At 39.8% G+C, this 144,179-nt stretch overlaps 8 protein-coding genes across 11 annotated transcripts in view; 5 read left to right on the forward strand and 3 right to left on the reverse strand.

The window, feature by feature from the left end:
* Positions 1-2,852: 2,852 nt before the first annotated feature.
* On the forward strand, positions 2,853-33,508 carry tinagl1 (tubulointerstitial nephritis antigen-like 1). Its single transcript, XM_084738568.1, has 12 exons — positions 2,853-3,028; positions 7,396-7,706; positions 10,747-10,813; positions 18,385-18,477; positions 18,607-18,721; positions 20,924-21,050; positions 21,876-22,026; positions 22,131-22,317; positions 24,193-24,238; positions 25,240-25,363; positions 30,095-30,140; positions 31,294-33,508. The coding sequence occupies exons 2-12, from the start codon at positions 7,403-7,405 to the stop codon at positions 31,459-31,461; spliced, it is 1,428 nt and encodes a 475-aa protein (XP_084594694.1). The 5' UTR covers positions 2,853-3,028; positions 7,396-7,402; the 3' UTR covers positions 31,462-33,508.
* Positions 33,509-40,272: 6,764 nt separating this feature from the next.
* On the reverse strand, positions 40,273-44,640 carry LOC146312994 (lens fiber membrane intrinsic protein-like). Of its 2 annotated transcripts, none has more exons than XM_084738898.1 (5): positions 44,511-44,640; positions 42,495-42,703; positions 41,036-41,185; positions 40,814-40,948; positions 40,273-40,562 (listed from the first exon to the last, which is right to left on the reverse strand). In XM_084738898.1, the coding sequence occupies exons 2-5, from the start codon at positions 42,667-42,669 to the stop codon at positions 40,501-40,503; spliced, it is 522 nt and encodes a 173-aa protein (XP_084595024.1). In that variant the 5' UTR covers positions 42,670-42,703; positions 44,511-44,640; the 3' UTR covers positions 40,273-40,500. The 2 variants fall into 2 exon arrangements, with proteins under 2 accessions (XP_084595024.1, XP_084595023.1); XM_084738897.1 differs by lacking the exon at positions 44,511-44,640 and adding an exon at positions 44,264-44,443.
* A 3,911-nt stretch (positions 44,641-48,551) lies between these two features.
* LOC146312995 (ubiquilin-4-like) lies at positions 48,552-59,604 on the forward strand. The gene is made up of 11 exons (XM_084738997.1): positions 48,552-48,737; positions 51,778-51,929; positions 52,720-52,868; positions 52,987-53,249; positions 54,381-54,539; positions 54,709-54,931; positions 55,344-55,483; positions 56,037-56,120; positions 56,806-56,921; positions 57,016-57,202; positions 58,107-59,604. Exons 1-11 carry the CDS (start codon positions 48,594-48,596, stop codon positions 58,257-58,259), a joined length of 1,770 nt encoding a protein of 589 aa, XP_084595123.1. The 5' UTR covers positions 48,552-48,593; the 3' UTR covers positions 58,260-59,604.
* Positions 59,605-62,479: 2,875 nt separating this feature from the next.
* Positions 62,480-66,505, forward strand: LOC146312996 (ras-related protein Rab-25-like). 2 transcript variants are annotated; one of them, XM_084739021.1, is made up of 6 exons: positions 62,480-62,553; positions 62,703-62,778; positions 64,642-64,837; positions 65,085-65,278; positions 65,853-65,933; positions 66,012-66,505. In XM_084739021.1, exons 2-6 carry the CDS (start codon positions 62,742-62,744, stop codon positions 66,137-66,139), a joined length of 636 nt encoding a protein of 211 aa, XP_084595147.1. In that variant the 5' UTR covers positions 62,480-62,553; positions 62,703-62,741; the 3' UTR covers positions 66,140-66,505. The 2 variants fall into 2 exon arrangements, with proteins under 2 accessions (XP_084595147.1, XP_084595146.1); XM_084739020.1 differs by having other exon boundaries at positions 62,485-62,778.
* A 9,913-nt stretch (positions 66,506-76,418) lies between these two features.
* Positions 76,419-101,934, forward strand: LOC146312997 (zinc finger protein 385D-like). Its single transcript, XM_084739795.1, has 8 exons — positions 76,419-76,587; positions 83,322-83,437; positions 93,196-93,303; positions 94,711-94,879; positions 97,105-97,359; positions 97,439-97,620; positions 100,054-100,155; positions 101,381-101,934. Exons 1-8 carry the CDS (start codon positions 76,578-76,580, stop codon positions 101,621-101,623), a joined length of 1,185 nt encoding a protein of 394 aa, XP_084595921.1. The 5' UTR covers positions 76,419-76,577; the 3' UTR covers positions 101,624-101,934.
* Positions 101,935-112,816: 10,882 nt separating this feature from the next.
* On the forward strand, positions 112,817-117,815 carry sgo1 (shugoshin 1). The gene is made up of 10 exons (XM_084739804.1): positions 112,817-112,961; positions 113,149-113,309; positions 113,719-113,927; positions 114,044-114,096; positions 114,195-114,259; positions 114,516-115,397; positions 115,510-115,638; positions 116,721-116,891; positions 117,100-117,289; positions 117,383-117,815. Exons 2-10 carry the CDS (start codon positions 113,165-113,167, stop codon positions 117,540-117,542), a joined length of 2,004 nt encoding a protein of 667 aa, XP_084595930.1. The 5' UTR covers positions 112,817-112,961; positions 113,149-113,164; the 3' UTR covers positions 117,543-117,815.
* A 684-nt stretch (positions 117,816-118,499) lies between these two features.
* Positions 118,500-131,996, reverse strand: kat2b (K(lysine) acetyltransferase 2B). Its single transcript, XM_084739147.1, has 18 exons — positions 131,658-131,996; positions 129,718-129,844; positions 129,440-129,585; positions 129,255-129,341; positions 128,264-128,445; positions 127,982-128,173; positions 126,667-126,770; positions 126,381-126,506; positions 125,664-125,797; positions 124,552-124,760; positions 124,339-124,465; positions 124,135-124,245; positions 123,173-123,316; positions 122,952-123,066; positions 122,814-122,844; positions 122,410-122,473; positions 122,239-122,323; positions 118,500-120,887 (listed from the first exon to the last, which is right to left on the reverse strand). Exons 1-18 carry the CDS (start codon positions 131,856-131,858, stop codon positions 120,694-120,696), a joined length of 2,379 nt encoding a protein of 792 aa, XP_084595273.1. The 5' UTR covers positions 131,859-131,996; the 3' UTR covers positions 118,500-120,693.
* A 2,381-nt stretch (positions 131,997-134,377) lies between these two features.
* rab5aa (RAB5A, member RAS oncogene family, a) overlaps positions 134,378-144,179 on the reverse strand; it is a 10,336-nt gene continuing 534 nt past the window's right edge. Inside the window, exons 2-6 of one of the 2 annotated variants that reach the window (XM_084738604.1) lie at positions 139,547-139,765; positions 138,080-138,231; positions 137,744-137,866; positions 137,403-137,496; positions 134,378-136,338 (exon numbers count right to left, since the gene is read on the reverse strand). In XM_084738604.1, coding sequence (XP_084594730.1) covers positions 136,223-136,338; positions 137,403-137,496; positions 137,744-137,866; positions 138,080-138,231; positions 139,547-139,712 — 651 coding nt within the window. In that variant the 5' untranslated portion in view covers positions 139,713-139,765 and the 3' untranslated portion in view covers positions 134,378-136,222. Of the gene's footprint in view, positions 136,339-137,402; positions 137,497-137,743; positions 137,867-138,079; positions 138,232-139,546; positions 139,769-144,179 lie in introns of both variants that reach the window. The other variant, XM_084738603.1, reaches the window with a different exon arrangement.

The following is a 144,179-nucleotide window of genomic DNA, read 5'->3' on the forward strand; positions in this document are numbered from 1 at the left end:
GGCAGGATTTTAGGGAGGATATCAAGCACTGAGCACAAGAAACTCAGTAACAGCCACATTCAGGCAGAATCAGGGGTTGCGGCAAAAAATCCAGTTATCTCGTTCAGCTGACTGGGGGTAGGTGTTTAGGCTGCGGTGGCCAACAAAAAAGTGCAGGTGAAAAGCTGAAACAGAGTCACCTTTTGGAGAAACGCAACCCGGTGTCACACCGCGGTGGCCAGTCGCATAAGCTGGTGATCAGACTGCTGCACAGTCAGCCTGAAATATACCTATATTTCAGGCACAAATAAACACCCTGCACCCTCCACACTGCTGCTCAACCCTGCAGTTAATTGCCGCCAAAAAAGCCACATGTCTTTACAAGTAGTCCAGAAAACACAAATCAAACACTGGCTCTAGATGGGGCCTTTTGTTTTTTGTGTGCACACTTGGCAGGGGAAAATGAGGCAAGATGCTAGATGCCACTGAATCTGATACACTCATCTTTAAAGCAGTTAATGTGTTTTTTTTCTTTGATCCCATTTTGTCCGTCTGTCAGCAAAATAACTTGTGAGTGTATATAGTACAGCAGTGTGGTTTATTTCAAATGAGCAGAGGTGTGTCTGTGTCTCTGAATGATTTCCAGAGATGGGGTCTCTATTGCATTTTGTGAGTTAACAGGGATGAAAAGAAATCAAAAATATTACTGTGGTGGATTATTTCTGCTTTACCAATAATTGCAAATATATTAGAATCAAAGACTGTGCAGTGCTGTAGCATTTCAGCGAAAACAGCAGACTGCGGTAAGTCCACACCACCACCCGAAGACTCATTTACAGTGGATTTTTGCAGCCGCAATGGACTGAAAATGTTTGTCTGGATGTTTGAAACTGTCTGATATATCATTATTTGTTTGCTTTACCTATTTCTGAATTCATTTATCTATATTTTCTTGTTTCTGTCACAGATTAATGATCAGTCAACATGAAGAAGCTGACCATTTTCTGTAAATATTCTACAAGTGCTATTTGTGCCGTGCAGATTCAACATACTGACATTTGTGTACCTTTGTGTTCTCTTTTGTCCTGAAAGGATTTTTGGGGAGCTCTGCCCTCCACAGCCACCCCCCCATTGATTCAGCCTTATTGATCAACCCAAAGGGGGGTCTAAGGCACAGCTGTGTCTTTTGGGACCACCGTGTCAGTTAAAGATCATTGTTATCCAGAAAATACAAAAAAGCAGAGACAAATCATACATACTTTGAGCAACAGTTTTGGAAATTACAGATCTTTAATTTTGCATCAAATATGATGAAGCCATCTCTCCAGCAGACTGAACATGAGAGGGTTAATTACTTAATTCATGCAGTAAACTGCAGAAAGCCTTCACTGATTTGGCAAATCAAAGAAGCCTTCATCCTTTATGGATTGGCTCAATCTATTAAAGGGATAGTTCAGGTAATTTGAAGTGGGGTTGTATGGCAAAGTACAGCTACAGTAGATGGTGACATCACCAGTTAGGAGAAGCAGAGAGGGGCACAGCAATGTAGGCCTACTGCTGCCAGCAATGAAAGGCATTTTATCCACTGAGCAAAAGGCCCACCGAACAAAACTGAGATCAATTTAAGTGCACAGTATGTTTTCACCCCTTTGCTTTTGTGTCAGACGGCTGTTTCCACTGTTACAGAAGCCAAATATTGCTCTCTCTCCAAACCAACCAAACTCCATAGGTAAAATCAATTGTTTTAAATCAAATGGTCTGCTGCTGCTTTGATCTGTTTGTTTGCTTTTGTGATTATGTGACTTTGGTGAATCTGAAGTATCCTTTTAAAACACCAAAGTCACACAATGAATGAACAGATGGAGGCAGTGGTAGATCAGCAACTCCTGTGATCTGCGAGGTAAAATTAGTAATTTCATCCATGGAGTTTGGTTGGTTTGGAGAGAGTGATATTTGGCTTATATAAGGGCACTTTCCCATTGGAGAAGGCCGTCTGGATGAAAAGTGAGGCTATAAAGATATTGTAAATATCATATGCTTAAACTGATTTAGATTTTTTTTTAGGTATATCTCTTTTTAGGTGGCTAAAATACCTTTTGCTGCTGACCCTGTCCACAGAATTAAATTGCTTAGCTTCGGTACAGGTGCCTCTGTCTGTGTCTCCATACTCGGACTATACTGATTGTAGCTAATACTCTGATTATTGTACTTCATACTAACCCACATCAAATAATACAAACTATCCCTTTAACGTTGGAGAGGAGGAGATGTTGCAAAATAGAGACAAATGATGAAAACAGTTTTAAGACGACTGACACGTGCATCATGCAGACAGAAAACATCCGTAATATTTTGTACATTCAGAGTATTTGGCCTCCCTAAAACAGCAGCCAAAAGTCCGCCTCCAGAACCTAGTTTACCTCTTCTAGAAGCTGGGAGGTCCTCCTCAGGCTGTCCTGAGGAGGAAACATGCAGCCTGTGACCACTAGATGGTGGACAGGAGGTCAGCGGCACTCAGCAGTGTGTCCAACTACCACAGAGGGACAAATAGATTTGACCCTGCAGGGAAAAAACACAGATAGTGGAGGGGAAACCGCTGTTGGTGAAAGTGACAGTGGGAAGAGAACAGAAGAAGCAGCAGAGCAAGTATAGATGTGTCTGAGTGCACTTTCAGATGGACGGTTCCAGTCTGATAAGGAGAGGGAAGGCATGAAGAGATAGCAAACCTGTGGGAGTCAAAGGGAAAGAAATGTGCGCGAGAGAGGCAGAGAGGGAGGGAGAGAGCAGAGATTTGAGCAGGAGGCAGTGAAGCAGGGGACAGGGCAGAGCGTGAAGGGGTGGGGGAGTGGTTTGTCCTCACTGACTGCCTGTATATAGAGAAGACAGACTGACAGGGCAGATCCTGTGAGAGAGAGTGAGGAACAGAGAGGAAAGAGGAAACTGACCTTTTAACCAAACCTTCTCTACCTGTGAATGACTTCTTGAGCAACGCGGCAATAAAGTTTTCTATCGGATTACAAAACCAGGATTTCTCTCTCTTTAACTAAAGGTAACAGCAGTTTCTTTTGTGTTTTCTTCACTCTTGAACAGCAGCAGCTCTCTTTTATGCCAGGCAGGTGCAGGCTGAACGTCATAGCCTGATCTCATGTTACCCAAAATAACTTTCTGGAAACTTTTAAGCTCATTTGATTTATTTGTTAATCATTATTTTGTGACATTAGAACGGATTCTTCTGCACTTTGCTTTATTTAGTCAAGGACACGGTTACTGTTGTGACATATTTACCTTCAGGGTGTGGGGTTGTAAGGACACAATATTCAAGATTTTATTAATAGGAGCGCAAGTTGTGATTTTTTTTTTTCAAAAGGTTGTTGAGTTCAGTGAGGCTGCTTCACAATGAGACTGATAATACACCGCGACCAGTTATCCCATCACTCACCTGTTGTCTCATTGAACACCTGTATGGTATTATAACTGTTCTCTGTTCTCCACCTCTACCTTGAGCAAGGAACAGAGCAAGGCGGTGGAACACAGAGCTGAAAGGGTTTTTTATGCAGATATATTATGTCTGAATTATCTGGTGGTTGGTGCAGTGATGTCTCAGAGTTCAGCTGTGTAAAGGAGAGTAATAGAGTGCAGTCATAGGACATGTGTAAGCAGGGAATTTAAAGGTTTAATTCAACCAAATCAAAAAGTAATGTATGTTTTCAGTTATAGTAGCCATGCAGATACTTTACTTTAGATAGAAAAACTAAAAACAGAGACCAAGAAACAGGAATAATATTTTACGTTGTTGTTGTTATATGGGATAACTTCTGTACATGCATTGTTTAAGTTTTCAGATTTTTGGGATTCCTTCCACTTTTAACATGTAGATTTGGGCCAGACTGACTGGAGTCAGTATTTGTTTGAAAACTTTTGTTATGTTTGTGTGCTGCCAGACTTTGTAATATATTATTTGTAACTGTATTTGGACACCAGAAAAATTACCAACCGCTGTTGCAGAAGCTAATGGGGATCCGAATAAAGAATGAAGATAATTTTGATTTTCAATGCTGTCACTGATAATTCTACCTCAATTGAAAAAAAATACATTTAAGATGTTCAGTATGGTGTTAAAAGTTTGTTCTGTAGAAAGTAGTTGTATAATACCAAAAACTCAATACTACAATAAAAAGTCCATAACAGTATATTATCATGATATGAAAGAACAAAGAAAAATGACAAACTGAAAAACAGTCCTTTATTATATAATACATCTGATGCTGATCTGATTTGTTCATCTAAAATTGTTTAAAATTAATGTTTGATTTATGTATGTATGATTGCAAAACAAAAACAATGCAGCAGTTAGCAGCAGTCCTTTTATGAACTAAACTCAAATAAAATAAAATAATTAACCATGTAATATCACAGTAGATATTGTTACAGTCCAGTACAGTATTGAGACTTCACTTTGTTGTGATGTTGTGATATTCAATATATTTTTATATCCCTAGTTTAAAGTAGTTTCAGTGTATTCACATTGATTTTGGTGCATTATCACGTCTTGCATATTTTACCAGAATTTGGCTTGTGGCTGATAGAGACAAATATATTAAGCCCTGGAAAAATACAAAATTAATTGCATGGCTGGAAACCACAAAGAGTTGTTGTAATTTGGGTGAAGTGGTCCTTTAATATAGAAAGACTTTTTTATAGCATTAGAAATTTCTCAGTGTTGCTGTGTTTGCTGAGAGGTTTGGGTCATGAACATGGTCCTGAAGCTGTGATGAAGGTCCAGTTACTTTTTCTACTGTATGTATATTATATGTGTCCGAGTCTGTGTGTGTGTGTCTGAGTCTGTGTGTGTGTGTGTGTGTGTGTGTGTGTGTGTGTGTGTGTGTGTGTGTGTGTGTGTGTGTGTGTGTGTGTGGGTTCATCTGTCCTGCGTCTGCAGTGTGGGATCAGTAGCCTGGTTACAGCTGTCTGCAGCCCTGATGAGCCATATGGCAGCCTGTGTGACACTCTGTGTTTCATAAGACTAAAGGAGCTGAGGCGTCATTGTTTTATGCGCTGAAAGCTCTACTAACTATTACTGTTCATCTTAAACTGATTATTATTTGCTTAATTTTGTTGATATGCTTGAAAAATTGAGTTTTACAAAATAGTTTTGACTCATTGACTAAAATAATCAATATTGTCTCACTTCAGCTGAGAACTTTATCCAACACAATGGAATATTATCCTACATTTTTGTTTTAGTTACTCAACAAGAACTAAGTTGCTCTGTAGAGGGAACTTACTGATTAATTTATTGCCAGGTGGCAGCACTACAATTAGTACTTGTGTTTTTTTTAGTTTGACCTGCAGGCCTGAGACGCTCGCTGAGCAGACTGGTGGGTGTTTTATTGCTCTGCTGCTCAGAGTCTGCCACAACAAAACACTTGTGTAAAGGAGGAGACCTGCCCATCCCATGCTGCCATATGCTGGTGTGTGGGGGTGTGTGAGTGTGTGTGTGTGTGTTTCAACTAAAGGCACAGTCATGCAGAAAACAGCACAGCAAAGATCTTTTCCGGAGCCCCCTTTATGTGCAGAGTGTCCATTGTGCTGTGAGATCTGATTGGTTAATTAATGATGCTATTTATGTAAGCAGCGGGCCAACCCCTCGTCTTTGTCTGGCCTTGCATAGACTCACCCATCCAGTAACCTGAGACCAATACATACACATCCACACACACACAAACAAGTGTACAGTACATATGGGTGGTTCCTTTGTGAAGAGGGAGAGCTGAGGATTGCAAAACCTGGCCATTGTTGTATGCATATATACCCATACTAGGGAATAATTAGTGTAACAATTAAAATCAGCGAAGGAACTATATCACAGACACTGTGACCATATGGAAATGTACTTTATTGCATTTAAGTCATTTACAAAAAAATCTAAATTCATTACAGTGTCCCATATATAAGTGACACCAGTGGTGGAAAGTTCCTTTAACAGCAGTCTGTAAATTTATTCGTATATTGTTGTTCAGACCCAGATTGATTAACACTTTGATTTTTAATTTCTCTGATCAGTCAAAGTGGGGATCAACTGATATGTTTCCAAATTAACAGTCAGATAAGGCTGTGGGCGGGTCGTTGAACAGAAACAGGCTGGACTGTTGACAGAGAGAGGTGGCTGCATCCGAACCAAAGTAGCACATTTGTTAATTAATATATTTGAACAGCAGTTTCATTAATAGTGAAAATGCTGACTATCCAAGCCAATAATTGCCAGGCTGATAATTGGTTGACTTTTAACTCAAAACGCTGATTTTCTTTGATTATGCCACGCATATATTCTCTTGCTGAAACACTTATTGTGAGTTTGTTGAGTCTCCAGCTGTGATTGTGTGTGTATTAGTTAAACAGACATTTTCTGTATGTTTATGGCGTCCCTCTGCCAGCCCTGTTGCAGTACCATGACCAAGCATGGCATTTAGATAAACTTTACCGTGTATCAGGTCCATTAATACTGGATGTGGGCTTTGTCTGTGCAACCAGACAATTTCCTCATGTGTGACAGATGCACTTTGACAGCAGGGCATTACTTTATTTCCGTCACTAAGACAGCATGCTAATCTCAGATGGTAATGTCCCCTCCCTTGTTATAATAACTGCACTGGCAGGTCCTTCTTAGATAAAGTAAAATGCTTAATTACAGGGTTATTATAGTGCAGATGACTTTATATGTCACTGCAATGCAAACAGTGCTTCATTGGAGAAAATAAGTACAGTGCAAGAGACTCAATACCAGTGCTTATCAAGGAAATATATAGTAAAATATGGGATTGGCATTCATATTCAGTGGGGTCACATGGAGGACTGAGAGTAGAAAAAGATGGCCTGAAGTGACCCCATCATACTGAACATCGTTCAACATGTTACAGACCTCTGCATTTCTACCTTTGCACACTTATTTTCCATCACTTTCCTCCTGAGTGTATTTTCATATCGAGCTTCTGTTTGTGTTGGAAGCTTAAAAGGAAAAGTTGGAAAAAAAAAATAAGCCGATGATCTCCAAGGATCATGTGGGTTTCTATTTGGACCCCTTGCTGCCAGCTCTGTTTAAATGTATCTTTTGTGTGTGTGTGTGTGTGTGTGTGTGCAGTATGTGCTCTACTAAATGTGTATATGCATCAGTGTGTGTGTGTCTGTGTGTGTGTGAATTACACAGTGGGACAGTGTGTTGGCAGCAGTCATATGCCAATTATGCTGCTCAAAGGGCAACCTCTTCACCTCTTTTCCTGTCGAGTGTGAAGAAGTGTGTCTTCTCTTGGGAAAAGTAGGCCAACCTGTACTTCATCATATAAGAGTCCATTGCAAGAATAAGGATTGATTATATACCTTTACCTAAACATCGTATTTCCTGTCCCCTTCCTTCCTCAGATTTATCATGAAGATCCTCCTGTTGGTTGTGCCGGTGCTGCTCCTGGTGGTGGCAGAGAGCACTGCAGACAGAATCCTGGCCAGGCGGACCAAGAGGGAGCTTGCCAGTCCACTCCATATTGGCGGCATCAGGGACCCGTTTGGCTCCTACTGCCAGAGGAGAGGAGGCTGCTGCCCTGGCAGAGACGACCTGTGCACGGTTCCCTACCTGGACACCATCTGCTACTGCGACCTGTTCTGCAACCGCACCGTCTCTGACTGCTGCCCTGACTTCTGGGGTCACTGTCTAGGTGTGGAGCCACCTTACATTGGTAAGTAAAGGGTGCACAAAGTGTAAATGTGTTTGTGTGTACATCAGTATTTCTTGTAGGAGTGTGTGTGGTCCTGTCGTAGTTGGTTAAGCTCGGTCAGAGGGCAGCCCAGAATTCTGCTGACAGACTCTGTGCAGTGCAAAGCAGCACAACACCTGGAAATGAATTACTATCAAATATCTGCTTTTTTTAAACTCACGTGAAAGAACCATGCTTAAGATAAGGGACTGTATGAAAATGATTTGAGTGGTTACAGGAGCTGAATCTCCCCCAGTATCTCTGAATACTGTAGTATATTTTTGCAACATAAGAAAGTTATGAAAATATAGCCACTTTCAGGCCCAGGCAAGTCATACTACAATACAGGTGTAGCCATATTTCCACCCAAAGTACTTTTAGTCACAGGAACTAGTTTTCAAGGAATTTAAAGGTCCCTCAGCCTGTTGATGTCTGCACCGCTGTCTAAAGATGTGGCAAAATTTGGCAAATTAGTCCACTGATATGAACAGCTGTTTTGTCATTTTTGTATGATTACATACAACATAATTTGCCATTGCACTTTACTTTTAGACAACATACATAAGGTTTACTTCATTCATACTTAATTATTATAATTATTGTAGGAAAGAAATGCAGTGTCCACTTTCATGAGTAATCATAGTAAGAGAGTCTTATCAGATGTACAACACATAAAAAGTTAACTGCTGGCTGCAAAATTTGTATACATTTTTCCTTTTCCATATGGGTATTTTACTGAGTAAATTCTCCCCACACAGTTATAGCACCATTGTCTTAAAGTGGAGGTGTAAAATTTACCAGCGACAGCAGCAGCAGAGGCCTACCTAAGAAGTGAACAGTGCAGGGAACAGTAGACTTCTTATTAACACAGACAGAGGGAGGAGGGTGGAGGGGTGGATGGAGGGATGAATGGAGGTCAGGAGCAGGAATGTGGGCTATGTGGAGGAAGAGAGAGACAGACAAGGGGTGCAAGATGGGGACCCGGGAGGGGGTCGGTGCAGGTATGTGTTCTCCGGACGACAAGGTAGGGGAATCACGAGGTGGGACACACACCGATGCACGTTTAAGGGCACAAACGCACACACTCACACAGTCAGACAGCCTGGAGGAAACCTGCGGCGCTTCAAAAGGAAGGAGGTGACAGACATTTACAATAGGTCCTTTTTCTTATCGCTGCCCTGCAGTCACAGATTCATGTAGCCCATAAGTCAGTGCTTTATTCGGCTGACTTTCAAAGTTGGTGTAGAGTTTTTGCTTATTGGAAAATATATATATATAAAAAGTATGATGTCAGCCTATTATACTTAAAGTTCAACAGAATTCCCTCATATAAATTCCTTCTCTGTCAATGTGTAACTTGTCACACAGAAACTGAGTTGTGTGTGAGACAGCTGTGAGGTGGGATGATGGGTATCAGAGGGCCTCAGTCATAAATCACACTATCAGCTCTGGGCCTCACACCACAGACCAGGAAACCCACTCGCACTGTAAACTATCAGCCAGTTCATGCCCTAAATTCCACGTGAAACTCACACTGACAACACCTTCCACTGTAAATCAGCCTGTAGATAAACCTCACTGTGAATCTGTCAGCAAGCCAGTGCAGTTTTCACAATCTGTGAGTAAGCAGGGTTCAAATTTCCAGTGTGACGGGTCAAATTCATTCATGCTGTGTCACTGCTGAATCATTTTTGTGACATCGCTGAGCGGACTGCACCACTGACTGACTTCTATCTGTGCAAAGTGTCATAGCGAGGTCTGTTTACTTACCTAAAATGTTCGAGCCAATCCAGGCCAGCTAGATTTGGTATGCCCCAAATTTAAAAGCTAATATAATGCAGGCAAAGAAACCAGGAGGCTCCAGTGCATAGTGGAGAGTGTTAGCATTAGCTGTGTGTAGCTATGACACTGCCAGTTATGAGCTATAAAGCTAACAAATAGCATAAACAAATAAAAGATGCTAACTACACTCACCTTTGTGATATTTCTGCAAGTCTTCATCCCTGTGAATCTCGGAGGCTGTGTTCATCCTGGTGGCCTTCTGTGTTCACTGCTGAGCCCAGTTCTGCTGCCAGCTAACTGCAGCTAACGGTCACAGTTAATTACTTTAACAACAAGTAAGCTGCTAAAGCTAGCCTTATTTGTCCATCACGAAACTGTGATTAAATTACAGAGATTTGAAGCTGGGCAGGTGGGGGGAAACCAGAAAATATTTTCTCCATGAAATATTATCGGTGAAAAAAGTTGTGATTTGTACAGTGAGACCTGAGATCTCATCAACAGGTTTTAATAGTTTTCCAGGAAAAGTTTAGCCAGATGCTGACATAAAGGTAACATACAGTGGAATATATACGTGATGAAAATACTTACTGAATGGAAACATTAATGTTAGCGCTCTAGATGTGCACTGCTCTTTCACCAGTCAACCCTGCAAAAGCAGCGTGAATATAAATTCAGAATTTCTCAAAGATGGAGACATTTTGCTTTTTTTTGTTTGCGTTTTTTGGGGGAACCATATTAAGCAAAATACTAATCAAAGCAGAGTATTTTTACATACTTTAAAGTATCTGGGGGAACTTAATAATTTTCTGGTGCTTAATTATGGATGTAATGTGTGGGCTACTGCAGGGGCTCTTTCCCTCCTCAATCTCAGGAGCGTAAGCTGGTTAAAGCATGACGAGGGCCCAGGAAGCCTGGGAAGGCAGGAAAGAAGCCACATTCCTACACTGGATTACTGGAGCTCAGAGCTCCTTAGACCTCACATATTCTGTGTGTACACTCGCACACAGACCCACACACATTGCACACACCAGGGGAATTACTGCTAACACTTTGTATTGTGGCTGCAAGTAAAGGAATTTGACCAGTGTGGCTGTCTTATATTAAGTGTGAGTGCTGTATATGTAAGTCTGCGTCCCTGTCTCTGTATATGAGGCTTTCTCTGAGATTAGAAGTGGGATCATTGCTGTTTGGCCACATCAAACCCACATTTATTAAGTTGCCCCTCTTTGTCTCCTCTCAGGCACCTGCGAAAGAAATGGAAACAAGTTCTTTACAGGGCAAACATACAAAGAGAACTGCAATTTATGGTATGTAAACACCTCTTTCTCCATCTATTTCTCCTTTAACCTCATAAATCCTGGGCTTTCTCTTAAATGTCCCCTTAAGTAGCTTAAACTTTGATAAACATTATTCCTCACCTCATCCATATGCTCTGTATCAACTAGTTCTCACACTCCACACAAACCATCCAGTGTTTATACTGTGTGAAATGTTAAAGCCCAACTTTTTTATTGTGCCACTACAACAAACTGTAGTTGTCTTGTGCATCACATTCCTCCAGAACTCACGCTGACACACAGTGCTTACTTAGCATTCTTCATACCTCTGGGACCTGTGCTGAAATTATAATTAAATTGTGTCAGTGAGTTTACGAAATGTGTTTGTGCACAGCATGTGTTTCTAATAATAAAGTCGGTGGTGTTTTTATTGAGTAATATTCAGTTTTCATATCCATGTATTGAGTGGAAATCTTGATATCCTTAAATACACACTGAATGTGTCTACCTCCACTTCCTCCACTGTTTGTCCTGTCTTTTCCCATAATAGTCCATTTTCTCGTAAGTTATTTTGAGAAGTCACATTTACATCAAAGTAAGAGTGTTCTTACTTTGATGTAAATAAAAATCCTCTAATGCAGGGGTTTTAAAGTCTGAGACTGTGGACCTGTTCTCAGACAAGCTTGGAAAAGGATTGCTATGGGATCATTACTATTATATTATTATGTTATGTTATTTGATCCCGTAGAAACTCAACAACTGAGCCAAGATAACCTAATATTGCTGTTTTACATAACTTCAGACTACACCAAATACACCAAAAGGCATTTATGAGTTTCTGACCCTGAGAAAGTGGGAAAAACAATAAAATTCCAAAACTACTTTATGTTTTCACCAAATCACACACATTTAGACTATTCATTTTCTTTTTGATAACTAATATAATAACAGATACCATATTTTTTCACTTCCACTCACTGAGCCTCCCCTGAAACTGTTCAGGGGGAAACTTCTCCTCTAATGCACAAGAACGAGGTTGAATTATAGTTGCTATGACTCTTTCAGTGAGATCTTCTTGACATTTATGCATTATTTTGTCCAGTTCAGCTGTACTGATGGACAGATTTACAAGCAGCTCTTCAAATAATGAGCATGACATGAAGTTAAGAGTTTGTAAATACAGTATTTTAGATCAGCACTCGTTTATCTCCCTGGCCTTTCACACCCTGCAGGAGTCCATGTGGTTGGTGTCATTTTTCTGCATGACAATGATAGCAGTCAAGGAGAGGTAAAGGATTTCTTGAGAGACCACCTATGTGCTGTGATTGGCTGCAATAGGATTATACTGTTTTGCACCTACTATTCACTCAGTCAAGCCTCTCTCTCAAAGCTAAAGAGACGTAAATATGATTGTTAAAATGTTCCAGAGTGAATACACTGACAAGTATTTATTTACTTGTGCTGCAACATTATTTTGTGAGGCAGCTGGATTTGTGAGATCATAAAATCACACGAGAATCTATCTTGCCAGGCTGCAAGTTATGGCTTTATGTCCGCACCAAAAGTGGTGCAGCCAGTCAGTGTAGGAGGAAGTACTGGCAGCTACATGCGAGGTTTTAGGTGTGACGACAGCGAGAAGAGTCCATGGAAATCTCAAAAAAGGTGTTTTCTGAAGAGGTTAGCGTAGATATTGTGATAGTATCAGTTATATCAGAACTGGAGGGTATTTCTTCTGCAAAAGAACAAGTATCACTGCTTCCAACGTCTGCCCCAATACCCCTAAAGCAACAAAGTAATGAACCAGTGTGTTTATTGTGCAATGAATGCATTGCTGTGGTGAAATAATTCAATTAGAGGCACTATAAGTCAAAGGAAAGTAAAGAGACATAATGATAGCATTTAAGTGAAAGAAAAGGGATGCCCATGGCTAGTTTATTCCATGTAGTAATATATGTATTAGCATTGTACAGTAAGAGTTATTTGAAGCAAAGAAATGACAAGGTTGGGGAAAATAATCATTCTGTACTGTAGCCCTCTGAATCAAAATTAAATTGAATCGTGAGGTGCCAAGAGATTTTGATCCCTAGTGCTCTGTGTGGCCTGATGAAACCCCAGTGATTTTCCTATTTGGCTGACTTGCTATAGAAGCTGAATGGCCGTGGAGAGGAAAGAGACATAGGAGTCAAGTGGGTGAGGGTAGGAAGAAGGAATTCCTCACCTATACTTCACTGTGGTTTCTCACACCTGTGTCATTTGATGTTCTTCAAAAACCCTGTGTGCATGTGTACGTGTGTGAACATGCACACAAATGTTGATTTAACATCCATTCGTACGTTTGTATTATATTTATTTTCATGCAAGAAGAGCACACTGTGGCTGTTTGTCCTGACACGTCTAACTCAAACCACGCTGACCCTCGCTGATCTCCACATCCTCTGCTTTAAGCCTCGCAGCTGTTTGACTCCAGTAGCTGCTCTGTGTCAGTGTGATAGCTCTGAAGTATGACTTTTATCAATGCAGCTCAATTAGCTTTGGCCTAAAGGGCCTGATGGGTGTGTAGATATGTGAGAGTGGAAGTTGATAAATGGCGGGGCTGGTGTTTCTTCATGTGGAGGTTGAGCAAACACACACTGCGAGGTAAAAAATAGCCTCTGGTGTTCCAACTCACCAGAAAACAGCATTTATATGCTAACTCCCCCTTTCACCTCTAAACAAAAGAGTCTTTTGCACAGACACTCTCACATGTGCTTGTTAAAGGCAATACACATGGACGCTTGAAAAACAGCACCACAACTTTGGCGCAGAGGGACACACACACTCCCTTTTCCTACTCCTACTCCCTCCACTTATTAATTTCCCAAACGTGCGTCCTCCCAACTCTCAGAATCAGATCTTCCGCTTCGAGTCCCCCTTTTCCCTGCGAAGTCTCTCATTAGCAGAGGTTGAGCCCGCACACTCTTATCTAACCTCCTCCACGTCTTGACCATCCACTGACGTGTGCAAAATAGGAAGTTAAACAGCCAAATATCGCAGACGCAGTCATGAAATACCATCTCTTTGACATCCGTATCACAATCAGTATTAAGTTTATCTTTTCCTCCAGAGCAGATTGTGTCAGTGCCAGACAGCAACACATCACAACCTGACTGAGCATGAAGTATTGGGTTGTTTACTGTTGTGTGTGCATGTGTGTGAAGATGTATCATGATATGTGTGCCAGTCTTTTGTCTTCTTAATGGGATCTCCAGCTGAGGCCTTTTCCTCTCTTGGCAGTTGGCATCCTGATAACTCTTTATCTGCTCCAAATCATCCGAAGCATGGCGTCTCCTGCTCACACAGCCCGAAGGAGCAACTATCTCAGCTTTGATTTAGGCGCAGCGCTGCTCTGTCTGCTTCTGCTTCAGATTGGACAGCAGCCCAGCGCAGCTTAGACTTTTTGAAGTTGTTGTAGAGTTTCTCAGATGGTGTAGATACATCATATCTGAACAAACACAAACAAGGCTCTGTTCCAACTGATCTGGCGGGATCAGTGGTGAGACACTACACCAAATGACACCCAAGTGTGTATGTGTGCAAGTGTGCGTATGCTAGAATGACCGTGATGAAAAAGCAACATATTTTCACAGGATGGCGGTTTACCGTAACTGCCCAAGTAATTAGGTTTTATTGGACTTAATTGAAAGATGCGGTGATAAGCATTACTCCAAACTTAGCACATATATGCAGGTTTTTTAAATGTGGGAAAACCTGCTAAAAATGACTGATTGACCCTTTTCCCACTGCCAGTAAATGAGTTTGCCTTTCTGGTTTTACTTTTGTTTGTTTGTTTTTTCTGATGTGCGCTGGAAAGTCAAGACTCAACTCATGTCTGGGCAAGAGAGCAGAGAAGTCTGTGTGTTAAGTGTCTGTGCGTTCAGCTCTCAGTGCTTTTGTTGCTTGTAACTGCATATCTGTGGTTTGAAGGTTAGTTTTCTCTTCTGGGTGGCTGTTTGTACTCTTAAATATTTGCTTTATTTTACTGTTTTGTGTCATTTTCAGCAAAATAATGAGACTTAGAGACTTCTGTTTTGAAGAATTTATACTTATACCGAATCAAGCAGCATATGTGGATGAAAAAGGTGCAAAAGAAGGCGCCCCTATAGCTTAGTTGGTAGAGCGTGTGCACCATGAATTGAGGCTGTCAGTCCTCTGCAGCGGCTGCCGGTTCGATTCCTGCATGCAGCTCATTTGCTGCGTGTCATCCCCTCTCTCTAACCCCTATCTTCAGCTGTCCTATCATAATAAAAGCAAAATCCCAAAAAATAATCCTAAAAAGCAAAGAAAACAGTGCAAAAGAGGCAACAGCTGTGCAAATAGCATGCCCACACGGGTGTTTGTGTTTACATCACTGTCGATCGTACCTTTACAATGCTCCTTTTCAGAGGCTTTGAAATCTAACTTTGACCTGCAGTGTCTCTTTTGGAGACATAATAAAATAAATCCATAATGATAAATCCAACATTGAATGTCTTCTGTAGTTATTTATCCACCCATAATTTATCCAGCAACAGTTGTTGTTGTTATTAGCATGTTGTTAGTTGCCCACTGGCAATCCCATGACCCCTTTGGTTGAGTCTGTTAACCAATCAGAGGCTGTGTCCCTGTTCAATGGAATAACACCCTTCAAAATAAAATTTGTGGCGATGGCAGTAATGAGCAGAGTAATCAGCGGTGGGCATCATATGTCTGTGGTATAGTGGTGAAGCGGTAATGCAGTTATGGTGTATGTGTATGGTCTCAGGGGTGTCTCAGGGTATCTTTCTCTAATTGGGAGTGTGACGAGGAATGTGAAATATGGCCTCCTACTGTCCTCACAGCTTCATATTTCATTCTCAGTCACACTCTGTCCCCCTGTCCTCCATGGGGCTGTCATTACTCCTGTCACTGTGTGTCAGTGTGTCTGTGTTAATTTATTGCTGTTTTTGACCCACTAGCACTGAGCTGCATGTAGGTGTTCCTGCCAAAGGTCGTTGTCTCTTTCCTCCAATCAAAGCCATCATGGTCCCTCTGTGGGAGGCTGAGCAGACTGGTCTAAACTCTGCCTGTGTGTGTGTGGGTGGGTGTGTGTTTGAACATTGTGTTTGTGTCTCAGATGCCCAGCAGGGAGGAGTGCAGTCTGAGAGGTGATACACACTCTATAGGTTTCAGTGTGACGAAAGAGGAATTTGGCCTCTTCATCATTGTGTGTTTGTGTTTCAAGGGCAGGATCCCCACCTCTCTGTAAACACAATGTTATAATGTACAGTAGAATTGGTGGCTGATGGGTAGGAAACACCCCTCATTCTTTCTCCCTCGCTAACTCATTTATTATTTATTATGATAATCCCCAAACAGCTGCTGACCCTGTAGCTGTTACACACAGCAATTTATGCTGACTTATAGAGAACATAAACTTTTACAATAAGACAACAAGGAACTAAGAAAAGATAAATAAAACTTTCAAATAATCAATCTTGAGACCTGTTCTAATTTATTTAAAAACTACTTAATACCTGAACCTAGTCCAGCCAAGATCAGTGTTTATATTAGTGTGTGCGTTTCCTGTCAAAGATTTAGATGAGGTCACTCTCTCATGTCTGTTTAGTAGCTGAAAACCAGCAGCCATTTAGTTTAGCTTCGCATAAAGACTAAAATCTTGCAGGCTAACACCACAACGTGGTGTTACGCTATGGTTTTTGCCCGCATTAAACAAACAATCAATAATGTGTTAATTAGTGAGCTTTAGAGGTGCTGGTAGGCAGATTTTGTCACCTCTGGACAAAGCCAGGCTTGCTGTTTACAGTCTTCATGCGAAGCTAACTGGTTGCTGGCAGTAGCTTCATATTTACTGTACAGGCATGAGAGCAGTATTAATCTTCTTATCTCAGTCTTGGCAAGAAATCGTATTTTCCTTGTAAGAAATTATGGAGCAGCACAACATTACAGAATGTCTCAAGAACAAATAAAGACATCAAAGTTGAAAGTGTAAAGCACAGCGTTATCACGGCAATCGTTATATTCTATTGCATAACATTTAGAAATCACAGGCCACAGTTTTGGTGTTTTGTTGTGTTCAGACAGCCACTTTTAGGAAATGTCTGGTATGAAATATTGTGTAGCCTAGATGTTGTGTTTTGAGTATACAGCTGTTTGACAATTCATCAGCAAGGACATTCATCAGAGGACTCAGGTGAAACTGGAGCTGCTGATTTTTTTTTTTTTTAATAATTTACCTAAAAGTATCGGTGAAAGGTTAACTGTGATTCTTATCAGTGACAATGACTCACCTGTGTCTGGTAAGACTGAAGCATTTGTACTTTACAGAAGAATTTCAATTTTATATTTCTGCTTCACTTCATTCAGTATTACATCACTGCATTTATTTTACAACTATAGTGGTTAAAATTTTCATCAGACACATATTAGTTTATAAATTGCACATTACTATAGATTCATTATGGTTTGCAACACCATATAATAACATAAAATTGTAGTAGGGCCCGACCAATACTGAATTTTTGAGGGCAGTGTTGATGCCTATGCGGATATGGGAGTAAAAAAAATTCTGTTCAGTTGATATCAGTTGATCAGTTGATATTGTTTATACAGAATGTAACACACAAGATGTAGAATGAATATATTAACATAGATTTTATACAATGATCCCTCAATCCCTATATTTTCACTGATATTTTTTAATAATCATAAATAACTATAAATAAAAACACACCTAAAGCAAAATATATTTGTATATATTAAAACTGAATTAAGAAACAAGATCAAATATAAGTACAATGCTGCCTTTAAAGCTAAAAAATAAAAGCAATTTGTGTTATGTTCTGTTAAAAAACGTTTTCATTTCAGTGCATATTGGACATATTGGATACGCTGATACCAACGCAGACTGATATAGCTGTGATAAGCCAATATCGGGCCAATAATATTGGGCCTAAAATACTTTTGGTTCAAGTATGTTTTGCTGATAATACTTGAATACTTGGAATATAGGATGTTTACGTCCTTACTTTATGTTGTTGTTTGGGTACTTTTACTTAAGTAAAGGATCCTGATACTTTTTCTAGCCCTGGTCTGGCTACACACACACGCCAAAACACACACACACACACCCTGCCTCACAGTGAGTCATCAGAGAGCACACAGTGCAAGTTATTTTTGAGTATCCCCAAAGTAAACACTGCCATCATCATTAATATCCTGTTCTCTTCTTATCTCTTCTGTCATCTTCTTGACTTCTTCAGTCTCCTTGCTTCCTTCTGACTATAAATGGACCTGCGCTCTGCAGCCTTAAAAGGCTGAATGTCTCCTTTAACCTCTCTCTCCATTTCTCACCCCCTCATTCGTTCTTTTTGCAGTTCCTGACATTCTTCCTTCAAATAATTTCTTATTTGGGAATTCCACTGAGCCTCTGCATATTTGTCTATGTCTGACATGGTCTCTGTCTATTTTAGCTGCTGACTTCACTGGATTCAGCGTAAAATATGGAAATTGGAACTAATTTCATGCACTGACAGCTGCCAATGCCTTTTAATGGTCTCATCTCTTTATCCTTCTGTTCTCTGTAGTACATGTGGGTCCTCAGGACGCTGGGAGTGTGAGCAGAATGCCTGTCTGATTGAGTCTGACATGATCCATGCTGTCAACAGAGGAAATTATGGGTAAAAAACAAACAAACACGGGCACAGCTACACATAAACACACATACTTGATGGTATTTAATGCTCTACAATAAGATTTTTAATACATATGGTTATAAACACACCTCCTTGTGTATCTTATTCTTTCAGGTGGAAGGCAGCTAACTACAGTCAGTTCTATGGCATGACTCTAGATGAGGGCATCCGGTTCCGTCTGGGTACACAGAGACCCTCCAGGACGATTATGAACATGAATGAGATCCAGGTACGGGACAGTCTTCATTAATATTTTGGGGGGTTAATAGGAACTAAATTACCAAAACTACCAGTCAAAAGAAATATAAAAATAGAAAGAAATATGTGTGTGTTCAAGTTTCTGAAGTCACAGGTCTTCGGTCCAGTGCCCTGAAGCAAGTCATGAAACCCTTGTAGCTTGTAGCTGACCTTTGACCTTGCTTTTAAAAAGTGGCAAGAGAGAAGACATTTTCATAGAGGAATTGGAGGAATATCATGTTACTTCTTGCTAGTGAGGGTAACCTCTTAAACCCTGGGATTCCCCCCAAAATTCCACTTAAAAACATATTTATCTTATGTGCAATAACACAGTGTCACATGTGTATTTGTTTTTCCCACTGAAGCTCTATAATGTCAACAAAAGCAGCTGTTTTTCTGTGTGTGGTTTAATTTTGTTTTTGTTGTTAATCCCATTTTGTGTCCGGAAACAAAGAAGTCTTCCTTCAACAAATTACGGCACCTGTTGTCTTCATATGTCATACGAGACAGTGGTTTCCTCCCAGAAACGTCTGGGCATGCTTATGACTGTTTTCCAAGTCTGACTGAAAATAATCAACATTTTAATGAGTGAAAAATGTATGCGACACAACAGCTGAACACTAGCCACTGGGGATGTCATCTTATTTGTTGATAGGGAGGTTGCAGCCACCAAGGTGAATATTGGGATTGGTAGAGGCGTTCAGGAAGTTTTAGCGACAGGTGGGAATGCAGAGAAAAAGTGAATTGTTACCGTTCTGTTGAGGTTCTTTCACTTCTTTGAAAGCTCCTGCATACTTCCTTCAATAGTTTTGCGATATGCTGGTTTACAACAAAACAAGCGAGCGCTGATCAAAACGTTCTCCACTTAATTATGGTGGCTTGTTGGTATGTGATGATGATGGCGTCTCCGTCTGGAACCTCAGCCCGCTCTGATCCACTTTAGTCTTTGTTTACATTTTACCCAGACAGATTACATAAGACGGAACCAAAACATCAGACAGAGAAAGATTGAGGGGATGGTGGCGGCCTGGAGAATAAAGAGTCTTCACCTCCCCAACCAATGTCCATCCATCCCCTCATCCATCCATCCTCACTCCCAGCATTCCATGACTTCTTCCACCCCCCCAAAACCCTCACATCTCCTCCTCCTCCTCCTCCTCCTCCTCCACCTCCTTCCGCTGTCAACGTGTCCCTACCTGTGCCAGGAACTAGATCAGAGCCTCGCTGTCCATTCATAAATCTCTCCTTTCCTTTCCTGTCTGTCTGTGTACTCCTGTTTAATGGATGGAAAAACTGGGAATCCATGAATGAATTTATTACACAACACATTATTCTTGCAGCCATTTTTTCCCTCTTTTATCACACCTTTAGGGTCAGGTATTTCAGGTATCTGCGCGTTTGGACATTGACCTTCCACAGCCACAAATCTCTGACCAGCAGCGCATTCCTTAGTTATGTATCAGGTGGTCATTTGAATGCCTAACCATTAGTCAGAGGAATGCCGCGCAGACAGGAAAAGAGGGGAAGTCAGTCATACAGAAGTGTGCTCTCTGTTATCACACATAACTGGCAGATTAGGAGAGCATCCAACCTCGAGTGGAGACTAATAGATGGAGTATGTTTGGCATCTGAGAAGCACCTGCAAGTGAATATTTACCCTCCATCACATCCTAATTCGGATTTATCACCACGGTGATACTGAGATGGATGCATGAAAGGTTCAGTTGGTTCAGATGACGCATTTGATTTCGCTCTAACGGCCTCATGGTTTCACAGGGAGGAGTGGGATCAAAGGTTCCTGTCTGTTCTACAGCGTCACAGATTGACGCTGGGCCAAATGGTCCTAATCGCCTGTGAATAAGTCCCTTCTACTGCAGGGCTGATTAGAAGACTTATGTAACCTGCTCATGATTCAAACTTGTCATACAAAGACTTCCACAAGTATTTTAATTGCAGCTGTTAGTTTGTGTTCTGTTGTGTGTAAACAATTACTCTGTAGGTCTGTAGGTCCTCATTCAAACAGGCTAATGATTTTACACTCACTTATGATAATAATTGTTTTTACTGAGAATTATTAACATTTTCCCAATGAGGGTTGCTCTGTGAGAGCATATTAGTAATTAAGATCTGCTGACCTCATTGCTGTGGGCCCGTAATAACGGTCTTTATCGTTTTTCTCACATCTCTCTGTCAGATGAACATGGATCCACAGACGGACCGTCTGCCTCTCTACTTCAACTCAGCTGAGAAATGGCCAGGAAAGATCCATGAACCACTGGATCAGGGCAACTGTGCTGCATCATGGGCTTTTTCAACTGCAGGTAGAGTATGAATAGCATAAATGGAATAAATGCAGTTAATATGCAACAAATTACAAGGAATATTATTATAAGACATAAAGGAAATAAGAAAAACTCGACAAGTTGCGGACAGGTGTTGTTCCCAGTACTTTTATTTATTTATTTATTTATTTTAAATATGATAATGTTTATTATGTGAATGTCAAGCGGGATAGCAAAAAACAAGATGACTGACCCAAAATGCAGACTCGGGCAGAGCTGATTCAGTACAAATGATTTAATGTGCTCAAAATCAAAATACAAAAAGGTTTATAGAGGGAAGGCAGACGTAGGTCTTAACAATCCAAGGCAAATAAATCCAAAAAGGCAAGCAGGAAATCCAAACTCCAAAAAAACAAGCAGAATCCAAAAACACAGAGAAACACAAGGGCAAAGGCTAGAATGCTTGAATTGTAGGATGAAGACGAACTGGCGGCAAAAGGCGGGGAAACACGGAGACTAAATACACAGGGAACTAATCAGGGACAGGTCAAACAAATCAGTAATCAGATAAAGGCAAGAAAAAGATAAAGACAGGAAGAACATAAACAAAGACATATGAGAAAAACAAAATAAGTGAACATGAACCCAAAACCATACCACTGTTGACCGCAAAAAGTCTTCCTCAGGTTTGCGGCTGAAATATTTCATCTTTCTGTGCAGATATTTATTACCCAGCACCTGCAAAATAAACACAGTTTAGAGGATAAAATCATAAAATCCTTTGATTTAATTATAATAAAGTAACATATTTTTTTGAAAAGGCTAGACATGACATTTTGTAATGTTGCTGATCTTCCTCACCAGCTGTGGCATCAGATAGAATCTCCATCCAGTCGATGGGTCACATGACTCCTCAGCTGTCTCCCCAAAATCTTATTTCTTGTGACACACGCAACCAGGGAGGCTGTGCTGGAGGACGCATCGACGGAGCTTGGTGGTACCTCCGCCGTAGAGGGTAAAAACTTGTATAATTGTATATGAACTACAAACAAAAAGCAATGCCGCATGTAATAAGTTACTTGATGTCAACATCTCTTCACCTCTCCTCTCTTCTCATAGAGTGGTGACAGAGGACTGTTATCCTTACCGACCCCCACAGCAGACACCAGCTGAGGTGGGCCGCTGTATGATGCAGAGTCGCTCGATTGGCCGGGGGAAGAGGCAGGCCACACAGCGCTGCCCCAACACACACAACTACCAGAACGACATCTACCAGTCCACACCTCCCTACAGGCTCTCATCCAATGTAAGCACTGCACAAACAGAGATACATGATGCACAAATGCATGCATAGTTACAGATTCTCCATCACTTCTACACCGGACCAGCACAACATGTTATAAAATCTCCAGTAAAGTGCTTTCTTAAGCTCACTGTACATTGGTAGGAGTTCCTTGTGCTGCAGTAGACTCTAATCTCTCTCACGTGTTTATTACAGTATGTGTTTTTGCACACTTTCCTCATGCATACCTGACCTCACTGTGAATGAACATGGGAATGTACAGGATTAAATGCTTGACAGCACTCTTCACTGACTTAATGAAGGCAGGAAGTTGTGTTTTTAACTGTGATGTTTGCCAACTTTCAAGGTCCAGACAGTTCGATTCAGGATTGCAAGGGTCGATTCAAATATAACTCAGAAATAAAATTCTTGTTTGTAATTAGATTTGGCTGGAAATCTAGTGGATATACAGGCCTAGAGTGAATTACACTAATTTACAGACTCTGCTTTGGACATCATCGTCCATAATAATCATTTACTGTCACTTAAAGGCTCAAAAGTGTATCTGCAATTAGATTTTTGTGTTTACCCTCTAATATCAAATTACTTGACTCTGTTCTACATGACATCTATTCATGCTTAGTCACAACAATAAGTTGAGAAACAACTTTGCTCTGTTAAGAGTGAGATTACTTAACATTTTACCAGTGAATGAGATGTTAATAATTAAACTATGAAATCTAACAGGTTGATATTAAAGGTACAACTGCAAGTGTCTGTGAGAATTTTTTTTCTATTTCACAGTTGAAAGGGATTGTTCAAATGTTTTGAAGTGGGTTTGTATGAGGTACTTATGAGGTGCTTATCCATACTCAGTGTATTAGGTATAGTTGATGGCAGTTGACACAGGAGTACCAGTGTAGGAAGCTAAGCAATGTACTGCTGTGGACAGAGTCAACAGAGAAATGTCTTTAGCCAACTAAACAAACCTATCAGTTTAAGTGTATGGTATCTTTAGGTTGTTTTCTCCGCTTTAGCTTGCCATCAGACAGCCTTTTGTGATGGGAAACTGCTATATACCGGTAAATAAGCCAATTATCACTCCCTACAAAGCAAAAAGACTCCACTGGAAAAAACAGCCATTTCACCTCGCAGAACACGGAAGTTGCTGGTCTACCACTGCATTGATCAGGTCACACAATAACAAACAAACACTGTGATTGAGGCAGTAGTAGACCAGTAACTCCTGTGTTCTGCAAAGTGAAATTACTGATTTTGCAAAGGGAGTGTGGTGGCTTTGGAAAGAGTGATATTTGGCTTATAACAGACAGAAAAGCATATATTTTGCTTCTGACCTTGTCCACAGCAGTATGTGTGTGCTGACCACCATCTACTGTAATACACTTACTATAGTTAAGTACTTCATACAACCCCACTACAGATAACGAGAACTATCCCTTTCAAAGTTGGACGACCTGAAGTCCGCTCCATGTAGAAAGCACCTCTGCCCTTCCTTATTAGCACAAAGTATCACGTAACATTTACTCAAACTGTTTCCAGAAGCCGTCTCTACATGTGGCGCTGTGCATCTCCTCCAGTTCCCAGTCAACTGCTGAGCTGCAGCCGACATGCGGTTTTATCATCCAGCATCCATCAGTGCTAAATGACGGCTAATGCCTCTGAAAATCATTACAGCCTGTTGTTTCTGTCTCCCGATGGCCTGTGAAGTCAATAAGCCAGGCATTAAGGCCGGGGGGCCCTGCTGGACTCAATCTTGTTATCTGACTTTTAACATCCAGGGGGGTTGTTTTCATCCTCTCCGTTTCACTGACATGTAATGATCTTTCTGTGTGTCTCTTTCCCCTCTGCCTATAAATTGCTCCTTCTATCATCTCTCAGGAAAAGGAGATCATGAAGGAGATTATGGATAATGGCCCCGTGCAAGGTAAGACTAACTTTGTAAGAAACGCTTTAGTGTCAACATTTGCTCCCAAGTGAGTGTCTCTTAAAAATCAAAACAACACCGCACTCCCAGGGGATACATAAATCAGTACACAGCCTCGTTTTGGGTATCTGACCTCGGATGATGTCATGTTTGACCTTGTCATCCTGATGGTTTTGCCCCGGGTTTCAACTGTGACCCCAGTCACCTGGTCAGAAATGATGGGCCTTCATGTCAGAGTGGTTGAACTGACCTTTACAAGCCTGCCTCTCTGTCTGGTGCCCATCTGGACCATTGTCAAGTACACTTGAATAGAGGAGTCATGTGTAGTGTGTGTGTGTGTGTGTGTGTGTGTGTGTGCGCGCATGTTTCTCTATGAGCCAGTGCCAGCCTCTTGTTTTATTGTTTAGCAGTCCAGGAAAACTTACTGGTTTTACGTCAAGTTTCCTTTTTGAGCTTCCCTCCAACACAAAGGCATAATAGAGATGTGTGTATGTGTGTGTGTGTGTGTGTGTGTGTGTGTGAGTTGTTAATAAGGGAGGGAGGGTCTCAGCTAGAGAACACTGGGTGTAGTGCAGGTACACCTCTGTAAGAGGGAATTCCTCAGCTGTACATCCGGAGAATTATTCCCACTGAGCTGGAATAGTTAAGTCACACAGAGTTCTCACACACACACACACACACACACACACACACACACACACACACACACACACACACACAGTGTCTGATGTCTGGGTGTGTGTGACTCATGGGAAAAATTGGAATTTGTTTGGTGGAATTAGGTAATTAGTTTTAGATTAATTGATGTTTGATTAAGATTTTTATCTTTCCCTTCCATAATTGATTCAGCAGCCTTTATAAAACACGGTCATATTGTTTGTGTGTGTGTGTTTGCACGTGTGTGTGTGTGTGTGTGTGTGTGTGTGTGTGTGTGTGTGTATGCACCCGCACGTGCATGTTATGTCTGCCTACTAATTCTCCCTGCTTGTTTGTTCTTGCAGCTATTATGGAGGTCCACGAGGACTTCTTTGTCTACAAGAATGGGATCTACAAACACACTGACGTCAGCTTCACCAAACCTCCACAATACCGCAAACATGGCACACACTCCATCAGGATCACTGGGTAGGTTTCCAGTATAACAGTAACAGGGTAAAACATTTCCCCCCTTATTTTGTGAACCAAGGTAATACAGAAGTCTCCCAACTTAAAGATCTTATCTTAACTGTTTGGTAACCAACCAAACATGGAAACATAGTCTCCTGCTGACCTAGCCTCTGTAGTCTGGTGCTAACAAATTATCACTGATTTTAGCCTCTCTAGTTAGAGGCTAACTTCCCTCTATTAACAGAGGCTAACAGTGGCAAGTTCGCCTCTGTTGTTAGAACCAACAAGTCAATGTCCTTAAGATGGGAAAAGTACTACACCAGCATAACTTCCCAAAATCCTAAACAAACCCTTCCAACTCTAGGATAACAGTCCAAACTTTAACTTTTCCACCTGTATTAAGTGGTAGTAGAAGGTAGCTAGCTAATGGTAGTGTGTGCTGACAGTGGTTGAAGGTAATGTTAGCTAACAGAAACTAACATTAGTGTTAGTGAGTAGGAATACCCTCTGTAATTAGAGCCAGAAAGTATTCTGCTGATTTAGCTGATGTAGTTAGAGCTGGGTAGTTAGCTGTAAGCTAACAGATATATCTTAAGAATCACAAGGAAGTGTCTGTAATACAGCTCCAGTAGCCTATTACTCATAGCACGGCCCTAAGTAGTGGTTTTGCTCATTGCACAAACTTGATTAGAATCAACATGAACACCTTTGGCTTTGAGGTTGTGGCTTTTGACAATGATAGCATGTGTTCACACTGTTGCAGAAACTTTGCACTCACTTGTTAAGTGAATGCGGTCTGGACGAAAGCATTTGTCCAAGTCTTCATGCGTCTGGTTTTACTGTTGCTACATGCTCGACAGGTGCCATTTCATCAGATAAAAATGTTTATTAAGAATGAATCATGTTTTAATGGAGAAGCTGTTGCTATCAGACTCAACTCAAAGCTTCATCTGCATGTGTGTTTGCACACAGTTGAGAGTGAGAACAAGTGTCCCTCCCCGTCTAGTGCTCTTGGAGACACGCCTTGGCTCCACTCCTCCGTCTGTCCCAGACTATCTCCCCCTCCCCTCTTCTGCCTCTATTTAGTAACTACGGCGACCACAAATATGCAGGCAGGTAGACGGCTGACACACCTGGATTACCTGCGCCCACCCACCCCACCCTCTGTCTCTCATTATTCCCCATCCTGCCCGCTTTCCTGCCACATTTGCGTGTCTTCTGGCTCTGTGGTGTCTCCATCATCACTCCCTCACTGGCCGCCTGACTCACTGGCCGTCCTGCTTCCTCTCTTTTTGTCCTCTCCATACTACACCCAAAATACTCAACTTATCAAGTAGACTTTCTTTGGACAGACAGGTGGTTGTTTGCTGCTGTTTTTATGTGTTGCTTGGAGGGCAGCGAGAGGCCAGGAGAGGTTTTGACCTGTAAAAAAAATCTAAAACATTCTTTTCTCTTGGAAATATCGTTAGTCCACCAGGTGTTTTTGAAGTGCTTCTGTTGTGACAATGATATGTTGCCGCTCACCAGTCTCACTTTCCAAATTATAGAAATGAGCAGCTACCTCGTAATGGGTCTTTAATGGGGGCTAAGGAATGTGTTTGTGAGCGTTTGACTGTACCTCAGTACGTAAGTGTCTGAGCGTGTCTCTGACTTGAACGTGGGTTTCACAGAACTAATTAAAAACTCCAGACCGGAGATCTCAGTGCTTCGATAAAAGCAGTTTTATCTGATTGATGAAGACAAAACACAAAACCGCCATATCAGTAGCTCTTTATGTGCCTATCGCAAGTGCGTGTCTTGCATATATGTTGTGTAACATGACATGTATAGGCATGAATACAATAAACACTCAAGCCCCCAACCTCCAACCCGTATTTAAATCACATACTAGCATGCAATGTGTTCTGGGGAACTGGATGCACATATTTCACCATGTCCATGTTAGGATCACACTCTGTGACTCTGTAGTGTAATTACATCTATATTGCCTCAGTTTGTAAAGTCTCTATTTGCACAAAGTAGTGTGATATACATCTGTTTTATGAGGTGCACGTCTTTGTACTTCCTGTTACCTTAGCCTACAAACTTATCCTTAATTTATTTACCCCACTCCTCACAGTTAGAAGTGAGTTACATATTGTTAACAGTACTTACCATTTGTTTTATATATGGTGTTTTTGAACTTTTTGATAATCACCTCAGTGTCTTACATAAGCATTACCAACATTAGCTAGCTAGCTAACATTGTCACCTTCTCTCAAACTTGAAAGAAGCAAAATAAAACTCAGTAAAAACATCTTGGCTCATCTTTCCACTGTTTGAACAATCTCCAACTCCTGTTATTTTGGTGTAAACCCTTAATTCACCGTGTTAGATGTAAAAATATTCTGGCTTTATACAATGTTCCTCCCTACTACTTCTCTGATGTCTGACGTCCCTCTCACTCCTCTCCTGATATTTTCACATCTAACTCAGTGAAGGGCAAAGGGTTCATTTCGATCACACCAGCGTTGGTGATTATTGAAAGGAAAGATGATGTGGGTTTTATTTGGTTTCTGTTGAGCTTGAATGAAGATGACAATAGCTAGCTAGCTAGCTAACATTGCTAGTGGTTATCTTAGACACTGAGGTGATCAAAATGATAATATTAGCAACTAGTAAAAGCAGGGAACTCTGTAAAGAACCTTGGTATTATATTTTCTGTTGGTCTTGGAGGCTGTGTCCCTTTAACTGATCCTGTTTACTGGGAGGCTGCAAAGCCCAGTTCTGTCGCCCACTAATGGCAGCTAACAGTGAGCGAACAGTTAAGGCATGCTCCACTGCATCATAAGTAAGAAGACGCTTCATTGGATGTGAATTCAGTAACACAGAAAGAGTGCAGGATGAGTCATCAAAAATGTTTGATAATTTTCCAGAAAAAGACCCTGAAATGCAATTAAAAATACCCAAGAATATCTACAAGACTTTTTTTTCTCATTGTTGGGCCAGATACTGGCATATAGGTGACATATAGTGCAATGCATATGTGATCATTTTGACTTCATGGGAACTTCAAGCCACTAAGTTTTTAGGTGAAGGTAGTGTTACTATAGCATTGACAGGAAGTAAAGAGATGTGCAGCTCATGAAACAAATATACATCAAACTACTTTGGACAAGTTGAGAATAAACTGTGGAGGTCTGTGCACGGTGTGAGATGGTGCTGAGGATGAGGATTCCCAGCTTTCCTGAATGCCTCCTGCTCTTTGGCTCCTTCTACTGATGCTGTTGCTCTATGGGTGAGTGGATGTGGATGTACCAGCGACACGGCTTTAGGGACGGATGGAGCAAAGGGAGGAGGAGACGGACGGGGGGTACATAGTGTTTTGAGCTTCAACCTGCCAGCCACAGGCATCAGTGTGTTTACATAGGCTAAATCCCACAGCGATGTGTCCCTTTAAGCCCAGTGCCTGGGAAAGTTTGTGGAAAGAGCATTGAGGTCCACTGTGGTGGAAAGGGCATTGTCTGGCCCGCTGATCCTGACTGCTCCGGACAGAGAGCGGGGGATCAATCCTCGGAGAAGAGGTCAGGGGTGGGCTGAGGGGCGTTGGGGAAGGGCGGGGGCAAATGGGCACAGCGGTATGCCCATCATTGTCCCCGAGTGAGCAAGTGAGCTGATTGGAGCCCAGATAAGAGATCAGCAGTGGTCCGATTCTGTCTGGCTCTGTCCATACCAATAAATATGCAGGTGGGCAGGCATGCATATGGAATCACACACACATATGCAGGTGTGAATGGGCCCCAGCGTGGCTCAGATGGTAGTTTGCGTCTGTTGTTTATACAGCTGTTTTTGATGTGTCTGCTCCTGGTCAATGTGACGTCTGACTCCAGTCAGGGAAACACTGAGCTAATAAAGTCGCTCGCTGATAGAAGGTTGGCACTCTCTGCCAGTGTTGTGGTGGCGGCAGGCTACTGAGTTGGCAGAGTCCGAGACCAGCCACTCTATTTCCCAGCATTCCTTTCCCCTATAAAAGATAACAAGCGATTGGGCACCGGGACTCTCTTGGGAAACGAAAGGCCTGGAGTGCAAAAACAGGATGGGAATTGGCTTTGGGAGAATGTTTTGATCATGACGAGCAGAAACGGCAGGCGTCTAAAAAAGTTGGCAGTGAGCTAAGCTAAGACCAAAGTGCAAGGCATGATGGGAATTTATGGGCCTTCGCCAAGGTTTCCTGAGAACAAAGCTGCCGGTAAAGGAGAAGGGTAAAGATAGGCCTCTCAGTTCAGTCTCAAACGTGAACATATATGTGTTTTTAATCATTAGTGTTTTTATCTGTGCGTTGACTGGGCTGAGGTGGCGTCCTCTTCCTCGTCAACCTACCCTCTCCTTCCTGTTTCATGTCTGGAGAACGGAAAAGGCAGAGGAAAAGGGAAATTCCATGTTCTTTGGATTGCAATGATGTAGGAGTGCAACTAGGCAGTGTGCAGCCATAAATACTCTGTTTTCAGGATGTTGTTAACAAGTTGAAAGATTCTTTCTCCCCACTTGAACGCTACTTCTTCCTGCTTTTCTTCACCAATAATGCCAAGTGTAGCTTAGTTGAGCACATTCCTGACAAGTGTCTATTTCAAGCATGTTTGTTGGACAACACCCACATTTTAAAAATAACAGCTGACACAGCTGATTTGACGTATATATTTTGTTGTCCTGGTGTTTGGCTTTTCATTTGAATGCCTGTTGAGTAAACATCCTCTCTGCTTTGTGCACCAGGTGGGGAGAGGAGAGAAACTTTGATGGGACATCAAAAAAATATTGGGTAAGTTTCTCATTGTGCAGGAAAAAAAACATTATTTCTTTCAGAATCAGAAAGACTTTCTTGAGCCTGAGGGGAAATTGGGTTGCTAGTTTCTCCCATACAAGAATAGAAATACATATATAAGCTTACAGAAATTATAATAAAAATTTAAAAAGATATGCATATGCATCATCCTACAATATAGGGCTGCAACTAACAATTATTGTCATTATTGATTAATCTGCTGATAAATGTAAAATGTCAAAAATTGCAAAAAATGCTCATCGCAGTTCTCCACAGCCTAAATGACATCTTCAAATTACTTCTTTTGTCCAACCAGTTGTTTAAAACAAATGGAAACTGGAACCAGCAAACGTTTGAGTTTTTGTTGGACATTTTTCTTGACATTTTTTGACATTTTTCTTTCACAATGTAACTGTGGTTTTTGCCTCTCAACAACTTGCAACTAATTTCTAATGAATTAATTTGAAACACTATGACATTTGAAGCCCAAATTAGTTCTCACTTGGCTCAAACATTGTACTTTCTCTGATGAGTTTGTGTGACGGTGTTCTCAACTATGTACTGTACTGTATATTCATTCTCTGTAACACTTTCTATGACGCCAGTGTATATAATGCATTATAATATATTATTAACATACATAATGCGTTATACTGTGCTTATAGCAATGTAATGTAGTTATAAGCGCTCATTAGTACTTATATTGCTTTTTGACGACAATCATAACACATTATAAAGCATTCTATACTAACATATAAGGATATGTATCATAATGCTTCATAATTGCTGTCATTTTTTTAAGCAGGTGAAATAGTGTATTATAATTTTAATAGCCGAAATACATTATAACCATTTTCTAATGCATTATAGTCACTGTTATAATGCATTATAATGTGATCATAGGTTACTCTAAGTGGTCATGGGTGCTTTAAAGGCAATATAATGTATTATAATCATATTATAATGCATTATAACATTAATTATACTGCACTATAAATTATTATAATGTGAATTATAATAAATGCTGATCCTTGTCAAAAGAAGTCAGTGAATAAGTGAATGCATCATAGACATGAACATCATAGAAAGTAATACCACAAGTTGAAATCTGTATAATTTGTAGTAAATTCAAATACATTTCCCTTTTTAGATCGCTGCCAACTCCTGGGGGAAAAACTGGGGAGAGAACGGCTACTTCCGCATCGCTCGTGGGGACAATGAGTGTGAGATTGAGACATTTGTGATCGGTGTGTGGGGCAGGATCACGATGGAGGATATGCATAACCATCACCACCATCATCGTCGCCGGCACATTTAGAGACACAACAGATGTTAAAACCCCACTGAGACCCTTGTGTTTTTAATCCCATCTATAGCTGGTTTGTACCCCAGAGGGGAACCACACCAAGAGTCTCAGAACTTTAGCACATCCCCGCTGGCTGGGACAGCCACAAAATCAACCCTCAGTCTTTTTTTATACCTTACTTTACTCTGGGGATCAATACAACCCCTCTTCTCCTCCATCTTCACCCTTTTAAGAGAACAATCCTGTAACTCAAGGTTTATGGCACCAAAAAAACAAAGAAAAACTCAACTAAGCTAAAGCTTTTCTACACCTCAGGTACCTACTGATCCAAAGACCACACTTCCCAGAATCCTCAGTGTAATATCTGGTGAAACATGTTCATGTCAAAGCTGGGTGAAGGAGAAGCTCAATTCTATCTCTTTACTTTTCTTTGTGCTTCTTTGTCAACCTGAACCTTTTAGTCTTTTCTAGCTCTAAATCTATAATCCAGACAGACCCAGTTTCACAGGGACGGCTTGGAAAAGAGGAAATCTGAGAGCCAGATTATCAGACATCAGAACCTTTTCAGAGAGACACACCCGGCCGAACCGTGTAACATGATCATATATTATAGATGACATTACTGACATTTACCTGTCAGCTATACAGACGCACGGCTCGGCTCATTCCCTCAATTTTAGAGAGGACACTTGTATAGAGTTAGTAGCTGCAGGCAGTAGAGTTTCTCACACATTCCAGAAAAAAACGTAGAATCTGACACTGGAAACAGTAGGAGGTTTGATGTGGAGTATAAGATTACACAAACTCTGAGAGATTTAAGATTTGAGATTTAAGGAGGATTTGTCATCGAGCATGACCAGCAAACACACGCCCACCTGCCTCCTATTGGATATTTTTAAGGGATAGTTAGAATTATTTGAATCAGGGTTGTATGAGGTACTTATTGATAATCAGTTACATACAGTAGATGGCGGTTGACACGCCCCCAGTTTGGAGAAGCAAAGAGGAGTACCAGAAGAGGAAGCTAAGCATTACACTGCTGTGGACAAGGCCACCTAAAAAAATCAATTACAATTTAAGGATACCCTTTTTTCAGAATATTTTCTATGCTTTACTTTGCCATCAGACGACCTTTTCCAACAGGAAACCACTGTCATATAAGCTAAATATCACCCTGTCCAAATCAACCAAACTCCATAGGCAAAATCAGTCATTTTACCTGGCTAAACACTACCGGTGCCTCAGTCGGCCAGTTTGTTTGTGCTGTTGTGTGACTTTGTTGAATCCAAACTAGACTTTTAAGACTCGCTTAACCTCCTACACCAGGGCTTCTGCCATTTCTCCAAACTAGGGGCATGGCGTTCGCCATCTACTGTATGTAAAGGTTACACTGGCAATTGATAGGTACCTCATACAGCCTCACTTCTAATAATCTGAACTATTTAATGTAATTTATAATGACACAGGATAAATCTTGTCCCTTCTATATATTTACACTGGGAAGGACAATGTCAGTAGATAAATTAAACATACTTCATTTGGTTTTAGCTGCAGGTGAAATAAATAACTTTCAGTCATACTAGATTAAAAAAGTCACCATGATCATTGGTAAACAAATAAATGAAAGCTGCCATTTGGAAAATTGAAACCCTGATGTGTTAAGAGGTTAAAAGATTGTAATGCCTTAAAGAAACAGAGTTATTTTGACCACTGCAAAAGAAAGTGTCTGTGTATAGTAGTCTTTATTTTTGCTCTGTTCTGTGTACACTGTTACAACTTGAGCTAAAGATGTTATTTTTTTGTGTTGCAGTTATATTTTTTAAGTTTTATTTTACTACTTGTTTAAAGACGTACTGTATGTAGTAACTTTCATAACACACTCATCACTCAGCCGCTTTTCTGCTTGTGCTTCTGCATAGTTGTAACTGTTTGACCACAGCATGGAGGAGGATGAGGGGGGGATACTGCTGCTAAAGTCCAGTCTGTGCTACAGTATTTGACTGCAGAGTCTTTAGTTTCATGCATTTCAAAGGTAATAAACATGCAAAGCCACTTTTAACTAATGCTGAAACGCCGATTCAAGTGATACAGGCGGCAGATAAGCTGTTTGGCTTGATGTTCTCATATTTTATTCCACGTTTTTATTGATTTCTGCTGGAACGCTTAACATGTGTCATCTTATCAGCCGTATGCCTATCTTTGCTACAGTACCACAGCGCTTTATCATGTCTGTATTTCAACTGGCTGGAGGCTGATTGAGGGATTTTTAGCCTCGCTTGAAAAGTAAAGCATGGTGTTATTATTACGACTTACCTTAAATTACATCCCAGTGTGCTTCAGCTGTAACTTCAAAAGGCTTTTCCATTTCTATATCATCATATCTTGTGATCTTTAAGGTCCCTGTATCATCTCCTTCAGGCATGGATAGGCAGATAGACATAAAAGCAGAGAGCAATGTCTGGATGGACAGGCAAATGTGCAATGTGGCGTAGGGGAGATAGACAGAAAAGCAATTACTGCATGTTTCTCATGCAATGTACTGAATCTGTGTTTTCATTCTGAAGTGAGCTCAGACAGGGAACAAATAATAAGAGATGCACAACAGGTTTACAATAAACGACACCAAGGACAATGTGAAACTGAGTGATTAATCTTCTATCAGCAGAGAGAAGGAGATTCTTCTTCTATATTTTCCTCTTTTCTGTGGGCATGCTGCTATAGCTCCTTTACAAGAGAGAAAAAGATCAATGGACAAAACTTCAGTTGCTAGATTGGTTTATGTCACTATACAGATCTTGTTTGTTTCATTACAATTTTCACCGGTGAAGTTGGGTAGACTTTAAAGGCCCAGTGCGTTAGATTTACAGGGGTTTATTTGCAGAATATGGCAGAAAAGGAGTATAATATTTATAAGTATCTTTTCAGGAATGAGTCCTACAACCTGGAAATGAGTTAGCATACCAGCACCTCTGGTTCTTTCATCTCGAAGCCGTTTTTTTTTTTTTTTAATGGGTTTTTCCTTAGATGAGTGAAATAAGGTTTGTGGTTAACACAAGCTTAAGACTTTTTCACATTTTGTCTATATGTCAGTAAGCAAATACATCAGTAAATACCAAATGCCAAAATTGGCTTTTTGTAGAGGGAACTAGAGCAATGCTAATTTCCTGGTTGGCCTGCAAAAATATATGTCATCCCTGCAGAAGTAAGATACCTTAGGTTGGAGATATACTTGCTTTTAACTACACATTCGCATATGCATTCCTAGGCATCATGGCTGCCTTGTGTATCCTGTGTCTATTTAGAGCAAATACGCAAATGCATGGTTAAAACGCAAGTCTCCACCCTTAGGATGAACTGTTTATATCTACAGAGGATGTGGCTCCTCCTCCACAAAGTCTGCCATATTGCACCGCCATGATTCTACAGTAGCCCAGAACAGACAGACTAAACACTGGCTCTAGATATGACATTTAGTGAGTTTTGCGGCTACTGTAAAATTTCCTACATACATGGGAGGAAAGAGCGAGGCAACATGTTTGCAATGTGCAAGATCACCGCTAGATGCCACTAAATTCTACACACTGGCCCTTTAATATTCACTTTATAAAGGATATCATTAGAGCTCCCTCCTCAAGAGCAGATTGAGTGTGAGATGTATGACTTCTGTACTTTTATAACTGACAGGTTACAGACAGTATGAACTGTTGAGAAAAGCTTCCTATCAAAACAAACTGTCGGAATCAGACCAAAGCTGGAATCATTATGTTTGTGTAAAGTAGAGACATCTTATCGTCAGTGTCAACTTGTGTTTTCTCAATGATCATTCAGGCTTTTTGTGAGCCTGGGCCTAAATGATATAGAGGACACTGAGTGTATAGAAAACCTCATACGTTGTAGCATTTTCAAAGAAATGGTCAGATTAAGGTTCAGATGGGACCAATGATAACTGCAGTAAATTACTAAAGATTCTGCAAAACCCAAATCCACTCCATAGAAAATTATCTTTCAGCAACGGTTTTCTCCAACTACACAACCTCTCCTCCCACCCCCCTACTCCCTCCCCCACAGGGGCTGCAGCAGACATCCACTCAGAAGTTGTGTATTTTATGTAAAATGAACCACTCCATATTCACTGATGTGTAGACTTTATTTATGACAAGATGTGTATAAATTATATACTTTTATTCTTTGTTTTTTCCTGTGCAATGTTTTATTATCTCTCTGTCTCTTGTATTGTGTGCACTAAATTGCAATACCACATTAGTGTTCACCTGTGCGGCACAATAAAGTCTTTCCAAAACACAGGGTCTCACTATGACCATTCGTTACAGTTTATATTATCTCTGAAACACTGAAACAAGATAAGATGATCTGGAAAATGTTGTGCATGAATCTAAGTTAGATGGCAGAGGAGTTGTGTGTGATTTTTAGGAACATTAGGGATCAGTGAGCCACAATGGGAAGGACTGAGAGCAGGGCGTTCAGGGGGAAGCTCCATGAGACGAGGCCGGGTGGGATGAGGACAGTTTTTATAAGGTCCTGCTGTGTCAGCGAACTCTTCCATCATCGAGAGCAATAACTCTGACCATCAGTCAGAAAAAGACCAGGCCAAAAAGTGTGCATAATCTGTCATATGCACATAAATGTGTGAGAGACAATTAGAATTAAAAATTAAAAATTTGCTTGTTAAACAACAGAACGAGAAGCCAACGATCCTCAGCTGAACAGTTTGGCAGAGAACTGGTACTTGTCTTCTGGTCATTGAAGTTAGCAGATTAAAAAATATTCAGGATGAAACAGATTGTGTGAGATGTGTGATTTGGGAGAAGTGTAAAGTCAGTGACATTTTCTTTTGTGCTCTATAAACTTTGACGAGTATCTGTTTTTTTTTATAAAAATGGATCAACAAAACCCTGAAATATTCTGGTGAACAGACCATCAAAAATGAATCTGGATGTTAAGTGTGCTATGTCACAAAAACCTAGAAAAGACAAACTATTTTCATGAGCATAAGGCAGCAATGATGGGCTCCAGTGCACACTAGTTACTAATTAAGCAGACGCATATATAATTTAATAATAATGTGTTGGATGTTATGGTGTAATGAGTTACTTATTGAGAAAGGAGAGAGGTACAAGAGAAAGCTATCACAACAGTCAACATCATCACACGATCATGATCAACATGCATATTACATATTACCACGTTTAATATAGCAGCTTTATAGTTTATTTATAGTTTTTATAGTTTATATAGAATAAGCTTGCAATTTCACTATAGATTGCTACTGGCTATTTTAAAGTGGCCCCATTTTGAACACAGCTGCATGTCTGTGGTAGCAATCTGAATCATTTGCAAGGGCCCATTCTCCCGATTCTGTCGATTATACCCCCCCCCCCCAGTCCCAATCTTCTTGCTACCAGTCTCATTAACTCATGTAGGTCATATAGTGGAAACAGAATTAAACTGAGACTGTTTCATAACCAGTCAAAACTCCTTGTAGTATGTTTAAATTCTCAAATTCCCACTTTATCCTCCTATAATACTTAAATTTGTTTTGGGTTTTATGTGTTTACCATGTTTGTGCCTCTGTGTTCTATATAAACATCTGGGTGAACATCTGCCTCAGAGAGGGACAGTGGAGAGAGGACACTGTCCTGTTTGAAGTGTGAGAAATTGCAGGTGTGTAAAATTAGCCTTATTGAGCAGATTGTCACATATATCAACAGGCTCTGTCAGTGAAAACTACCAGGTGTTTCACTGACACCCCAGTCAACAAACACTAACAGACGGTTGAGCAGACCACAGACGCCTCGGAGACGTGACCTTCACCTCGCATTCCTACATCCAGCCACTCACCTATGAAACTTTTAATGAGATTTGAGTGTATGCATTCCTCACTTTAGGTCACACATCAACTCTAAATACACATTCAGTCTGGTCAATTTGTAACACATGAGCTGTTCGAAAAGAAATTCCCCTCTCAGTGAATTTTTTACATATATATACATATATATATATATATATATAGATAGATAGATAGATAGACATTTGGGCTTTTGTGCCTTTAATTTCATAGGACAGCTGAAGATTTGACAGCAAAGGGCTGTTGGTGGGAATCGAACCCACGACTGCTGCAGAAAACTCAGCCTCAGAACATGGGGTTGCCATAATGTCACTTTCTGAGCTAAAGAAAAGATCAGTCTTTTCTCAGTTAAAGTTTCTCCTTAAAAGGATGCAGTGGAGAAACCGAGCTGCATAAAATCATCATAATAATTTCCTTTGGATGTTGGAAAGGAAAAACCCTTTAATCTCTAAGTGTTTGCCCACAGCTACTTAAGAATTCCCTTATGTGTTTTCTTGGGTTGTTGTTTTTTTTTTCAGTTTGAAAACTGGTCACCATTCTCTTAAACTGTTTGAGCGATTCTGCAATGCTGTTTTCCTTTGTGAAACTCCAGCAGGGTTTTGTGGACAAAAAAAATAAACCCGACCCTCAATCAGCATGAGGATGAGCAGATAATGGCTGAATTTTCATTTTACAGTGAACTATCCCTTTATAGTGGTTTATGCTACTGAGCACTGGACTTCGACCTGGAAATCTATTAAAGCTTTTCAATCTTTTAATATTATCCTCCACAAAAACGCACTCATACAAAGCACCCATTGTGTTTAAAATCTGACTGATAATCACTCACTGTTTATGTAATGCATGTGTAAAGAAAATGTCACCTGAAGTTTTACAACCCCAGTGCTGTAAAACTTCCCATTTCATTTCTGCAGTAAATAGATATTACTGATTATATATTTGACTTTCAAAAATGTGATCATCTACAAAGTTATCCCACGGACTATTAAATGATTTGGAGCAGGTTATGAGAGCATCCAGAGAAAAGCACACTATATTCCAGAGCTTATCTCTTCACAGCAGCCACATGGGCCAAGTATGGAAACTTGGATCAAGGGATCCGTACAGTGGCTGTTTACATTTCTCTCATTGTTTCTGCGTCACCACCAAGTAGCCAAAGCATTCATTACCTCAGTGGTCGCTGCTCCTCTCCTCCCAGCTGATGGCGAGGAGTGGACGAGTACCAAGAAACGGGAGGAAGCAGTTATTAAAGACAGGGGCAGTGGAACAATCAGTGCCTGGAGACCCCACCCTGCAAGGTCCCCCGGTCCAGGAACATGATCTTCTTCTTGTGTTCTACGTAACTCATTTTGTACACACAAACAGCCTCCCACCTCTTTTCCATGTGCCGTCTATACTTGAGTGCACCCAGGGGGACGTCAACAAACATGTTGTGGAAGATCACGCTGGACGCCAAAGGCAAAACCCTTTCCCATGAACAACAACAGTCTATTAAAGAACACACATTTAACTGTATATTTGGGGGATTCCATGTCAGAAGTACTATGGCAGGACCAAGTCAAACAGCTTCAGGGGGAATCCTCAGTCAAATATGTACTGTAAACCTTTGATGTATTGTTCTCTACTGTGTAGACTAATATTTCCAGATTATATACTTACCCACAGCATATTTTGCCTTCTACTATAAAGTATTTCCTGAGGGGAAAACAGCTGTTGCACAAACAAGGACACATTTTTAAACCTGATCATGGTTTAACATTAAATTATGGTGTATCAAACTTTTAACCTAGCATAAAATTAAGAGAGATTTAAATATCTCCTTAAACATCAGTTTAGTTTTTACTCTAAACCGAGATTAAATTTAATTCTGTTGCACCAAAACTTTAATCTCCAAATTAAAATTTAAAAAGTTCAGACTCAACCCAACTGAATGTCTCTTCTTTTCACTCCAGCTGACAATTTAGCCAACATGTTTTTCTCAAAGGAGAAGAGCTTCTCTGTCAAGCCATTATTAGCAGGCTAACTAGGCTAAGTTACTTTTTAGCTGGCTAACAACCTGTGTAACAGTTTGTCAACTTTTTTTTAGCTAGCTAGCAAACACCAATGGGTTTTTTGTTTTGTTTTACTTTTTAGTTGTCTAGCAAAACATATAACTTTTTAAAAAACTTTTTAGTCAGCTAGGTAAAATGAACATTTCATTAGCTTTTTTAGCTAGCTAGCAAACAGCTATATCAAGGTTTTTGTTTGTTTGTTGTTGTTTTAAAAAATTAGCTAGCAAGCTATGTATCATGTTAATTTTTTTAGTTAGCTAGCACACAATCCAACTTTCTATTAATGAATGCAGAGCAGCCAAGAGTTAATGATTTCCCCCTTTCTTTCATACTTCAGTATGAAAGTATGTTCAAAATAGTACACAAATTATATATATGTATGAATGTATGCATTTAATTATTTATTTATTTATTTAAATTTGGGTAAGCAAGCATTTTTAAACTCTATTTAAATTCTGGTTAAATCACTTACCTTAGATTTACTTATTTTTTAATTGTGTAACAGAGTTTTCCTTAGATTTAAACCTAAATTTACCAATTTTAAACCTAATTTGGCTAAACTTTGATTAGAACTGATCTTAGATTAAATGCATCTTTGTTGGTGCAACCCAGTGTAAGAGAGTTAGGAATGTAGATAAAAGACCAGTGTTTCTTAACAATCTGTAGTCTTATCAGATATTTGATCCTGATTCAGTCTGTGATGCAGTGTGCACGCCCTTCATTGAATCGAAGCACTCTGGCAGCACTAAAACACTCTGTAGTGGAGTGCTTTAATGCTGCCATCTTCTGGTTTTCCCTCAGTACAGCTACAATAATCATACTAACATCTGAGGACCAACTTTATTGAACTTGCCAAAAATAATCTGATGAAGAAAGTTAAAAAACACCAATATCCCGTTACAATAATTAGACACATGATTAGTTTTATTAAGTTTGTGTAAGTAAGGCTTTTACCTCTGCGCTATCATCTTGACTATTCCTAAAAAAGAAAAATCCATATAGCAAGAAGGCCTCGAGGAGCAGCATCAGACATCATCTCTTCAGTAGATCAGTCAAGACTGCCTTCTGTTTGTCCTCAACTCAAAGCGGCATTGTCCTCTCCCTGTTAGTTTTACACAAACTGTCTGTCTCCCTCTAGCGTGGGCTGTTTCCTCTCCTGCATTCACACATTCTGTAGGCACATATGTAGAAAATACCTGCAACAGACAGGGACAACGTACAAATTAACATTCAACAGCTCTTATAACAACAGTTAAACAATCTGGATTTGAACAGTTATGTTTATTAAGGTGATTTTATATCTCGTTTGTTTTAAAGTCTGTCAAAAAGACTAAAGATAATCTCAAAATGCACAGCAAAAAATCTTATTTTCTAGAATATTGGATTGTAACTTCTGTGGTTATTGTTTGGGGTTCATGCGTGACCCCTAGCCTTTGTCTTTTCTTACCTGCAAAGAAGGTCATGAGCATAGCCACCCAGCCCAGTATGTAGGACCAGGAGAAGCGCCAGTCACCGAAGCGCCTTCCCAGGAAGTTGACTGTAACTCCAGTGTAAATAGCCATGCCCAGCAGAACAAAGAAAGCTGAGAGGGAGACAGGGAGATGCATGTCAGTTGATAAAGGTAAGAATAAATGTATATGTGGGAGAATTCAGAGGAAAAAAGACTCACTGGAGACGAAAAACATGATTCCTGCAGCAAAAGAGCGGTTGAACCTTTCAAAGGAGGAGAAGTGAGCGAAGGACATGATGCCAGCGATGATGCCTGCGAAGCACGACATCCCTGAGAGGATCATGAAGGCCCTGGTGGCATTCCAGTAGGCTGGAAGAAAACAGGTAGAAATAATCAAACATGGCCTCCTTAAATGTCCTACTAAACACATAATTACGTTTTAATAAGTGGAAGAAGTAATCATATCCTTTACTTATAGAAAAAATACTAATACCACACTGTGAAAGTACCCCACTACCAGTGAAGGTCCAAAAAGTACTCATTATGCAATAGAAGGGTCCCTGGCAGTGTTTTTGAATTAATATTACTGCTGCATTAATATGTATGTTGCATCTTATTGCTGTAGATGTTAAGATAATTTTAACTACTTTTTACACTCATATGCATTTAGCATCACTGTTCTGTCAACTTTTTAATGAGCTCAGAAAAACAGCCCTGTTTTCATGACGATCCATTTTCAAACTAATCTAAGAGGATTTTTAAATATTTTATTTGGCTTAAAAACTATTAGAATTTTATTAACCCGTAAAGGAGCACTTCATCCTCAGATACGTATTTTTTCACAGACAGGTTTGAGTATAAAAACTATTATCTGAGAAGTAACAAGAAACTAAAGCTGTCAGACTAAAGTAGTGTAGTACAACGTACAATATTTGCCTTTGAGACAGTGGTGGGCTGAGCAAAAGGCCACCAAAAGTCATTTTATCACTTTTTATCTACCATAGGGGCATCCAACAGGGCTCTTTTGATGCATTATTTTTTAACATGGGAGCACCAGTCCCCTGTATAAGTATAATGTTCCATATCTTATTTTTGCAGATATATATTTGCAGATCTTATTTTAGTTTTTAGCTCAGGGGCACTTAATCTAATTCACCATTTTGTCATGCAATAAGCAAATTAACTGTTTTGTTCTTTGCTTACATAACACAGTCTAACTATGGGGGTCCCCACCTCAATGCCACCAATACTATTAACTATTGTTAATACTTGATCATTTGCACACCTAATGCAAATCTAACACACCCATGGTCAATTTTGTTAGTTGTAGCGGTGTTGTTTACGTCATACTAACGTCAGGTAGTAAACTCACAAGACTTGTCTGGTATTTAGAATTCAAAATAACAGGCCTTCACTGTGTCTGTCTTTCTCTTGGGGGCCCTCTGGTGGCTGTGGGGGCCCTAAGAAGGAACTTCACTTATGCCTCAGGCTGGCTCTGATGCCATCAGATAATCTTTCTCACACTTCTAAGAAAAGGTATGTCCCTTGCATTAGATGGGCCTCTGTTAGCAGAGGTTCAAGGTCTTGTTGACATCAGCACAGAGCTATCTGTTCCCCCGAGTGAAACACAAATCTGCCTTTGCTTTTGATTTGTCTGGGTTGTTCCCGAGTGTCTTACCTATGCTGTCAGTCTGCATGTAGCACTTGTTGGACATGCAGTACCTCCACAGACCCTGGTGGGCATAGTTTCCAGAGAGACGGTACTGCATCCAGTAGTCGGTTGCAGTGGAGACCACCAACAGGATATTTCCAACAATAGCACAGAACAGGCCCCCTCCCATGAAGCTGTACATCTTGAGCTGATATAATGGGGCCTCTGCAGAGCAACTTTAATGTAATGAAGAAAAAACAAGTTATGGGTACTGCAGATATTGTAAAATCGTGTTTTACTTTGCCGACACTACACACACATGTTCACACAGAGACTTATAGAGTGTCTAGTCCAGTGGTTCGCATCAATTTTGAGTCATAGCCCTCCAGAAAAACCAGGTTGGTGTTCACTCTCCAAGAGTCTGCCCGAGACTGTTCAGGAATTATTCTATGTAACATATGAAAGCTACCAAACTCATTATATCACTGGTACAGACCAATATAGGTTGAGAACCACTGGTCTAGTCAAATTTAACATGTTTCACACTACATTTACACATATATTATCTCAAGACCTGCAACTTGTGAGGCTGAATATAAAAATAATGCTAAAATAAATGAATAAAATATGTTCCCGGTGTTGCATTGTACGTGTACAATGTTTAAAAAATATATTTGTTTTAACTTTAAAAAGTTAGTGTCTGGGCTGCCTTAAAATTTTAAGTCGACTGAATTTGACAAGACAAGTTGAGGTAATGTTGTAACGATTAAAAACAATGAAAAACAAATAAATTGTGTCAAATATTGGCACTAATTTAGCTGTACTTGAGGCAACAAGCATTAGATATTAAATTGAACCAATAACTCTTAAGTCACACTGACAGACATTACAAACAAATTTGATTTCCTTACAAATTTTCCAAGTTTTGTCACGTTTTCTTCAAACTATAAAAAGGCTCTAAGGAGATTTTTAACTCTGCTAGGAAATCCCAGGAACTCATTCATTTAACTTGCTATTTCAAGTCAAAAGACTGTAATTTAGAATAACTTGTATTTATAAGTTCTGAAGTGTTCTGAAAATAAACACTAGAAATATGTACAATGATAAAACATCAGGTAATTTTCTAAATGTATTAGCACTCAGCACGTTCATACAAATTTTGCCAACACATCAAAAAGGATCTATAAAAAAGTTGTGATAGTGAAATCTAACCACTTAAAATAAACCCTGCAAACTGATTATTTGGAGCTCTGTTTGAAGCTACACATGATACCAATCAATCATACAGCTACTCCACAATGACAAAAAGCAGAGAAATATAAAACAACACCCAAAATAAGAATATTATTCTATATTAGGGCTGCACAACTAATGGAAATATTTCCAAAATCACGATATGTCTGTGGCCAATATCCCAAGTGCAGAAGCTACAAGGAAAATGTGTGATAAAACAGCATTATAATGAAGCACTGTAGTACTGCAGATGATCTGACCTACAAGTCTTCTTCTCTTGATGTAAGAAAACATGTGTTTGTTACAGACCCCAGCAAATTTCACATCATCATGATTTTAAGATTTTTTTTTTTTTGAGAAAAAATTTGTAATGCAAAAATGATCATTCACAGCAATCATGAATTGTATCACAATTGCAATATCTGTTAAAATGATTGCATCATGTTTTTTTTTTTTTACCATATAGCGCAGCTCTAATATACATGAACATGTAACATTTAATCCTTTCATTTGTAAAATGAAGAATTATGAATTCTTATAAACATTTTATCAAACATATTTACCTTTTCTTTAGTCGCCACATCACTATTAGTTGAATGGGTACAAAGCAAAACCGAAGTAAAAGCTGTATTGTTGCAGTTTGTTGCTGTTCCCCCTCCCAATCCTTATGTCACAGCAGTGTTTGTTCAGCTGTAATGAGGTTTTATCTGATTCTGCAGCCTCTGTCCAATCACGGTCATCATAAATGAAAATGTATTGCTCTACGATACTCACACACACACAAAACCACCGTGAAATTTGATCCCTTACCTTGTTTCTGGAAATGCACCGTCTCTACTGCCCACCTCTGTGAGGTAAAGATAGAAACGGGTAGAGGGGAAAAGAGTGCTCACTTGGGGGGAAAGAAAGAGAGTCACAGACAATGCTACAACCACAAAAGTTGTCCCCTCGTTTTTTCTGTTGATCAAAGCAAAATCCCTGTGTGGGATGCACTTGAATGAGACACCGTAGGGGCCACATAGTGCATGTGACCCTGTACATTTGAGTGTGTGTGTGGCGTTTGTGGGGCCTTGGAAAAGGGGTGGTGGTCCATGTTTCTTTTTTGGGGTTTTTGTTTGTTTGTAAATGGTGTGCTCTAGAACTGGGGATATGCATAGGTATGCAGGACTGTCTGTGTCAATGCGACATGCTGAAACACACACTTTTCTTTCAGTGCTGTCACACTGTGGCGGTGTGGAGGGACACATATAGAGGGAGCGCTCTATACAGCCGGTGTCTCTTTACCTCTACTATCATCTTAACTAACATCAACTGTAATAAATGTTTTTATATCCTGAGCTCTGCCTTACCTACTATATTGATACAAATATTTATAAAACGTCTGCACTCTTTAACTCATGTGACCCACAAAACCACCTACAAAAAAATACATATCCTGTCTTTCTCTTGTCTTTTCAAATCTTGTATTCAGCAGACAAAAGATTAACTTACAAAACATGAGCTAATATGTACATTGAGTGTCCAAAAAAGGAGGAACAACATGTGTCAGAGACTATTAGTAATATAAGAGATCTTTTTCTACATTTGTTTTGGTGAATGCATGAGCATAAGTGAGGCAATGTTTCAGTTTCTCAGTCTGTGAAAACAAATGGATGACAAAGAGAAGATACTGTTCACAGTCACAGTCTAAAGGTCAGTCCCCTACACTGAGGTGACCTCGATTAAAGGACTAAAGGCCCAACTACTTCAGCTGAGCTACATGTGGCCAACACATTACACAAGAAGTCAGCAACTACTATTCTTAAAAGATCATTTCTGGCCAAAAAGGGAAAACAAATCTGTCTGAATCTGCAACTGTTTTATTCTCTATTTTCCCTTTTTGGATTTGGATCAAAAAAAAAAAAAAAATCAAAAAGAGAGCACAATGTCATCCTAAGCACGTTCGTAAACAGCTGTTGAGCTGTTGCCAGCAACTCTGGCTGCAGCCCAGGGAAACAGAGGAGTGACTCATGAACTTGTCAGCATCAATAAGACAGGCTTGATTAACATTATTGTTCTCACTGAATTATAGTATAACATGTTTAAATTGTCTAACTGCACTTGAATCACTAATCACTTGATACTCTGCTTCACCTTACTGGTCACCATACCTTGACAGAGTACCCACAAACTACTGCTACTGCTGCTACTACATGTATACTCTCATTAATGTATGTTTATGTATACTTTACCATTTATCATGCAGTCTTTTACAGCTGTAGCACATATTGCACATGTAGTGCAGTTACCTTGTTTTGTACATTGTTTTGTACATTGCACCTTATGTGTGATCTGAATGTTTGCTTCACTCCCACTCAGGGTTGCCAGGTCTATGGTTTTCCCACAGAGTTGGGCTACTTTTACATAATTTTTTTGTTTGCTGGCTTCTTTGACCTATTTTGCATACAAATGACATTAATATTAGAAATAAATAAACAAATCTAAATAAATTGAATCAAAATAATTAATTTAATTTACACTCAAATCCTATCAAACTGACTACAGATCACCATGTACACACACCAACATGGGACATGCACACACGCATATGCTCTCCCCCTGTCGGTACTAGTTTCATAGGGCTTTGGGCTGGTTTGATCTGCCATTTGGCTTGTTTTGTCACACAGACCTGGCAACCCCGCTCCCACTGAATGTTGCATCATTCATTCTCTTTGTTTTGCACCAGGGACCAGGAGTAATACAAACGCACACATGGATGACAAGAAAGTCTCTCTTATCTCGAATATTTGACTAGCTTTAGTCTCTCCAAAGCAAAACACTCAACAGATGCAGGCAAAGAATAACTTAACATGTGCCAAAGAGCAGCGGATGATGTAGTGGTGTACTGACAATTTCTCATGGTTACTGAGTAACAGATGTGGAAATAACTATCAGCACTGGAAATTAATCTTATAAATGCTCTCTAGCTCTCTTTGGACATTCAGACAGCATATTTATTGCAACTTCAAACGTTAAATAATGTGAGCAGAACTTAGTTGAAAAAAATGCTTGAATTTCTGAGTGCTGGAGCATAGAATATTTTTTAATTTCTTTTAATTTTTACACAAAATATTAATGGTGATGGCACAAAACGTTTTACAATTTAGATCTGTTGCTGTTCCTGGGGTTTCTCCCATTCCTAAATGGGAGAAGGTTTTTCTGTATCTGAATCGTGGGTCGAAGTGTAGAGGGTGCATATGTTGTACAGACTGTAAACCCCCTTGTGGCAAATTTGTGATGTGTGAAAACTAAATGAAACTAATGTGTATTTACAAAACTAACTAAAGTAAAATAAAAATACCCAGGAAATGTAGTTTTAGTCCTTGACATTTTGGTCAGTAAGCATGAGGAGGCATATGAAAAGAAGAGGATGCTGTCAATATGACTGTGAGTTAATTGCACAAAGTGTGTATTGTAATAACTGTTCTGAGCTACTAAATCTTACCTCTGACAAACACCCATGTTATAATAAAAAAATCCCCTTAACTAATACTGAAACTAGCAAAAATGAAACTAAACCTAAACATTTTAAACAAGCTTTTAGCTTGATGTCAGACTGAATTTGTCACCTGGGCAGATTTGAATGTGTGAAACCAGACAAACACCGCTTCACTTATTCACTACATGTTCAGAAAGACTTTTTAGGTGTGATGTTGGATAAAATAAATATACAACAACTTTCCAGACACAGACCATTTGTTGACTTGTTAACTGTAAGTCAAATTATTCACTGTTTTCATTTCAGCAATATGACCACCAGTTCACGAAACATGATCTAACAGGCAGCTTCTTTATCAAACTGAACATGAGCCTGAATGCATCACAGGCAAACTATACAAGGACTTCACCTTGAAAAATTCAACCAATTACATGAGGCAGTACTGAAAAACGGAGGCTAACAGTAGTAACAACATCAGAAGAAATGTGGCTTTAAGTGGGCTATGGCAACCCAAGTTAACCTCCACTCCTTTGGAGAGATTTCTGATGGAAAAAATCTGATCAGGTTTTTTCTTACTCCCAATCAGAAATAAAATTCAGAGGGTCTCAGCAAAACCATCTGGAGGGACTGTGGATAATTTTCAGCAGATCAAACACATATTTTTTTTTATTTTTAGTCTCAAGGATTCTGGACCGGAAATCTGACTCCTATTTCACTCTTTGTACCTTGGAAATATTCCTAAAGTCCTAAATATGAAAGCAAAACATACTTTTAGAAGATTTTTATGGCTGCAAGTAAAAAAAAAAGACAATTATGCTGGATGGTCTTCAGCATTCAAAATTTCTACATTTATCACAAGAGCAGGCAAGAGCAAAGAAAACAAATCTTTGAACAAAACTGAACATGGCTGTTCTTTGAATACATATGGGCCAAATTTAAAAACTAAAAACTGGAAAAAAAAAAAAAAAAGGAAAGAAGCATCTAGTGGTCCAAGGCCACACCTGGGGTCTATCTGTACATGTCCCCAACCCTGAGGAACCCTGCTACCATTGCCCTTCTTACTCTATTCACTCACCCTGTGACTACAAAAGGAGAAGGGAGACAAATACTAGAAAAGTCCAGATTTTTAACTTTTCTTTTTGTCTGAAGCTTGTGAATTCTCTTTTGTATTTTCACCAACTCTGAACTCTTCTGTATTATGTTCATACAAAATATAAAACGATTTAAAACCCCTAATATAAGCCTGCATCATCGACATAAATTTCAGAAGAAAGATATTTTCTGCCTTGTTCTTGAGATGAGCAGGCAGCAGCAGACATGTGAACTCCAGCAGAGATTCGTTCTGGAAAGAGGTTTGACCTCTTATGACCCGGAAGCTGACGCCAGAGCCGAGCTGTTCCATCGGCGGAGTAAAGATGGCTGACCAAGGCGCCGCAGATCCTGGTAATAACAACAATAATAAACCTGAAGCGTCGGAGGGAACTATTATTAAGGTCACAGTGAAAACCCCTAAAGACAAAGAAGAAATCGCCATCGCAGAAGATGCCTCTGTCACTCAGGTTGGTTGATTTGGCAGGTGGGGAGCTGGCTGGTGCGGTTCAGCGCCGTGCTCTAACGTCATGCCCCTGCCCACAACTTCAGCTAGCAAGCTAGTTAGCACTGTTAGCGTTAGCGTAGCATCGTCTCTCCTACCGGCTAACTGATAGTGTGTGAAATCAAAGAGGTTGTGTGTAATGAAAGTATTACTGCTTGGGTCAACGGCTGTTTAGTATTATTAACGTTGTTGACTCCCAATAAAGAGATATAATAGCGTTTATATTTGTGACGGCCAACCGGCTAGCCAGCTAACGGGAACAGTTATCTAGCCTGTTAGCTAACTCAGCCTGCGAGCTGAGCCAACGTTAGCTCAGTGTGTAGCCAAACAAGTGTCAGCTGACGGGTTGCGCTCTTGCTGTGCTCATTGCAACAAGCAACAATGGCCTGATAGAGCCATGGAAGTGGTTTCGGGAGGATGATTATGCCGAATCACTTTCATTTCCCATTTCAGCTCACCGGCTCTCAAAATGCTAAAGCTGCTATCTCTCTAGAACATTCTCACTGCTGCCACTGAGTCATTCAGCTTTCTAGGGAATATACAGTATTCTCAGAACTACTGTTGGCTGGGAGACGTGTAACTGTGAAACCATACTGCAATCCATGTAGCCAGGAATACACCGTGGTTTCTTTATTAGCTTTGTTTGTCATCTGGTCAACCTTTTATCAGTACTGTGTACTAGCTATTTTTGTCTGGTTGTAAGTTAAGTGTTTCATGACTATAACGTTATATTCGTGTGTTTCATGTTCAGACATTGGATATCCTCCCATACTCATACTCACATACTCAATTTTGACTTCTAAGTATGTGTTGTCATCCTTGTGTACATGAGGCTTTATAAATTGTGGGTGGGATCCACATCAAAATTTGGTTTCCATCCAACTAATACTAGGGCCAGGATCATGGATATCAGTACCAATATCAATGCTTTTATTGCAGCAAATACTGACACTATTCTTACTGGGGTCTGACACGTGCATAAAGTTATACAAAACAAAACTGGTAACAATACATACAGTGCAACATAAACAAATATAGTAAAAGAAAACACATGGCACAGACAGACAAATAATGTAAGCTATGGAAATGTCCTCACAGTGCCATGTCCCTTAATTCTTCAAAATGTGTTTCAAAATGTTTTTCAAAATCATACATTTCTCAATTTCACATCTGTATTTAAATTAGCCTGTTTATATATTACATTGTGTGTTACACTATAAACAATTAATCGAAATTTTATTGAAAGTGCAGTATGGCTCTTACTTAGATTACTTAAAGAGATGTCCTGTTCTACAATCAGATTTGACAGACTTAAAAAAAGAATCTTCATTTGGTACAGATTCCTGAAAAAAAAAATAAAATAAAAATCGAATATCGAAAATAAGGATAATCATGTAAAAATAATAATTTCCTGAAATATTGCAAATCATATCACAATTGCAATGTCAATCAAAATAAATGCAGTCAGATATTTTTTTCAAAATCATTCAGCCCTACTATAAACCACATCATAAATTGTATTACAAAAAGTAAGAAATTTAAAGGTTAATAAAGAAATGTTTATTATGTGAATTATCATTATGTTCAATCATACAACAGCAGCAGAAATTCCAATTTTTGGTAGCAATCCTGTTGATTTATAACAGTAATATTGATACTTTGGGGATCAGTCAGCACACCCCAAGTTCACATTGCCAAAGCAGGTGTAAAAAAACAAACAAAAGGAAAAAAACTGTAGTCTGTGTGTGTGTGTGTGTGTGTGTGTGTGTGTGTGTGTGTGTGTGTGTGTGCGCGCGCGCGCGCGAATGCCAGCAGCACAATATGCCCTGTCTCCTTCTCCCTCGAGTATTTTTGATTTGACAGGTTGTTTATTTATATTTGATATGCGTAATGACAGTATTTTCTGTTCTTTTGAGGCATACATTTTAAATGCAGTGGTGTGAAACAGTTAAAGCTGAGAACTAATGTGAATAGCAGCATTCATTGTTCCCTATCCTTTATTTTGATCCCCATCAGCTACCACAAAGTGGCTGCTAGTCTTCCAGTGGTGCACACAAGACTATAAAGAGTAGTTACACAATATCAGTAGGACAAGAAAAGTGTAAAAAGCAAACTTAAACATCAGAAAGTACATGAAATAATCTTGCACATGAAACAGGAATAAAAAACATTGTAAATACATAAATAAACTGTCAAAATAAATAGTGACGAATGGAAAACAGAAAAAAAAAACTTCTCACATCTATGTGAGATTCATCTGTTTTTGTTTTAGTGACGTTTTGAAAGAAATTCTACTTATGATCTGCCCTGTGTTTTGCATATTTCATACAGATTAAGCTCTACAGAAAACGTCCCTCATAGGATAATTTGATTATGGACATAGTGCAACCGGATGAGCTGTGCCTATACAACCCAGATTCCAAAAAATGTTGGGAAGCTGTGTAAAACATTTAATTTGCTCTTTACACAGTGTCCCAACTTTTGTGGAATCAGGGTTGTAAATAAGAATGTTTTTATTGTATTTTGCATGATGGGGATAATCTTGGCTGGTGCTCTGTCTAACCTGTTTCAGTTATCAAAATTCATATCCTGCATAAGTGTTCAAATTTTATTATGTGGCCATGTCTGCACTACAAGTAGCTGATTGGAATGAAGTGTTGAGATAAGTTGTTTAAAGGGAAAGTGAAAGATATAACAAGAAAGCAGCATCCTTCAGGATGAGACCATTTTCTGTTCTAATTATGCCTCACACAATAGTTAAAGACTGACCGTGATTTTGCAGATTTGGATTGTTCAGACCCCTGCTAATAGGATAAGTACAGAGGACTTTCTTGGAAATTAGGATTTAAGGCCTGAAGGTTACAACAGAACAGAAACACAGTCAAGCAGCACTAAACCATTTTACTCTTAATGTTGTCCTTTTCATTTCCTGTTTGTTTCTCACCTCTCCCCCTCATTGTCCCATTTCCTCTCTCCTCTGTCTATTCTTTCTTGTTATCTTTTAGTTTAAAGAAGAGATCTCAAGGCGATTCAAAGCCAAACAGGACCAGTTGGTTCTGATTTTTGCAGGGAAGATCTTGAAGGACGGCGACAGCCTCAGCCAACACGGCATCAAGGATGGCCTGACAGTTCACCTAGTCATAAAGACAGCACACAAGTAAGGCTACATCACTATACAAAGCATGAGAATCAGACATAGGTGTCCACATAAAAGTAACTTTCCTTGGTTTATTGGTGCATACAAATAAACATCATATGTGAAAATGGAAATGTTGGTTCAACAGATCAATATAGCATTGGTTACTATACGACTGGTACCTACTGGACCGAATCCCAACACAGATTTTGGTGCCTCATTTTGCTGCCACGTCTGAGCTGTCAATTTTGATAGTTGCAGGATGCTAGTTAGCACTACGACAACACACACTCTACATGGCTGTGGGAGCAGGTAGCCTTTCATTAGGTAGTAGTTATCATAAACATGTTTAACACGCCAAGCTAAATGACCTTGAGTGTGGCTGTATTGGGCAGAAAGTCCAGTTAATATTTGTAAAGAATTGCATGTAAAGGGGAGAAGGATTTGGCGACACTTGTGAGCAGAGGCATGATTCAGTGTTAAATTATTGTAGTTGGGTTAGGTTTTATTTGATGTGAATTTATGTCCAAGTATACTCTAAACTGTTAACAGTTAATATATTTTTCAATTTTAAGTCCAAATTTGCCTTAGCAATAAAAAAATCCATTCTGTAATGTCGTCAACTACATTTTATTCGTCTTTTCTATTGTAAGTATTTGTTCAGGCACTGTATAGACACCAGTACCATTTTAAAAGTATTGTTTTAACACTGGTACCAGAAAAAAACCCTAACGATACCCAACCCTAGTCCAGACACACCATCAGCTTACCTAAATGCTGTATTTCTCACACCTACAAATGATCCCTGTAGGGCAGGAGATGGCGGTAGCACCTCGGCTTCTAGCTCGACCTCCACTCAAGCAGGCAATACCTCTGCCTCTAGTCCGGGCACCAACCCCTCTACCACAGCAGGCTCCACTGGCACCGCCGCTCCACCCACACAGACGCCCAATATACTGAGTGAGTCCACCTATGTGTAACCGTTTACATTCAAACAGCCTTTATTAGTTTAGCACCACAGAGATCATGTGTGTAACCACCATCACCCACCCGTCTGCCCCCCACTCCCCACCCCCAGCTGGCTTCGGTGACCTGGCTGGTTTGGCTGGACTGGGCATGGGCTCAGCTAACTTCATGGAGCTGCAGCAGCAGATGCAGAGGCAGCTCATGTCCAACCCAGAGATGCTCTCTCAGATCATGGAGAACCCGCTGGTGCAGAACATGATGTCCAACCCCGACCTGATGAGACAGATGATCATGGCCAACCCTCAGATGCAGCAGCTGATGGAACGCAACCCGGAAATCTCCCACATGCTCAACAACCCTGAGCTCATGAGACAGGTAAAAGACATGGAAATGGAGCTACTTAGTTGTAGCATGTTTCATGACCACTACTTACACAAAGGCTTTGTGTAAAAGCTTAGGTTGAGATTTTCCTTAAAGTCTGGGTTAAAAGAGAAATTTGAGACTCTAGTGTTTAAAAATGAGTATTGTAGTCCAAAAAGTACATTGAAGCCCTAAACCGTAAGTCGATCAGCTGACTGTAACTGTGATTGTCTGTCAATGTAAAGCTCAGGCTGCTATTCTAAAAACAAAATCCCGCTGCTCCTAAAATACACACTCTGGACTTAGTTCAGTGACTGCCTGCAGACTCCTCCTACTCCTTCTAAAATATTATTCATGAATTTTTAAGACTCATAAACACACTCATTCGGTGATCAGTCAGCTTTTACTTTTAATGGGCAAACAAAACAGGTCTGAAATGCATGGTGTAATACAGTAAATACTTCACACATTTCTCCTTTAAGGTTTCCTTGAAATAAAACCAGCTGCTCAAAACACTCCTAAGTCTTCTCCTTAAGGTTTCCTTAAAATGTTTGCTAAACAATTCTTCATGTGAGCTAGCTAGGTTATAACTTCAACTAATTTACTGGCATGGTCTAGTTACTGTCTAAAGCTGAAATCCTTAAATCTATCATTAAATCAACAATAAATTACTCCTTAGAAGAAGATGTCATCTTTATTATGAACAATTTCTGTACAGGGATTTCTTTCCCTGTCAGCTTTATACGCTAACAGTTGGTCTAATCTTAACCGTTACTTCAAATAAGCTTTAAGTTAACGTTACCAGTTTTATTGGATTCCATTCTTTTAGTGTTCGGTTTTTGTCAGAGCAGAAAAGTTTTAGTAATTTTTTGGACCTCTCAGATGGAAGCCATAGCGGATATAACAAGCGAAAGCGCAAGCAAACAAACAGTCTCCATGAAACTGTACTGTTTTACTGCTGTGAAATCTTTCAATTTAGTAAAAGCCTTAAGTTTTTCCCTTAACTAAAGAAGCCTTTTAAGGAATTAATTTAACTTGAAAGTGTCATAAATTGAGGAGAAAACATAAGGCAACTCTTGCTTTAGGTTTGCCTCTCTGTTTAGAATAAACTTTTACTGACTTCTCCCCTTTTATCTCACCTCCCAGACCATGGAGCTGGCCAGGAACCCAGCCATGATGCAGGAAATGATGCGGAACCAGGACCGGGCTCTGAGCAACTTGGAGAGCATCCCAGGAGGTTACAATGCCTTGCGGAGGATGTACACAGATATTCAGGAACCCATGTTCAGCGCTGCCAGGGAACAGGTACCTGGGAGGGATGTTTACTGATCAAATCCTTGTTTGTTTTTTCTCTGTTAATCCTCATTAGGATTTGTTTTCACACGCTCTGTAAACTTTGTCATGCTTTTATGTTGCCATATATCTAACTTTATTTTGACTGTTACTGAGTTTTGTCTAATGTCTTTCCCTGTAGTTTGGTAGCAACCCATTCTCAGCTCTAGGTGGAACCTCTGAGTCCGGTGCCCAGCCATCACGGACAGAGAACCGCGAGCCCCTGCCAAATCCATGGGGGCCACCAAATTCTTCTAACCCGTCTGAGAGCGGAGGGGGCACCACAGGAAGCACTAGCACCACTGGGGGCACCAACCCCAGTGTGTCCAACCCTCTGGGCATCAACCCTGGCAGTCTGGGCAATGGTGAGACAGAACAGGCTGCAATCAGGGTCTTTAGAAAGTCTAAAATCCATTCATCTGAATTTTAGGCCTTAAAATGTCCTAAAATGTCTTAAATACATTATTTTATAAAGTTGGATTAACTTCAGTCTTGCTTTGAAGCAAACAAGAAAGCAATAACTATCGATGACCTTCAAGTGTGGAAAGGACAGGACACCTTACATTATGTCATTTGGATTGGCAGATTTCGTTCAGAGATTGATTAAGAAGATATAATTAATTCTTTAATTGCATTCATAATAGACTTAAAAAGGTCTTGTTGAAAACCTGCTTAAATCCTGTGTGATTCTCAGTACACCTGCATGTTAAGGCATTTATTTACTTACCTGTGTACACATATGTATAAATAAACTCCTTTCTTTTCTGTGCGTTGCAGGGATGTTCAACAGCCCGGGCATGCAGAGCCTACTCCAGCAGATCTCAGAAAACCCTCAGCTGATGCAGAACATGCTGTCTGCTCCCTACATGCGCAGTATGATGCAGTCACTGGCTCAAAATCCAGAGTTGGCCTCCCAGGTAGGAAACAGAAATACGTGCGCACATACATGTGAAGACATGAACATACACAGACACCATGCAGAACACACCCACAGATGTAGGCATATTACAGTGCAAGTCCAGGTCCTTGTTTTAGAACTCTTCAGATTGTGCACAACGCATGGAATCAATTGAACTCTGCAGTTTATAATGAATTGTAAATAGTAGGATCTGGCAAGGCCTGTTGTGCATTAGGTCAATAAGCTATTTAGTGCATACTCAACAGAGAGGATTGTTTGTTAAGCTCACTTGCATTTGCAGTGAATTGTAGAAAGAATAAACAACACAGCACTGACTTAATTAGTTCTAATAAACAATACAGACTGTACAAGAAACCAGAAGGAATCTATTTTTGCATAAAAGATTGATTCTCCAGAGCTTTTACTTCTGTTTTTTGACATTTTGTTTGAAACCTTTGATAATACACTAAAGGATAAACAATTTAAATATCAGCTGTAGTGAGTAAGAAGCATTGCCAGATGTGGAATGACACATTAAGGTGGCTGTCTTTCTTTCTCTCTCTTTGTACTAGGTTTTGATGAATAATCCCTTGTTTGCTGGAAACCCACAGCTGCAGGAACAGTTCAGATCTCAGTTGCCCATCTTTCTGCAGCAGGTACCACACACGTTTCAGTCCTATAACTAACTCCTGTTTTTTCTTTCCCTGTATGTGACACCTGAAGTTGTTTAACATCCTCCTAGATCCACTTCCTCCACATATATTTTATAATTTACATGTATCAGAAATTCTGTCATCAAAATTTGTATTTAATATGTGGCTTTGTTGCTCTTCCATTTCTTTTGTATTATTGTAAAAGGTTTCTTCAGGGGAAGGAATTTTTTTTGTGGTTTTGAGCTATATTAAATAAAATTTGTCATATCATAAGACACAAAGGCAGTCCCTGTGATGTAACAGAGAATGATACTGAATGGCCCATAGGGGGCGATATACTGTAACAAATCTTGATCCAGATGTTGTGAAACTTATCACAAATATGCATCTGCACATGCTGAACATTCTTGTCTGCAAGTGTATATATCTCTGCTATACATTTTTGGCAGTTCAGTTTTTTTTTTTTTTTTAAAGCCTCTAGTCACTTTCTCATGAACTCTTAACTCACTGTTCTAAATATTTGGCAGGAGTGTGGCTTAAGTGTGCTAATAATAAAACATTAAGAACAATAGCACTATTACTAAATAACATACGGAACACAGTAATAAAACATAACAAGTAAAATAGACTTTCTATTAATTGTAAATCAGTAGATTAATTCACTGCTACACAATCTGTTTTGTCGCAGATGCAGAACCCAGAAGCCCTGTCAGTGATGACCAATCCCCGGGCCATGCAGGCTCTAATGCAGATCCAACAGGGTCTACAGACGCTGCAGACAGAAGCACCAGGCCTCATGCCCAGGTACACTCTCAGACACAAACACATATTTGATTTTTTTTTTTGTAGAAGTTTTTTGTTTGTTTGTTAACAACTTTTTTTTTCTCTTTTGACCTAGTTTGATGTCAGGTGGAGTCCCTGGAATACCCACAGGTGGAGTTCCTGGCATACCCACAGGAGGGGGCCTGCCCACAGAGAACCCGGCCTCCTCACCCAGCAGTGCAGGAACGAACGCCGCCCAGCAGCAGCTGATGCAACAGATGCTCCAGATGTTTGCTGGAGGAGGCGGAGGAGGAAGTGCAACGGTACACACATACACGCATGAACACTGATATTACATCCTTCACACTTGTATGATTTTTATTTTATTTATACTCTTAATTAATTAATTATTATTGTGCTTCCTTACAGTAGCTACTTCTCAAAAGAAAAATGGAGTTATTAAACAACTTTACAGCTACTGTTTATCCCTCCCATCCTGCAATTTCAGCATCCCAGCAAATAGTAATCATAGTGAAAGAAGAACATCATTAACATTAAGAGTAATAGTGATACATTTGATTAAGAAATTTGAATAACAGAGAAGAAAGGAAAGGGGGGGAACAAAAGAGAATAATTAATTGAGTAAAAATTAAAAGTCACAAAAAATAGGTAGATAAAACATAATAGAAAATAAAATAGAGTGGATTTTATTTTAAGGGTTTTTTTTTTTAAATGAGAAATCTGTAATATAATTACTGTGGTAAATCTTAAAATGTCTATGACATCAGAGATCAAGGTAACATGTTAAATTGAAATTCTCACTTCCCTGACAACAACGCTACAGCCACGTTGTCCCCCCTTTTAAATTTATATTACTGGCAGAAATAGCTGCTTTTGTTTTTCGTTTGTGTGTCATGTTAATTACAGCTTAAATTAAAGCAGAATGTTCACTGAATGAGTTTATGTCTGTTTATGAGTCATAAGAAATCCTAAATAATATTGTAGAAGGTATAGATGTTCATACAGTTAATATGCAGTCTGTTTGGACTGCTGGAGTCATTTTTGGACACGCAGTTGTTACATATTGCTCCTTTAAGAGTAATAGCAACACAATAATGGAGGAGAAGTTAAAAAAAAATAGAATAACATACAATTTAAAAATTTAATTGAATGAGTTTGATTTTGGGTATGATTTTTGTTTGAAGTTCTATTAATCCCCCCCAACAGACCCAGACCCCAGAGGTGCGGTTTCAGTCCCAGCTGGACCAGCTGAGCGCCATGGGCTTCATCAACCGCGAGGCCAACCTGCAGGCCCTCATTGCTACTGGAGGAGACATCAACGCCGCTATTGAGAGACTGCTGGGCTCACAGCCCTCGTAAAGACATACAGTACATACTGACACGCAGACACGCGCATACACACGCACACACACCTGACTCATAAACACACCCAGCATCTCCAGAGAACCAAGAGAAATTTAAGTGTATCGTCCCAAACTTGACAGAAGAAACTTGGGCAGGATCTGTAAGACCCTCACTCTACATCTGCTCTCAGATCATTCCCTAGTCCCCATACTTTTCTCTTTTTTGGCGTCATCCAACCAGATTCTCTGTCTCAGAGTGCTGCTGTAGAGCCGGACTGAACCACTCTCACCTCGAGGGGGTGTTCTGGTGCAGAGAAAAGGAGCGAAAACCTCTCCTGAAAAGGGATCCCCAACCATCATTCATTGTTTTCTTCACATAAAACTGGAGTCGAGTGTTGCAGACAAACATTTACATAATAAAGATTAAACCCATGTGATGTGATTGGCTGTTGGTACTGTCTCATACATGGCCAGTGTGAGGCGGTTTGATAGCATTTAACCACCAAATCAGTACATGAAAATTTTCTGGTAATCCTGAATGAAAGCAGGAAGATATGTTCTCCATAAAGACCTCATCCCTCCCTCTTCCCCCCCGTTCTCGACATTCTACACAAACAGCTGTTTTTGCCCAACAACTTTCACTATTTATTGCAAGCGCTTAGGAATACGACGCCCTCTACACTTCCCTAAACTTGTAATTTGTCATTCCAGATGAAAGTGCCCACTCACGGGTGCACAGTTTCCCTCTGAGGCACCACTGCTGTGCCTTCTGTCCTCCCCTGCCCTGTAAGAGCATCATCGGCAAAGTACACCGCCCCATTCAGCTGGTTAATTAGAGACCCCCCTCCCCCGATAAATTCCACACAGCATCATCCAGAACTGTAACCATAATCAAATATCACATCGTAGCAGCTCCGAAGCAGGGGACGCTGTTCAAATGAATATGAATGAAACAAAACAAGCTTTCCTTTCATTTTAATCTGATTCTTCTTTTTATTCTATTTTTCTTTATTTTTTGAGGTGCAGTTAGTACCTAGAGATAATTCTGATTTGTCTCACATGAAATAAAAGTGGAAATCAAGCGAGTAAAAAAATAAATAAATACAGTAATGGAAAGGCTTTACAAACAGTAATGGTATGGTGGCACCATACGTTCTAAAATCATGTTCTAGGTTGTCTTTTTTTTTTTTTTTTTTTCTTTTTGAAAATCTCAGCATTGTAGTTGTGGTAACCTTGGCAACTGCTTCTATAGCTGCTTTGTCTGTTGACCTCAGCTGAAAAAAAATCCATCTCCCAATTGAACATGTTGAAACTAACTTTTAACAGTACTGTACTAAAAAAATAAAACATGGTCAAAAACAGTCTACACCCTGTGTCAGTTGATTACAGCCTCGGGACGGTGCAAGATGACGTCTGTAGCTTTCTGTTCATTGACTTTTTCTGGCCTTGAAGTACTAGTAAAGTAAGTTAAAGTAAATGAAATCTATGCCTTGCTTCTGTTTGTTGTTTAATATGAAAATGTTAAATTATTTTTTGTGAGCTGCAACAATAACTTTAAATTATTTAATTAATTGCCAACTATTTTGATTAAGTCAAGTCAAAAGTCTAATTATCTGATTTCAGATTCTTAGATGTGGAAATTTTCTGGTTTCGTTCCTCCTCTGTGAAAGTATAATAGGTAGAGTTTGGTAGTGTTTGGTACAGTTATGGGTAACTCAACAGATACCATATTTCTCAGTTGTTTAAAAAAAAGGGACTGATGTTTAACCAAAAATGGCCAGGCAGATCTCAGGGGAGAATGATAATTAGTATTAAATGTAGACACAGACGGCAAGAACCTTGTTTTTTTCATGCACTAACATGATACATATCTTTGATGGCTGTTTTCTCAAAATTAGGTTTTTTTTTTGTTTTTTTTTGTCTCATCCCACGAGCCAGAAATCTCCACTTCATTAGCATTAACATATGCCAGACTTTTCAGTTCTATTCCTCCATATTCATAAGGTTTCCTGTGGCCTGTTCTTATAATATGGTCGTTGGCAGTACTTTTTGATAGTATAACAGTGTGATATAAAGAGGAAAACTTTGACTCATTAATGAAAAAATGTATTCTTTTTTTCTCATATTTCTCGCATTTCTCATATCCCCTTTTACAACATAAATATTTCAATATAGGTTGTCATCTTACAAGAGGTTTTATTATTTATAAGGTGTAAAAGTAATAAACAGTAAAGGGTAGTACTCAGCACTGAATATAACCAACATAAATAATACAAACATAAAAAAGATAAATATGGATACATAGATTTACCTTACATAGACAAACATGTTCAGTGTCAGCTCCAGTGTTCCCCCATTACCTCCATTAATGGTGCCCATCTATATTTTAGAAGTTCCTTCTGTAAACTTAGATGGCCACCATTCAGCATAGGTGAATGCAATTCCTGCTGTGAATTACATGCAGTTTCATCCCAAGAATAGCTATCAGACAGTCTCTTACCAGTTCTAATACTTTAATATTACATTTACAGTAGGACAAACTGATTTCCAGACGTTATATAATGATGAAAGTATATGTAAATGGATATCCATGGTCGCTCTACATCCCCTCCAGCATCTATTTGAGTGATTTCAAATCATCTTTGCCACAATTTGTGGTGCTCTGAAAAATGTATTAATTATCTTCTATTGAAATTCTAACCATGAGTCGTCATTAATGATTGTGTGAGCCTGAGCACGGATCTCTGGCCAGACTTCCTCCTTTATTTCCTGCTGTAGGTCTTTATCCCACTGTTCTTTCACATAATAGGTATTATCTTTTGTCATTTAAACTAGGAAGAACTCGGCCTTAATCAATGCTCAGATATCTGTTCTGTGACTTTATGCAAATATTTAATTAGATAATGTCTCATTTGCACATTTAATCATAATATCAAAACACGTAATACAAAAAATAATTGTCTTAATTTAAGTGATCAACTGGGAAATTATTATTTTTTAATTATTTTTTACCCTATTCACCTGTACCTCAACCTCACCTCAACACTATACTAAAGTATTGCGAACTTATTTCAAGGAAACTTTCTAGAAAATGATCAGGTAAATTTGTATGGACTACAACAGGGGGTCCCAAACTTTTCATGTGAAGAACCTCCACAGTAGATGCACACTAGACCACAGACCCCAAATTTGAGAGGATTTTTCTAAAAGAATACTGTTTTTATTCAGTCAGTCATCAAACTAGGATTAATATAAATTATAGTTAGTCAAAACTGCCAACCCAATATCTTCCCTTGTGACAAAATAAACAGAAAATAAAAATCCAAAAACATAATAAATAATAAAACATTGAGTCGGTTCATTGAAACTTACATGTATGGTGTTTTTGTCTGGGACGGCTATGATTGATAGAACTTGCTATGATGATTGATCACATTTGCAGAAAAGTTGCAGTTATTGGACAAAATTGCAAGATCATACAGACTTAATGAGATTGGTTGAATTTTTGTTAACTGTTGGGATTATAACATTGCAACTTCCTGGAGGGACTGAATATTCTATTCCTCATTTTGCTCGGAGCCCCTACAATTTGGTCATGTTGGTCCCCGAACCCAAGTTTGAAAACCACTGGACTAAAAGAAAGCATAACCCATTTTTCTATAAAACGACACTGCTGTAAGTTGAATGAATCAATATAAACATGAGCCTTGATATTACCGTTTGTTTATTTATTTATTTATTTATTTATTTGGATCCCCATTAACCACCACCAAGGTAGCAGCTACGCTTCCTGAGATCCACACAAGTAAACTTAACATCATAATGTGAAACAATTTTAAAATTCAAGGCAAAAGGAAACAAAAAAACAACACAATGTTTTGATTGCAACTGTGTTATATTCATATAAATGTTCTGGGTTGTGTTCCACAGATCTTTAAGATAATTACATGTACAATCAAAACCAAACGTTAGAATATTACAGGACTACACCAGGTCAAATCACTGTCTCCACACCCCTGTACGCATCAGACAGGTGGGAAAATGGCGTTGTGATAATACACAGATCCACCTGTTACCTGTTAGGTGAGGTTTGCTGTCATACAAATGAGTAAAAGGAGAGCATAGGAGAGGGTGGAGTCTGACTGACTACTTGCCAGTGGTTCTACCTGTTCCACCTGCTCTCCACCCCCACCCCCCTCAGCCGTCCCTCGGGTGTCAGCTGATGAGGGATCGGCAGGCCACAGGACTTCTGTCTGTCCTCCGTCAGGAGTTCTACCCCTATCCGCAGATGAAGAAGAAGGAAGGAGCGGGTGGGTGCAGCAGCTGAACCTGTTTTCTTTTTCTCCTCCATTTTCACCGTTACTCTCTCTTACTCTCCACACTGGAGGGAGAGGAAGAGGAGTGAGGCTCTGTTTGTTTTACTTTGTCCGTGTTTAACTAATATTGAAAGTGCCTTCAGGATCGAGTGTAACAGGAGCCCTTCACCTGTGAATGCAGCATGGGATCTGACGAGTTGTACAATTTTGTCTTCAAAGGTGAGTCATGTTTACTGAAGCTGTGATTGTGTAGACAGAGATAAAAGATGTACAGCGTGCGTTTAAACTTCTGTGGACGTTAAAGCTGTCAGGTGCAGCTCGGCTCCAGTTTCTGAGTATGACTGGGAAGGAAGTAAACCAGGAAGAGATAACTTTCTGTCCACTTGGCAGTAAACCATCTGACCTTTGACCCGTTAAAGAAACATGTCCTCTGATGACACTGTTATGTGGTTTGTATGTATAATTTTGCCTGACTAAAATACTCCACCTGTGATTTTCCATTCCATTCATTCCAAAGCAAAGTCAGCCACAGGGTAGATGTGCCACGTTCATGTGATGTCACGGCGTCTGGTGTCTCGTGAGGGTGACAGAAAGTCTACACGTGTGTTAGATGAGATAAAGGCAATCTGTTTCATCACAGACAGTCAAAGATTTGACTAATTTACTGTTATATTTGTTGACTTAACCATGTCTGGAGGGGATCATCTAAATTGCTCTACTTTCAACAATAATTTATATCTGATATTTTCTTTACACAAAAAGTTAGCTTGCTAGTTACACTGGTAACACAATCTAGCCTCAAACCTAAGACCAGACCAGGCATAAATCACTCACACCTAGTCAGTAGCAGGCTTTAGATCAAAATCTTGCCTTGCTCAGGAGGTTTTTCCCCTTTTTCGTACATCATTTGCTGAATTAAAGCAGCCGGAGTCAAATCAATCACTCATGTCTTCTTTAACATCCTCTCTCCAACTTGGCTGCTTCTTCTTACTTGTCATCACATTGGACTGTGTGGCAGTCAGTGTTTTCTTGTGCTGACTATACAGATCTATTCATTTTCTTATCTCAGTGTCCACAAAGTTGACACTTATTACGGTATGTTCACATTGCTGGTGACAAAGCATCAGGCGTGTTCAAAGGAAGCTGCCGACATGAAGCCAGCAACTGATGTCCGCCACTTGTTGCTGTGTGTTGGACATAAGGTGCTGCGAATCACAGTTTTCAAGGCCTCAGCTTCTTTCAGAGTGCCAGTGATGTGGTGTTGCGACAACCAATTATATGTTTTTGTTCTCGCCATTTCCGCTTCCCATCTCCCCACAATTTTTGTGCCGTGTAAACAATGGGAGAAAAACTTATTCTCATTGTTAGCCAGTTTCCAGTTTTATTTAACCCTCTCTTCCTTATTACCTTGAAAAAAATGCAGCTTGACGATCCATGTTCTACACACAGGCGCTCAGTGACATCAGCGAGAGCTCAAGCATCATTTCACTGGAAACTTGGCGACAATGTTTGAGGTCATGTTTGGCTGTTTTGTCGTCAGTAGTGTGAACAAATAGTTATAAATGAGAAGTTACTTGCAACAAATTAGCAAGACCGCGGGAGATAATTAACAATGTATCCTAGCAACACAAGCTGCTAGCAGTAGCCATCTTTGCCTGGACATTCACATGGACATGCATCAGTAAGGCTTAGGTTTGGATCGTGTCCAATCTAAAGACTGGTCTTAACACTGACTTTGCAGTTAAGACCAGGCTTAGTAAAGACTAACTCTTGCAACCCATCCCAGGTATTTAAATACCTGTTGTCCAGCAGTTCCACTCACTGATAAGTCCATTCCCACTGTATGTATGCTGGAAACTTTCCACTTTCAACAGATAAAACTCTGTACATATGTCATTCTGTACAGTGAATCTCAAACATTTAGGAACAAGAACTCGGAAAACAATAAGTAACAGTTTTGAGTGGAGAGGAAATTTAATTTGTCATAAAACAGTCATTAAAAAGCTCTAATGCTGTGTTATAGTATTTATTATGAATGAGTTTTGACTTCTGTCTCTGTCTCTGTCTCTGTGTCTTGTGTAGTGGTTTTGATAGGGGAGTCTGGTGTAGGAAAGAGCAACCTCCTGTCCCGCTTCACTAAGAATGAGTTCAGTCACGACAGTCGCACCACCATTGGCGTCGAGTTCAGCACGCGGACTGTTCAGTTAGACAGCTACACCATCAAAGCCCAGATCTGGGACACAGCGGGGCTGGAGCGCTACAGGGCCATCACCTCAGCGTGGGCACACACACACACACACACACACACACACACACACACACACACACACACATATATATATATAATATGAGTAATAGACACATAATAAAGAGGTGAGAAGTCTCACACATGTGTAAGACTGATTTCAGTGCACATAGTTAACAGTCACACTTGCCTCACACATTTTACAACAACAACAGCTCCCAGTCTGAATGTAAGATCCAGCTCATGTATGTTTGGTCTCTCTCACCTGGTGGACTTGCAGGTACTACAGGGGAGCGGTCGGAGCGCTGTTGGTCTACGACATTAGTAAACACCTGACCTATGAGAGCGCAGAGAGATGGTTGAAGGAGCTGTACGAACACGCGGACGATCACATCGTGGTCATGCTGGTGGGAAACAAGAGAGACCTGGAGAGCCTCAGGACCGTGCCCACAGAGGAGGCCAGAGACTTCGCAGGTCAGTTAAGTTGTATTGTCTTTGTCTTGAAAATTTATTGTATTTAAAGGTCCAGTGTGTAAGATTTACAGAGATTTATTGGCAGAACATGGAAGAGATGGAATATGATATTCATAATTCTGTTTTCATGAGTGAATAATCACCTGAAAAAGGGGTAGCAGAGGAAAATAGAGAATTTAAGAGTTGCTGTTCCCGCCTCAGAATGACCTGTTTATATCTAAAGAGGGTGAGGGTCCTCTTCCATGAAGCACGTGAGAGAAGTTAGCCTTTAGTTCTTTCTGGCAGAAAAAGATTTCCAGCAGAAATCTAGCCTTTAGTGTTTTCTGGCAAAAACTCTTTAGGGCTAACTTCTCCAAACAGCTTCTAAGGAGCCCTCTGTGTTTCACCGCCATGTTTCTACAGTAGCACAGAAAGGACAAACCAAACACTGGCTCTAGATGCGGTCTAGATGGCACTAAATCCTACAAACTGTGCCTTAAATGCTCAGCGTTGTACATTTTACCCCTTTGAATATGTCTGTGTTTATTGATTGTGATCTGTGACTTCCATGCTCTCACCCTTTGGACCAACCAAGAGAGGAGAGGCCTCATGTTCATGGAGACATCGGCGTTGGACTCGACCAATGTTGAAGCTGCTTTCAATCAAATCCTCAGAGGTAGTGCAGTCAGTGCGTCCAAACATCCTCACTTCATCTTCTTTGAATTACCTTCTGACATGTCTTCATTTTCTCCAGCCATCCATGAGAAGGTGGCCAGTAAAAAGGTGACCCGTGGCTCCATCAGTGCCGTAACCCTGTCTGGCAACATCGGACCCACCAGCGAGACACAGACGGAGAGCAAGAGCTGCTGCAAGAGCTCCTAATGGACTGCTGCCCTGTAAACATCTGCTCTGTCCACACTGAACCAGCATCACGTTTTGACTGTCGTTGATTCACACATGGTATGAAGAGCGAGGTACCTGCATGACACTTGAGCAGTCAGTGTACAAAACTCCTCAAATATAAAATCTGTCCAGTATCATCAAAAAACAATAGATTTAGAGATGCAAATGTTGAGAAGATCTATTTTATACACTATTTCTTGTGGTGGCTAATGGGTGCTTTTTTACTATAGACAGCTGTGCTTGTTTTTGTCCTTTTTCTTCGTGTTTTTTAAGAGGCATTGTGAAGTTGTATTGCTTTTATAAAGGAATGCACTGGGAATAATTTGGAATAAATTATTTATGTTATTCTGTCTGCATCTAATTACCTCACAAAGACATGAATTTATTATCTGCATTAAACACATTATCTAAACTAGATGAGGGAATAGTACAGAGGGCTGACATGAACTAAAGAGAGTGCTGGAGGAATCAGCAAATTATCAGCAAATGTAAAAGACTGCACTCAGTCAAGTGCAGATCCCGTCAGGCAACAGATGCTGAAGCACCTCCTGCAATGCACAGGAGGTCACAACTGTCAGAACCAACCAGTGGAAAGTTTTTATTATACTATATTTGTATAGTATAGCCTCAGTTTTTGTAGGGTGCATTATAATTATAATTCAATTTAAACATAGTTATTTATTTAAAGCGTTTTGTTGTTTATTGAGAACATTTTAGCACATTACAAACAACCAGGCAGCTTCACAACAATATAACAGATATAGAAATCTACGTTTTTGGAGAAACTCTTGCAAGATGAAATTCCGAATAATTTATGCTTGATGTTGCCTATTCAACGGTCGGAGCCTGCATGTTCCACTGGAGGTTGTGGCTTTTGAGAAGGTTAATGTTTTGGTGTATAGCTGATTAAATCTGCCCCAGTGGCTGAATTTGATTCCAAGGAGTAACCACTATCATGTCAGTGTTTCAAAAGAAATGGACTCACTACCATAAAATGGCTACTATGGGGAGTAACATCATTACACATGAATATAATGAGGCTCGTTGAATCCACAAAGGTTTCAGCTTCCACTCTTATGCAATTTATGCAATTCCAATAGTGTTTAGAGACCCCAGTGTGCAGGAATATTCAAATGCGGCATTTTTAGAATAGACAAAAGTAACACATTTATACTGAATGCATAAAACCGCATGACTTTTTCTAAACCTGCATGGGATTAGTGTAAAGTGGGCATGTCTGTAAAGTATCCTTCAGATATGTGAGGTGAGAGGTCAAGGGGCCTCTTTGAAAATGGCCGTGTCAGTTTTACTTCTTAAAAATTTGGTCTAACTTTGGAGTGTTAAGTTGGCACAACATTTTCCTAAAAATAGAGTATACAGACTCATATCACATTGTCCCTTTCAATCAACACTTAAGACACACCAGTAGTGTGGGTTGATGGCTGTATCTGCACAGACTCTGCCCTCTGCCTGTATTTCTTTATTTCTTATCATTGTTTGGCTGTGTTTGTGACATTTCACCAACCCAAAACATTGGTATTTGACTTCCTGTTGCATTTATGAACTGCTTGGAGAAATTCTGCTGACTCTAACATTAAGTCATCTGGTTTCATATGATATGAGTATCTTCACTCCAGCTTTAAAACTGAGTGTGCAATGGCCTATGAAATACGGACAGTCGTAAGTGCGGCACACACTATCAAAAGCATAATTATGCCCTCCAGGCCTACACCATGCAGGGATAAGTATGAACGTATCAGTGATACTCATTATGTAGAACCTCCCCTTACCTAATATTATAGTGTTATATATATTACAGTGTATTACTGGGATGTTATTATTGATTCATTAACATGGAAGCATAATTTAATGTTTGGGATGGTCGGCCAGTTTTAACCAATTTATATTCTGTTGGGTAGTTTAATCTATATGCATAATATTCTATTTGTTAATCATATGTTATCTAAAATCTGGACCTACAAAGTAAACAACATATATGAGAAATTAAATTGGAAAAACAAATTAATTCTATTTGTCACAAAACTGTGAAATCACTGGGGATTATCAGCAAACTATTGCTGTGTTTTATAAATATGTCTTGTTTATGGATTTTATATTATTCCATCAAATATCCCTATTTGATTTATTTATATATTCCAGTTTGATTCAGGGTAATATTGATTCATACCCCTCCGATCTTCATAAACTTAATTTGCAAAAACAATTATCTGGATTGTATGTGGTCCTATATGTGTGCAAATGCAAGCACCTAGAGATGCTAAACAAATGTAGTAGAGTGTAAAGTACACTATTTCCCTCTGAATTGCGCTTGAGTAGAAGTATAAGGTAGTATAAAATGGAAGCACTCAAGTAAAGGACCTCAAAATTGCACTCAAATACATTACTTGAATAAAATAAATGTCATATAGAGTCAGAGCACAGCAGTGGTTCTCAACCTGGTGATCAGGACCCTCAACAGGGTCGTGAAATGATTCCTGATGTAGAAAATATATATACAGTATATATACAGCTTTCCTTTTTTTTTTTTGCTTGGTCTTGTGACATACAGTGTAGTTTTACCTCTTCAGCTGACCACATGTCGTGGACATGGCCCCTGGTTGCTTCACATTAAGAGGTCACACTCACAAACGCAGCTCTGCTACCGTGAGTTGAAGGTGTTGTATCTGTTCTCGGCCTGTAGATGGCAGTGCTGATGCAGTGAATTGAGTTTAAAGCATCAGATGCATTGTTCCCTCTCTCATTTCCTTATTAACTTCAGTCCTACTCATGCTACCACCTCGTCTCTCTTGTCATTCCATTAATGATCATGATATTAAGCTCATGTGGTGCTGCAGTCTGGTCGCCATGGCAGCCACCTCCGATGCCCTCACGACAAGCTTATCATGGTGCCATGAAAGAGGGAATTAATTTACACTTTTTCCTCACACAAATAGTAAATTCATTCACAGGCTTGATGGTTGTGTATCTGTGTGTGTGTGTGTGTGTGTGTGTGTGTGTGTGTATGCAGATGATCTCCAGATGTAATTAGACAGGCTCATATGGCCCGACTGAGAGAATATAAATCTACAGCAGTGGTAGTTAATGACATTCTGGACAGATATCTCTGGCTCACAGATGTGCAGAAGGAGCCTTTACTGTGGTGTGTGTGTGTGTGTGTGTGTGTGTGTGTGTGTGTGTGTGTGTGTGTGTGTGTGTGTGTGATGTCCCCAAGCGAGATTTCTCTGCCGGAGATCATTTTGCTACAGTGAAATGACCACAAATGCTTTTATTAAGTTTCTCTTATGAAAATACGATAGGGACGGCTCTGCACCGGGTAGTAAATGTTTAATTATTTCCTGTGAATGAGGATATTTTTATGGTCTGAGTAAAAGCATCTGGTGTAATAATCCACGCAGGCTGAGCAGACTGCGCAGGTTGAAAGTCTGGTCATGATATTCGTAAATCTCCCTCTGTCCTGAGCCTTGAGGTAAAGGGTTATGTTTGCAGAAAATGATGAAATTAAAAAATTACAGGCTCTCAGTTTGATCTTCTACAGGTTCTCACAAAGGAAAAAAGAGTATACTGAAGTAGACTTAACTCAGGACAAATACAATGAAGAACCTTTATTTTAGTATACCCAGTATAGGATATACTGTACTTACTTAAGTACTGTAATTTACTTAATATGCTAATGACATATCATTAGTGATAGTAAAGATATGCTTAAATATATGCAACTTTTCTTACTAATTCTGTACTGAAAATAACAAAACTTTATTCCAACTTTGTTTCAACTTGAAGTAAAGTTTAATGAATTAATTTTAGCGTGCTTGAAAGTTATTTCAAATTCAGATAATTATATTTGAAATGTATTATCTACACATTTAGTGTGAATTCAAAATATATTTTATATAGTATGCGTGTGTATTAACAGCTATCTGAAAAGTGGATTAAAACGTACTTAAAAAAAGATGCACTTATATGTATTATTATGTATACCTAAATGCATTTTAATGGTGTCTCAGCATACTACAGTTAAGTACACTTAATAATATTCCCTTATATTTTTAGCAGCACTAAATATATCATTAGCATACTAAGCATATTGCTAGTACATCAAAAATACTTTACAGTACATTTATCATTAATCATGTACACACAGAATAAAGACACTTAAATGTACTTAAGTAAACTTAGTATACACATGCGCAAAAGTGCACTATTTTCAATGTATTAACAATGCATGTACTTTTAAAAATACACTTTATTCCAAATTTGTTTTAACTTTAATTGCAGTTTAAGTGTATTTTCAGTGTATTTGAAGGTCATTTCAAATGTGGATTATATTTAAAATTTATTATCCACACATTTTGATTGAATTATAAATATATTTCATATATAGTGTAAGTGTATTAACTGTTATGTGAAAATATACTTAAGTATATTTATGCATCTTTATTGTGTCTCAACATAGTACATTTAAATACACTTAATTGTATTTCAGTATATTTTTAGCAGCACTAATCATATATCATTAGGATACTAAGTACACTGTTAATACATCAAAAATAGCCCAATTTTAGTACAATAATACTGTGAACTTGGAAGCTTACTATGTATACTTAAATTAAGTTTATTTTAGTATACAGGCTATGTATAGATTTAGGTTTTTTTAAACTAGGGGCCACTTTCTGACCTTGCCTTCACGGTAAAGCACTCCCAGTGGTTGGAAAGACGTGGATTTAGCACATACATGTGGTGGCTATTACCCACATGCTACTTGACATGTGTAGCCTGTAAAAAGTGTGTCTGAAAGCAGGACTCATATATGCTAAAGTGATGAGTGGTTTGGAACCTCTGACCTCAACATGGAGCTGTTTATCTCCCATTCACGAGACCTTTCCCTCCAGCCCTTTGTGCAGAATCTTGCCCTCCACACTTGCAGCATCACATCTGTGTGTGGATAATTGTCTTCTTATGACCTTTGACCCCATGGAACATGGATCTTTTCTAAAAACCCGTACTTATGGAATCCATCATCTCTGTAGCCTGACTGTTTCTCTGCCACTCTCCGATCCCTGATTTCACAGACTTTTTCCGACTGGGTTTCAGGCTTTACAGAGCTGTTTTCCTGCTGTTTATCTCTTCTTCCTGAGTTTGTTTGTTTGTTTATGTGTCATTACCACAGAACGATGCAAGACCTACAAAGTTCCACCCGCATGCACACAAGGGCTCAAAAAACATCCACACTCTTGACTTTTTATTTATCTGTTTCTCTCTGTGTGAAGTTTCTTGGACCCAGAATATCAATGGCACACACAGAGAGCAGTATTTTGTGTTTGCAGCTTTGTGACAATGCATGTTTTTTAATCTAATCCAGTTTTTAAAGGACCAGTGTGTAATTTGCCTAAATGAGCTTCAAAGTCTCCAGCTGATGTTTTAATTTGTCCATCTCACACGTTTTAAAACAAGGACCCTGTGAAAGTGTTTGTGTAAACTTACATAGCAGCTGCATAAATTAAATAACATTAATGCTAAACAAGGCTAAAGCTAGCTTACATCTCAGCAAACATTGGTGAGGTGGTGAAATATGGCAGGTATATCTACATGACAGATGACAGAAATACACTCATTAATGTGGGAAAAGGAAACGCAGGGACTCGATCAGTAGAGCGGACTTTGAGACGGGTCACCCTGCCAGACCAGCCAACCGTGATCAGGGAAAATAGCTGGGATAGGAGCTAAGCTAACCAGGCTTAGACCTGAGACAGAGACCCAGAGAGAGAAGCATTGTCGTCGACCCACTTTGATTCTGCATCAGCCCAAATCCTCCTCCTCAAATCCCCACAGAACAAATGCAGATGCGGTGGTATCTAACAAGTTACTGCAGCTAGTAAGCTTGTATTAGTTAGCCAGACATGCTAACATTCGCAGCTTATAGCAGGTGAAGACAGAGTTTAATCCATTCACCACACATGTGCTGTTGTGTTTCATGATTTTGAGAGACTACAAAAAAGATGCCACTGTTTAGACTCATGAAACACTGAGTGTTGCTATTCTTAGAGCCTCCTGCTAGATAACAAGTGAGCAAATCTACATCATTCGTTAGCTAGACAGTTACCTCTGATAGCTGATGTTGGCAAAAAATGTTAGCTAATCTACAACAATCATTACCCAGCTAGTTACACCTGATAGCTAATGTTAGCAACTAATGAGTTGATTAATCTACATCAGTTGTTAGCTGGCTAGTTATATCTAATAGCTAATATAAGCAAAAATGCTAACTAGCTAGCTAATCTACACCAATCATTAACCAGCCAGTTGGCTAAAAAGTATGGCATAATGTACAGTGAGCAGGTCATTATTGTGAAATAAACCACTTCAGGGTGATTCAACACTCCTCTGCTTCATATCGAGGTCCTGCATCACCCTGTTGGAGTTTATTTCACAATACATACATGCACATTATCCCTACACACACCTGTCATTGACAGCCAGATTTGTTTCAGATTGGCAGATGTGCCGCATGTGTGTGGGTGTGTGTGCATTCCTGCATCTGTGCATGCCAAACACAAAAACAAAAAGTCAAAACACAACTGTGTGTGTGACAGCCGGCATTCCCCCATCACCCTGCATCTGTCAGTGCATGTCAGCGGAGGACACAAATTTGAGATTTCCACGTCAGCATGACATCAACACATAAATAGAATCAAAGTCAATGCACGCTGATTACCATGGTGATGTTGTTATGGCGACCAATCAAAGGGAGAGGTGAGCTGATGGGTGGCTGTGAGCTCAGACTCTCTACTACTCCCCAAAATGCGCAGTCGGGAGAGAGCTGAAAACGAGCTGCGAGGTGGATTATTGCCCGGAGATGATTGCAGAGAAAATGTTAAGAGCGTGTTTATCGCTTCTGCTTGAAGACTTGAGCTGTTTAGTCTGAGCTCAGCTTGTTATGAGATTAAAAAACAGTTTCCATCACTCTTTGTGTGTGTCTCTGTGTGTGCCTTCTTGTGTTTACCTGTATCACCTCCCTCTATACTCTAGTCAATTAACTACTTTAAAAGCCCTTTAATTTCAGAACGGAGCCCGTCGTGCTCGGCCGTCCATATTCAAGGCCCAGCTAGGGTCACAAGATTCTTCTCCGGCGTGCAATTAAACAGGTTGCCAGCGACAAACAGAGCAGAGAGCCTCAGCACCGGTTCACTTAACATAATATTACATACCTCAGTTGCCATGACAGCCACAGTGTTTGTGTGTGAGCGTGTGATGCTAAACGGCTGCAGGTGTAAAGTGAGGCAGCAGTGAGCTATTATTTGAGAGCTGCTTTCAGCTGAAACCTGAGAGCAGAAACAGTGTAAAACAGGCTTGTCATTAACATATTATCTCAGGTGAGCTTTCTGCTGAGTGTACATTTGTGCTTAAGTGATGACATCTGGAGAGCAGGAGGCGGATCATGTTTTAGTCACCGAATGGCAACTTTTTTCACTCACATTAGTGCAATAAAGTCTTTCATCCACAAGTTTCATGTAGCTGCACTGACCGCAAATCCACTGACCCAGACTTTTCTGACAGCTGCTCCAACATTTTTAAGTTTCACACCACCACTTTGATGATTTCCCACCCTGGCACAAGACACCTAGCTAAATGTGAAAGACTATGAAACCCTGAGCTTCTAAAACATGTAACTCTGTGAGAAACTTTTCAGCCGCTCTTTCTAAAGGAGGGGAAAAAACGCAATAATACCACCCGGCCCCTAAAAGAGCTCTGCTCTTTCTCAGAGGGAAACAAAACGTCTGGCAATACAGTAAGTGACAAAAGGGGCGTTAAATTGAGTTTGTGAGTAGATATTTCCATATGTGTGTATTTTTCTCCTGCTCGGCTTTTGTTCCATGTGGCTCGAAGAGGATGGAGGTCTAGTCCAGATGAATGGCTCAGACCAGAGATATATATATCCTGGCTACCTTTATGTCTTAAGAAAACCTACATCCCTACATTCAGAACAAGAACACACCAGTGATAATATTATTATGACACCAGATACAGGACTTCATGGGACTTACTGAAAACCAATGTCTCAAATAAAACTGTCATGTATAGAATGTGTATGTATGATTGAACAGGAAATATCATACTATGATCATGCAATGGGTCATGTGTGTGTGTGTGTGTGTGACTAACAGGACTGGAGCTAATCTCTCTTACTAATAAGTTTTTAAAAAGTTGTGCATGGCTGTGCAATGAAGGACCTCTCGTTATTGCTGTAATTCAGTCATAGTCAGTGGGCTGCATACTGCAGAAGTAAACATGGAAGCTAGAAAACCTTTTTGGAGTTTGTGCCAGGTAAGAAATTCTCGTTGGACTGAATGAGCATCGTCCTTGCATCCGGAATCTAGTTCATTATAAAACTTCTATGATTGGAGTGCAGAGCTAAAAGGTGTTTATTAATGATTTATAAATTGGTTGCAAACTAATTAAATTAATAATCTAATTATAAACCATTTATAAAGCATTTAGAAGGGGAGTCATATTGTAAAGACATGCGCTTCTCATGATATTTTGATCCACTGACTGACCCTGAGTTGGTCCTTTTTCATTTCACTTTAAGGGTTTGTCCTTTTAGTGAGTGCTGCACTTTCTAATCAGAAATATGTTGCCATTTTTTATGCCCTACTAAGTCAAATGCTTGTTAGTTCAAGTGTAAGAGAGGCAGTGTGTGTGTGTGTGTGTGTGTGTGTGTGTGTGTGTGTGTGTGTGTGTGTGTGTGCATTTTGAAAACAGCAGTTGTTGAACTGATAGCCTTCCTGAGTTAAATCTCCCTGGAGTTCAGGGATTGTGGGAAAACACATGTTGTTGTCCACTTTCCTGACACAGGAGAGGGGGGGAAACATGCTCTGGCTTTTGGACAAGAAAGTTTAACCAAGGTCACTGCCAAGAGGTACAGAACATCTAAACTTTCTGCAGGATGTGTGTGAGTGTGTGTGAGTGCAAGACAGAACATACTAGAGTCCTCTTCAGTGTGAGTTAGTGCATGCATATATGCATAAGCCTGCACAAATGCGTGACAGTGTGTGATGTTTTTAGCTGGACTGTGTGTGTCGTGTGTAGTTTCCTTTCCGCTCTGTGCAAAGAAAGCTCCGGGATGCATCTAAAAATATCAAGGGCCCGAGAGGAAAGTGAGGATGGGAAACCAGTTATAGAGGCATATAAGAGGAACACACGGGGCTGCTTCCAAAGACTGCAGGCCGGGAAGAAGGCCTGCAGATAGGAGGCACAGTATGGCCTGGAGGGGGAGGATTTCCCTTCATTCTTAAAGCTTATATACCAGGACTGTTATGAAACAGTCTCAGTTTAATACTGATGCCTCTATATGACCTACATAAGTTAACAAGACCATGTTTTTTTTTGTAGCTGTTCTTAATGTCTGCCACCAGCTCAGATTCTCCTTGAAATCAGATAAAAAGAGGCTGTGTTTACATTTTACCAACCGAAGTTACAGTGAGGGGTGCATTAACCAGTTAAAAGGAAGCAGGAGTTAGTCAATACAAATAAGATGCTTATCTTGGGCTATGTGTCTTGGGGCAATTGTAACACTGTGTTAAAACTGCAGCCATGATAAAAAAAAATCTAGCAACACTTCTATTAGCATAGTTTACCTAGATATAAAATTGATTTAAGTTTTAATTCCCAGTCATCTAATCTGCAGAAGAAGCAGAAGAAAAATACTGTATGTCCAAAAAGGAACTTTCATGCCTAAAAATTATTTCTTATTGAAAATGCAGTGATCTTGCTCCATTTCTACAGAGAGAGAGAGAGAGACTCCTACTGAGCATGTGCAGAGTAAACGTCATTCTGGCCTGTTTCTGATTGGAGGAGGTAAGTGTTTTGCAATTGCTGTCTGTTACAATTGACCCTGGTCTCCCCTAACTTTGTTAAATATGCGAATCTCTTTTTTTGTGTGTTGTCATATTGATTTACTTACTTTATCAAACCCAAATGTGCCTCTCTGCTCCGCTGGCACTGAGTGTTGCACTAATCCAGGGTGGTACTGTACACTCATTAGGGCCATTTCCGTCTATTTACTGAATTTAAAACAGGTTTCAGGAGATGTAGATAGAGGGGCAGACTTAAACACGAATCGTGAAGAGATGAGGAGGAGGAAGAGGCAGTGGGAGGAGGAGGAGGAGGAGGAGGAGGAGGAGGAGAAGGAGGGGGCGGGTAGTTAAGAGGAGGAGGGAATCCAGATGGGAAGGAGCAGCATCGGCGCCGCAGGAGAGAGATACAGAGGAGAGACAGACTGTGGTGGAGAAGACGCAGAGCCTCCTCCTCCTCCTCCTCCTCTCTGCTGCTGCTGCTGCCTGGAGATGAAAGATACTTTTATCTCTCACTGAACAATCGGAGCTCACTCGGTGCCGCCATGTATTTCGGTACGTAAACGACGCTTTTCATCTCCGAAGAGTTTCTCTTTGTTGTTGGTAATAACGCAGCGGCGGAGTCACTTGTTGCTACGTTGAGATGGATGAGCTCTGTGAAGTCGGTCACCTGCTCGCAGGCAGTGATAGAGCAGCTGAGACTCAGTGCAAATACTGGCAACAAAAAGGAGATTATGGCTTATACCTTTTAGTTTAGAGCCTTTTAAATCGCGTTTTACTCTACAATAATCCTTATGAACAATGATAGTAGCGTACAGGGAGAATTCTTCAATTACAAGACTCATAACATGCAGATATGTTGATTATAACAGCAGAATAGTGCCCCAAAAAAACAGAAAACTATTACAGTGTGCATGCTGTTAAATGTCTTGTTTTATAGGTTTGTAACCTATATAAAGAAAAACAAACACTATAGCCTCCAGACAAAGTAAGACAACTTTGCTTTATATTTTTAAAGGCAAATTGTGGAAATTATATGATGAGCGATGGGTGACTTAAATAAGAGTCAGGTCGTGTGTGTCACCTCGTCCACGTGTTTCTTACCTCGTAAATTCTTTAAAGTAATTTCACTCTAAAAAGATATGAACATTGGAGGAGGGTAGAGGACTGTGGGTGCTGCAGCCCCCCCTGCTGGTCACAGTGAAACACAATGGAAATACTACTTTTACCTTTCTAAGCAACTTCTGCCTAAAACCTTTCTGTCCAAGTGCTTGTGGATGCATCATTCTGTTATGGTTCAAGTTAGAAAAATGTAAATTTTTGAAGGATATCTGGTTTTCTACTTTACTAACCTTCCGCTGGGAGTCGGTGCTGAGTGTAACTGGACTCAGCCTTCTAAAAGGCGCACGATGGGCTTAATGGGAAAAAGGGGACACCGCGTCCAGTAGTGAGAGTGAGGCTGCGTGTTATTTGTGCATCCACAGGCGCATTTATGCAGAATTGATGCTTTCTGATGGGTTTCGTCCTGTACATCCCGTGCTTTTCTTATTTTATTCAAACGGAATTATTATGTTGCACGGCGCACCGGAGAACTGGCACTTTCCTGAGCCGCTATCCCAGTAGGAGGGGACGGAGGTGCAGCAGAGGGTGTGGTGATGCCGGACCAGCGGCAGGGTACTGCAAATCTGGGTGTTAGTGACCGTGTTTCTCGCGGTCCACTGCCTGCCTGCTCCAGCCTGTCGATAACTGAGCGCACTTGTGCTCCAGAACATTTTGGTCACTTTATTTGGTCAGGTCAGACCGACATAAACCTTTCCAAAATCTCGCATAGTCCTTTATTTATGTATTTTTTACGATTATGGGATTAATGCCAGACAGACAGAAAAGAGATCGATTCTTCACATTTCTGCAGTTAATAGCCTTCATGGAAGACTTCTACTTTATTCTGGTGACTCTTTTTCCAGTCATCTAAAGGCTGCAGGTATCTGTTCCATTTTCAGCCTCCAACTGCATTGTCAAGCCACTATTGCGCACCAGATCCGCTGGTTAATTGTTGTGCAGTAAGCACCAGACTGTTGTGAAATAACCACAGAAACCACTGTGATTATGCGCACATAAAAATGATCGGTGTTGGTTAATTAAGGTTAATTTGATCATTAATTGAAAACAGTTAACACAGTTCCATAAAAAAGATTTTACTTTCATTTTATGTTTGGCAACATGGTGATATTTAACTGCACTGTATTGATCATTATGATGAGATTTTTTTTATTATGAGCTGATGACAATGGGGCACTGTTACGCACAGAAAATATGTCCAGAAAAGTAAGTTCAGCTTAAAAAGAGACATCATCTGCTCCTGGCAGTTTGAGCTGCTGTATTCATGGAAAACTCTGCAACTCCCAGGCTTCAAGTTTGCTCTAAGGAAAACTCTCCGCATGATTTCCGAACTATCAATGCGTCATGACAGGGAGAGCCTTGCATTTAAAAGCAGTGAAAGTGTGAACGTGATTGACCTTATCACAGCTTCTAAGACACAAATTCATAATGCATGACTAGGAAGTCTCAGCCCGAGCGCGCCACAGGTGCGCCGAGCGAGTCTGGCCACAAAATTACCGTAAATGCGTTTGGCACGCTGCCGACGCACTGGGTAGAGCGCAGCTGACTGCGAGCTGCCCCCGGTGTCCTCTTGTGCCGGCAGAGCAGCAGCTAACCCACAGTCGACCCGTGGTGGTAAAGAGATAAAAAAAAAGAAAAAGACACTGTACAGAGAAAGTACAGGCAGCTGCTGACAGATGAGACAGGCAGGATAAACATCCACAGTATCTGAAACATGACGCATGATTAATAACATGTTGAATAAAATACCACAAGCAAGTGGTATCATATGTGAAGTCTGGGTGTATACGTTTTTTCTTTTCAGCTTTGCAGTTTTGAGCAAGAGAGCAGCAGCTGAGCGTGATGTTGTTGATGATTTGGATCATTATGTTTATCCTGCTATTAAATATGTTGTCTGCACACACAACACAGACTTTATTTTTTTCTATTTTTGCACTGTGTAATTCTAAGAAGTAATCTCAGTACAGCTACAGAAGTGCTGCATAACAGTGCTGCTCAACCCTGTGTTGTGCATTTTGCCTCAGGCTGTGATCCACATCACATCTGTCCTCTCTTGCAGTCCACCTGGTAAAGAATGTTTGATTAGGGCTGGGTACCAAACTTTGATACTTTAATGGTACTAAATTGTTTCAGTGCTGTTGAGTATCGAAAAATGCCTTTTCATTCGATGCAAAATTTGCCAGGAGTTTTGACAGTCGTTCATATTTGTCATATAGTCCAGTATTTTACAGATATTCCATAATTTCTTCATTTTAGTCCAGTTATCCAGGCTGAGTAAAAACAGTTTCTCCAGCTGCTCCCAGGTCTTTGAGCAGCTTCTTCCTTTAAAGTGAGGACGTTTACCATATGTGTACTGTAACTTTCTTTTTGTTAAATGGATTTGATAAAATTGGCATTGGTAATTTACATCAATTTTGTGTCACGCTTTACAATGAGAAAACGACATGAATTTTGAAAGATGTTGGTCATTAAATGCATTTTGTGGCAAAACTGTGTGAAGTGATCCACAGTGTAGTCCTCATATCGACTGCTGCTGTGCTGAGTCAGAATTAAGAAATGTTTGTAACCATCTGAAAAAACTGTAATACACCGGTGCATGTGAGGAACCATGCACACGCACGTGTCCAGTGCAGCCCCGCACGCAAAAGCAAATACTCAGGTCAAACATGCACAACATTACGTGTGCACACGCACGTACGCACATGACTTACGCTAGTTAAAGGCAATCAGACTAATGGCAGAGCGGATGGGTGTGTTGTGATTTTGATTATGATGATTACACATGCAGGCTGGTCCTGAATCAAACTGTAATCAAGCTGAGAGAACATGCAAACTAGAAAACAAGCTTCCATAATCAAAACTCAGCAACACAAACACGACGCTTATCACAGAGTACTTTTAGGAGCTAATGGCCTCATTGAAGCAGAAATATGAGTGTGCGTGTGAGGTTGTAAGAGTGAGTTTAATTTGGATGTAATAATGTGTTTTGTGATGTGGGTGATTGTTTGCCTGTGTTTGTGTGTGCATGTGTGTAGTTCTGCACCTGTGTAGAGTATTTGATTAACCTTCAGTGTCCCACTGTATGTGTGTAACAGCAGATTTGGCCTCATGAGTAGACCTGACACGCCCCCAACGTCCTTTATGTAAATTAAGCTCATGTAAATATGATAAGCTTTCATACATACTTGTCATTTACACCAGGGACACGTCTCCTCCAGTTTTTGAAATGGCCAATTCTGTCCCTATTAGTTTTAAAAGAATAATTTGTTTGTTTGAATGTCAAAATAATAGCTTGCACCAAGTAATGTTACCTAACAAATGAGAATGTTTGAGAACGGACCACCCCTTGTCTGCCAAATCCTCCAAACCAAGATCAACATCATGTCTGCATCCAAAATTCAGCAGTAACATTGTACTGGTAAACCAGTGTGAGCTTTTTCAGTATGCCTGAAACCTTAGTATGAAATTAAAAGTACACATGGTGGACACTATTTCCAGGGAAATATGACAGTATGCAGGGACAGGACACTACAGCGGCAAATAAACCCCACAATGCAATGCAGCAGTGACAACAAAAACATAACAGACAAAGGTAGACAGAGATCAAGGCGGCTCTGTGTAACATCAATAACACTTTGATTTAAATATAGTAAGGTTTCACACAGGCGTAATATATTTTCTAGACTTAGTTAATTGTTGGCTGTTGTTGGGTTGCCATGGTTACATGCCTCTGGCTGGCAAGGAGGCTCCCAGGAAGTGATGTTATGTGTGCAGAGCAGTGCATCCACAAAAAAATCATGCTACTGTTCATTTTCACAAAAATATGTTAAAGGACAGTACATTTCGGGTTTGTTGTGTACAGTATGTGATTGTAGGTAGTTAGATATATCCACAAAGCCACCAGACTCCTTTGGCAAAAACAGTAATTTACCACGCATGCTGCTTTGATCAGTTAGTTTGTTTGTGTTTTGTGTGACTTTGGTGAATCTGAACTAACTCCAAAGTCTGGTGGCTTTGACAGAACAATACAACGTGTAAAAGTAAGGTTGATTTGATATCTTTGGTTAACATTGTTAATCTAATGAACTGCTTTAACCTCATACATTCATATGTTGAAGACATGATGAAAAGATGTTGAAATGTTTTTTCATTTGAGCGCCTATCCCGACCACATTTTAACACAGTGATGCCCTTACTTTCATATTAGTGAACATCTTTCAGGGAAAACAGATATAAATATCTATTATGAGTTCTACAGCTGAAATAATGAGACAATTAATCAATTAGGCAATCATCAGAGAATCAGGCAACCGGTTTGACAGAGCATTAATGATTAAAGGAATTTTTTAAGCAAAACTGCTAAACATTTACTGTTTCCAGCTTCTCAAATGTGACTATTTCCTAGTTTTGAGATCACCTTGGAAGCTGGAAATATTTTTCACCATATTGTGACATTTCATAAAAGTGATGGGTATATAAATCAATAATGAAAGTAACCATTAGTTGCAGTCTTAATGAGATCTGAATCACAGTGTAATTTTACATGCAGATGTAATTATAATCAGTGGTGGAAGCAGCATACTTAACTTATGTAAATGTACAGAATTATTACCAATAAAATAAACTGAAGTACCAAAGAGAGATTATGCAAAATCACCATTATCAGAGTATTATATTATTCTATACAGCCTGTTATATTAATGAATATCATTACTGATGGATTAATGTGTATGTGGCTTTTAAATCTCTAACAATATATCATTTTACATAAAATGATTTAAGACCTTAATTTATGAAACATTTGCACTCCTCGCTGTAATTAAGTAGACACAGGACATTTATAGGGAACAAAGTACATTAAAGGGACAGTTCACTTCAAAATCAAAACACTTTTTTGTCTAGCCTGTAGTGTTATTTATTCATTTAAACTGTCTTAGTGAGAGTTGCAGAGTTTTGAAGATATCGACTGTTGAGACGTCTGGCTTCTCTTGGATGTAACAAAACTAGAATGCACTCAACTTGTGGTGCTCAACACACCAAATAAAAAAATACATTGAAAAAAACTCAACAGCAATGTCTCTTTACAGAAATTAGGACCTGGTTACTCACGGTAATCCACTGACTTTTGTTGAGGAACTAGTTTCTGTCTTCCAAACTTCTTCTGCCAACACATCACTGTGTAGAGGGAGGCATGAATCTACTCATGGATGAGAGGCGAGTGTTTGCAGCAGCGCAGGATGTATGTATGTTGGTATGATGTGTATGTTTATATGATGGATGTATGTGTTGGTCTTGATCTCAGCAGGTGCAGCACCTGTGCTGCTGCAGCTGTCGTTGTGTTTCTTCAGTGATGATGTGCATAGCTTGTGGCTATCAACACAATTCTCACAGTCTCTCTTAAAAGTAAGAAATACCAAACAATCACTTTTATTTCTGATTTCCCCAGAATTTTTTTTTTTACCTGTGAATATTGTGGGTTACCTGGGTTTGTGGGTTTTTATTTCCTATCATTGGGAAAGCAATATAGGACATTTTAGCCTACTAAATGCTTTATAAAAGGTGTTCTGCAGATGTACATCTTAAATTTGCAGAATTTCTTCCATAGTCTTGTTTACTTGGCGACCCAAATAAAACCTCCTGTGACTCACCTGTGGGTCAGGACACAGTCTCCGGGAATGACTGCTCGAGAGTGTCATCTAGTTGCATTATATTCAGGAGAGGACAGACATCTCTATGGCTGATCTCCAAAACTCTGCAACTCACAGCAAAATTATCTAGATAGATAAATAACAATACAAGTAGGAGAGCTGTGTATTTTTGATTTTGAACTGACCCAACATGGGCATTTAATAACGGTAATGTAAATGTGCTTATGTCAGCTACTGGTGCAACTAAAAACTGACAAATGATAACAGGGATCCTACATAGTAAAGTTGTGATGAAAAGAGCGGAAGAAAAAAAACCTATCACAACACTTTGTTCTGACACTCTTATACAAGCAACAGCAGGAGCTCACAGGAGCACAGGATGTCTTCATCTTGTTCTCTCTGGTGTATTAGCTTTTCATCATCGTATTATTATTTCTACGAGGTATCACCTCCTCCCTATTGAGTCATTCCTCCATATGTTTATCTATCTACCTGTCTCCTCCCCGCCGTGCTGTCTCCTAGGTAATGTGTGCCACAGCGTTCTGCCGCCGCTGGCTCGTCCCACGCTGGGCAGGACCCAGCCCTCCCCGGACGCCAAGCCCCTCCTCCCCTTCCACCTGCTGCCTGGATTCACTGACGTGAGTACCTGTCAGTCATCGCGGTTGTCCTGGCAACCTCACCAAGTGTTACTCTCCTAGCTTTTTTTTTTTTTTTTTTTTTAAAGAAAGAAAAAAAAACCAATTGTTCACTTTATCATGCAGCATTTTCTGCAGTGAGTGGAGGAGTTTATTTCACGGACTTATTTTTCAGTACACACAGATGCATGAGCGAGCTGCCCACACCTTTCCAAATATATCACCTCTGATGCAGAGAGCTGTGACATTTCCACACAACCTGGGGGGTGGAGCTCGTTCCTTGGTATTCCTCACACACAGCTTTTGTCTGCCCCCGGTGTTTGTGAAGGGTGAAGGTGGAGAGAGCTAACGCCGGCCAAGTCCGAGCCCCCGAGGAGAGCTGATGTGTCAGGCAGGGCTGAGCAGGGCTGACACCAGGTTTACAGGGGAATCGTGCCATACGTCTTCATATACTCTCTGCCTGTAGGAAGGAGGAAATCATTTTTTCTACCTGAATCTATTTAATATGAGTTATGTCGCTCGACTACGTACACTCTTAGAAATAAGAGTTCCAAAATCCTGAACAGCTGGGTTCTACCTAGAATCAGTTTCCTCTGAAGAACCTCTGAAGGGTTTGTCCATGACTATGAAGCTGCGAACCAGACTCCGCCATCCATTTTGAGTTTGAACGATTTTTAAAATTATGTTTTTATTGTTATTGTCACAGTTATTGTCCTTCTGTGGATGGCCCTTTAGGGTTCTATTAAGAACCCTTTTTGGAAGAAAGAGTGAATTTACGGCTCTTAGAAGATCCTCGCCCTCAAATATTCAAGTGTTTAAATATGTTGCAAATGATATTTTTAAATATAGATATATCTGGAATCATCATCTGTAGAATAAAGTTTGGTTCCTTGTCAAAAAGACAAGACAGTAATTCGTTAAACTCTTATTAAAAAGGGGTATTTTTGATCAACCTTTCTGGTTTCTTGATGAAACCTTTTATTCAAAAGGGTTCTCAGTATATCTTCTTGGGTGGGTTCTAGGTGAAACGCTTAGAAGGTGAAAAGGTTCTGCCCAGAAAGGGGTTTGGGTGGAACCATTATGAAGGATTCTACCAGGAACCAAAAAGGGTTCTCCTATGAGGACAAGCTGAAGAACCTTATATGGACCTTTATTTCTAAGAGTGTAGCTGAGATGTATTTACAGTTTCTAGCATCTCTACGTAGAAATGTGTCTATTTTTGTTTCGAGCACATGAAGCCAAGAAAACATGGTGTGTTTTTTTGTCCTCACACTTTCACTAATACCAAACCCATAACAAAACCTCAGCTTGAGATGAAGTAGCCGTCTCTAAACAATCCTGAGCTCTTAGATGTTTGGAAGAAAAATCGATATACCCTTTTAGTGTCAACGTTACGATTACGTCACAGTGTTAGGTGGAGGCAAGACAAAAGAAACACTGGAGGCAAACACGAACCGCATAACCAAGCAAAAATATCATCTCGCTGTGTTGTTGGTGCCAGAATTGAAGTAGTAATGGCTCCAAATTTCGGTTTTATTGCATAACAGCTGCCACTGCCAAAAATAATCAAAACAAAAACAACTACGGCTAAAGATGATAAGATGAAAGCTGGGGGATGTGTGACAGCTGCAACAAAATAATAAAAAAAATGAACTCATAAAATCTTGAAAGAGGAAACAGTGTCACACGTTTTTTTTATCTTATTAAAGAGAAAAATACAACCAATCACCTTCTTCATTCAAATTTCTTCTTTTACAGAACTGAGACAAGCTTTAATTGCCTTGTTAACTCTGTAAAACACACTTCATTTAAAACTCAACAGACAGTAATAACAGACAAAATAAAACTCACCAAAATGTCTTGATTCATCTTTCCACTGTTCTGTTGAAACTAAATCCATAATTCATCACTTTTGATGTGAAAAGTGCACCGTCCTCTGGCCCAGTCGGTGCTGCTGAGTGTGTCACAGAGCAGTGCCTGTCACTTGTGCAGACCATTAAATTAGCAAAATAAAAATTCAGGTTTGCTAGTGTGCTCCTGCTAATTAATATTAACTTAACACTCCTGGTGGTCCTGGAGAGGAATAGCCCAAAAAATAATCTTAAAAAGAACTTGCTAGTTAGAGCAGGGCTGTGACACTATGTTTTTTTTCTTACTGCAAAGACAGAGCAACATATTTCTGTTGTGACTTGAACTGGACTTTATTGAAGCATACTGTTGTAAGGATTAAAGCAGTATATAAGTATGCGTGCTGTGCAAGTGAAGGAAAGTGAGCGGCAGACTGTCACTGCTGCTGAAAGTGGAGCAGAAACTTCAACTTGGCAGTAAGTTGTCAGTGTGGCAGTAAATGTACAGTGCAGGTTATGGTGTGTCTGCAGCTTCTCAAGACCAAGAAAAGTCTTGCCTGTTGTTTCTCAACTGCTGGAACAGTGAAGGGGGTTAGCGCCAAAGTAAGCTGAACAAGAAAGGCTAATGTTAAGTTAATGCTAACACTAGCATTGTATCTTTACGTTGGCTCTGGTGTGATCTGACGCTGAATGTCTTCCGTAGTTGTTTATCCATTTCTCCATCTTGAAAACAGTTGTTGTTGTTGAATCAGCTGTGGGTCTGACTTGTGTGTGACAGCAGTGATCCTTGTGTGTATCATCTCAAAATGAGATTGATCTTTGAAAAAAAATAACTGCAGTAATGTGGTTATGGTCACAGCCCTAAGCTAGTTTTAGCTGACGTGTTTTGAGAGCTGCTTTGCCTCCACCTTAGCTCTACCCACGAAAAACATCAAGATGTTTTCCAGCAGAAAAGGGGTCTGTAGCTGAGATGCATTTACAGCCAAAACTCAATCGTTTCTAACACCTCGGTGAGGAGTATGTCCATTTGAGTGTTTGTTTCAAGCACATGAAGCCAAGGAAACATGATGTGTATTTTTGTCCTCACACTTTCGTTAAAACTAAACCCATTATAAAACCTCAGCATGAAATGAAGTAGCGGCCACTAAATCCTGATGTGCAAATTTAGGGTTTAAAAGAAAAAGAGCATTCTTTATATGTCTGCATATGCTGGAGAGTTTTTCTGTGTGTGTGTGTGTGTGTGTGTGTGTGTGTGAGCTGTATGTGTGTGTGTGACCCTCTCCCTCTTTGTCAAAAAGCCATTCAGCTATCTGAGGAGAAATCAGACATCAGTCTGGGTCTCCTCTCTCCACCCTTCTCATCCATCTCTTCCACTCTCCTGCTTTGCTCTTGCTTCATCGCCCTCTTCTCACTTCAGCTCTTCTTCCTCGTATTTTCCACTTTGTCTCCTGCTGTCATCCTCCCCATTCCTCACCTTCTCATGCGCTTTTTCTTGCTTTCAGAGTTTTCAGCTCCTCATCTAGCCTCTCTTTCTTTTTTTCCCCTCCGTTACTACAAACAACCAAAATCAAAATATCACAATTTTTTTTATCAGATTTTCTAGCAACTTCTCTCGGCTTCTTCGCGGTGGATGACCTTCCTCCTCGAGTCAGAAAGGCTGTCGCACTTATAATTTACCACAGGTTGAAAGATTTCTTCAAATATCTCACATCACCTTCTCCCCGCTGAGTCACATCCCCTTTCATCTATTTATAACTCGCTTCTTTCTTTCATTTTATTCTACTTCTAACACTTCTCCTGCTCTGCAGCCCTGTGAAAACTCACTGACCTTTACAAAGCTTGGTGTTGGTTGGGTGTAATGTCGGAGATTTATGGCTTTTAACTCTTTTTCTATATAAAGAAGTTGGAGGAGGAGTATTGGCTACATGCCTAAAATAAAAGGGCAACATTCACATCCAAAGTCCCTTCTGTTGCAACAAATGATTATCAGTTAATTGACTTGTTATTTTCCTGAGAAATTGTTTAAAGCTATAAAATTTCTATTTCAACATGTATCTTTTCCCTGAGTAACTTATTCAGTGTCTTGTCTAGTTGGCCTGAAAGTGACACTGCTGCCCACAGCAGAGCACAGACAGCAGTAAATTGTAAATCTGGCAGTAAAAGTACAGTTTAGGTTACAGTCTGTCAGTTAATAAACACTGCAGTTTCTCAAAAAGTCTCATCTGGTAAAGGTAACATTTTACCTTTACAATGTTGGCTTCGATGTGATCGAGTCTGTTTCAGACGTTTTGCAATTCAGCCGTGAACTGCTGTGTCTTTTTGGAGACATCGTAAAATAAATCCATGATGAAAACAGCTGTCGATGTTAGTATTTTGCGAACCGTCCGCTGGCGATCCCGTGATGTGTTGGGATGAGTCTGTCGACCAATCAGAGGCTGTGTTCCTGACTTGCATGTGACGAGGCTGAGCCATAGATGCAACAGATCCATGTGCAATAGAACAACATGAGCGTTACCCTTCAACGTAACATTTGCAGTGATGATGGTAATGAGCCCAGCTTAATGCAGTTATCATCACAGCCCTGTTTTTGGCTCTGTTGTGACACTCCAGCAACTTGACATGTCGAAAAATGACCCCACTTTATCCGCCTTACTCTCAAACTTGCGGCAAACTTAGTTGGAGTTTTGCCCACATCCTCTAGTGCCACCCCACTAAACTCCTGTGTCCAAGATAACTGAAATGTCCACTTGCACTTTAGCTCATAAACGTTTTCTTTACAACAATTTTCTTTGCAACTCTCAACACAGATGAAAAGGAAGGGAGTTGCTCGCTTTTCAGCTACTTCCATCATCAGCTTGCTGGATTTTTATTAGCTCTGTGCAGTCGGGCAATCCTTATTGTTGAGCCCTCTACAGGACAAAGAAAAGCAAAAAAAGAGGAACCAGAGAATGTTTGTATTTGAAATAATCTATAATCAGAATGATTTCTGATTAATTTTCTGTCAGTCAACAAATTGGTTGATTGGTTAATGTTTTCAGCTCTACTGCGGTGACACTTTTGAGGTCAGGATAACACATTCCTCAGTTGTTTTTGAAGTTTTGATTTAATAGAACCTTATGGCAGCACAGGAAACATAATGATGTTTTGTCTCAAATATATTTTGTGTCTCAGCTGGATATTTCTCCATACTGTGAAGGGAATCTTCTCCTTTCTCTGGTTTGAACCTGTGGGTGTTCAGTAAGTGGGCACACAGCTGAACTCTCTGCCTGCCTTTTCTCCTGGAATGTGTGTTTTTATGTGTGGGGGCTTTTTTTTCCCTTGTGTATAAGCCTGCATTTTTCTTGTGAACGTAGATGCTATGCGTTTTGGCCTCTGTAAAACCGTTGTTTGGTTGCCCACATGTGGGTTGTCATAGCTACAGGTTTGCACACATGTTTGCGTGTGTGTGCGGATGTTTGTCGTAAGCCAGGACCATTGCAAACTGGGAGTTCATCGCCTAGTTTGGCTTTTAGCTTGACAGTTTTTTAAGAAAAAAATGGAAACTAAACAGTTCTTTTGTTTCCAAGCAAATAATAATTTAAATGAGAAAGATCCAAAAGCAGCAGCCCATTCATCATAACCCACTCCTTTCTTTAAAGGTTTGACGTCATGAGCTCACACATAGCTGTCACTCTGCTACACAATGTAAATCCAGAAACATTCATCATTATAAATGTTGACTGCGCTCCAGGTAAAAGTCTGCTTTACTTCACTTGGCCATATGTTTCAGCCATAACTCACTCCATGGAGCTGACATACCACCGCCGCTGTGAGCGAGGAGGTGAAAAGAACGCGCTGATTAATACTGAAGTTATGCGGTGGATGTCATGTCTTTATTTTAATGCATAATCCAATGCTTTTGTCGCTTGCAATGTCACAACAAGCAGCACAGGTGGATAAGAGGAAAGGGATGGATTTGATTCAGCAGGTGTGCTTGTGTGCTCAGAAGAAAGAAAGAAAAGACGCAGCATTGAGTAAGAAGGGCACAGTGACTTTGCCACAGGTGCTCGTCCACCCCGGAGCGCAGAGTGGGAGTGAAGGGTAAGAGAGCGAGTCCAGCGGGAGGCAGGAAGGTGACTTTGATCAGACGGAGATGAGGGGTGAGGCAGGAGAGTTCAGAGGGGAGCAGATGGAGGGTTGAAGTAAGGAATGTGTGATGGGAGGTCAATGCCTTGGGGCTGAGGAGGGGGGAGGGGGAGACAGGCTTTCACCAACATTAAATTGTTCATTTGGAGAAATATAAAACCCTGCTCATGTGTGGTCACGTTGTTATTGATGTTTTATGTTATGGCTGGGCAATATATGGATATCATGACATAAGTCTGGATATCTTCTTAGCTTCTGGACATCATTCTAACATGATATGGCATAAGTGTTGTCTTTTCTGGTTTTAAAGGCTGCATTACAGTAAAGTGATGTAATTTCCTGAACTTACCAGAATTTTATAGCTGTTCTATTATTTGCTTATTCATTATATCCACATTACTGATGATTATTTGTCATGTTTGTTTTTCTCCATATTGCTCAGCTCTAATTTGCACATTCAAAAATTTACAGTGTAATTTTGGAGAAAATGTGTCTATAGAGATATATATTGTATATCTGGGAATACCTGCTGTGCATGTATGGATTGTCAGTTGCATTGCTGATCAATAGGTGTGTGCAGTAATGACAGTAATGAGCTCAACCCTGTGGCACACATCATGTGACTGTGATATTACTGTAATGTGGTTATCATGACAGCCCTACAAAAATATCAACACATTATTTATAAGCCATATCGTCTAGCCCTGCCTTTTTATATTTCCACTTGATGATTATTACAGACATCTTATTATCTCTGCCAGATTTAGACCTGGAGGAAATCATGCAATGGGTCATATGTGTGAGTGACCAGCAGGGCTGGAGCTTGTCCACAACTAATCTTGCATACTACTGATCCATCGATCAAAATGTTTTTGTGCACATTTATGACTCAAGGAGCTCTTGTGGTTGTGGAGAAAAATCTTGAAAAACTGATATAAAACTATTATAAACCCATACCATAACCAGATATATGTGATTAAATTACAAAATGAATGTTATTGTAATCTGTTACAGTTACTGCAAAAAAATGATGTAATTAAATTACAGTTATTAATCAAAATGTTGGTGATTACAAAGGGGTTACATCCAAATATTCTTTTCTGGTTGCCTGGCACCTCCACTCTACTGACTGCACTTTTCTAGTGAATAATTTTTTAATTTTTCCAATTTATTTACTTGTATTTTGAATATGATGCATGAGAGAACTGCAGTATATTTGTTTTTATATGTTTTTGCTTTTTTTTTATATGCACAAACAGCTGCAGGGAAACAGAGAGAGATAAGAGACCAATGACTGCAGAGATGCATTCCAGTGCAGCCGCCTGGAGTGATGATCAAAGAAAATGAGCGAGAGCACACACACATGCACACACACACACACACACACACACACACACACACACATGCACACACTCATATACACATACACACACACACACACACACACAAACAGATTCTGTCGTGTTCATAACATTCGAAGGGCAAATAATTCATCTGTGGCCCTAAAGAACCGAGCTAAATCTCCAGTGCAGGGCTGTATGTTCCCAGGGCTTCTAAAGAACTAGTTGGCTGACCCATAATAACACATAAAGTTTTACGTCACCTCCAGCCAGATTTCCATAAAGCCTCGCTGACTGAGGCTGGTTATATGGCTCCCTACATTTCATCACAGGTAATAGGTTTGTTTTGCTCCACAAAGGCCAGTTGGGTTTTATTGCTCTGAGTATATGTGCTCATTAAACATTCCAGTAGGTAATGTCCAGAGCTGCACAGCGCTGTGTGGTCAGTACAGTTATTATGCATTCACACACATACACACACATGCTAAGACATGCGTTTACTGCCTGTTTCTAGCACTCATAAATAAACCTGGTCTTGGGGGTAAAGGTCCATGATTCTCTCCAAGGTTAGCTGTTTTTTTTTCTGTGTTCATATTACAGGACAGCACAACACGTGATTTCAAAATATTTCCCCTAAATGGTAACATGTTTTATTTTAAAAGTGGATGACTCCTTGTGAGGAATGTTTCGAAACCCCACCTTCATTTCTAACCGTACATCAGCAGGATAATCTGTGTCATGGAGTCTGTGTGAGGCAGCATGAAGCTCTCAACTCCTGCAGGTTTGCAAGGTGGCTGTAAAATGTTTGTAGTTTGCGTCATCGTGGCCAGTGGATGCTGTGATCAGGTGGGATTCATGGTGGTCACACTGGATTCATGCTTTCACTCCATGTCTTTGTGTGGAAACAAAATCAAAACATTTATAGTAGCTTTTGAAATCTGTCTTGCTGCATAACCTAGTTCTCTGTTATCAGTTGGTGCCTGTACACTGTTATTCAGTGATGCTGCACACTAAGAAGACAAGAAGGGTCATTACATCATTGACCAACAATCTATGCTCTGCTTGGTACCAGACTTTTTATATCCGTCACCTCCTCCCACTTCTTCCTCTCCTCCCTAGTCTCAGCTGGGACATGTGTGTGAGCTGCGAGTTCGGTACATTACGCACACTCGCTACATCCAAAACACAAAACAAATTAACCTCTCTTACACCTATGTTTGTTATGAAACAGAAATATACAATCGAACACCTTCTGAATCCTAGTTTCTCTTTTTCACCAAACTAGGACGAGCTTAATTTCCTCGTTAGGTCATAAAACACACATCATCTCACCCAAAACATCTTGGTTCATCCTTCTACTGTTCCAACGATCAACAGGTCTGGTTTGGTCGAAACAAATTTAGACGTGGTTGGTTGGTTGTTTTATTTAAATGAATTAACTTGGGGCAGTAACGTTAAGTGTAGTCTGTCTGTGTCTCACCTCACAGCCCAGCGAACAACTTAATGGTCTGAACAAGCCAGCATCTGGGTGCTAGTCATAGTTACACAACATTGCAAATGGATTTCTGAATTTGTTTTTCACACATAGCTATAAAATTATCTTAAGGGCAGGTTTATCAAATATATTTACATACAGCAACACACATTAGCCACGTTAGCCATGCAACATTGTAATGTTAAATTCATCAGATTAATCTATAGGATAAACACTAAAACAACGTAAAACATGGCAAAACCTCAGCTTCAGAGCTTGAAGTCGGGTCATGGATTGCCTGTCAGTTTTTTTAAGAACGGATTCATTCATAACACATATTGAAGTGTAAAATAAAAAGGGCCTAGCCTCATGAAAAAAAGAAAAAAAAAACATGAACACCCCCCTACGCTAGGCTCGTCAATAGTGCAGTATTTCAAAATTGTGGTTATCGTGACAGCCCTAAATTTAGCTGTATTTCTTTCAAAAAATATGGGTGTCTGGAACATATTGATGGAGAGGATTTTTCTGCAAGAGTGGTGTGACAGGTTTATATGAAAACTCAGATACTTTCTTTCTGCCATAAAAAAAAACTTCTCATTATTAAGATGAACTGATCTGCTGTAAATACAAGATGAATCCAAGCTGACCACAGCCTCTGTTCTGCATTTGACAGCTACCTTTCACTTTAAACACGTTGGGGTTAGTAAACTTAGCCTTTCTCAAAGGGCATGTCAGCACACACTCTATTGTCACGTGTGAACATGTGTGGTGTGTTCATGCATGACTGGAAGCCAGACAAACTACTGCCACCTCTAACCTGAGATATTATGAATCTGTGTTTTCTTGAAAGGAGCACATTAGCTTGCAGGCGTGTCATTCACACCTCAGCTGATAACTTTCACTACCTACTCAGTCTCGTCTTTTACAGCCCTAAACCAGTTGTGACCTTAACGTGACGCCTCTCCTTTGTTGCAGATGGATCACGTCCATAAAGCTCTGGTTGGCCCAAGCTTCGGGCTAACCTCGCCGCTGAAGAGGAAGGCCAGCTCCTGCGGAGTCTGCCGGCTGAGGTTTAACTCTGAGGTGGGTGTTGTCCTGTGGGAAACACACACACTTTGAATTGTTTTTCTTTCAGGGTGGTTTTATTTCTCATACACACCCTTGCCTGACAGTTGAGGTTAGCTGAAGAGATCTGCCCTTGTTATTTGGTTGTTTTACTGGTTCTGAGAGGTTAGAGACGCCTTTAATTATCAGGTGAAATGTGCACACCTATATTTGACCTTTACAAAGCATTGATTTTCTTACTGTGCTTAATATGTCATGACTCATAAACAAGAATTAATTTGTGCTGAAGTGCAAGGTGTAGCACAGGAATCACTGTCAGAAAAAATGCATGGAAGAATATGTAGATTAGAGCTGCACATTACGGTAAAAAGAAATCACTTTGACAAATTTTGCAATTGTGACATGATTCACAATTAGTGGGAATGATCCGTTTTATATCACAATTTTCAGTGTCACTGAAAAAAAAATATATTGAAATCATTATGTACATTCCTTTAACACAACATTTCAGCTTCAGCAAATATATATTTCACTTGGCCATTTTCAAGTTTTAATAATATTTCAATTAATTGTACAGCCCTAATATAAATGTAATACAAAGGATGCTTGCAAATGACACAAGCTTTTCCATCAGGACGGTGACAAACTTTGATGTACTGTTGAATCACAATTTTCATTTTCAGTCGAAGTCGAAGATTGTATTGTTCTCAATTTAATATTACAGAAGCTGACTTACTTAAGGAATCTTATCTTATCTTACTTCATCCTATCTCAGGTTAGAAAATCCTAAATACTCAGTCCTTCAGGAAGTTAGGATACTTGTGTCATACAGTTTTCTTATCTTCAGTCAGAATAGGAACACAGACTTAGGATCTGTTCATCTGTAACAGCTTTTTTCTTTCCTAAATCAGGTCCTAACCCTAATTACCATGGTTACCAAACTGTTAAGACAGGATCTTCAAGTTAGGAAGTTTCTGTAATACTGCCCCTGGAGAACAAGATTTGTATAACAAGGCATTTCTGCAGCATTTGTACAGTACTTCATTATATTGCTGTTTTTTCCACACATTTTTCCCCTTATCAAAAAATTTCAGCTTCTGCAATTTGGATATTGCACTTGGCCATGTTGCAATTTTGATAATATTTCAATTAACGTAAGGCAAAGGCTGCTCGCAACTGATGAAAGCAGCATTTCCATCAGGAACACTGCAGAGTTTGATGTACTTGTCTGTATATTAAAACACCTGTCAGTCAATGTGGGAGGCATAACAGGCTCTAAACCTTTGTGCTGGAGCTACGTTTTTATTCCCTCAGGAGTCAGGTGTTGCGTCTTAAAATAAAAAAACACTGTGTGATTCACGTAACTAAATAATTGTGTCTGAATGATGTCAGTTCATACCTTGTTGTTTGCTGCTGTGTACACAGGCGCAGGCTTCATCTCATTATAGCGGCACCAAACACGCGAAAAGGCTGAAAGCTGCGGACACCCCGGATTCAAAGATCAGGACCTCTGAACCGGTCGCCAAGGAAACCACGTCGCAGATCCTCTTGTCACCCTGCTCACAGCCCTCCAGCTCTGACACAACATCAGGAGGTGTGTGTCTCTGCAGGCACGCATACTCCCCCTGTGTGTGTGTGTGTGTGTGTGTGTGTGTGTGTGAGTGAGTGTGCAGACATCAAATGTATGATAGCGTTAGATATATGAATGTACGCCTCAAACTTTCTTTTCCCAGTCACGACTTTAACTCTTTGATGTGATAAACCTCCTGCTGCTTTGGGTTTCACAGTGAAGAGATTAAAGGTTGAGCATTATCTTCTACTCCTTCTTCATGTCTACATCTACTGACCTCCTCAGTGGCCTCCCAAGATCAAAAACACATTGAAAATGCTCTGAATACGATCCGCGGGTAACCGTATAGCGTGCGTTTTCCGACATGTGTACATTTGTGTACCAGCCCTAATGTGCTACTTTTGCCTGTGCGTGGGCGTTAAGAAATGGAAATAATACATTGTGCTGTGAGCTAAAGAGCAAAAAGATTGAAGAATTGTACTTGACATTGCTGATAGGAGAGTTTATTTGTAGGAGAGAATATAGAAAGAGTGATCATTTCCAGTTTGGAGTTAGTTTGAGTGAAGTGGATGAGACGGCGGGAGAGCTCTCTGAAGATTACTTCAGCAAACAGCCTCATTGGCCTCTAAGAGTGGAGAATCAATGGTAACAAACAGACACCCACTCAGCTAGGCAGAGCTAATCATTGTTATTAGCAAAGAGTGAATCCTTAAATCAGCACGCGCTCCTCCAGGGAACCTCTTCAAGTCAGTCGCACAAAAGATAATAGAGCTAAAATCATCTCTGTGCAAAACTGTTGGTTTAAGTGCTGGGAGGCAGCTCCTAGGGGAAATCATTGATTATTAGCGCTATTAGAGATGTTGATAGGGCTCATAATCACCTGTAGCTTGGTGAGTTTTTATCTGTGGCTCCGAGCATGACACGAAATTAGTGTGCCTTATTGTAAGTGGCAAGAGTTCAGGAATGTCATAGAAGTGGAGGAATGTTAAAGTTTGTCTCACTAACTGCTTCTCTTACTCTTATTCTGTCTTATTAAAGGGATAGTTCAGATTATTTCAGTGGGGTTATATGAGATCTTTAACCACCGTCAATTTACCTTAAAAGAATCATCATGAGTTTAAGTGAATGCTATACTTAGAATATTTTCACTGCTTTACTTTGAAACCGCTGTTATTTAAGCTAGATATCAGAGAGCAGTATTTGTCTTATCTTGTCTTATTTGTCTTGTCAAAGTAAAGCGGTCAAAATGTTCCAAACATGGCGCACAACTGATACTGTTTTTTTTTCAAGGTGAATCTTTTTTTACCAGCAGCTAGGTAAAAAAAACCAAAAAACTTTTCTGTATTAGAAATACAATTTAGGAATACAAGAGTTATTACAAGTATACTTGCACTTTTATAGTAGTATATTTAAAGTATACTTCAAAATAGATCTCATTTAGTTGAGTTTCAATGTAGTAAAAATAAATATTGACCTACTAATTCTGCAAAACTTAAAGTGATATTTCAGTGTACTTACAAGAAGTGCACTTTATTGTAACTTTATTGTAAGTTGTACATGAGTGTCCTTTTAAAAAAGTATACTAAACTGTAAATCACATTAACCTTGTTAAAATGTCCATGTGGTGTTGTTCATGTGTTGCAAGACAAATCAGGAGTGAAATATGCGTGTGAGACGCATGCACGTCCACAGGGGGACAAAGACAACCTGCCCCAGATGTCAAAGTGACCATCAGATGCTTTGACTGAACATTTCTTGCTTTGAAACTGCAGTGAACAAGGGCGGTCTCAAAAAAACAAATTCAGTCAGGCTGGGTATATGACATCATAAACCTAGGGAGCGGCAACGCCCAGCCCACAGGAAAACCCTGATGTAGCTAGTAACCAGTAAGGGGTACCTTAGAGGTAGGGGTGAGGGTTCGGGGGTGTATAGAGGATGGGGAGTATTTGCATATTCATGAAGCCTTTAATACTAAATGAAGGCAAAGTGTAGAGCTATATGTAAGCCATTTTAACAAGGTATTGAACTTATTTTACAAAAAAAAAAACATCAGACAAAATTTATTACTTCTTGCAGAGCATTTTCTATTGTTTAAAACACGACTGGAGGTGCACTTTAATATACTTGGCACATTTAATAGACTTGGCACATTTATTTTTCACCAGGGCATCTACTGTAGGTACTACACTGATTATGTCATACAACCTCACATTAAATAATCCAAACGTGGCATCTTTCTATTTCTTCAGAGCTCTCAGCCCCAAACCCTAACACCTCAGAGGTGGCACCACCGAGCAGCATCCCCGCTGAAACAGTGAAAGCACCCTCAGACCCCCCACTGTCACCCAGCCCGAGGACACCAGAGAAAGAAGCACAAAGAGACGGAGAGGTGGAGGCGTCTCCAGAGGTGGAGACGGAAGAAGAGAAGGCTATACGTCTTCTCTACTGCTCCCTCTGCAAGGTGGCCGTCAACTCTGCCTCCCAGCTGCAGGCCCACAACAGTGGTGAGAGTCTGCCGTTGTCAGGTTCAATCCGCTCGTGCTGTGTTTGATACTCTGCTGATGTGACTTAATATCCACTCAGGCACTAAGCACAAGACGATGCTGGAGGCGAGGAGCGGGGACGGAGCCATCAAGTCCTTCCCGAGGACGGGGGTCAAGGCCAAGTTGGCAGCGCCGTCGGAGTTGTCAACTGGACTCCAGAACAAAACTTTCCATTGTGAGATCTGCGATGTGCACGTCAACTCCGAGACTCAGCTCAAACAGGTCAGCTGCTGAAAATCTCTCAGAGCGGTTATTTAGTATATTTATTAATACATGACACGGGAGTGGATTTTCACTCCTTTCCCATCCCACTCCCACTAAAATACTCTTGTCCTTTCACACTCCCATGACAGAGTAAAATAAAATTCTGTGCCGTCTCAGTTCTAAAAGAATTTCTCCCTTTTCATCCCGTTCCCGTCTATCCAGTCCAATCCGCTGGCTTTTTTTTCCTGTCCCATCCCAGTCCCATGATCAATAGTGAAATTGAATCTCATCCTGCAGGAAGTCCACGTGAATCCCACAGGAATACCGTGTCCAGTGAGATTCCCACAAAATAAGTCAGCCTCTAATTGGAACCCCGACTCATCAGACATCTTTCTTTGAAACAGACTTGTGGATATGTGTTGACAGAGGCTCGCTGGACTTTTATATTAACAAATACAAAAACAAATACGGATAAACAAATTATTCCTTCTGTCTACGACTCTGATTAGCACAGAAAACACCAGTACAGAGTCAAGTTTAGATTTTTTAAGCAGCGGTGGAGATATGGGACATGAATATTAGATGATCTTACTTTGGAACAGTCTTATAAATATGTGTGAACACTGGCTCACTACAAGAAGATTTAACTGGGATCTTTGCATGGATGTTCCTGGATTAGTGAGGTAAAATCTTTTTTTTATTTTTGAAAACACAGTGCAAACTGCTCCTTATGTATGAGAAAGCATGGTCTGCCGATGTTTGGCATCAACCTAAATTAAAAACATGTTCTCATTAAAAAAAAGAAATACAGCGTAGAGCCGTAGAGGTACACTACCATTAGCTGTATAAACAAGCATGTTAAATGATTTCCCTGGACAGAAATTGCATTGTTTGTTATGTAATTTAGTTGAGAGTGAAGACAAAGTCCATTTAATATTTTAATGCTCATTATACAATGATGTAATTGCTACAATTTTAATAAAATGTCCTTAATTTGTTAGTCTGTTTGTTTTTCAGGCAGTGAGCCTGATTTGAAGAAGATGTTATTTGTAGAGCTTAGGACAGAAGGCAAATGTCTTTGTTTGCATTGTGATGTTATATTTTATAGCATACAATTGTTATTTTCAGTGGTTTGAAAATAGTTAATTGTAAGGAATCATGCATCTAAAAAATCCTTCTTATCCTACAGAACTATTATCATCTAAATGTACTACTTGTACCTATCAACAGTAAAAAACATTGTTACTCTGCGGAAAATTCTCCGTTGACTTATATATTATTTTATCATTTGTTTTTAATACTGCTACATCAATGTGTGGGAAGCATTTTGCTTGATTATACTGTTAGTAGTTTAGTCCAGTTGTTCCCAAACTATGGGCTGGGTTCCTCCAGCATCAGGGATTTATCACAAGATTTATTACAAGATAAATCTGAGAGGTCATGAGATGATTAATGGGAGAAGAAAGAAGAAAAACACAAAACTCTGCTACAAAAATGTGTGTTTGGAATTTCCTCTAATCCTTGCAAAGTGGATCATTTTACCTCTTTGGACCTCAAAGATTATTTAAATGAAACTTTGTTTGTTTCTTTTCGATCAGGCACTGTTAAATATGAACATTTATATATATATGCTGATATCTCCCAAAAAACATTGGGAACCAGTGTTTTAATCTGTAAGAGTGTGTTGAAATCTAAAAGCTTAATGTTTGTTTTTAATGTAAAATCCTAATTTAAACAATAACTAAGTGTACACAAGAAACTTGCTCATCACACTTCTCACAGGTCAGTTCTGTAAAGCTATAAAAAGGTCACCTGTCACACATCGCAAAGACGCTGACGGAGCCGTCATCGCTCTGTCCATCACGCACTGCAGAGAGAGCCGTTCAAGATCATACATATTTTAGTCCAAATCACAGGACGAACATCTCACACCTGTCGCTGCAGGTGAATTAAAATCACAGATCCCTGGAGATAATGAGCACAAAGCTACTAAAGCCTAGTCTATTTCAGCGAGCATCTGACTACGGCGTTAGCATCTCTGTTCGTGATATGCATGCACAGCGTTGGTCTTCACAACCAACTGTTTAAAAGTTAACTTTGGCCAGGTGCTCATGAATATTTAGCAGCTCACGGCTGTGTGTGTGTGCCGCACTGGCCGTAGCCATCTGTTTGCGCTTGTCAGTCAAATCAAAAAGGTTTCCAAGCCCGCCCCTCATGAATATATTCTGAATCTCAAAGTCAGAGCCAGCAAAATATCAACATTCTGCCTGAATCGTCAGAAAGGGGACTTTGATTAGGCTGCCTTTAATTTCCTCTTCACTGATTAGGCCCATTCAAATTTCCAAGCAACTTTCTTTTCTTTGTCCACTCCATCTTTGTGCTGCCGCCTGTGTCTGTCTGGCTTGATTTATTTTTCTGTGTACGTTTGTCTGTTTCTCTCCTCTGCCGCAGCACATCAGCAGTCGGAGACACAAGGATAGAGCAGCAGGTAAACCAGCCAAGCCGAAGTTCAGCCCCTACACTCCCACCCAGCGTCAGCAGAGTTTCCAGGCAGTGAGTGCTTCACTTTCATCCCTCATCATTGAGTTTGTGTGCATGACTTGACTCTCTGGAGCCTCTTCCAGAAAGCTTCACTCCCTACTTCCACTGAGACAAATCATCAGCGATACGGGCTGAAGAACTTTATGTCTGTTTCAGCCCTACACTCTTAGAAAACAGGGTTCTCCCTGAAGGGCTGAGGTTCTACCAGAACCATTGCTTCTGAAGAATCCTTTTTTAAAGAAACGGTTGATTAAAGGGCTCTTCAATTCAGAATCCTTTTCATCCGAAGAACCCTTTTTGGAGGAAAGAGTTCCTCAAGAATTGTCTTATAAAAACATATAAATAATTCTCAGCAGAACCTCCTGGTTGGGTTCTAGATAAAACCTTTGCAATATAAAAAGGTTCTTGTTAGAACCCCCTTGGTAGCTTCTACATAAACTTCTGGAATATGAAAAAGATCTTGGTAGAACCAATTGAGTGTGTTCCACATACAACCCTTGGAATAATAAACATTCTCTGTAGAACCTCAAGTGAGTTCTAGATAAAACCCATAGAATATAAAAATGTTCTTGATAGAGCCCCCTGAGTGGGTTCTGAATAAAACCATTGTGATATAAAAAGTGTTCCCATATAAGCCCCTTGGTTGGTTCTAGATAAAAGCCCTGGAATACAAAAAGGTTCTTGGTAGAAATTCCTCGGTGTGTTCTAGACAGGACCCTTGGGCTATAAAAAGGTTCTCGGTAGAACCTCCTCGGTGGGTTCTACATAAGACCCTTAAAATGTAATAAGGGTCTTGGTAGAACCCTGTGGGTTTGTTCTTGTTAGCACCCACAGGGAGGGTTCTGGGTGGAACCATTACACCATAGACGGGTTCTCTGTAGAACCTCCCATATTCATTCTAGGTAGAACTCTCTGAAAGGATTCCAAGTGGAACTCTTATAAAAGTTTCTACCAGGAACCAAATAGTGTTCTCCTATGGGGACAAGCTGAATAACCCTTCATGGTTGTAGTTTGTGTCTTTATTTCTCAGAGTGTGTGATGTTGTTGGAAGAGGGACAACGGGGCAAATGTTCTGGAGGAGGGCAGATTCTTGATAAGATTATTTGGCAGTAACTGAGACAGTCTGAGCTTCTGTTGGCCGAGTAGCTGCTCAGACTTTATCTCTGTGTTCCTCTCTGGTCTCCTACTTAAACTGTTCGTCTGATTACAGTTTGTTTGTGTGTGTTTTCCTCCTCAGATCCGTCTGGCTCTACGGAAGAGCCACAACATGACCAAACCTCTGGCCTCGTGTCTCTTGCAGCGCCAGCTCTCCGTTGCCGCTGCTGCTGCCATGGCAACGCTGCCCTCTTTCCCTCTCCGCCCTGCCTCAAACTCGAGCCCCGCCCTATTTCAGAGTCAGCCCCTCCCCCAGGCGCTGCTGCACCCGGCCCCTGGACCCATCTGTTCAACACACACACCGGTTCTATTTTCCCCCTACTGACCCTGTTGATGACTCAATCAGCCCTGAACTACACCTGAGTCCTGAACAAGATGTGATATAAGACAGCGCTTACTGTACTCCCCCTAACAACAGATACTGTGGGCATCATGGACCAGGACCGAAGATTAAAGGGATAGTTAGGATTTGAAGTGGGGTTGTATGAGCTACTTATTGAAAGTCAGTGTATTACCTACAGTAGATGCTGGCAAACATGCCCCGGTTTGGACAAGCAGCAGGAGTACCAGCAACTACTGCTGTGGACAGGGTCAGCAACAAAATGTATTATAGCACCAAAAAAATCAATGTCAGTAATCAATATCAGTAATTAATTAGTTTTAAAAATTAGTTTGGATTCATCAGAGTCGCACAGTGGCAGTGGTAGTGGTGGACAGAGCAAAATTTGGCTTATATAACTCTAGTTTCCTGTTGTTAAAGACTGTCTGACGGCAAGGTAAAGTGGCAAAAATATTCTAAACATAGCATACATTTAAAATGATATTGATTTTTTAGGTGGACCTGTTTTTAGGTGACTAAAATACTTTTTGTTGCTGACCCTGTCCTCCAAAGTTCATTGCTTCCTCTCTACTTCGGCAAATTGGCGGGGTGTCGACTGGCATTTACTGAAGGTAAATACACCGACTGTTAATAAGTACCTCATACAACATCTGTTTAACCGTGAGGCAGGCCGGGATGGAGGAAGTACGAAGCAGCAAAGGAGCAAAGTTTTTTCTGCTGTGCGTGTGTGTGTGTATGTGTGTGAATGAGTGTGAGTGCATGCGCAGATATAGCCATCACAGAAGTACAAGTTTTTACAACGTGTTTGCTGCACTACTGCTTCATTCCTCCGATGATAAACAAGTTTTATAGATGCTGAAAATCTATATGACAATCAAGAATGTCCCTCTTAAAAACGGACTGTTTAATATAGTATAGAAAGAAAGATGCATCGTGGTGAACTTCCATGATGACTATAGCTGTGTGTGTTTGTGTGTGCAGATATGCATATAGGTGTGAATGCCAATCAGAGCATGCCTGACTGAAGATGTTTATTATTTTCCAATAAACAATAGCTGTGGATACTCAAATTTGATTCCTTTTCTGAGTGTGAATGCATATTCACAGGGTCATTTGTGAAAATTAACACCAATTCAGTGCTCCAAAAAACACAGTTTGAAGTACAATATCCTTTCAGCATAATACAGTGTTTGTCAGATAAGTCTTTGTTCCAACAAATAGGATGGATATGCTGTAACAAACATCTATGTCGTGTTTTCAGATACTTGCGTACATGTACCCACACACTGCCAGAAATGTAGACACGCAGTCAGCCATCACCTCCTCCCAAACTCATAACTCTCCGCACTCAGACACTGACCTAAGCCCTTTTCATCCTCCTTTTCTACTTAGCAGACCGCAAAAACAATCTTGCAGGTATTTCCATAAAAAACAAAATGAAAAAGGAACATCAGAAGACTTAAAAAAAAGACCTTTTTTTCCCCCAACTATTTATTACTTAAGAGTACAGATAAACCTTTGCCTGCATCCCCTCCAGCTTCATCCTCTGAGATAAATCAAAGCAGGAATGTTCTGTCTGACTTTATTGTCCGTCTTGCTGATGAGGTTTACTGCACCGCTGCTTCAAGCGACGAGTAACTCATTTCAGTAAGGGTATATTTTAAAGGATGTAAATTTTTATTCTAAAGGTATAGAAAGAGTCCATACTGCAGCAGTGGGCAATAGTCTGAGGATAGTAGGTTTGTGGTTTTACTGTACACTCTTCACTGGAACTCTGAGATAAGAGTTCTAAGAGGGTTCTTCCTGAAAGGCAGACTTTCCAGAACCATTTGCAGGTTTGTCAGGGGTTCTTTATAAGACTAGAGAGTTCGCTTAAGAAAGCTTTTCATCCAAAGAACCCTTTTTGGAAGAAATAGTTCTGAAAGCATTGTTGAAACCCTTGAAGAACTCTTTCTTCAAGCGTCGTGCCATAATATTAAAGGTTCTTAGTAGAACTCCCTTGGTGGGTGCTAGTTAAAACCCATGGAATTATAGAAAGGTTCTTGGTCAAAACCCCTCAGCGGGTTATAGATAAAAACCTTGGAATATGATAAGGTTCACAGTAGAACCTCCCTCTTTGTGGGTTCTAGATAAAACCATTGGAATATAAAAGTTCTTGGTGAAAACCCCTCGGTGGGTTCAAGATAAAAACCTTGAAATACATCAAGGTTCTTAGTAGAACCCACTGATCTAGATAAAAGCCTTAGAATATAAAAATGTTCTCTGTAGAATCCTTTGAGTGTGTTCTCGATAAAACCTGTACTATGTAAAAGATTCTCGACAGAACCCCCCTCTCAGCGTGTTCTAGATAAAACCCTTGGAATGTAACAGGGATCTTGGTAGAACCCCCGGGGTGCGTTCTTGTTACCACCTTTAGAAGGTGGAAATCTTCTGGACAGAACCATAAAAGAGACTTGTGGGTGGAACCATTATGCCATAGAGGGGTTCTCTGTAGAACCGCTTAGTGAAAGCTCTCACAAATGGTCCAATGGTCCAGTTCCTGGCAGAATTCTCTGAAAGGGTTCCAAGTGGAATCGTTATTTGTTTCTACTAGGAACCAAAAAAAGATTCTCCTATGGGGACAAGCCAAAGAACCTTCATGGTTCTAGTTAGCATCTTTATTTAGAACAGTGTAGATAACCCTAAAGCAGGCTGTCTCTTGGTTGTTTCTATCTCTTGTTCTTTGACTCATGCCACAGACTGATGTGTTTGTGTCGTTTGTGTCGTTTCCAAGGACGTCCACAGTCATTCCTTCAAACAGGCAGCCATCATGTACAGGGATATACATATCCAAACATAGTATATCTCAGCCTAAATGGAAATGAAACAACTTTAATTGTGACTAAATATGTGATCACTGCTGAGTGTTCATGCTGATGTTATCTGAATGATGCTCTCTTAACCTTCCTCAAAGGTGAGAAGTCCGAGCTCACTCCATCAGGTCAGGCGCTGTGTGATAGCTGCTTTTTAAACTTTCCACGACCTCACAGGCTATCTTCATTTGCTCTTCCATCAGACAACTGACACCAAACTGGATTAATTAGTCAGATATTTTGTGCTTCTGCCTCCCACAGCCCCTCCAAAGTAAATAATTCCACGGGCCAATTCAGAGAATTATCCTCCAATCAGTCACCACATCCTGATTCTCCCAGTTGTCACAGCAGTCATTATTATTATTATTAATTGTCTGGGGTGATGATTGTGAACATCTGTGTGTGGGATGCTCAATTCTCCGCAGGCTTTCGGAATCCAGGCCTCCTCTGGCCCCTTAACTCCCTGGCTCATTCCCTCGCCAGCCTTCACTGCCTTTTCTTCTTCACTTTTCGTAATCTTTCTTTCGTTATCTCACAATACGTCCACAACTGCTCTCTCCACTGCCTCTCTGTCTCTCAATGCTCTATTGAATTCGTGGCGGGCACGCTCGCACACGCACACATAAACATATGTCAGAAAAACAAAAGCCTTACTTGGCATCCAGGGAATTTTTCTTTCTCTGCTACCTGGAGAGAGTACAAAGGTATAAAGCAGAGCTGTGCATGCCATGTGAGGGCAGCTTTGCTCGCTGTTCACATAGAAAAAGACTATAATAAGCTCTTGGCGTGAGAATGCGGCATTTCGACTTCTGCATCTGCACATTGCACTTTAAATTCAAATCATAAAACAAAGGTGGTCATGGATAAGTGCAACGAGACTGCAACCAACAGAAATGAGGGAAGGAAAAATGATTTTATGAAACTCAACTGGAAAATAAAGCTTGAAATACAACTTATCTGTGTTCTCGACCCATAAAAGTACACGGTACTTTTGAAAGTCTGCCTTCAAGTAAGAGCTGTACAAATAAAGTCCAATAAAAAGAAATACTTAGGAAAATGTTGAAGCAATAAATATATCATATGGTCAACTGAAATATACAACCAAAATGCCATCACTTTTAAGACGAGAAAAATTAAATAATTGATTCAAAAAGTCCAACATGGTGGTCTGGTAGCTCAGCCCCCAGTCTCTCCCACTTTCCTGTCCTCACTTCAAATGTCCTGTCTAATAAAACCCCCCAAAAACATTTTTAAAAATCCAACATTTGCACTTATGCACTTATTCTCAGGAAGCATATTATTAAATTTTTGTAGATACTGAATATATTGATATTCTCCAGCTCATTTTGGCTGATTGCTGATACAGATAAGCATTTTTTTTTCCACCTAATTGCAGAGAACATCAAGTCTCTCCTGTAGTGGAGAGACATATTATGTCTGCTCTTGTTGTGATGGCCCACTGGCAGATGCAGACATGAAATACCATGCTGTACACATTCACTGGGCAAAATTAGGAGACTACTGCTGACAGATTTTTTTCACCGCTGCCTGGTTTTCTTCAAATTTGTCGTAATGATCGGGATGACAGTTCTTAAAATGAGCAATTAAATTTGTAGTGTTGAGGGAATGTGATTTGACTCCTCGCATGACTGACACTGAGCCATCATTTCAAATAGAAACTTTTCTATCTGTTCTGGAAAGCTCCACACTGCAGACGTGCAGGTGACGCTTTCATAATTAAAGTGTCATCTTATTGGTGTGTCATTATTGGCAGAAATATTCATTTGAAGCTTTCACCGACAATTTTTAATTTTAAAGCCTCTGTCGGCAGATGATGTGCCCATATTTTCATGTGCCCCAACTTATTTGCTATCTTGCTAAGAGTTAGATGAGAGGATTGATATCACCCTAACACCGACATGGTAAACTGGAGCCAGCAGTAAATTAGCTTAGCCTAGTATCTGGGAACAGAATAAACACTGCTTAATTCGTTATTGTTTTGTTTTGTTTTGTTTTTGTGTTTTTGTTAGTTTTTTCCCCACCCATTTAGGAGCCAGAAGTGGCCATAATTTGATGACAACTTGGAAGTGGGGAGGATATGCGCTACACCTCAATCCTGGTTGGATCTGACTGACAACCAGAGGACACACCATGGTAATGACTTTCAAATCAAAAGACAGCCCCACCTTAAAGCACACCCTGCTTTATCTTCTCTTTCACTCTAAATGGGACCATAATTTACAAAATGAACATCATTCTGTATAAAAGACAACTTGAAACTAATAATTAAGTCCAGAAAACTTATCAGGAAACAGTTTACTCATGTAAGAAATTAAGTGAGAAGTCATTTTCTCATTGCAACCAGTGGAGTTGCCCCCTGCTGGTCATTAGTAAGAATGCAGGTTTAAGGCACTTATGCATTGGCTTCACCTTTCAGACCTAGATGCTCCGTCCACTTCTCTTATAATGGTGGCAAATCAGCTGTACAGTCTGCATTAATATGCCATTTATTTAAAGACAAGTGTTAGTATTGTCACCATTACACACCCAGACCTCATTACGTACATCTAATGCAAGTATTGTGCATCTAAAGGTCAATACTCCTACACCACAGGACCTGTAAAAGCGGCCCTTGGGAGCCATGTATCTCTGGCTCGAGTGGGTAGACAAAAGGTGAGTGGGCAGAGGGGAGCCGTGGCACAAGCACCACCTGCCTGGTCAACACACTTCCACAGATGTCCAGGAACCGAAAAGTTGCAAGTTCAGACATACTCGTCAGTTCCAGTTCTTTTCTAAGTAGGAATTCTTGCCCTTGCAGCTCCAGACAAGATTTGTTTAGTCCCTGTGAGATTTTCCGGTCCTGCGGAGGCAGTGCAGCGGTATGGCATGGAGCAACAGATCAGTAAACGGAGGGGATGCTGGCTGCGAAATAAACGGCTCAGCGGGGTGTTCAAGAGCAGGCTGTAAGGCATAATGACCAAGCTGCTCCCCACGGAGAGTTGATTGTGTGTCTGGGGCTCAGTGCTGCTGTTGTCTGGGACGTGATGGTAGATGAGTGCTCCTCCAGTTTGATTTGTTAGCAATGCAGTCACACACAGGTCCTCCTCACAACCATAGAGGGGAAAAATGTCATGTCACAGCTCCTCTGCAATACTGAAATATGTTCAGGCATGTTCCAGTTAGGCTTCCAACATTGGACCATTGGACCAGTTATCCCTCTAAATATTGTCATCTTCACAGTAAGATGATTAATTATTGTGTCATGATATGGGTTTGAGAGGGCAATTGAGCGAATCTTAAATCTAACACTAATTGAACACAAAACAGATTACAGACAGAGTTGTCTTTTGTGAGGTTTAATACAAAGACGAGTATCTACTGTGTTACAGACACTGCCTAACATGCAGATCCTATTTTAGCTGTTTAGTAATCATGGTAATTAGGGTTACAGTTCCTAAGTCAATGTTCTTATCCTGACTTAATATATAAGTGTATTACAAAAGCATCCCTATTTCCCAACATCCTAAATAAATACTCCTAACTTTAGGATCATCCTTAAGCTGTCATATAGGTTAACGTTTCCACTTGTAGTACTAAACTTACTAACGAAATAGCTAACAATTGTGCTTGCTAAAGGTAGTTAACAGTAGTGTTTGCTAACAGCGGCTAATCATAGTGTTAGCTGATAGTAGCTAACAGACGTATTGGCTAACAGTAGATAAGAGAAGTGTTCGCATTGTTTTATTCCCCAAAAACAGCATTTTTGGATTTCTGCTCTGTTCTGTTCTTCCTCTGTATTAAATTTAAGTGTCCATCATTGTTTTTGCTTCATTTTTGTATGTTTTAATGTATGTTTGAATGATAAAGATGGGTGAACAAAGTTGTTTAACTCTGTTAGATGAGAAAAACAGTATTGGTTGCTTGGTAGCAGGCATAAAAGTTGATAAGTGATATTGGATTGAGGATTTAGGATTTCCTTACAGGACTTAAAATATGATGAAGTAAGATAAGACAGGATTCCTAAAGTAAGGATTTGCTTCTATAATACCAAACTGGGAAATGTCCAATTTTAGACTCTTCCTATCTTAATTTAAAATTTGAGCTTTAAAGTTTCTGTCTTATACCCCCCTGCCTAGTTTGGAGTAAATTACCTTTATACATTGAAATCACAAAACTACCTCAGTTTTTAAAAACTGTTTCAATTACGGCTTACAGGAAATTTGGAAGAATAAGCTCACTGGTCAAAATTGCACTGCTTGTATAATCTATTGTTAATAGTGTTGTTAGTTGGTTGTATAATGTTCTTGTGAACTAACTTTATATCAAGGATAAGCATAAGAATATTGTATTGTCATTCCAGAACATGTGGTTTGTTGTACATAAAAGGGAATTAAATGAAGTGGTACTGCTGTAGGTAATAGCAACACTGAAACCAAGGAAAGAAAGTACACAATAAAACGCAATTAAACAGCTTAATAGTCTTGAACTTTACTGTGTTATCCATGACATTTTTCATAGAACTGAATGAAAGAAACATGATAAAGACGTAGATGGCTGTGTAGTTATCTGTCTTACAGTTCCCCATCAATCTAAACTCCATAAAACAAGTCATAATCTGATTTCCTGAGCTGTTTCTCTCTTAAAGGCTGCTTTTGGGGTTGATTACACAACCTGTGTTATGATTTCATTACCATAAATTGTGAGTATGGCACCAAACGCACATTTTCCATATTAAAAAGTAGGGCTGTGTATTCTTGGCCCCAGCGGAGGCGAGTGCACAGATTAGAGCTAATACTTTTCATCTGGTAGAGGAGCAGATGATCTTTTCATTGGCCACTCAGACTGTCTGGACAGTGATGTGTGAGCTACAGATCTGACTGGACAGAGACGAGTTTGTGATCTCTTTTAATACTGATATCAGTGCCTCACATCAGTAGATAAATAGACTTGTATTAGCTACTGTTCCACCAAAGAAGGCGATGTATTCATCTGTATTGATGTCCATAGTCGTCTGTTCTTTGTATCCACATGTGCCCTAATTTCTCTGGCCGCCACAACGCTCACTCCATTCTTCTTTTTTTTTTTAAGATCAGTTTCTCATATTCTGTCTTTTCCGTGTACCTGTGATAATAAGTTTTTTTGCTCTGCATCTGACACGTGGATAGTCAAGGGTGGCGTGAAAAGATGATGTGATGGATTTGTCCATTAAAGCAAGCTGAGCTAAAACCTGTGGAGTCCTCTGGCTGTCTATCTGTCTCCCTCCCTCCTTCTCTGTAGCTCTCTTTTTCTTTTTAACACAGACAAAAACACTCACACAAAAACACACCGCTCACTATTTCCCTGCTGTGAGGCAACAGCTCTAACATTTACTTGCTTTTAGCAAGAATAATACACCTTTTAGGTAAACATAAGTGATCTTATTATTAAAACAGTGAGTCATTACAGGTCTGCATGGCTCACTTAGCGACAGAGCTCTCACTGACTCAAACCACTAACAAAAAACTTATGATGTTAGCTGCAGTTTAGGTGTAATAAAAACTGTAATAAAATGTTATTAATTTTGTTTATAATAAAGCTTAACGGCTACATTTCCTTGCATACGCAATATGGAAATAATCCCACTGAGGAGGCACAAAGCGCCAAATATTTGTGAGAAAAGTCAGCTAAATCAAGAACTGTCTGTGTGCTTTACTCAAGGGGTCTCGCCCGAAAGCACAGGCCTGTTTCACAGCTGAGGCACCCTGCTGAAGTCATTTGTTTTCAGTGGGTGACACTGACAACACCCAAGCTTTACCAAACGCCCTCTGTAGCCTCAATATGCCATTCAGTAGGCTGCCACGGACACTTTCTTGGATCTTTGCTGACAGAAGGTCCAAATGGATGTAACATTAGCTGCAATGCCATGCAGGAAGAGGTGCAAGTTTCTTCCCCGCACTCTGCCAAGTAAGACGTGCCTGTTTGACTTTGAGTTGGGAAAGCGAATGAGCTCATGACTAAGTATTCAGTGTAATCCAATATTTACAGAACATTTATTGAGGAAAACCTGAGACGGTAGGAATTGGTACTTGTGACATGGATGAAGGTTTACTTCAAGAAAGTTGTGTATATGAAGGCATATATGTGTGTATATATACAGTATATACTCAACAAAAACATAGACTCAGCACTTTTGTTTTTGTTCACATTATTTATGAGTTGAAATACAAGATCTAAGACTTTGTCTGTGCACACAATATATTTATTTCTTGCAAATTTTAAGTACAAATTTGTTAAAATTCCATGTCAGTGAGCACTTCTCATTTTCCAATCCATCCATCTGACAGGTGTGGCATATAGAGATGCTGATTGAACAGCAGGATTATTGTACAGGTGTGCCTTGGACTAGTTGCAATAAAAGGCTAGACTAAAATGTGCAGTTAAAGGCATAATATGCAACATTTTCCCTAAAAGAAGTGTGTGGTGATGGCTGTATCTGCAGAGACCCTGCCCTCTGCCTTATTTTCTCAGCATTTTGCTGTATTCTGGATCGTTTATAAACCCAAAACATTGGTATTAGACCTCCTGGGAATAAGACTCAACAATAAACTATCTTGCTGGTGCATTTATAAAGAGATCAGTCTACTGATTCAACCTTTAAATCTTAAAAAAGAACATTTATTAGACACTGAACAATGGCTATTTTACTTAAGGATACAGATACCAGATTTTTTTTTTCAGGAAAGTGAAGTCATGACCAACCCTACTCTGCTTCTGATTGGCTTACCCTGATATTGTTACCGTAACCCTAACCAATCACAGCATCCCACTGTCATTGTCACGGGATGTAGAAAAAATACAAACTACCAGGCCAAATTATCACATGGACTGTTTTACCAAAATGTTACCAAATGTTTTACCAAATTTGATCCTGGACAAGCCCCCAATTTGTCACAATCTGGCTCATGACTGGTCTAGTTTGGGAATATCATGCATGAGTTTAAATTGTGTATTCAGACAATTTATTGAGAGTGACTTCTAGTATGCACAATTCATGAACAGATTTACAGATATAGAGAATAGTGATGTATAAATATAAATATAATATAGATCATCATCAACAAGAGATAAGCATAACTTATACGGACATCACTCTCTTAACAGAACTAATAGAAAGCATCATAGTAGAAAAATAAAAAGGAAAAGAGAGGAAGAAAGAAAAAAATGTTAATTAATGGGTTTAAATTAAAAACAAGGTTATTTTTATAACAGTGTGAAGGTCAGGGGAGGGAGGAAGAATGTGAGCTATCTCCCTGATAACCAGACTCCATGAGGAGAGAGGCCTGCTTAGACCGTCGTCACATCAGGCTGGACACTGGAGCATAGAGTCATAATAGCGCATTTGTTTAATAATTGACTTGATTTATTTTATGTTGATTTAATTTAGAAAGGGACAATGCACATTAATTAACACAAGCACTTGGGTCCATCATGTAAATATGCTAGATTTAACCATACAGGCTAATTTTCATTTGCAGTCTTTTGCGGGTTGATGGTTTTTCTAAGCTACTGCGGAGTCTAATTTTGAAAGAGCTATGAGAGTTTCAGAAAAAAAAAAAAAAAAAAAAAACTCAAAGAATGTTAGATTAGCACAATTATCAGCTCTATCCACATGCAGCAGAGCACGTCACAGAGCAGTGCTCAAGCTCTTATCTTCAGCAGTCAATTATAAATACTCAATTAGTCATTTTGGAGGGCTGAATGAGCCTGACCCTTGATGAGTATTAATCTAATTTCCATTTTTAAAGAAATTTACTGTAGCTCCATTCCCCAGTGCTGCATGTCCTCCACTTTGCTTTGTTTGTTTTCTACAGACACATAGACAGACAGGAGAATGGTGAAAAGAGGCAGATTGAAACGCCAAGAATTATAATTAGATATTTGGTGTGCTATGTGGTGGTCCACTGTTTAGTCTCAAAGGATCAGAATATGCAGACGAATAATGAATACCAAATCAGTTAAAGCTCCTCTGCAGGGACGTGTACGTTACTTTCTGCTGTACATTAGCGCCATCTAGAGCAATCATTTCTGTCGTGTCTAGAATTCTACGGGGGGACCCTTGATTTGCAGTACTCTCGCGAGATTTTTAGGTGTTGTTTATTTATTTACAAATTAGATATGGTTCATAATGTGAGGATGTCGTGGTTAAAATCTGGGTAGGATTGTGGACAAAAAACACTTGGTTAGGTTTAGGGAAAGATCATGATTTGAGTAAAAATGATCACTCTCGCGAGAGCTTCACTTGCAGGAAGTGGCGTCATCTCGTATTCCGACCAATCAACAGTCGCGGCTCAAAAATTCGAACGTCAACTAGCGGAAAGAGACGGAGAAGCTGCGATAAAATGGACTATTTTTCTGCCGAAATTTAGTCAGAAAAACATTTTGTTGGAGAGATAATTTTCATATAAGTGTAATTTGGTGTTGTACACATGCTGGTAAGTTTAATTTAACATTGTATTTCAAATATGACGCCAGATTGCAGCTACTGAAGCTTGTCTGATCTGGCGTTACCGTTAAATAGCGTGCTAACCTAGCTAGCCCGTTAGCTTCCTCGTTTGTTTTGCTAAGGTTTGCCATTATGCTAAGCATTTGATAACTTGGATAACGTAAAAACGGTATCAGTCATAGATCCTGAGCCATGGCGAAAGAACGGGTCCAGAAGAAGTCCTTCCAGCAGAGCCTGGAGGACATCAAGGAGAAAATGAAGGAGAAGAGAAACAAACGGCTGGCCAGTGCCTCAGCTCCCAACAGAGGACGATCCAGGATGATCAACAAAAGCAACAGTAAGGAAATTAACGGCAACAATAACAGTCATATCGTTTTCCTTGAAGGCTTGTACCACACCTAACTTAACCCTCATCCTACCAACATATTTAACACACAAGCATTATCGATTGGGGCCCCTAGACTATCAGAATAAACTATTGTAAGAAACAGTTCATTAACTTATATTTATACATATGACATCATCTGCTATGAGGATGATATCCATATGTTGTCTGAAGAATCGATATGGTGTTGTATCCTGATGAAACGTGATTTATGAAGTATGAGTATTAGCGGTGTGATTCATGTCATATGAAGAAAAAAAAACCTTTAATTAGAGGAAAGTTAGTTAATTTTCATATTATGTAGATGTGCATTAGATCTTGATATGACATAAATGACACTATTCCCATGTTTTTTTCTCAGTGGCTAACTCCACCCACACCATCCTGAAGGGTGTCCAGCTGAACAACAAGACGCTAGCTGTAGCCCTGCAAGCTGAAAAGGAAAAAGTGAGGCAGGCCAACGCAGTGATCCTTCAGCTGAAAAGGGAGCAACAGGCCCTGTTCCTTCACTTGCTTTTGCTCAAGAGGAAGCTCAAACAGCAGGAATCTCTGTCAGTGAGTGCTTCAGAGGTACACTCAGGAGACCTTTGTTTGTTACTTAACTAATCCTGGCAAACATGTAAACTATTTTGAAATGCAATGTCCCATTCTAAAGTTTTCTTTTATTTCGTTGTGTGTTGCATTAGACTAAATCTGAAAACATCCATGCTGAGCCTCAACACCGCGTGGATTCTGCAAAGTAACGGTTTAAAACAAAAATTCATCACATAACATCTTATGACGTCCTTTATCCTTGAGTTTTTTTTAAATCTGCATTTATTACATCTCAATTTACAGGGGGAAGAGGACCAGCCAGGATATTGATGAGCCTATTGCGTGCACAGTCTCACCAATTTGTGCAGGTATATGCATGCACACACAAACACACAGACACACACACTAAGATCATCTAATTCTATAAAGAAATAGGAAAAGAATGGGATCTCCACAGCACAGAATTTAAGACTTTTTTGATGCCTTTTTTAAGACCACTGCAAAAGCAAGTGGTCTTAAAAAGGTAATCAGATCTTTTTTAAATTTAACCTTTTTTTGAATTGCATGTGTTCTAAAAACTAAATAGTTCCAGTGATTATGTTGATTTTGTTCTTTTCTTCACAGACCCTCAGCCTGTTGAAAAGCATGCACGATCTGAATGCAACAAGCAAGTGTCTTTACCATCTACAGTGGGTGTGAGGCGTCGCCATACAGACAGAAGAAGCAGGAGGAGGTCTGTGCGTGTGCAAGAAAAGAGTTTGTTGAGTGAGGAGGACCCCATCACAGAATTGGGCGCTTTAGTAGAGAGTTCTGTTCGCAGTGATGATGATGATGGAAATCCGAATCAGCCACAGCAAAAAGCAGAACCGAATTTTATAGGCCGTGTCGACACTGAGGAGTTTCACCATTCTACTCCTGAACCTGTCCCACCAAAACAAAACAAACAGCAACGGCCCAGCAGGAAACAAACCCAGCAGCAGACCCGCTCCAAACCAGAACCAGCTGCACGGAAACCAGAGAGAGGCCGCAAACCAGATCGTGGCCCATTAAAGAAACCTTGGGAGAATCCCAAACCCAGAACACGCTCCAAGAGTCGGGACCGCTCAGCCACCCGTGCCAAAACGGCACCTCCATTACAGGGGAATAAACTCAACACCTCACTGGGATTTAATGACACGTTCGACTTTGACTGCGAGGAGACTGTTCACATCACGCCATTCAAGGCCAAGGCAGAGGACAATAAGCCAGCCACGCCCATCAGCGAAGAGACACCACAAAGTGGAAAAGCCCAAACTGAAGCTTCACCCTCACCTGTGGTTTGCAAACGGGATGAATCCAGCTGTACATCGCCATCTTCTGAATCAGAGGATAGCCTCTATGTCCCTCAGAAGAGCAAGCGGAGACAGACTTTCCCTGAAAATACCAAAGTGATCATCACTCGTAGAGGCCGGCCCTCTAAAGTCGTCACACAGAAGGAAAACATCCCTCCAAAACACGAGATCTCCAGTAAGCTTTTAGGTTTGTTGTTCCTAACTACAGCTTCATGTTTAATTTTTGGTTATTTTCTTTATTAGGGTAGAAAGGATTATTAGTAAACAATTTTTTTCATGTTTTGTAGTCTTTAGAGAGGATCCAAGTCCTAAAGGTGTGGAGCCTGAGAAGGAAGAAGCTCATCTTCATCAGTCCCCTGACTCTAGCTTCTCTAACAGTCCAGACTCAGCCAGGTTGGGAGAGGAAAATCACCAAAGTGAGTAAAGAATTTGTTGACTTTGTGTCTACAATGACATTGTTATTTATAGTACTGAGGAGTATTTAGGCAGTAACAATAAGCAGCTTCACAACAGGGAACACATTTCGCTTTCCCACTGGAGCACATCCCCTCACTCTGACTGAGTGACAAAACATCCTGTAACATGACTGCCTTTAGTAGGGGAAACTGCAAAACTGGGAGTAAAATAAATGATTACCTGCTTAAATTAAAGTCAGTTGGACTTGACAGTGACTGTTAGAACTTAACAAATGCACAGTGGGTCATGGACATTGACGTGAGGCCAGGAACTGGGGCTCTAAAATGTATATGTACCTGATTCAGATGCCAGGGAAATGCACAAAGCAGAGAAGGCATACAAAAGCCTGGTCGCTTGGACGTCATGTTATTTGAAGGGGGAATTTATTGGTAAAATTAAAGTGATGAGTACATAAAGGGATATGTATGTGTATATATGTGTACCTGACACAAAATGGCAACCACAAATCCACAGTTCAGTGTCTGGATTCCAGTTGTTTCTGTGATTTGCAGCAATCTATATTCTTTTTTTGAGGTTTAGGCCATCTGTAAAATATCGCTCTGTTTTCTTGTTGTATCTGTCTGTACAGTCACGCAACAGCTCTTTCCCATTTTAGATGTGTTTTTTTGTCAAACCTACTTGATGAAAATATTAATCAGTAACCTTTACTTTTAAACAATGTAACATAAAAGAAATGATGAAATTAAGTGTTTGTCATCAGTCAGTGTGAAAGACACATCAGAGGCACACGAGACACGTCATATACAAGAACAGTTTAGTCTGTCATATTCCTGTTTAGTGACTGAATTTTGGTCTTCATCAAGTGATTGTAGTAGAGTGAACGACTTTTCCTATGATATTTTTAAGAAATGGTGCTAATTTTCAGTGCAACCCAAAAAGCTGACCTGCTGTTATCTTGTCTCACAGTGACCTTATTGTGTTATTTTCTTTGACCTAGAACAATTGTCTTGAAAAGTCCCTGTTTTGCTGATGGTAATTTGTGAATTAAACTTAGTTCGCGTTTTTTTATTTTCTGTTTTAGAGCCTCACGGGGGGGTTATTGAGAATGATGGCTTGCCCCCTGTCAGCCCTCTGGTTGAAGCTGAGATGATGAGAATAGACAACGTCCTGTCCAATTTTGGAGATTCATCCTATGAAGCTCCACCTCTTTTATCCCACCAAACACCCCAGAGGATCAGGACAGGCGTGAAACGTAAGTTTATTTAAATAAAATCACACAGTATGACCGCTGAAAGACAAGAGCTTGGTCTTTCAGCTTCATTTTTGAACACTTGGGAAGCTTGGCTAGATCACATTTTCACTGTGTCACAACTTTTCTTTGCGTTGGCTTCATTGCAGCAAGCACTGGTGTGTTTTCTTTTTTCTTGCCTTTGGATCACCTCTTCCTTCACTTCCGACAGGTGGGCTTGGTGTCAGGACAGCAGGGCGGGGCTTGAGTCTGTGTGATGTGACCAATATGTCCCCTGCAGCCTATCGGAAGTTCTCCTGTGGGGGCCCACGCCCCTCTGATGCCCGATGCTCTACCCCTGTTCATGGTCGCAAGCGGCGTTGCACCATGGTGGTGAACTACAAAGAACCCACGCTAAATTCGTAAGTTTTGATGCTACTCATACTGCGAATTACTTAAGTTCACATTTTTATGAACTGTTTGAGTGCTTAACAAACACATTCATATCTTGGCAGGAAACTGCGTCGTGGAGACAAGTTCACAGACTTGCAGTTCCTCAACTCTCCTATTTTCAAGCAGAAGCCTCGCAGGTCGTCTGTGCGGACATCAAGGAATTCCATGAACAACCAGAAGCCATTTGAGAAATACAATGAGTCATTTGTTGGATGTCGCTGAAGGCAGCTACCTTATTTGTCCTGTCTGAACCCTGACTGTTGCCTGGCATTAACAGTTTTAATGTGATTCCTGAGTTTTTGATTTTTTTTTTTTTTTCATTGTCAAGGTCATATTTCACAATGTGATGAACTGTGATCACTTTTAGATGATATTTTTGTGACTTTGTTCACTGCTTAGTTTAGTCTTTCTTCTCTCCTTATATGTTTTTATTATGAGATGCTGAATATGATTACATACAATAATAATTTTAATAAAGTCCTGTCTGTATGATGAGTTTTATTGGAGGGGAGTCTGTTTATCCGGGCAGCCTAACATCTGAACACACATCCACAAAGTGTAGATGAAACTCATGGTATTAATTTCAGTCTTGAAAAATTTATTACAGTACTTTTTGACCGATATTCAATTGAATACAGTACAAATACATTAAATTCAATGCAAGTAATATGTTCCAAAAAAAAAGCTGTGACAGGAGCAACAACGTACCGCAAAAGTTGTGAAATGCTCAAAAATTCAGAAATATCTTTGCACATATGGGGCAAAGCCAAAATGCAACATTGACTGCTTATGACCTTTGACCCCTCTGCAGACACAGTTTGTTGTTGCATCTGGAATGTGTGACAGGCATCAAATTCAGAATAAGTGTATGTTTACCAAAAAAAAAGTTTATCAGCTTTTACATTAAATATCATGTTTTTATACTGTATTAATTGTGTATAGATCAAAAAGGATTTGCAAATCGCTACATTCTATTTTTGTTTGCATTTTATGCAGTGTTCCTTTTTTTTTTTTGGAATTGAGGTCTAAAATGAACTTTAGCCAATGCAAATAAAAAAATGTAGCATGATTATAGTAATTCTAGTGGTATAACAGTTTGACTTTTCATACCTGAAACGATCCCTAAAAGACATAGAGAGATCTTTGATGTCCTTGAGATGAAGAACTACAGACACAAAATTAGCCTCACTTCTGTTTTATTCAGTCTATAAAATAGGCTAATACTATGTCATTAAAACCAATTGTACAAAGAGCATGAAATTATTTTTCCAGACATATTACAAAATGTATTTTTTTTTCTCCTAAAGTTTGAAAAGTACAAACACCTTTTTACAAAACAGCAAAACTACATAGTATTGCACAATCTTCTCATTTATCTCCAAAGTATAAAGTTATCAATCTCCATCTGCAGGACAAAAATAAGAAAGAATAAATTAAGACCTTGTCTTTAGCATAATTCATTTAAATTACAGCACATAAATAAGAATAAACTCTAGATAATTGAATTAGTCCTTAGTCAACAGCGGTAATTTCTATGTAAAACAACAGAAGACGCTCTTATTTATGTTAACTAATACTTGGAAAAATAAAAGTGCATTTCGATAGTCAAACTGCCCTATGTGGCTTACTGGGGGAAAAAAAAAGAAGACTTTTTTAGTTCTGAAACAGAAAATATATGTTATATACACATTTAAAATATACAGTGGGTATAAGTGCTTTAAAATAATTCAAATCTGTACAAATTTAAAGTACATATTCCTCTTTTGGCAGGATGAACTCATCACAGACAAACTTTGACCTCATTAACGCCGCGCACTCTCACAGGAACACAGTTACAAAGACTCCCAGTCACGTTCCTCACAGGTAACACTCACTGGTGTAATGACTTAACACACTGTAAGATGTGGTTACTGCTCATGACAACTCTACCTGAGTCAACTGAGAGGATGAGGCAAGAAGGCCGGGGGATGAAAGGAGAGAAGAGACGGAGAGAGACTAAGTAAGGTGTACGGTGAATCTCCAATCAGCTGTCGTTCTGCGTCACCTGTCAACGTCTCGCACCTAAATAATAACGGAAGCTTTCTGCCCTGTTTAATATGTATTACTACACTCTTAGAAATAAAGGTGCTTATCAGAACCATAAAGGGTTCCTTGGCTTTTCTCATAGGAAAACCCTTTTTGGGGTTATACTTAATACAATTGCGAGAGGTCTCCTACATCCTCCCTATGAGAAGTTCCACAGGTTCTATAGTGTAATGGGTCCACCAAGAACCTTCTCTGGGGGTTCTATCAAGAACCTTTCCGCTTTCTGGGCATTGACAAGAAACCACCAAGAACCTTTTATATTCCAAAGGTGCTACCTAAAACTGACTCAGGGGGTTCTACAGTGAACCCTTTTATTTTCCATAAGTTTTATCTAGAATCCACTCAGGGGTTTCTATTGAGAACCTTTTTATCTAGATCCCACCAAGCAGGTTCTACAGATAATGTTTTTGTATCAATGTTTTTTATATTTGTTTATATTTTTATGTAGAACCCAGCAAGGGAGTTCTACAGATAATGTTTCTATATTCCAAGGGATTTATCCAGAACATATTTTATATTACAAGGGTTTTATTCTATTGAGAACCTTTTTGATTAGAATGCGCTCAGGGGGTTATACCGAGAACTTTTTTTTATTTTTCAAGGCTTTTATCTAGAACTCACCCAGGGATTTCAAGTGAGAACCCTTTTATATTATGGTAACAACCTTTGATGAAAGAGTTCCTCAAGAATTGTTGAAATTCTTGAGGAACTCTTTCTTTCAAAAGATGTTATTTAGATAAAAAGGGTTCTTAATAGAACCTTAATCCTTACAAAGAACTCTTGACAAACCCTTTCTTCAAATGCTTCTGAGTATGACCTCGGCCTCTCAGGAAGAACCTTTTCGGAACCCTTATTTCTAAGAGTGCATGACACCTTCCACTGTTCTGTCTTTCCATGGGACTCTGGGATATGTGATGAAATATGAAGACACGATGATTCTTCTTCTGCTTCATGTCAGCCACAGTCTGGCAGGCCGTCAGCGAGGCCTTCCCTCGTGGCCCGACTTTCAGTGTCAATATCAGTCCCAGCTTCTGATTCAGGATCTGGGCCAGCATGCATCAAACATTAAAAGAGTGCTCGTCTGACACCTGTTTGCACCTTCTACATCAAGATATGTGTCTCTGAAACCAGTCTGCCCCCACAATCAGCAGTCCTGTTCTTAGCGTCTCCATGCATAAATCTGTCTTCTCCACTACCCACAACCCTAACCTCAACCATTTACATTCTGAGGACACATCCTTTGTTAAGGTGAGGAAAAACTTCTTCTTCTTCTTCTTCTTCCTCTCAGCTACTTCTCGATGAGGCCCGCTTCTTTGATCTTGGTGTAGAAGAATTTCTCCAGTAAGTTGGCACACTTGTAGTACTCGCTCTCGGGAGGGTTGTATTCACGGCAGTTGGTGAAGATGCGCTGCATGTCAGCCATGAACAGCTTGCGTGTCGTGTAGTACCTGCTCTTCAGACGCTCACTCATCGTCTTAAGATCTGTGAGGAAAACAAAAGAATTATATCACTTATACTGCTTTCAAGCTCTTGTCTTTATGCGCAGGAGACACTTCATTCTTAATTTAATATCACATAGATAACAATCGTAAATGAGAAACACTGGAATGTGCTAAATGTAATATTTGGAGATAAGTACTAATTTGAACGATCTACACTGTAACTGCTAAATCTGATAATTCAACATACAAGTGCAAATATTTTTCGAATGGACTTTTCGAGTAGAAAGTTTTAGCACTTCCTCTGTGAAACAAGGAAACAAACTGGTTAATTAGTTACTGGTTAGTTTCATCCTCCAGCCTAAAGGCACAGCCTCAGTCCCATCTGACAGCATTCATCTGCACTGCTGATGTGTAATGTCTTATGCCTTCCACACATGCAGCAGGCATGAGGAGATTCACATATGCTGGAAATAATCTTTATGGTTTACATGAGAGGGTTGCACTTGCTGAGCAGGAAGGAGGAGGAGGAGGAGGAGGAGGACTCATCTGTAATGACGACTGTTTTTGTACTCATATCAATACAAAGTCTCCAAATGAACAAACTGTGATGGAAAAGGAGAGGGATGATGCAGTGATCAGCTGACTCCAGTGCGCCGACTCTGCAGCGGTCAGAGGAGGGCAGGACAGGCCTTCGCCATCCTGGAAGGAAAATTATTGCTGCGCAGCAGGAGAGACACTTTTTGGCGCGCTGCATTTCTGACTGTATTGTGATGTTTTCACATCACAGATGATGATGAAAGGCATTAAAATACGAGCTGAAAAAAAGTGACACGTAGGCTGATACTGATCAGTAGATAGTATGTACGAAAATGAAACTCTCGGTGGCTTGACAGGCGAGAAGCTACGCACCACACAGCGTCATCAACACACCCACTGGCTTGCTCCGGACACTGAGCTGCATGCATCTCACACAGATTTATGACTAGGGAGTTGGCAGGGTTAAGTCCAGGCTAAAACATGCAGACATTTGTGTTCACACATACAACTCCTTGGGGTAGGTGACTGCAGAATTTCAGTGCATGTGTGAAAGTGGTTTTAGTCCAGTGATTAACTAGAGTCCTGTGGCCCAGTCCAGCATAGATATTATATAAAGTGGTGAAGGTCCAATAAAGGATTTAAGGATGAAATGATACAAGTGTTTATTGTGCCTCTGTGCCAGAGAGGAGCAACAAACTTTGTTATACAGAGTGCAGTGGTGAGTAATAGGGTGATTTCTGATAATGAATCTGAGGGCAGAATGATAAACTGAGTCAAGAGGTTTGAGAGTGGAGGCGGCAGCAGCATGACTTTAGATTATATCACCATAATCTAGAACTGATAGATATACATACCCATGGGGAAGCGAATGACTTGGTAGTACCCAGGTGCCTCTGTTTTCTTCACAGGCTCCATGAAAGGCCAGGCGTTCTGGTGACTCTGAGACATAAAGACCCATCTGGTGAGAATAAATCATGTGTGTGTTACAGGTACACAGCGTGTACATGTGTGTGTCTGTCCCTCACCTTCACATGTGTGAGGATGGTTTTTAGAGTGCTGTACAGCTGATCGGGGTCCTTCAGTTCCTTCCTACAGAATGAAAACACAGCATCAAGGTTACGAAGTAGACGGTGATGACAGTGTGGTTAGCTAACCTGACACATCCAGGTCCACCATATCAAGACATAAATCTGAGGGATTTTCCCATCCTATTCATGCCAGTTGTTGTCATATTTCGGTCCTGACTAAATTAAGACAGACAATGTCAGACTCTCAGTCTCCTGATGATATTTGTATCATTGCTGACCCTAAATTAAGTTAGAAATCTTCTTCTTGTGATCATGCACACACACATTAGACAAGTTGTTGGGTAAAGCGATGTAAAAGACTCTCTGCCAAGTTCAAATCTTTCCAGCAGAGTCACACTCACCCTTTGCCCACAGGCTTCCAGCCAGTTTCACCTGTTGATATGAAGAAACTAAAATGAATCTCATATATGACCCTGAAGACATGCATGAATGTGAGATAAACTGCACACTGTAAAAACTACAGTCAATAAGTAACGTACGTATGCCAGGAATGCTCTCAATGGGAATCTGCCGAACGCCTTCCTTAAAACAGGAAAGCCCTGGATAGACTTTTCTGATCTGAGCCTGCTTCCTCTCTATCAGCTTCTTGATGATCTGAAGGAGACACATGAGAATGAATTAAAAGATAGTGGGTGCAGGGACAAAAACAGACAAGGAAACATTTAAACTTATTGATTTACATGAAAAAATGGGCACACACCTCCTTCTGCTTCTTGATAATAACAGAAAACTCTGTGTAGGGAATGCTGGGGTTCAGCTCACAGCCCATGAGTGTGGCTCCCTCGTAGTCCTTGATGTAGCCCACGTATTTGGCCTTAGGAACCTTGATGTCCTTTGAAAAACCCTGAAGAGGGAGGAGATTTATGTTCACTTGCAATTGTATATACAGGCCCGTGCAACCACTATGGAAATGAGGCCACTTAAAAACTCATCCATCTCATTTTTAAAATTCATTAGACATTCATGAGACTTTCAATACCATATAAAAATGAAAAAAAAGACAAATGCTGCCAAGAGGCAGAAATTCGTTTGTCAGTATTGTATAGGTATTTTAGCCATTTTAAAAAAAGATCTATTTAAAAAAAATCAATATCACTTTAAATGTACTACATTTACAATATTTTCACCACTTAACTTTGCAATCAGACAGCTTTGTCTCACCGTTTGTTTATGTTATTGTATGACTTTGGTGAATTCAAACTAACCTTTTAAAACACTGAAGTAATGCAATAACAAAAACAAGCTAACAGTTCGAGGCAGCGGTAGATCAGCAGTTCCTTTGTTCTGCAAGCTAAAATAACCTGTTTTATCAGTGGAGTCTGGTTGATTTGAAAAGCTATATTTGGCTTATGAAACAGCTGTTTCCCATCAGAAAAGGCTGTAAAAAAAAAGCAGTGAAAATATTCTAAATATAGCATACACTGAAACTGATATAGATTTTTTTATGGAGAGTCTTTTTTAGCTGGGCTTTTTTATATGTTTTACTGTTGTCCACAGCAGCTCATTGCTTAGCTTCCTACACTAAGACTGCTTCTGCCTCCCCAAACAGGAGGCGTGCCGACTGCCATTTACCGTGGCTAATACACTGACTATCGCTAAGTACCTCGTACAACCCTGCTTCAAATTATCTGAACCATCGCTTCAGTGGACATAATACGTTACCTGTTTCTTGAAGTAGCCGATGGCGTACTCATCAGCATAAGTGAGGAAGTTGAGGATTTCATGCTTTATGTGATATTCCTTCAGGTGGTTCATTAAATGAGTCCCATAACCCTGAAAGCACACAGGCATGAAAAGCAAAAGTCAAAACTGACCAATCAGAAAGCATGAATTCCACACCGAGCTGAGAAACAGAGGTGCTCTCACCTTGACCTGTTCGTTGGAGGTGACAGCACAAAAGACGATCTCTGTAAAGCCCTGCGATGGAAACATCCTAAAGCAGATCCCTCCAATCACACGGCCATCTTTGATCAGCGACAGCGTCTTGTGCTTCCTGTCGAACAAAAAGAGATGAAATGTCTCCATGATGTGACTCCCGTACACATCTGAACATGATGCTGAAGTGCAGTCAACACTCACGGATCGAACACCAGCCGTGTGATGTACTCCTTGGGCATGCGGGGCAGCTGGTGAGAGAACACATTCTGGAGGCCGACGAGCCACATCAGGATCCTCTTATTGGGCTTCTGGTTCAGGGAGTTGCCGATAACGTGGAATTCAATCACGCCCCTGCGCTCCTCTAGACGGGCAGCTTCGTCTCGTGCAGAGTGAGCTGACAGCAGACTGGTCTGCACAGGAAGGAAGGAAGGAATAAAATAATGACGATCGCATTTCTTCCTCAACACTGTCTCCATCAGAGGAAAGAGCTTTACAGAGGTCACTAGCATTGTTCCTGAGGTTATCCTGGTTTTATGAGTAGATCTTAAACACTCTTTGAAATAATAATACTTCTTCCTGAAAGGCTGAGGTTCCACCCAGAGCCAGTTGCGTCTGGCATAAGACTAAGGGTTCCATTAAGAACAGTTTTTACCGGAAGACCTCCCCAAGGATTTCAGGAATCCTTCAACTCTTTCATCAAGAGTTCTTTGTAGTATAATACAAAAGGGCTCTCTGTAGAACACCTTGAGTGTGTTCTAGATAAAACTCTTGGAATATAAAAGGGTTCTCGGTAGAACCTCCTAGGTTCTTTTCCATCAACAAGGAACTGGCACAGTTTCACTTCAAGCACCTCATTTTGAACATTTCCATTGAAAATGGACCCCCTTGGTTGGTTCTAGATAAAACCCTTGGAATATAAAAAGGTTCTCAGTAAAACTCCCTGAGTGCATTCCAGATAAGAACCTTGGAATATAAAAGGGTTCTCTGTAGAACCCTCTTGGTTGGTTCTAGATAAAACCCTTAGAATATAAAAAGGTTCTCTGAAGAAGCTGTTGCACATGTTCAAGATAAAACCTGGGTCAGCACCCTTAGAAGTTGGAAGGGATCTGGATCACACCCACAGAGAGGGTTCTGGGTGAAACCTTTCACAGATGGTTCTAGGTACAACCCTTTATGTTGGGTTCCAGCTAAAGTGGAACCTTTATAAAGAGTTCAATCAAGAACAAAACGAGGTTCTCCAATGGGGACAAACCGAAGAACCCTTTGTGTTTCGCCTTAGCATCTTTATTTGCAAACAAAGAATAAGTGGTTACCTCTGGAATGGCGGCAGGATCGGTGATGGTTGCCATGACTTCATTGATGAGGTCCATGGGGATGTCACCCACCACTCTGGGTCTCTTGTTCTCCTCATGGGGGAGAGGCTCTGATGGTTTACGCTTTTCTCCAACTATGATGCACAAGACAGAGGAAGGTACTCTTAAGGGCCTGGCGATATAGACAAACTCAAATATCACAATACACACACGGGTACAACACAAGCATTACAACACGAAAACTGACAAAACAAAAACTGAAACAGCTGGATCACATTTCACGATTCAAAGGTAGTGAACATGACTCAAGCACAGTAACATTTAGAAAGGTCTCCTCTGCAGTCATTGCCTATTCATGATGGCAGAACTGACGCATAAGAAGCAGCTCTGAGGTACATTTCACTTCTGTTTCTAGACCAAAATTCAAATAGATATTTGAGGAAATGGGTTAGTTGGACTTTTTCAACATTCAATTTTAAAAACAAGCTCCCTTTGAGGCAACAGCCTGACTTAATCAAGTAATCAGACGGAGGAGATGAAACTTTGTTAACTACTGCGGGTCAGATGCAAAGCACAATAACACATAAACATGGTTTAAATGTAAAACACCTGGCTAACTTTATCCTGGTTCTCACTGTTTATTGTCAGATGTGAGAAGTTATCTAATAACATGAATCATGGTAACTGACTGAGTAATTGCAGGTTTGACTTTAATACCTGGGTTTGGCTCGAGTACGGACGCTGTTTTTCTGGCAGGACTGACACTCCCACAGGTTGATGGGTCCAATGACACAGGACTGGTGCTGTAGTACATTGGTCTGGCCACAGGAGGCGCACTGATGACTACAACATATAAGACATTAATAGTGTAAGAGCGTATATTTCTTATCATATCCTTAAGTGACATTTCTCACACAGTCTAAAAATGGTTAGCAGGAGTCAGCTTGAAGGGAGTGTCTGTGAGGGTGTGTGTTTCAGTTAATCCTGTGAGGGTGTGTTTTACCTGTGTGGATAGGAATCTGCCCTCCTGACGCTCCTGCCAAGAAGTCTTGGCTCCAGATCGGAGAGCTATGGCTGTACACCTCCTCCTCCAGCATAGACAAGAACCTGAGCCAAACAAAACAAAATAAAACAAAACAACCACAACTTAACAACATTATACTGAAAAGTGGTGTTCAGTGTGCAGAATATGTGACTTCTGCGTGGTTTAATACTGAGAATGCAGACTTGTATTAGTGTGGGACTGAATGATTATTATGTTGGTCTGCATCAGAGATGGGACCAAGTCACTGTTTTGAAAGGAGGCGAAAAGTAAAAAGTATGTGTCAAGCCTTTGCATTCAAGTCCAAAGTCAAGAGTAAAAGTCAAGTCTGACAAGTCCCAAATCAAGTGTAAAAGTCAAGACTGACAAGTCCCAAGTCATGTCCAAAGTCAAGACTGACAAGTCCAAAGTCAAGACTGACAAGTCCAAAGTCAAGTGTAAAAGTCAAGACTGACAAGTCCCAAGTCATGTCCAAAGTCAAGACCGACAAGTCCAAAGTCAAGCCCAAAGTCAAAACTGACAAGTCCAAAGTCAAGTGTAAAAGTCAAGACTGACAAGTCCCAAGTCATGTCCAAAGTCAAGACTGACAAGTCCAAAGTCAAGTCCAATGTCAAGACTGACAAGTCCAAAGTCAAGCCCAAAGTCAAAACTGACAAGTCCAAAGTCAAGTATAAAAGTCAAGACTGACAAGTCCAAAGTCAAGTCCAATGTCAAGACTGACAAGTCCAAAGTCAAGTCCAAAGTCAAAACTGACAAGTTCAAAGTCAAGACTGACAAGTCCAAAGTGAAGACCGACAAGTCCAAAGTTAAGTCCAAAGTCAAGACCGACAAGTCCAAAGTCATGTCCAAAGTCTTCGACCTTGAATTCCCAGTACTAAACAAGTCATAATGCACTCTTCACCAAATGTCTTGCCATTTTAACAACAGACTCTCCACTTATTGTTCTTTGCACTACTTCAAATGTCAAACAAAGTTTAAGTTGCTGCATCTCTGTCCTTTGTTTTACACATTTTGCATTCAGCACTTTGACTTGCTGAGAATGCATAACATTAATGTTGGCTGAGTCAGGAAATGAAGGGAAATGAGTTGATTAATGGTTTCACACTTTTTAAATGACATACTTTTTTTCTTTGGGCTGGGGGGAAGTTATTAAGGATTTTCAGAGTCACTCGTGTTCAGTCCAAGTCGAGTTGCAGGGGTCCACACCTCTGCTCTGAATATATGCTTAAGTTTGTGGAATTTCTCTTTGTGCAATCTCTGTGTTTGCTTTTCTTACTTGGGAAAGTGTGTGAGGATGAGTGTGCGTTTCTCAGGTGGCAGCTTGTCCTTTTCTTGTCGGGCCTGTTCCAGCAGTTGTTTCCTCATCACAGTGAAAACCGAACGCAGCAGCGTCCGGCCAAAGATCTGAGTGGTCTCGTACCGTGGCAGACTGTCGCAGAACTGAGGCACGTTGCAGTAGCAGAGCCATCTAAAGATAGCACAGAAATAACTCACTTTCAACACTGTGCCTGTGAACAGGTGTGATTCATATTAACAGGACATCTGGCAGCACGGCTACCTGGTGTAATTGGCTTTGTATCCAGCTGCATCATCGTTGGGAACCCTCTGGCGTCTCTGGGAGGGTGTCTCCAGCTGCCAGTAGTTGATCTGGTTGAGAAACATCTTGGCCAGCTCCATAATGGTTTGACGTTCCTTAGATGGCAGGTGGCTGAATTTATACTGGACAAAATTATTCACCCCCTATTTGGTAAAGAGAAAATGAATAAACACTTAAAAACGGGCTGCACAACAAAGATTCATTTAATCAGGATTTGTTATTATTAAACTTTAGCTAGACTAGGTTTAAAATTAGCAAATCCAGATGTGAAGCAGAGCTGTGTAGCAAACTTAGTGATCTAAACCAAAATTAAATAGAGTTTTATCAATATGGAGATGTTTGTTTATTTGAAATAAAATCAACAAACTTGAGTGATGTTGGGTTACACCGTTAACTTTTGGCTGCTCTGTATTCTATTAAAAAAGTTAAACTGTTTACAGCCAGCTAGACAGTAAAAAGAAAAACAAAAAACATATTATAGTGTTTGCTAGCTAGCTAAAAAAATAAAAATAAACAACATCATAGTGTTTGCTAGCTAGCTACAAAGTTAAAAACAACAATATTAACTCATTAAACAACCAAACAAAAAAAGAAAACGTTATTGTTTGCTAGATAGCTAAAAGTTACTCATAATGGGTCATCTGAGACTAAGTTTTTTTTTTTGGTCTCAAAAAAGCAGCCATTTCAAAAGTTAAACCTCCTCAGGTGTAAGTTTTAAGTTAATACTGGTTTAAAGTTTGGTGCAACAATATTAAACTGAATCTAGGTTTAGAGTAAAAACTAAACTGAGTTTTAAAGAGGTTTAAATTGAATCTTTCTTAAGCTTAAGCTAGTTTAAAAGATTGGCTCTTTTAATTTAAATTATGAATTAATCAGGTTTAAAAATCCTTGTCGGTGTGACCCAGCCGAACTTGTGTTGTGTTTGTATTGCGGCTGATGTTCATGTGCTCACCTGCTCTATGCTGGGTTTTTCAAATGGAGGACTCTCCTGTGCTTCTAACATCGGTTTACCCATCTGCAGGATGGATTTCCTCAGCAGCTGGAAATTAAACAGAAAAGGAAGTGTGTTCACTTGTACACAATCCAGGTTGTAAAATCCTGTGTTTGTATACTTTGACTGTAAAAGCGGAGGCTTACTTTGAAGAGGGAAAAGTAGACCTGTTTCGTGTCGGCATCCTCCTCTTTGTGTACACATGTGTAAAGATACTCCACATCCAGGACGATACCTAGAAGTCTGTTCATCTCCTCCTCTGAAACATTTTCTAGATGGGTCACGTGATCGCCTGGGAAGAAAAGAATAAACCTTAAAATGGTTGTAACACAGAAAGTAAATCTATAACAGAAGTAAAAGCTCCTCATTCATCAGTAGCACCACATGATCAGCTACAGCTTCTGTCCTAGACTTGCTGACGTACCCAGGGTGTGAGAGCAGCTGCGGCAGGGCTCCTGCAGGTTGACTGCGTTGGACTGCTGGTCGGTTCGTGGGGGTGTAGGAGGGGGGTTCTGACTTTTCCAGCCATTACACTTACAGGCTCCCTCAGCCTAGGACAGAACACACTTTAAATCACTACAAGCAGGAATAAAGATGATTTAACATCAACCACCTCATATCAAATTAACCACCTCTTTAAACCTGTGCAACACACTAGATTCATACTCAACATAATGAGTAGCAATAGACTATATATTTTTTAAAGTTTTATTGATCTTTTAACAAAAAACAAGCATAGATGAAAGTATTTGCTGTTTGTAAAGTTGTTGCTACCGACAGGAAGTTACTGTTATCAGTCACTTGCATAGTTTATCTGCTTTTTGTGCCTATAAACAGTAAACAGTTACAGTTTCTTTAAGGAAAAAAAAAACATAAACTTGTTCGTTGTTTGTTTCAACTCCATATCTGCATATCTCAGCTGCTTTTTAATCACATCAGTGTCTAAAAACACAGCACTAAAACCACTGGTTTCCAACCTGGGGGTCATGGCCCACGCCAGGGGTGGCAAAAGCTTCAAAGGGGGTCACGAGACCTTCTTGATTTATATGGGTGCCAAAAAACTTTTTAAAAATATAGGCAGTATAGGCAGGCCTTTATCTCAGCATTTCTGTGAAGGATACTGAGTGAAATTGTTGCTTTTCTGTGAGATATAAACTCACAAAATAACTGCATGGTTACAACCTGAACACAAACTATTTGAAAAGTATGCAGTTAAAACAGCCAAAGCACTAATAGAACAATAGCAAAACAAACACTGAATTTGTCAAAAAAAAAAAGAAGCCTACTAATTAAGTATGATTGTTATAAAAAAAAAAAAAAAGAATAAAAATGTATAAAAAGCTTCTAATAAATATCTAATCTCTGATCAATATTCACAGGAAATCATCAGCACAAAATTAATTCAAATTGCTCAACTGACACAAACTACCTGCAGTTTCTGTGTTCACTCTTTGGGTTAACAGTCTGTCAGTTGTTCTGCACTGTTACTGTTATGCACTTAACATCATATGAAATATCCATAGAAAACTTAGTCAATCAGCTAGTTTACTCAACGACCGAAAAAGTGTCCCTGAAAGACAAAGATTGAGAAACACTAATCTAATCCTTTACTAATGTGTGATTGTGTTACACAGTGAACTGGCCACAGCAGCGTAAATACAGTCAAAACGTGACCACACCCCTCAGGTTCATGGAGATTTCTTCTAACTGACTTCGGACAGTTATCAGGAGGTGGAGTGTGTGAGGAGGCCTGTCACCGTCAGCTGGCGCTGCCACACTGCGCATGCGCCCTGAAACAACAACAAACTCCGCCCCCCGAGCAGCTGTCACCCTGTCAAAACAAAGACCCCGTCCCTCTCTGCGGATGATACACTGCATAAACCCAATAAAACCTTGTCTGAGTAACACGGTGCGCTGACAGACGGCACGGAGACACTGTAACATGTCCCGAGGAAACGCACACACACACACACCAGCACACACATATACACAGAGTGGGATGCAGCCCTGTGCACACAGCCTGCTACTCCCCAACTAGCAGCGCCAAGCCAATGTTTACGTTCACCAACCCCCCACCTCGACAGAAACATAGTAACATTGAACAAACAGCCTGCAGCTGGAAGGCCAGTATTCAGGTCCTGCACTAATAATAACATTTTAATTAACTACATTATTGATAGCTCTTTTTTATATATATTTGGTTCGTGCATGCAAAATGAAAAAAATGAAGTGCGGCAATGGCTTCCTTTGCTGCGCTTGCATTTTATAAACTATTGCAACCAAGCCCAGGAAATACAATATATGAAAAATAAACGCTGAGAATCTGTGTGTTTAAAAAGTCAGACATGTGCAAATGAAGCATACTTTGCAGGATGAGTACACTCCGAGTTTTTCCAGTTTCTTTGGCCGAGGTGAGGAGCGGAGTTGCGCCTTCTTCACGGCGATACGTGCGGATCCTCCAGCAGCGCCGGAGCCCTCCGTCCCCCCGGCTCCAGGAGCGGCCGGGACCGAGCCCGCAGCCCCGATGGCCGGCGAACCCTGCTGAATCCCCGCGCTGTCGGCCATGATTCGCACCGAACCCCCGACGGACGGGAACCCCCGGCCCGGGAAATATTCGCTCTGCCGTCCGCTGCTCTATTCCACAAGCGGAGGATCAGACATGGCGCTCATCCTTATTTTCAATCTCTCACTGTAGGCCCATTTTCCTCCGCTAGGGGACTCACATGGGATAGGCCAATTCCACCACAATTCAGAGAGGAGAGGTCACTAAATGCAACCATTTGTAGCAAAATTTCAAGGTCAAATAGAAAAGAATAAATGTGGCGGAGCCATGTCTGAGCACACAGTGTCTGATGAATCAGGGCAGTTTCATGCAACATAAATGAATCAGTGGAATTAAAACCAATAACCAATAATTTAAAGTATATTAAAATTGTCACATTATAGCAACAAAAAAATGAACATACAAAATTGTGCATACAGAAAAAAAAAATCTTAAAACTCCTAAAGGAAAGTAAAAAATGGCATCTAATCAAATTTAGACATAGAAAAAAATGACAGGTTAAAGTTCAAAAATGACTCCCCAGAAGGCTTTTATCAGTTTAATAGGGCTGCAAACTAATTATTTCCATCTTCAAATAATCTGACATTAATTCTCGATTTAATCGATTGTTTGGTCAATAAAGTGTCAGAAAATGATGAAAACTGTTTAGTGTTTTCCAAAGCCCAAGATGATGTCCTTCAAATATCTTGTTTTTCCCACAACCCAAAGATATTCAGTTTAGCAAGTGTCAACTATTAAATTAATAGCTGTTTTGATAATTGATTAGTTGTTTTAAGCCATTTCAAAAAAGTCATTTTTTTAATTCAGTTTCCCAAATGTGAATCTTTAGTCCTCTATGTGAGCAAAGTGAATATCTTTAGGTTGTGGACAAAACAAGACATTTGAGGACATCACCCTGGGTTTTGGAAAACGGCGCTCAATGTTTTTCACCATTTTCTGGCAGAAAAGTCAGTCAGGTTACACGTCAGAGATGACCCCAAAAAAGGCTTTTATCTATTTAATGTCAAGTAGGGAGACTGAGTCATAACTAGAGCTGCAAAAATTAGTTGATTGTTAACTATTAGATAAGTAAGTATTTTGGGAAAAAAAAGTCTAAACTCTCTGATTTTATCTTAACCGAGAATCTTGACAGTAAACTGGATATCTGTGGGTTGTGGACACATTGTGTTTTCACAGTTTTCTGACATTTTATTGACCGAACAACTAATAGATTGAGAAAATGAAAAAACTGACTGAAAAAGTGTCCCAATCACTGGGAGAATGCCAACAAGTCAGTGCACACACACATACATACACAAACAGCCTGATTACAATAATAAATGATCAAATTTATTTCAGTATTTATTTGGTCATTACATAACAGTACTGTAAAATGCTTGCATTTAAATGTTTTCGGCTGCAATTAAGTGTTCACGGCAAAAAAACAAAAACAAAAACAAAAAAAACATACAATTTACATCCTTATTATGTGTTAATTCATTTATTCATGAATCACCATCGTGCCAGCTGATAGTTGTTATACTGTTCCTACAATATCTTCACAAGGTTAACTGAGATGTTATTTATGGAGGGGCAGACTGTCAGTTAATCAAACTGTTCTGTATTGTGTCCGACTCCTCTGGAGCTTTAACCACTTACAGGGAGGAGGAGTACTGGACAAAGGCATTGTAGCCTGATTATCACTAAAAAAAAAAAAAAAAAAAAAAAAAAAAAAAAAAATTAGTGAAATGCAAGAAAGAGATAATGTTAAAAAATAGAAACCAAAATGTTTGGATATTATTCTTTTCTTTTGAGAAAAAGGTACAAGACAGACGACTAAATAAATGCAATTTCATTTTTTTGTTAATAACACTACATACATTTATAAAGACCACCACTGATTATAATTTAACCATTTGTGTGAAAAAAAAAAGGAACAGCAACAAAACTCCAAACCCAGATTGTAGCTGTTTTTTTCTGCTAACTGTACAGGTCTTTTTATGATTATCTAGACAACTCCCTAGCAAGCATTAGTCCTGTCACTGGTAAATTGAAAAAAAGGTAGACTACACTGCAACACCCTATTTACAGTATATTATTTATATATTTATATTTATATATATATATTTATATTTATATCACACTGGCTGTAATTATGACAGGATATATTTATGAGCATCATTAGTGCAAGGCATGAGTAAGACAGATTTGTAAAAAGAGTTATTGACCACACTGTAAAAAGAAAAAAGTATTTGAGAAAACTTATAATTTCAAGGCAATGCCCTTCACTAGATTTTTGAGTTCTGAATCAAAAATCTTCCATTTTGAAATAAACTAAATAAAGTTTTGTTGAGATAATTTACTTTCCTTCTATAGATAAACTTTAGAAACTCCCCCATTTTTTCTCAAACGTTGTTCACAGTGAGATATCAACCTGATTTGTCATTATTTGGGTGCTTGAAAATAAAATTGTTGCAACTGAAGTATTAAATTAATGACTATTATTTACTTTAACTTCAATGGGTTTACTCAACTTTTGAAATACATTTTTTCTAACAAAAGAACCCTCAAAAATTCAAGTTCATCTACAGAAGAGACATAAATTATCTCAACAAAACATTAGTTGGCAAAACCTTTTTCAAAACTCAAAAATCCTTTGAAGTAAATTGGAAATTTTGAGTTTTTTTCAACTATTTCATTTTTACAGTGCAGGTGTATGCATGTATACCTGTATATATGTGTGTGTGTGTATGTAACAATGTATAGTGGAGGGACGGGGATGGGGAAAAAGTGTGTGCTCAACACAGGAGAAGAAAAGGTGTAACAGACTGTGTGTGTGTGTGTGTGTGTGTGTGTGTGTGCTTATGTACAATAATGTTTAGGTCTGACAGGGTTCAAAGGGAAGAATGGTGTGTGTGTGTGTGTGTGTGTGTGTGTGTGTGTGTGTGTGTGTGTGTGTGTGTGTGTTCATGTGCAAACGTGTGTTCAAACACACATAAATGGGCACGTGTGAGTGAGTCCATGGATGAAATCTGTCATCAGCCAGCCAGCCCAGGCCCAGTTTGTACACACAACTGTGTCTAAAGCACTTCCTAATCAAGAGAAGATGACAAACAATTATGATTCAAAAGGTGATTATGAAGCAGCCTGACATATTGCAACTCCCAACTTGCTACCATCACCTCTGCTTTTTTTTCCCCTACCAGGTGCAAACCCAGCAGCAGTCCAGCAACATTAACAAAATGGAAAAGGTCATCTGCATCAACCAAATCTTCCAAAGACAGAAACCAAGAGACCCCAAAGGGATGGTTTATGAAAGGACACTGCATCAGGAGGTGGTGATGTGTATCTCAGAGGCCCCTGCCCCTCGTTGTGGAGAGAGCTGGGTGGAACAGGGGGTTCTGCTGTGCTGCATTGGTCCTTGCAGACACTCAAGAAGTCACAGAGTAAATACTGTGAAACATTGCACAATGCCGCTAGGGACAGCTAGAAGCAGGCATGGCTCCAGAATGGAGCCTTGGGGTGCTAGAAGAGAATGTACACTAGTGCTACTTTGAGTTTAGTGGGGGAAAGGACATGGGCAGCATGGGTAGGCAGAGGAAATCAGAGAGAGAAAAAGGACTACAATGTTTTTAAACTTTAAGATAAAAGGGTCCCAATATCGAGAGAGAGATGTGGAGCATAGGGTTCCCCTCTTTTTCTCTCTCCGCCCTCTGCCTTTCTCAGATTCACAAGATTGCACTCCTCTTCTTCTCTAATAGACATTTTTCTGTGCAACTGCAGACAAAAAAGGTAAAACACAGTTTTTTGTTTTTTCTATTTTAGGCCATGTAAGTATACAAGTATGTGCATCCAGAATGTTGACAAAAATTATAGCAAACAATAATTAACAAACTTATCAAAAAAAAAAAAAAGAACAAAAACAAGACTGGTATGAGAAATGCAGTAGTAAAGTCTTAAGCTATCCCAGAAAAGGGAAGTGACCACTTCCTCTAAATGAAACAGACGTTGGAAGGAAGATGATGGAGGGCAGGGTGCACTAATGTCTCTAATATGTGCTGTCATTCATCTATCAATAATGATTGATAGATGCAACAAGCTGGATGGCAGAGAGTAAGAAAGAATGGTTAGGAGGTTTAACCAGGTAGCAGCAGACCCATGACGGAGGAAAAGAGGCAGAGATCAGTGTAATGGCATTGACTTCGTTACTGCAAAAAGAAGAGGGGGGGGCACCGGGCATCTTTTCTTGTTTTGCAATTGAGAGAAATGGAGATAAAGAGTACAACACATTGCATTAGTAACTGCAGTGGCATTTGGGGCATCAGCCGCATTAGTTACTGCTGTACAGGTTGACTGGTTGGGGGGGGGGGGGGGGGCGTTCTTCACGTTAGTTACTGCAGCATGGAGCCTTGGCTGGCTGGGCAGCTTCTGTCAGGTCCACGCCTCGGTTACGTCCGCTGTTGGCTCCTGCAGCCTGAGGCTCGCTCTTCGGCAATCTCTTTGCTGGAGGGAAAAAACAAAACAAACTAAATAACAAAAAAGAAACAGAAACTTTTCATTTGCAGGGTGCAGAAGAGACAAATGAAATAACTAGGGTTGTCCCCACGTTAGTTCAGGCCATTAGTCCACTAGTTGTTGCATGTTTATGATATTAATTTAATTATATAAGTGCATACTGTTTACAACATCAGAAAATGGTTTGAGTTCTGAGGTTGAAAAAGAAGCTGTGCTACATTACAGAGAAATACAAAACCATATTAATGCGCTTTTAAAATATCAAGTTTACAAAGGGCCTGATTTTGACTGTTAACGACAACACTAGGCGTATAACATTACACAAGTCTTGTTCAAAACACAGCAATAAATAATTTTCAACAGTCACAAACTTGTCAACACAGTGGGTGACGTATACTTCCAACTAACTCACAACAAACTCACTCCTCAACCACTTGTAGTCCCTGGAGTCAGATTCCCAGTCAGAGCTGCTGTAACCTCACTACTGTATTCCATATTATCAATCTGACCTCCTTCGGTCTCAAAGGCTGCGTTCAATCCTGGTTCAGTAGAAGGCTGCTAAGCCCAGTTTATTAGCCTGCTTGCCTGGCTCTAGTTGTGGTGTTCATACTGGCGAGGTTTCCTGACAACATTCTCCGCTGGTCCACCACCACCCCCCCCCCCCCCCCCCCCGGCCCCAGGCCTGAAAACCTCCTCCTCCCAGCTGGTGCAGTTAAGGGAAAATGCCCCATTTTGCTAGGGACTTATGAGTTACAAGAGAGAAAACCCATGTTGCAGCCGCCCTAAATGGAGTTTAAGGATTGTTTTTCCTTCAACAACCGACTAATGAAAACTTGGTCGACTAAGACACTTCTCATCAACCAGTGGTTTCGTCAACTATTGGGGGACAGCTCTAGAAATAACATTCATAACCCGGCACAAACCATCCAGTTAATAAGAATAAATAGTTGCAATTATAAATACATACCAAGAGGATTAATCTATTTGGCTCTGATTACCACTCTACAAATGCAGTTGCAAAATCTATAAATAAAGTGTCAAGAATTACCCACCAATAGCCATAAATATCTCATTCACATTCATAGATGTCTTCGCTGACGTCTCCATGAAAAGTAAGCTGTTGTCATCTGCGTAGGACTGGGCATCCTGTCAACATAACGTAACGGCCGTGAGTTTTCAATACGTGCATTCTCACACATTCAGGGGCAAAAAAAAAAAACAATTAGATGTGATATTGAGACTGTAAGTCTTGGCAGCTGATCACTTGTAATGTAGGTTCTGGGTGTAATCACATTAAATAAAACCACAGATACATCCATTAGAGGTAGGGGATGAGTTTTCCCAAGAAATGCAAAAAAAAAAGACTGTAAAGACACAGTTTGTTTGCTCTGACCTGGAAGTCGACAGCTCTCTTGTTGGCTAGATCTGCCTTGTTGCCTGACAGAGCGATGACTATATTAGGACTGGCTTGTCTTTGCAGCTCCTTCACCCAGTTCTTTGCTCGTGCAAAAGACTCCTTCAAATAGAAGAAAATAGTGCCATCTGTCAACACCTTCACATGATCAGTAACTTAAAAATATTTCCTTTCAATGTCAGACATTTTCAGATAAGCCACCACAAGAAACCTTGCTGCATCTTGAGGACATGGATATGGCTTGCATTAACTTAAAGTGCGAGTAATGTTGGGATAATTGCGTGAAAAACTTAAGTCAGGGGTGAGTGGACTTGCCTCGTTTGTGATGTCGTAGACCACGATGGCGGCCTGTGCTCCTCTGTAATACATGGGTGCCAAACTGTGGTAACGCTCCTGACCTGCAGTGTCCCAGATCTCAAACTTCACCGTTGTGTCATCTAGACACACTGTCTGGGTGAGAAAGGCCGCTGAAAGAAAGGATAAGGTGAGGAGTGAGTCAGGATTGGGTTATCAGTATCTACAGCAAAACACTACTTTCTACAAAGATGAATAAAACAAACCAGGTCTTAAATATATCAAAACAAAGCATTATCAAGTTTTCTATTATGTGACACAATCTGTAGCCCGCACTGTAGAATTTAACTTAAGCTCAGGTGGAAAAGAGACAGATATTTGTAAAATGTATAATTTTGTAACTCAATTCAAGTTCCACTTTAGAAATGTGGCAAGAAACCATAATAAAATGCTTAACTTCTGCAAATTATTTTTACATTGGAGCGTTAAAAATGTATATTAAAGGGACAGTTCAGATTATTTGATGCAGGGTTCTATGAAGTATTTTTCAACAGTCACCGCATTACCTACAGTAGATGCCTGTCGCCAGGCTTCCAGTTTGAGAAAGCAGACAGCGGTATCAGTATAGGAAGCTAAGCAATGTACCGCTGTCTACAGGGTTAGCAACAAAAGGTATTTTAGTCACTTACACATGGTCCACCTAAATATAAAATCATCATCAATCAGTTTAGGTCTATGCTGTATTTATAATATTTTCATCATTCTCCTTTTCTGTCTGGCAGCCTTCTCTCTCCAAACTAACCAAACTCCACGCACAAATACAGTAATTTTACCTTGCATAACATGAGAGTTTATTTAGTTTGTGTTAGTGCATACCTTTGGTGGTTTCACCAAAGTCACACAATAACACAAACATACCAACATATAGAGACAGCAGTAGACCAGGAACTCCCATGTTCTGTGAGGTAAAATTATTGCTTTCACCCAAGGGCTCTGGTTTGTCTGGAGAGAGCAATATCTGGCTTAAATAATTGTGTTTTACTGTCAAAAAAGGCTGTCTGACGGCAAAGTTAAGTGGTGAAATACTCTAAATGTATTGTACAGTCATACCAATATTGATTTTTTTTAGGTGGACCTATTTTAAGTTGCTAAAATACCTTTTGATCACTCACAGCAGCAAACTGCTTAGGCTCCATGCTGGTGCCCCTCTCTGCTTCTTCAAACACTGGGCACATTGACCGGCTACTGCTGTGGGTAATAAACTGACTATTGATAAGGTCCTCACAAAACCCCACATCAAATAATCCAAAGTGTCCTTTTAAGGTGCTGTTGTTTCAACAGCAGTGCACCCAACTGGCTGTCCTGACTCTCACATAATTGGCTGACTATTTGAACAAAGGCAACTCTGGCAGACACACATGTACCCGGTGATCCACAAATAACTGGCAGCTCATAAGAAAGACCCTGGTCTGTTGATGTGAAGCTCACCTCCTATTGTGCTCTCCTGGAATTCATGGAACTGACCCTTGACGAAGCGGAGCACTAAGCTGGACTTCCCCACGGCTGACTCCCCCAACAGCACCAGCTTAAACTGACAGATCTTGTTCCCCGCGTTGGGTCCATTGGGTCTTGTAGCACCTCCCCGATTGGCCATGACCTAGTCAGATCCCCCCGTGTCCTGTGTGCCAAACCTCACTATCAGGACTTCTGCTGCAAGAGGCAAAGAGTAAAAATAAGTTCACTCACTATCATCAAGTAATGAGCATGTGTTCAACTTTGTTCAGAATAAACATGAATGAACATAAACTCTAACATTTTATGTTAACAGTGCAAATTCCTCAAACACTGACAAAAAAAAAACAAAAACAAAAAAAAAAACCCAAAAACAAATGTCAGACTATACAACTGACAATTTGTTTCAGAGCTGTCAACAGTTACTCAAATAAGCTGCTTTTTACATTGTTTTGATATAATGAGGGACTTTACAGGGCTCAAAATAGAACCAAATATTTCTTTCCGGTTATGACACACCATAACACTGAGAGAATCACAGTATAACAATGTGTAAAAAGTGGAAAACCAAAACAGTAATCATTTTGTGTTGGCAGTTTGTGGTGGCTTTAGTAATCTTAAGAGAGCTTTAGAATTATAGGACTTGATCTGTCAAAAGGTCAGGCAAATAACTTGCATAAAAATAAACTTTTAATCTTGGAAAAAAGTAGGAAGACTCATCTACTTCTGTTTAAGTGAACAGTGTGCAGAATATGTTACTCTATCTGTGATAAACACAAGTCTAAGCCGTGACATTTTTACTGGATTGACTTAATGAACATGTGATATTGGACATTTCTAGAATTCTTAAGATTACTGTGAGAACAGATTACACACATAAGGCCATCTGATGCAGTTTGGCAACACCAAACAAGAATATAATAGCTGATAACTATTCATGTGACGTGATAAAAAAGGACAATGAGTATTTGGCACCTTATCTGATCCTATCCATTTACAATAATTCCCAGACAGGAAACATCTGCATCCAGTATATAAATTACTGGCGGTAATATGTTGAATGTTTTTTTTCATAATGTTATTTCAAAGTGAATACACATTACATTAAACTATATGCAAATTTTTTGTTTGCACTAATGACCTAATTTACCCGTGGCACCACAGACTAAAGAAAATGATGGCTTGAATTTACCCAAAACTAACACTTAGTCTGGGCGGTGAGATGTTGCATTTGGGTGGTCTATCACAGACACTAACAAAGCAACACAGTGCATAAAATAAGTATAGCTGGAACATGCACCAAGTTTAAATACATATCTTTAAACGTGACAATTGTATCTAATAAGGAAAACAGAAATAAACAAATTTGCTGATTTTACATAACTCTGCTATTCACAGCAACTGACAGTTTTCTACCTGTATGCGACTGTTGTTGTTAGCATAATGTCACAGTGACATGGTCTGTAAGATCATGCAACAAAATCAGAGGACTCAACTCCAAGACCTGTGTATAAAATTCAACAAAATACTAAAAAGACAATCATCACCCTAATTATCATGGGTCAGGTCAGTGGTAATTGATGCATAAGTCTTTACTTTATATTTTCTAATATGTCTATGTAGTAGACTATTATCCATTTTTAATACATGTTATTGTCAGTTACCTGTCCTGACTGACTGTAACTAAATCAAGTCCACTCACCACAGAGACAGTGCATTGAAAGTGATGCCTTTCATGACTATAATTTCACAGGATGAATTCAAGCGGAGGCCCTGTAGTATCACACTTGCTCACAATGTGCTTTACAAGTTTTGCAGACGCCATTTCAAATAAATAGCAGGCTTCTTAAGACCACCCACAAGAACACTGTATATCCTTTTAGTTGCCTTTGCCACAGGAAAAAACAAATTAAAAAGCGTGTTCATTTATGAATTTCACCTTTGATCACAATAAATAAGTTTGTTAAATTATACGTACAATTCATACAATAATCTCACTCTATTTGTCTTTGAGTTATAAAAAAGTAAATTCATTTGAATATTTACTTGCGCATTCAGTTAACTCCTTGTTGAAATCACGTCAAACATACAAAGCTGTCATTTAAATATAATTGCATAATTGTTGACACACTTTTCCAAAGTTGTGAAATAACGGTGCCTATATGAAAGACACCATGAAAGAGGCAAAGAAAGCTCACCTCAACCACATACAGTAACATCAAGCAAAGGAAGCCTTGTCAAGACAAGAGGCTCTGCAGTTACAAGAGTTTTCGCCCACGCACATTACTCAAGCCTGTTACAACTGCAGGAACCTCTGTATGCATACATGCCATGCATTCAAGCATTTCTTAGTAACTTATTTAGGCTGAAACTGCTGACTAATTTGTTTACAACAGATGGCTGTTGTTAGGACATAATCACACTCTATGTCCAATTTTGCAGATCATGCTCAGTCAGGACAGAGAATTTGTCCTGAGCATGATATGTGGAATCTCGTCTGACCACAACAATGATTATTATGAGTTTTACCATGCACCCCCCCCATCTCTCTTATCCAGGAGACAGATATTATGCCTGCTGCCAGAACTATAGATACGTTATCATTTTCACATATGCTCTCTAATGCAATAAAGAGCAACAGCCCTGCAAAAAAGCTACCTTGCATCAATGGTTTGATGGCCTCTAGTGAAGTTTGAGGCCACAGTTTATGATGATGTTGTATTGCATTATATTTTAATTAAGGCTGCTGTATTTAAGTGTATTAGAATCAACATTATTATGTGATGTATACTATGGAGGGGATAGTGTGCCATCTATATAAAGACAGGTCTAATCACCTGTGGTGCTGTGTCAGTCTGTCAAGTGCTGACTTCATGACTGCTGTTGCTATGTCAGTCATCACTACATCAAAGCATTAAAAGGTCGTATATAGAGTTGTATAGTGGTACAAACATACCAGTATCGGAAAATGTGCCCAATTAGGGCAATATCTCATTACAATTATTTTGATGGACTTTACAATTGTGATATGATTTGCGATATTAGAGGGGATGACCCCACAATACAATATTATTATAATGCATAAGTTATGATACAAATTTTAAATTTTTTAAAGATTTTTCAATATGAGTATAACATAAATTGTGTTAAATTGTGTTTTATTACTTTTTTCAAATGCAAATTATGTCCCCAAAGGAAAACTTTGTAAACATCTGTTTTATCCAGTACGATCAAATATTCAGTCAGTTTATTTCACTTCAATCATTTTTTATGCAGGAAAATAGGACTGTCAACCAGACTGACTGACCAACATTGTTATAAAAACAATTCTACACCATTACTCTTATTTTCATTGAAAAACATGTTGTGGTTTGATTTGGCTCTTCAGCATGACAAATAGTTTAAAATGGTATTTTGACACATTTTGAGTTTACCAAATGTTGTGCCTCCAAAGATCCAAAAGTTTTACTTAGCCATATTACTGGTTTCAGATCTACATTCCATACCTGCAAATACACAAACTTTAGGTCTTGAAATCAGGAAGAAGAAAATGGTACTGGGACATCTCTATTTATATACAGGGCTGCAACAATTAATCCATTATTAATAAATTATTAAATGATCTCCCAACCACTTTGATTTCAATTAATCGGTTTGAGTAATTTTCTAAGAAAAAGTCATCATTCTCTGATTTCAGCATCTTAAATGTGAATATGTTCTGGTTTCTATAGTCCTCTATGACAACACACTGAATACCTTTGGGTTGTGAGTGAAACTAGACATTGAGGACATCATCTCAGTGAACCTTGATCTACATTTTCCCATTATTTTCTGACATTTAAAACAAACACCTATTAACTGAGAAAATAACTATTGCTTAGTTGCAGCCCTTACTATATATAGCTAAACTCTTGATCGCATGTTAAGAGAATAACAGTTTTAGGGCAGAAATAGGACATAATACATGCAATTTAATTTAAAACCTCATGCAATAACAAAGGCTCTATTAAAATAATAACAAAACAATAAGCAATAAAGCTTATAAAAACATATAGGTTTATCAAAGTGATTAGTGAGGCCGGTACCTAGGTGGTTAGGTCAGGCATGTAGCCTTTGTACTGATCAAAGAAATATGCCAAGAATTATTTTAAACACAGACAAGCAAGAGGAAAACAAATATGCATGAGAAACTGCGTTTACTCAGACTCATGACAGGGGCTGTCAACAAACGCTGCGCACTGTAAAGCTCACAATACATTAGACGTTGACTGTCTTTAGTTGACTGTAAACACACTTACTCACGTTAGCTGTGTTCATGTACCTGTTTTGATTTTACAGGGGGACGCCATTTTCCAAATTGTTTTTGTTGCCAGCTAGTTAGCTGACTTGCTGTTAGCCAACCTTAACTGAGCTTTCCAACTGACCAGTAGCGTCAGCCTCCCACTTTTCGAAAAGCACATAAAAATGACATTCTCAGTTACATAAAATACAAGATAATGCCATATGCTAACAGGCAAAGTCCCAGTTTTGTTAGATAATGTTATTAAAGTGAAATGTTGTGATGGTGACTTGTGTTATTTAATGAGGAGCCAAACCCTCAATTAACAAA

This window comes from Lutjanus erythropterus, chromosome 16 (assembly GCF_056507025.1).
Source record: "Lutjanus erythropterus isolate fLutEry1 chromosome 16, fLutEry1.hap2, whole genome shotgun sequence".
NCBI classification, from domain to species: Eukaryota; Metazoa; Chordata; class Actinopteri; order Lutjaniformes; family Lutjanidae; genus Lutjanus; species Lutjanus erythropterus.

Bases quoted from the DNA above. Each gene is read 5' to 3' on its own strand.
- tinagl1 (XM_084738568.1), top strand. From the start codon at position 7,403: ATGAAGATCCTCCTGTTGGTTGTGCCGGTGCTGCTCCTGGTGGTGGCA. The intron at 22,318-24,192 runs GTAAGCACTGCA...ATCATCTCTCAG, and splicing joins CCTACAGGCTCTCATCCAAT to GAAAAGGAGATCATGAAGGA. The intron at 25,364-30,094 runs GTAGGTTTCCAG...TTTGTGCACCAG, and splicing joins CACTCCATCAGGATCACTGG to GTGGGGAGAGGAGAGAAACT.
- LOC146312996 (XM_084739021.1), top strand. From the start codon at position 62,742: ATGGGATCTGACGAGTTGTACAATTTTGTCTTCAAAG. The intron at 62,779-64,641 runs GTGAGTCATGTT...TGTCTTGTGTAG, and splicing joins GTACAATTTTGTCTTCAAAG to TGGTTTTGATAGGGGAGTCT. The intron at 64,838-65,084 runs GTGGGCACACAC...GTGGACTTGCAG, and splicing joins TACAGGGCCATCACCTCAGC to GTACTACAGGGGAGCGGTCG.
- LOC146312997 (XM_084739795.1), top strand. The intron at 93,304-94,710 runs GTGGGTGTTGTC...CTGTGTACACAG, and splicing joins GGCTGAGGTTTAACTCTGAG to GCGCAGGCTTCATCTCATTA. The intron at 97,621-100,053 runs GTCAGCTGCTGA...CCTCTGCCGCAG, and splicing joins CCGAGACTCAGCTCAAACAG to CACATCAGCAGTCGGAGACA.
- LOC146312994 (XM_084738897.1), bottom strand. From the start codon at position 44,283: ATGTGGCGACTAAAGAAAAG. The intron at 41,186-42,494 runs GTAAGACACTCG...GTTTTCTTCCAG, and splicing joins CATGCAGACTGACAGCATAG to CCTACTGGAATGCCACCAGG. The intron at 40,563-40,813 runs GTAAGAAAAGAC...TGTCTGTTGCAG, and splicing joins GCTCATGACCTTCTTTGCAG to GTATTTTCTACATATGTGCC.
- sgo1 (XM_084739804.1), top strand. From the start codon at position 113,165: ATGGCGAAAGAACGGGTCCAGAAGAAGTCCTTCCAGCAGAGCCTGGAG. The intron at 113,310-113,718 runs GTAAGGAAATTA...TTTTTTTCTCAG, and splicing joins GATGATCAACAAAAGCAACA to TGGCTAACTCCACCCACACC. The intron at 113,928-114,043 runs GTACACTCAGGA...GTGTTGCATTAG, and splicing joins TGTCAGTGAGTGCTTCAGAG to ACTAAATCTGAAAACATCCA.
- kat2b (XM_084739147.1), bottom strand. From the start codon at position 131,858: ATGGCCGACAGCGCGGGGATTCAGCAGGGTTCGCCGGCCATCGGGGCT. The intron at 128,446-129,254 runs GTGAGCACATGA...TTTACCAAATAG, and splicing joins AAAAACCCAGCATAGAGCAG to GGGGTGAATAATTTTGTCCA. The intron at 122,845-122,951 runs GTACGTTACTTA...TCATATCAACAG, and splicing joins TGAGAGCATTCCTGGCATAC to GTGAAACTGGCTGGAAGCCT.
- LOC146312995 (XM_084738997.1), top strand. From the start codon at position 48,594: ATGGCTGACCAAGGCGCCGCAGATCCTGGTAATAACAACAATAATAAA. The intron at 54,932-55,343 runs GTGAGACAGAAC...TGTGCGTTGCAG, and splicing joins CCCTGGCAGTCTGGGCAATG to GGATGTTCAACAGCCCGGGC. The intron at 56,922-57,015 runs GTACACTCTCAG...CTTTTGACCTAG, and splicing joins GCACCAGGCCTCATGCCCAG to TTTGATGTCAGGTGGAGTCC.